Source organism: Hesperophylax consimilis, chromosome 30 (genome assembly GCF_061612785.1).
Source record: "Hesperophylax consimilis isolate HC1 chromosome 30, BYU_Hcon_1.0, whole genome shotgun sequence".
NCBI lineage: Eukaryota > Metazoa > Arthropoda > Insecta > Trichoptera > Limnephilidae > Hesperophylax > Hesperophylax consimilis.
In genome coordinates, this window is record NC_142865.1 from 15,431,959 (window position 1) to 15,553,854 (window position 121,896).

Consider the following 121,896-nt stretch of genomic DNA (forward strand, 5'->3'; position numbering starts at 1 on the left):
AGATATATTACATTAGTTAAATCATTTTGATTGGACTGATTTGATGACTGACAAAATTTAATCGTACGTTGAAACGCGCCTAGAATTGGCGGTTACCTATCGAGTTATTATATTTTGATGAGACATCTAGCAGTCCACAATGAAGTGCTGGTACCTACCCTGATGCACGGAAGTGAGGCATGGAACTGGCAGAGAAAGAATGAAAGTAGACTGAATGCTGTAGAAATGGAATTCCTGAGGCATATGTGTGGTAAAATCATGTGAGAAATGGGGAGATCCGCAAAGAGTGCAAGGCTGGTGTAAGCTTAATGAGTACGATCAATAAAGGGACGCTTAGATGGTTTGGGCATGTAGAGAGAATGAGCGAAGAAAGGAGTGTAAGGAGAATATACGATGCAATATACCCTTAAATTAAATATACCATTCCTAAGAGAAAGTCCAGTTATATTCAATTTTCCAATTATGTCCTAAATCCTGTATCTAAATTTCGCTAATAAACAATTATATAATGTTAATTAAGTGTTAATCTCAAGTGACCTACCAGGTAAGTATTGTACTGTATATTTTCTCCATAAATAGTTAAGTAATAACAAAGATCACTGTAGAAATGTATTATAAGTTTGTACAGCGCCCTTGAGGGGATTTTGCACAAAAACGGCGCTATACAAGTCATCCAATTACTATTATTAAATGTGAATGGTAGCAGAAGTTGGGGACGCACAAGGAAGACATGGCACGACCAAGTGAATCAGATACTTGAGTTGGGCCATGTCAAGAGTCAGAATAATAGAAGAGTATGTATGAGACGATGAATGTGAATGAGGCAAGGAGTGTGTGCCAAGACCGAGTTGTTTGGCGGTTCGTCCTCTCTGCCTACCCCAGCGGTGAAATGGCGTGGTGGTTAGTTATGAGACATGAAGCGAAATAATATGTTCAGCTTTTTTACCTCCAACTCTCCCAACGCTCTAACTAAAACTAACAAATCCGTTCTATACGCACCGCTTATCGCGTTCTAACAGTGGAACAAGTTTCGACGAGATTCTAGTAAGTAGTAGCACATCTAATTATAGCTCTACGCGGTTACCCAACATACGGTTAAATTTTTATTGCCTTGTCATTCAAGTAAGGAAGCATAATACATAAATTAATTAAGGCGATGCACTACGTCGTGTAATATTTTAAATTGAGCCGATATCATTAACAACCCTTACGTAGATGGCGATAAGGTTTAAATTCCCGCTTAGCACCATCGCCTGTTTTGATTTATGCAAGAAAAAAAAATGGCCAAAAAGTGCCTTTTATTTTATTTTGTGGATGTTCAGGCATAAATATTTATTTTTTTCGATCATTTTATAAATAACTTAATTTGCCACATTATACAATAAAATCATAACCGAAAATGGGTTCGTAAGTAGGAGATTTTGAACTTTAAAGCAGTTTTTATAGGCCTATACATAATTTTTTTCTGGGCTTATAAAAAATACTCGATTATTTCAAAGGCCAAGATGTATTCTACTCGCAGTATTTAATTAAAGCATCTGAAACGTTTCTAGGCGACCAAATTTTCAAACCAAAAACACATGATTTTGCATTACTACGTATGGCATCGCCTTAATATGCATTTGTCTCACTGATGATGAGAATCAAACTTATACAGGGTTTTCCAATAAGAGGTGTTATTTTGATATTCAATCGTAAAAGATCAATGGTTTAGTTGCTTGTATGGCACGTAACGCCGTCTTGTTGAAATTAAACGTTGTACAGATCAATACCATCCAATTCCGGCCATAAAAAATCATTAATCATCTCTCGATAGCGCAATCCATTCACCGTAACTGTTGCTCCAGCCTCATTTTCGAAAAAGTAAGGTCCAATGACTCCACCAGACCATAAACCGCACCAAACAGTCATACGTTGAGGATAGAGAGGCTTTTCAACAATAAATCTTGGGTTTTCCGAGCCCCAGATACGACAATTTTGCTTGTTGACGAAGCCCCCGAGGTGGAAATGGGCCTCATCACTCAAGATGATTTGCATTTGATTTACTCACTTAAGTGAATTTTAATAATTTCAATGCGTTATTGAAGCGTGTATGGTTCCATTTTTATTAATGGCGTAGTTTTAACTTGTCGAATGTAAAAAAATGACAGCTTCAAAAGTAACATCTACTGAAATAGCGGGCTATTCAAAATAACACCTCTTGTTAGAAAACCGTGTAGAAGTGAGTAAGGCCTGATATTGATCAAGAAAATTCATATCATTGGCTGCCTAGTGAGCGTTTACATCAAAGTTGACAAAAAATTTAGTTGAAAACTAAAAGTTGTCAACTAAAAGTTGCTCTTCTCAAATTTAGAACAACAAATGGAAAACTTATTGCCAAAGAATTGGCGCGAAAGGCAGTAGTGTCAAGAATTAGGCATTATCTCCGAGAAGATCGCGTCGCACAGTGGGCAGAAAATCGCCTTTCATAGAAATAGAGACTTGAATTTTCAAGGGTATTTTTTTGGCTAGAAATAGATTCTGCTGATCATTACTATGCTATAAAATTTCGTATTAAGCAATTGCGTGAACAAATGAAGGAGTTATCATTTTTTTAAGAAAAATTTGTATGGCACTGACATTAAAAATGAGGCTATCTCTGGAATCATAAGGTTGGCCATTCTATCCTTACACACAGATATACTACTATTTATTTGTATTTTTTTGACATACTTCGTATTGTGGCGCAACATGCGATTTTTTTTTAAATCCTCAAAGTTGAAAAAAACACTTTTGAATGTTGATGATTCATTTTAATTCTTAAAGCATTTAAGCGTTAAGCGAGTATTTCATTTCAATGATCGGACATAAAATCAAGAAACGTGATACAAACTACACGAAAGCAGTACCTGTCCAAGAAAAGCTAGCATTTACATTACGTTTTTTGGCTACTGGTGATTCGTGCTCTCGGTTTTTGGTTAAAAATCTCAAAATCAACCATTTCACTGTTTGTTATTGAAGTTTGTAAGTTTGCGCGGAGGGGGAACAGTTCTCCACTAGTTTCCTACAAGTTGCTAGCGCAAAGCGCGCACCAACAAATCTTCCACTTTTAGTTGTCAACTTTCTTTGATCTTTACCGACATTCCGCAGGAAACAAAAATTTAGTGGATGTTTTGTCTCTCCACAAGTGGAAGACAGAAAAAGTTGCTATATTTTGTAGAAAAAGCAACAAATTGCCGCAACTTGTGGAAAACTTAGTGGAAGACTTTGGTGTAAACGCGGCTTAACATGATACTTTTTTTATACCGATCTCCCATATCGGGACCCATATGAAAACCCATATGATCACTATTTTCATACTTACGTTTTTATACAAAGAGTTGCCATTAGAGAAGAAATAATATTTTGGGACGGTACTAAATCGAATAACCATAGATCACAATCATGAAAGCATCTGTCGTCACTGTCATTTGCGAGCTGTATCACGTGCTTAGTCGTTATCCATCTGATGTTTAACCGTTCTTCGTTTGAATCTTTATCATTATGATTTTTAAAGGTACGGTACGGTTAGAATTTCTTTAGTAAAATATTATTTGGTAATGTGAGCCTCACTGAGTGCTTTACCCGTGCTGAGGTAAGTTCGTATAATATGTGAGGTGAAACCACCAAAACACGGCAGCGTAGAGATCAAAGCAATAGCTGTCACAACCCTGTCTCTATTCATTAATTGATAAAAGTGTATTACAAAATGAAGTTAACATACACATATGTTCTATTCTAATAAGTATGTAAAGTAATACACATTCACATTCTCTAATAATATTTAATATATGAAACTAAATAAACACGCAACATTTTCACGTAAAATAAGAGATTACAGATAACGTCCGCCATCATTAAACTGTAAAAAAATCGAATTAACCATGTAGTACCGACTACCAAAATAGGACACGTCCTTTTTTTCATCCCGAATCGCTAGGAATAGACAAATTTGATGAAAAAATGACTATGTAAAGCAGACATAAGTCCTAGGAGTTGAACGATGATAAATAAATATCAATTTATTTTCTTTCAAATCGTTATTGATTGCACTTCCAGTGAATTTTTATTCAGTGATGACCCCCTACTGTTTAAAAGCGCCCCTGGACGTGTTTATAATTTGTTTTCCTCAACAAATGAACGCCACAACAGCACATGCCATATAAATTTGTATATTTACAAACAAGCCACTGATTGGACACCTGCTGACTGTCGGCGGTTACCGCGACTAAACTATCTTAGTCAATTTAACTTCGTTATAATACCATGTTTACAAGGAGAAAATTACTAAAACTTGGAACGTACAAATTGAAGATTATTATATCATATTATCAATAATAATCTTCATCTATTTTATAAAAAAATTATGTTTCAAAGTGGTTGGTTATGTTTAGTTAAGACATTTTTGTAAATATTAACATGGTAAGCCCTGAATTTTCTCTCAATGTCGTCTTTGGGAATGCTGTGTGGAGGGTATATTATTTAAAGAGAGGAAGAACTGACCCTGAGTTCAAGATACCATATTGTAAGAGGGAAGAAACACACAATCTCTGCAAATTGATGCGCATTCCAGAACAAGTCGTAAAATTTAATTCTTTCCCACTAAACAGATTTTTCCAAAAATTGGCAAAAATAATCTTCACCATCTAGAAAAGGAACTGATGTCACCAAATTACATAATACCTTTCGACTCCTAGGACAATGGAATTATAAAAATTCTGTTCAAGAAAGAATTTTCGGTATTTGAAAATGTTTGATCAATTCAGCAAAAGAAAGGGATAATTAATGAGTTCATAATATTATAGTATCGTAAATAGAAGTGGTCCTAATTTGGAGCCCTGAGGTACACCAGAGCTCTCAAAAATTGGTTGGATAAATATGATATTATAAATACATGATTTACTAATAGCTTCCTAAAAATACGCAGACGCATTTGGACACACCCATAACAAAGGGATATTGGTTTGACTCTTCAGTGGTTCTGGGAAAAGGCATGGAATGAATTTTCTCCTATTCACGATTCTTAGAAATACAAGGGAAAATATAAATATCTATTAATTCTATCAAGTGAATAAGTAAGAAACCACTTCAATGTTCCGGTCTGATAAAAATAGCACTTTCTTATATTGGCTTTAGTGTTATACTTGATATTGAAACCAGTAGTAGACTTTAATATTATTACTAGCTGAAGTCCCCGGCGTTGTCTGGGCTTTAAACAGTTTTTCGAAATCAGATAAAGACAGAAATTTGCGTCTTAATTTGCGTGTTTGGATTTTCTTCTTAACTTAATTGTTTTACCAGATAATATATTTACATATTTAAAAAAATATTTTTAGTTTCCCCAGAATAGCTAGCTATATTCCGGAGTGCACAAGAAAATTTTACTTGAAGAATTTGTGTTATTTCACAATTTATTCATTTAAAATAATATATAGGTAAAAGGTTCGGTGTAAGGCCACTTTTCAGAATCGAAATGTTTCTTGAAATGGCTTTAGCCGTGTTTGGTGATCAGAACTGAATAGCTAGGTACTCCACCACCTTCCTCTTCACCATCTGTTTCGCCTCTCCACTACCTTCAACCTTACAACATACCCCGATTGGGGATGCTATAGTCTCACTGGTTCCAGACGGTTGGGAGCAGTTGGGACTCTTGTACGATATTCACATCAAAAAAGAGAATCGATTTTATAAACCAGGGTGTTTAAGAGGTAGCTGCAAGCCAAAAAATGTGTATATTCTTGGTATACCTTATATTGTAGGTATTAGGCATTAAAATTGCTTGACAAACGGAGTCTAGAAACGTTCGATTTCAAGCAAAAAACTGGTTTTTATTTATTTTGTAAATGATTTTATAAGAAAGCAAAAAAATTAATCAAGTGAAACTGTCACAGATAATCTTAGCTTTAATACTGTATTTTTAAAAATGTTGTAGTTTTCATTTATATTTTTTATTGAATAAATGATATTTTTTATTTGTATTTTACTCAATCGAAAAGATATGAAAATCTTCAATTTATCTAAAGCAAATTCGTTATAAAGATTAAACCAAATTAATTTATATCTTCTCTAAATAATATAAAATAAAGTCGCTATCCGCGTCTGTCTGTTTGTGCGCTTAGTTCTTCTAAATTACGCAACGGATTTTGATAGGGTTTTCAGTATCACTTAGAGAATTTCTTCCGGAAGGTTTATGTATATAATACATGCATATTATATGTGTAGAAAGTAGAGAAAAGTCGATGTTTTGTAATCAAGTAAAAATATTTTTTTCATGCGCTTACATTGCTAAAGCTGGCTAAACCTTATAAGATACATCGAAACAATGTACTACGGAATTGTATATCTTGAAAAGGTCTACAGAAAAATCCTTGATCGTATATGTCTATATTCCAAGGTTAACTCCCAGCAACGCTAGTAATATATATTTATGTTCTTTTGACCGTGTAAAATAGAGGAAACGCAAATTTTATGTTGGGCGGTACAACAATACAAGGGTTTGATTTGATTCCTTATTGTGATTCGTCCGTCTTCAAGTCTTCAAATAATGTAAATTCTATAATTACTATAATTACTGAAAATGCAGAGTGCTGAAAAATCTCGCCGCTGAATATTTTAGTTCCGTCTGAATAAAGCTTTGGTGATATCGTTTTTTAGATTCTACCCACAAACTAAACTTTGTATAAAAACATCCACTCATATTTCTGAGAATCTCAGATTCTGGGGGATGGATAATATAAAGGGTGATTTGAATTTCTGAGAAGTTTGCTATAGGGGGAACGACCTGAGTTTTATCTACAGACAAAATTCTTTCAATAGGCTGAATTCAAAATTTGTACCTTTACGATTAAATTGTCGGAGGAGTCATTTTGATTTGATCGTAATTATGGAGCAGAATCATTTCGATTTTCTATTTCTAATTTATAACATATTTCTCTGTACCACCTTTTTAATCTTATGTTCTTAAGCTCCTAAAAATGTATGTTATTTAAGAAGATTATATTTATACATTTGTACAGCCGAAACGGCAATTATATGAAAAACCCTCGATAGGGAAAATCGCAATTTAAGCTCCGAAAATTATTAAAAACTCGTATTGTTCTGTTATTTAATATGTTATAGGCATGAAAAAATTCACAGTGTATCTTTAAATGCAACTAAGGTATGTGTCGAGATAGTTTTGCTCTATTTCAAACGAGAAGTGTTTTATTAAATTATTTCACAATTTTCGCATAATTACTATCGCTTTTTAATATATTCATATTTTCATATCTCTCTTTCAAACCATCTTTGAACGCTTACTACGGAGTCTTAACTATGAGTTCTGGCGTCATGAAAATCCAGTTTTCTTTGTGAATTTTTTTGCTTACGTTTGGAGTCGCAGTTCAAACTGGTTCTAAATGGTTTTGAACATTTCTAAATTACTAGGAAGTTCTTATATAGTATTGAGTTTTCTCATCTGGGAATATTTTTTAAAAATTGGCGCTGTACAAATTATCCACCAATAGGTTGATATTTACTGATGAAAGCGAATAAAATGTTAGTTATTTACCGTTTATCAGGAAGATTCGTGTTGTAATCATAGAGCTATAATAATTAGAGGTGTTACTGCGTAGTAATATATCTTCCAAACTTGTTCCACTATTAGAACGCGATAATCGATGCTCGTAGACCGGAATCGGTAGTTTTAGATAGAGCGTTGGAAGAGTTGGAGGTCAATTGGAGATCGAAAAACGGAACCTATCTTTTCGCTTCATGTCTCATCTAAATAAATCAATCAATGGTTGTAATGTAAGAATATTAAGATTTTCATGTACACGTGTTTCGACATCATGATAATGCGTTAAAAATAATTTGCTAACGTTTATTAGTAGATCACTTCCTTTTAATTCATTCTTAATGCATGCAATCCCGTTTTTAACCGGAATTACTAATAATAATAATAATCTTTAATAAATTTTATATTTGGGATGCGGGTATGGGTACCGCTTTCCCGGAAACCATTAATTGGATAACCAACACCCCTGCCATAGGTTACCCATTGTTCCCACGTGGTTTGTTACGTTTGGTGACTTAGCAGGGGTGTCTGGATTCATGGGGTGAGGTTTGTCCACCTATTGCGCGACGGATTGGTTGAGAAAGACCTTTTGACATTTCATAGAATGAATTTGTTTTTTCACTTGCATTTATTCCATCAATGATAATAAAATGTAAAAATTATATCTACGTCATAAAACCTTTGAATCATACTTTGAATAGAAGAACACTTAAAAAGATAAGCAAGAAATGCGAAGTGGGCGTGTTTCTTGATCCAAAAGTCTGACCATTTTTTACATAAATATCATAGTCATTGTTTCTGTGTGTAGCGAACACAGCATCTTCTATTGGCGGCTCGTTCACCAATAGCGGACTTGATGGCTGACACCAGTCTCCAGCACCGCAACGGGAAGAGATTCTATTCCTGTTTGTCGAGGTTCCCACATCCCGCGAGATGGTTCCGTGTTCGCTAACCACCTTCTCGTTTAAATATTGTGATGTATGGTAATAAGTTGGGTTTTCAAGCGATAGATGGCACCAGTCATAAAGCTTACTCCAGAGCCCGACAGATGTCGCTAGAGTGTAGCAATTGCCTGTGGGATATTATTGACAGACAACAAGCTTCTAGAAACAGAGAATTACCAACCCTCGGGCAATGAACAGTGTAGCTAAATCCAGACTTATTTATTGTAACGTAAATAAACGCAATTAAAGTAAAGAACCTTTTACTTTATCAAAGAGTTTCCAACACAGAAATCTGCTAGTAAAGCAGAGATATAACAAATATCAACAATAAATTATGAGTATTAACTGATTGAAAAGAAATCTGTAAGTAACTTTGATAACGTTCTCCCATCCTTAAGAGGAAGCCACAAGCCAAAAATGTGTATATTCTTGGTATACCTTATATTGTAGGTAATAGACACTAAAATTGCTTGACAAACGTAGTCTAGAAACGTTCGACTTCAAGCACAAAACTGGTTTTTATTTATTTTGTAAATAATTTTATAAGAAAGCAAAAAAGTTAATCAAGTTAAACTGTTACAGATAATCTTAGCTATAATACTGTATTTTTAAAAGTTGTTTCCTTTACGCGTTCATACATTTCGATTGAAAAAAATTTTTTTTTAGTAGCTTAAATTTATATTTTTTATTGAGTAATTTATTTTTTTATTTGTATTCTACTCAAGCGTAACGATAGGAAAATCTTCAGTTTATCTAAAGCATATTTTTAGGTATTCATTATGTACACCAATTCGTTATAAAGATTAATCAAAATAGTGATTTGGCATTAAGCTTCTCCTTAACACCTCCATCTTCATGGAAGGTATTATTGTTTCTAGTATTCATTATTTGTTCAGTGGTTTGAAAACATTATATCATTATCCTTCCTTGAACAACGCAACTTTTCACAATACTAGTAACTTCTCTTCAAAAGAAAATTTTGCAAAAGGTTTATTTTTTTAAATATTAATGGTTTTTCGTTCTACAAAAAGTACGCTGTTGAAGGATTTCATGTTGACGAGGGAATTAACAATTTTTTATTGTCTAAATTTCTTTCTAGAGTAAAGTGCCCTTGAGATGATTTTCACAAAACAGCGCTTTAAAAATTATTCATTTTTTTTATTATGTAATGCAATAACGCAATATTGTTTTGCGTTCATTGTTCTATCAAAGTTCTGTTATTGTTGCTGAGAACTCCAGCATCACGCAGCTTCCTTGCAGTGGTAGAGCAGAGAGGATGGACCGCCAAACAATCAGCCATAAATATGATTGGGTTTGTCATTCACAATTCAAAGGAGTTAACCAATCTTGGAGACATATAGTCCAGTCAAGATGTACATCCGTGCTTGCAAAAGGTCCAGTCATTCTGAATTTTTTATATGTTGTTAGGACCTAAACCAGTATTAAAAAAAAAATTTTGCAACTTCGAAAGTGCTGTGCGAGCGGCAGTGGACCTAAAAAACCAGGAAATTTTCGGATTTTTTTCAGTTTTTGCTCAATATCTCAGTAAAGGAAGGGTTTGACCGGTGTAGTTTGTATACATATTTTTAAAGTAGACTAAATTTTCTATAATTTGAGACCAAAGCAAGCTATATAAAGCCATTGGTTTTCAAGATACAGTTCTTCAAAAATAGGCAATTTTTTCCAAAAAGTGAAAGTTTTTCGAAATGGTCACTTATTTTGTAAAATAATTTCTAAAATACGCATCCCACGTCAAATATTGTATGAAATAAAGTTGTTGTAAATTTAATAAGATTTTATTTAAGACTAGATTGATATCTGTAGACTAAACGGTTCTCTCAAAAATGGCAGATAACCAAAAACAGTCATAAGTGGGTTTTGGGTGAAATGCAAATAAACTGTTCTCGCGTCTTTTTATGGTTTTATTGTGCTGTGAAGTAAATCCATTAATCATCATGGGTTTATCCTAGGGTTATAATATAATTACGACTATTTCAAATTTCAAGTACCCATTAGTACCTATACCCATGGGTACCCATATGAATGGGCACGCATATTCACGAGCTGTTCGAGCCCACATTTTGGCAAACCTCACACTGGCCAGCATTGTTTTTTATGAGGTTGACATAACTCCTGAGGAGCCAGACGAGACTGAAAAATTGCTGCGAGACACTGAAAGGTACCTACCAAATACTAAAGGCAAAATTTAAAAGTGCCTTGGAGAAAATTAAAGCGAATGGTCCAACATCACAGTTGTGGGTCCAATACTTTCGTATGACCACTTTGATAAAACTATTCATCCAGGCAGAGCGTGCTGGTGATTGGAACCTTCATTTGTACACTGTCCACAAGATGCTCCCTTTTTTCCACGCAGCTGGACATTTTTTGTATGCTAAGAGCGCGCACCTCTATCTTCAGGATATTATGGATAAAAGTGAATACGACATGTTCACAAAAGGATCCTTCACCATTTGCCGGTCTGACAAGTTTTGGTCCGGGTTGTGGTCAGACCTAACAATTGAGCAGAAGCTGATGCGATCCATGAAAACCTACGGTGGGTTGACCCAAGGAAGAGGAATGTCCGAAAGTGTTCTGGCAAGGTGGACAACAGGAATGGTGTTTATGTTGAACATTTGTGAAGAACTGGAAAGTTTTTGCAGCTTATCATGTCATACTGGAGATCAGCATGTAGACATGAGACCTTCTCGAATCATCCGAGATAATAGTGATGTGGAAAAACTAAAAAACTGGTTTGCTCTCCACCCTCCATTTCCCAAAACTGACAGTTGAATTTCTACCAGTAGTGGTTTACTGGCAGGTCCTGAAATTAATTGCCACACAGCCCGGAGAGTTGGAACGGAAGGAGTAATGAAAATTGTGATCACCTCAACCGTTAAACTGCCGGACAAAAACAGAAGAGTGGCTGTGGATCCGCTCACAATTTTTCAGCGAGTGTGTATTGCAAAGAAATCTGAACAGGATTTACAGGATGACTTCAAGTATGAGTTGGCCCCGTTCCCGATGTCTCTGTTCAATGAAAAAGGGATGCGCAAGGGCACAAAATCTACTCTGTACTCTGCCTTCACTCCTCTTTCCAGTCACACGCCGATAGATGCCAGCACTCACGTCATTTTGGATGTTGGCTACCTCTTGCACAAGGTCGTGTGGCAGCAGAAGAGCACGGTTCGAGCACTTTTGGCGCGTTATACCACCTACGTCCGAAACCACTTTGGGAAGAACGTCTCCATCGTTTTTGACGGCTACCCAGAAGATGCTACCAAAAAAAAACACCTAAACAGCGGAACGACTCCGGCGCTACGCAGCTCATTCCAGCTACGAATTGACTTTCGATGAATCCACAGTAATTCAAATTGCTCAAGAGCATGTTTTGGGCAATGAAAACAATAAGAGACGCCTTATAACTCTTCTCTGTGACGCCTTTCAGAAGGAGGGAGTAGAATTGGCTGTTGCCGAAGAAGATGCTGATCGAGAGATCGTCATGATGGCGTTATCAAAAAGAGCAGATGCCGATCGGGTCGTCATAGTGGGAGAAGATGTCGACCTGCTCGTTCTTCTCAATGGTTTAGGCGCTGAAGAGACAAACGTCTATCTTCAGAAGAGCACGAAGGGTGAAGCTGGTTGCTGTCACTACTCTACGACCTCCTACAACAACCAAGACTCCCGACAATTACCAGGAACGGTACTATTTACCCACGCGTTTGCCGGGTGCGATACCACCTCAGCACCGTTTGGCCAAGGAAAGACCAAAATCAGCACACTTCTGAGCAAGAGTGAACCACGTGCTGAGCAAGTGGAGGTCTTCCTTCGGCCAGACTCTACCCCACAAGCCGTGAGTGAAGCAGGCATCAAGTGCTTCGTGGCTCTGTATGGGGGTGACATCGCGAAGGATACTTTGGATTTCCTGAGATATAAGACGTTTGTCACTTCAACAAACATAAACCTCGCCTGTTTGCCACCGACGGAAGATGCTGCAGGCCACCATGCAGCAAGGTGCTACCTCCAAGTGCAGAAGTGGCGGGGAGTCAACTTGAATCCAAAGAAGACAGCTTCCACCCCCACTGAATGGGGGTGGAAGCTGTCTTCTCAAGGACTCACCCTCATCCCCACCACGATGGATCCCGCACCTCCTGCCCTTTTGCGAAAAATTTCGTGTAAATGCAATAAAGGATGCTCTGGGAGCTGCTCGTGTAGAAAGGCTGGGCTCCACTGCTCAGTCCTCTATCAGTCATGCGGTGGCAAATTTTGCATTAACGTCCCGGATGTGGAGCTGAAATGCTCGGACGATGAAGATGACCCGACTACAGACTGGGCGCCTCTCCCAGCTAAGATAAAAAGAAAGACATGATTTGGCAACCAAGACACAATACCTACATGATTTATATTAGTTTTATTTTTTGTGTACATGTAATTTGTCCTTATAGTAGGTACCATGATGTTTGTACAAGCATTTTGGTATGTAAGTATATAAAATAATGTTTGAAGTGACGTAATTCCCGATAGATGTAATATCTTTTCTTTTTTTCATCAAAAATCTGTTAACTGTTTGATAAATAAAACCATAAAAAGACGTGAGAACAGTTTATTTGCATTTCACCCAAAATCTACTTATGACTGTTTTTGGTTATCTGCCATTTTTGAGAGAACCGTTAAGTCTACAGATATTAATCTAGTTTCAAATGAAAGCTAATTAAATTTACAACAACTTTATTTCATACAATATTTGACGTGGGATGCGTATTTTAGAAATTATTTTACAAAATAAGTGACCATTTCGAAAAAATTTCACTTTTTGGAAAAAATTGCCTATTTTTGAAGAACTGTATCTTGAAAACTAGTGGCTGTGTATGACTTGCTTTTTCCTCAAATTATAGCAAATTTAGTCTACTTCAAAAGTATGCATAACAATTATACCGGTCAGACCCTTCCTTTACTGAGATATTGAGCAAAAACTGAAAAAAATCCGAAAATTTCCTGGTTTTTTAGGTCCACCGCCGCTCGCACAGCACTTTCGAAGTTGCAAAATTTTTTTTTTAATACTGGTTTAGGTCCTAACAACATATAAAAAAATCAGAATGACTGGACCTTTTGCAAGCACAACCCCCTTTTCATGTTTAACTTGACTGGACTAATAATGCTGCCTAACATTAGCTTGTGTGTAGCATTCTCGAGAATGGATCTTGTATATGTACCTACTAATTGGTCGAGTAAATATAAAAGAAAATTTTATTACAAACTGTTGTGTTCGTACAAACAGGTCTCCAACTCTTCTTGGAAGAAGTTTATAAATAATAGGTTCTTTCAGATTAATCAGGAATTTATTAATACTCCGCGTATTATAATGGTGACTCGATAGTCGAACTAACTACATAGAAGCTGGCTAATTGGAATCTGAAACAGTAAGTTTCTCTGAGACCCTTTCCACTGGCCTTGGCGACTACTGGCCACTGGCTCCATCTTGCGGACTATCACGCAAGCTCTATGCACTGCCATCTGTGCGTGCATCCATGAAGTTCTTACTTCCCAACACAAACCCTCCGACAGCATTTATCTCAGGAATGCTGGGTGTCTACAGTTCTAGGAGGGGTGTCGCATTACTGCTGATATGGCTTATGAGCTTGTGAACGGTTTATTATTTACCATTCTGGCTGAAATAGGATTCTATGTTGCAGATAAATAAATGCGAGGACGCCAAAACAGGCTTTTAATTCTTCTTAGGTGCAGAACTAACCAATAGTGATGCCCCTGTGAAGACTCAATAGATTTATTAACTGCCTAACAGGTAATATGGATATTCTCCACATTTCCTACAACGAAATCAATTCTTTAGCTGTGTGTAATTCCCACGTGTATTTTTATGTATGACTCGTTGTCGACGGCAATACATTCTATCAACTTGGTGTTCAACACCGTAGGAGTAGGCAGACACTCATTTCTGAACCATTAAAACGGACGCCATCTTGAAACGGAACGGAAAACGCACAAACAAATTTACAGACAGACGATATGTAAGTCGAGTTAAACAGGACTTCACTACGCTCAGTCAATGCCTTTGATTTAAATTTTTTGCTAAAATACATGCGACTGAAAAAATACTACCTAACTGAAAACCGAAGAAAATTGTTTTGTTAAGGCGAAGCTTAATGCTAAATCACTATTTTGATTAATCTTTATAACGAATTGGTTTACATTGTTAATACTAAATATATGCTTTAGATAAATTGAAGATTTTACTATCTTTTCGCTTTAGTAGAATACAAATAAATTACTCATAAAAAAAAAAAAATGAAAACTACTAAATTATTTTTTTTAATAGAAATGTATGTACGCGTAAAGAAAACAACCTTTAAAAAATACAGTATTATAGCTAAGATTATCTGTGACAGTTTCACTTGATTAAATTTTTTGCTTTCTTGTAAAATTATAAACATAATAAATAAAAACCAGTTTTATCCAGACGCGGATGGCAAGTTTATTTCATACTATTTAGATATTAAAAATAATACCAGAAATAATAATGGCATTTCCAATTACGTGTTTTCCAATAATGTAGTCTGTTTGCCAATCATATCTAAATTTCTCTAATAAACAATAAACAGTGTTAATCTTTAGTGACCTACCAGGTAAATATTGTGCTGTATATTATCTGTCTGTACAAAATATAATAACACACATAATAATGAATGTATATTCTAATGCAGCATCACGTTCATGGTTCAAATGCATTGTACACGTAGTTTTGTATTCGTGATCTACAAACCGGTGGATGCAATCTGTTAGCCACAGTTTGTCTAGAATTCAGAGGTTCCCAAACTTTTTCGCCCCGTAGACCACTTGGCAAATATATTTTTTTCCGTAGACCCCCTGCCTGCCGAATATTGAATTTTCCTAAAACTATTAACGTCCCATTTGATAATCATTTCTCTTTTTCGTAAGAAGATTCCCTTCCCTTGCCTGCCCTACAACCGGGTGGCGGTATAATTGCTTTGTCTTTAAATTGTGCAGACTTGTGAGGTATTACACCAAATGGAGCAGGATAAGCAACGGGAATTTCTTTCTGTAGCTAGCCCTATAGAACTGCTCCTTAAGTTCTTTGTTAGCGCTTATTCCGATCAGTTCTTCTTGTCATATGATATCCGATTCTTCAACATTCCACTTCCATAGTCAAAATGTCCTCAAACTTAGTTTTGAAGTCTGTGTGAAGTACATTTAAATGTTGAACGTCATTATTACCCTGGATGTTTTTCAAAAACAAGTTGGGTAACTAGGAAAATGCGCGGCTTCTAATGTACAATGTTTTGCTTCAATATATTAATACTGACGAGAAAAGGAACGTATAATTTTATTTATATACTTCAATAAACAACTTTACGAAATATAAAAATATAAATATCAATTAAGTAATTTCTCAGTCGATTATTAGTATTACGTAAACTGTGTTATTTGTGTTAGGTGTATTGTGTCATTAACGGAACTCCTAAATATTGAGTTGAGGTAAATGGGGCTCCGCTCGTATGTACCCTCATTTGAATCTCGTGGACCCCCAAATTTTTTTCTCGCTAACATAGACCCCCAGCAAGCCGATTTCGACCCCTGGGGGTCTATAAAGACCACTTTGGGAACCTCTGGTCTAGACTCTATTTAGTAATAATATAGATCATTGTAGAAATATATTATGTATTTGTACATCGTCCTTGATGTGACTTTACACAAAAACGGCGCTACACAAATGATCCAAATATCATTAATATTATTGTAATTAATGTTTGGCTACTTATATCACACATCGAGCGCTTTAAAAATAAAAACTATAGATTTGCACGCACCTAAAGTTTTTGTGGAACTCTCGTTAACCCTTGAGACGTTGTTGATTTGCACGGATCGAACCTTCTACAAGCTTCAATTTTTTCAAAGACAATAACAAGCACTATTTCGTTCTCTTTCTGACATAAAAGAAATAATTAATTTTTAGATGAGAGGAAGAGAGATATATGCATTTTAATAATGTGCGGTCGTTCTGGGACAAATATGGTCTTAGGAGAGTATAATGCGCGCACGGCATTTGGGACTGTTTGGGTCTTAGAAGGTCCCAAGGGAATAGTTGCTGTCTGCAGCGTGAGAAAAAGTAATTGCTTGGAATGAAGAAATACAACCTTGAATGTTGATCTCAATTGACTCCTAGTACACAAGAGCCAATGAAATATGATTGTCTTAAAGAAATACCGATCTGCAAGATGAAGAATATTCATCCCTGTAAATTTTTAACTATGATGTGTGTTATATCTCTGATTATTTGCAGATTTCTGTGTTGGGAACTCTTTGAAAAAGTAAAAGGTTCTTTACTATAATTTCGTTTACGTACAATAAATAAGTCTGGATTTAGCTACACTGTTCATTACCCGAGGGTTGGTAATTCTCTGTTTCTAGAAGCTTGAAGTCTGACAAGGATACCCCACAGGCAATTGCTATACTCTAGCGACATCTGTCGGACTCTGGAGTAAGCTTTCTGACTAGTGCCATCTATCGCTTGAATACCCAACTTTTTAACATACATCACAATGTGTTCTTAAGGAGTGTAAAAAATGTTTGTCGAAGGACTTTGAATGTTAGTGTAATTACCACTGCACATAAGACAATAATATGTTGTGTGGATAAGGAAGGACTCACCATAAGGAAAAGGGCACTCGTTTTCTTGTTTAAAAGAATTAAATACATGCTGTAACACAAGCTCCTTGTACGAAATTTATTTTTATGTACAGTAAAGATGTTTCAAAATTTTGACAAAGGAATTTATTTTTGGTTTTGATTGCTGAGATTTGTTTTATTTTTAGACTAAGTATTCATATTTCAAGAATTTTAGATCGTTTTGCTTTACGCTTTGGATAATAAATTCTAAGAAAAGCTGTTTGGCCTTCTTCATACAAAACTTAAATTTCGTTTGAAGCCAAAATGTAACAAAACTAAATTGAAAAATATGTTTTTATTTTCAAAAGATTTACCAAATTTCTAGAACGGGTGGGTTCTATTTTGTTTATTTGTGTTTCAAGTTATAAAATGTTGGCCACTAGGCCTGTGACAGACCACGCTATATTCTCATGGCTTATTTCAGGATATCGGGCGCTATACATTGTTACTATGTCAATTAAATAATTATAAAATTAAAAATTGATGCCATCTAAAAAAGCATTTTTTGGGTCTAAATTTCAAATTTTATATTCGACAAATTTGTGTTCCCGCATAAATTGGTATTTTGCAAGTTACATTTATGCCCATCAAATGTATTAATCTCGCAAAATGCTGATCGGGTATAACTGACATTTATTTCGTATGTTAGCTACTGTAATGTCATCCGATTTCAGAGAAATGCTTATACGTCCGCCTGTGTGTACGTGATTGCCGTCAAAATTTGATCGAATGCATTGTCATCAACAACACGTCTATGTCGATTGAATGTCGGGAAGAGGGTTAATTTCCCTCTCTCAAGATGTGCATTCATTCATTCTGCAGGTGATCCAAAACCGAGCTTTCAGAAATTTTATTGGCCTTCCATGGTACACACATGTCAAAAACATCTATTCAAATTCCTTCCAATCGCAGTCCTTCCCAAACATGAAATCACGACCAACATCCTACAAATTACCCAACAACTAACCCACACTAACATCAAGCTACTTTACAATCAAGACATCCACAACCACAATACTCGGAAAAACAATAAAATCCGCATTCCTCTAACACACACTACGAAATATGGAATAAAATCTCTTAACTATATTGCCTACACACTCTATAACTCTCCTCCAGATATGTATAAAAACGGACAGAATATACAAAAAAATCAAAGTAATGCTTTAGAACAATATTTTTTTTAAACATAAACACTAAAATACGCATAGACATATGAATATTAGTAGACCTGCCCTAAGTGATTAAAAGCGTATTATCCCCACTCCCCATACCGGTTCCATTGGAGCCGGCTGGGCTCGCGTATGGCCTCAAGTGAAATTTGAAAACGTGACGTCATCATTCTTGTGCGAACTATGGTCGAGGCATCATCGGTTCATTTTACGAAATAACACGGCAAAATGTTGACTTGTACTATGAAAACTTGTAAAAATAGATGTGAAAAAGAGAATAAACCCAACTGTCGTATTACATTCCATATATAAGCATTATTTTACTTAATTTTAAGCATATTCACATCGTATAATATAGATCAGTTTTAGAAACATATACTATCACATCGAGAAACGTCTGGACGCGAAACACAAAGCTGGTTGGTTGCTGGGAAGTAAATTATGAACATTTATAAAAGTGTCTTAACTAAATACTTAAACGAAATATTCGACTCTGAAAATAGAACCGAATTTTTTTGCCGAATTTGGACTTCGCAAATTTGTTCATAACGTGGCGAGTAATTTGCGCTCCCATGTAAAAATGTCTATTCATTCAAAAGCAGATTTAACTTTTAAGAAGTAAATGGTGATATTATAATGCGAGATGCCTATTTACTGTCAGATTGATTTATTGACGAATCGCTAATAGCCTTACGCCCTTCGTTCTTCAACAGTTGATTTTACCCCTCGCCACTATCTTCTCGTCTATTAATTCCTATGTCTGTGAAAATACGTAATTCTTGTCGTGTTGTACTTTGTTTTGTTTCTTTCTCTCTCCTTTTCTATCCCCAGTATTTGTAATCGAGCATAATCTATTATTACCAATGTATTAGTGGTGGTTTCGGTTGTCTCCTTATTGTACCTTTTTAAAATGTCTGCTCAGAAGATTCTCATTTCTGAGCACAAACTGCCTCCTGTTTTATATTATGTTTTAGTTTTAATATTCTTGTTTTGTCCTGTCCTTCTGTTATTGTTATTCTAAGTTTTATCATCACTTTGTATAAACAGTATATTTACTGTTATAATTTTAGATCGGTATTGGGTAAGGCACACTGTAGGAATAATTTCAAGAACCACTAATACTGAATTACCATTTTTAAGTTTGTTATAAATGCCATGTTATTATTATTATTAAGTACCTTCTTCTAAATTCCTACCTTGACTCTGTGCTCATGGGTCCCTGTCTGTTTCTTTTTTGTTCTTCCTTGTTTGTTCTACTTAACCTCGCTTTTTCTATTTTTGTACTGTTTCATATGTGAAACTTATAATGTTGATATCAAAATACCAATGTAAAATTGGACCTATTAACTCCCACCTGTGTATTGTAAGCTCTTCTCGTCCTACAATGAATTTTCTAACTCATCGACATTGCTCTAGCAAGAAATAAAAATAATAAATTTGATCTCTGGTGAGTTGACGTGTTGTTCTTGTATTATATTATGCACTTGCATAGTGTGGATTGACTAGATGATCGTTTGTGGAAAAGTGTGTGGAAGGGTTTAGTTTTTCTTGTGGGGAAGATTTAACCGGACATAAAGTCGGAAAAAAATAAAAAATAAAGTATTTAAAAATAAAAGACACGATTTTTTCATCGCTCTTGCATCCTGAATCCATCACACTTATTCAATCGTCTTATCTTCAGACTGGCGCGGACGAGCCTACAAATACACATCCTTATCAATGCCTTTCTTATCTGGAGACAAAACCTTGGCAACAATATTACTATAAAGAATTACCACTCTTCAGGTTCGTTCAACGCCTCCATTATATTATACTTAGATAAAATATTAAAAGCTTCCGGGAACTCAAACACGTGTTGACTTAAAATTCTATGTCGTTGAATTAAATTCATTCATAAAAGCTATGGATTATTTTGTGGTACGTGCCGACATTCCGGCACCAATTTTCAAGGCTTTAAAAAAAGATTCCTCCAATTTTTTAAGCTTTTATTCAAACACCGTGTTCCACGCACGTGCCGGGAATCTTATTGAATGGTAATCTAAGATAAAAACACCCAAAAAAGTTTTTTAAGAGGAAGCTACAAGCCAAAATGTGTATATTCTTGGTATACCTTATATTGTAGGCAATAGGCATTAAAATCGCTTGACAAACGGAGTCTAGAAACGTCCGATTTCAAGCAAAAAACTGTTTTTTATTTATTTTCTAAATAATTTTATACGAAAGCAAAAAAGTTAATAAAGTGAAACTGTCACAGATAATCTTACCTATAATAACGTATTTTTTAAAAGTTGTTTCCTTTACGCGTTGAAAAAATATTTATTTTAGTAGTTTACATTTATATTTTTTATTTAGTAATTTATATTTTAATTTGTATTCTACTCAAGCAAAGCGATCGGAAAACCTTCAATTTATCTAAAGCATATTTTTTGGTATTCATAATGTTCACTAATTCGTAATAAAGATTAATCAAAATAATTTTAATCTCTTCTCTAAATAATATAAAATAAAGTGGCTATCCGCGTCTCTCTGTTTGTGCTCTTAGTTCTTCTAAACTACAGAACGGATTTCGATAACGTTTTCACTATCATTTAGAGAATTTATTCCGAAAGGTATATGTATATAATACATTAATTTATTTATTAACGCCCTATCGGCTTTTAAATAGTAAGTTGACAGTATATGTATCTAAGTGTAACATGTACATGGATAAAATAGCTAAATATAATTTACTCATAAGGTAATTAGAAAATAATATGGTGAAGTAAATCAAAGTATGAAAGCAGGACCTTTTTTAAAGCTAATAAATAATACACGTTAATAACTAGCAAATAGGTCTAAAATTAGTTGCCTTTTGAAACTCACAAAGTTATTAACACCAAATATATCAATAAGTTTACAGTATTTGTTTGCGCAGTGATGAATTCTTGGAATTGGTGAATACATAGAGTAGTTAGTATTGAGGTTATTGTTACATTTAAAAGTGTCTTTGCTTCGAGTTTGTCTGGCAGGTACATTCATATAAATTAATTCCAATAATTCAGGGCTGTCAATGAGAGATTTGATAATTTTGATTAAAAATAATATATCAGTTAGAACTCTTCTATCCGATAGTTTGAGAAGTCGGGTTTCGGTACGTAAGTTATTATAATTTATAAATTCGATGGAAATATTCATTTTAAAATTGATGTACCGAAGAAATTTATTTTGTACCTTTTCTAAGGCTTGAGAATGGACTTTGTAGAACGGTGACCATACTGTTGAATTATATTCTAATTTACTTCGTACTAATGAGCAATATAGATATTTTAAAGTTAACACATTTTTAAACTTTGCCCCCATTCGCAAAATAAAACCGATCATTCTCATTGCATCGCTAGTAGTTTCATCGATGTGTAAGTTAAACTGTAGACTTTCGTGGAATAAGACACCGAGATCTATTATAGAATCTGTGAAACTCGAAGAAGATTAGCGCCATTAATGAAATAAGAAAAATGAAGAGGATTTTTACCATTGTAAAAACTAATAATAATCTGGCATATTATATTTATAGAAAGTAGAGAAAAGTCAATGTTTTGTAATCAAGTCGTAAAAAAATATTTTCGGTGCTTACATTGCTAACGCTGGCTAAACCTTATAAAATAATGTTCTACGGAATTGTATATCGTTAACCAAATGTAAAATATGAAATATGACACGTAAACATTGTATGTTTATTTAAAAAAATATATTTAAGTAGAACGTGGCCCTTAATGGGAATGGCACAAGGGATATGCAGTTAGAACCTTATGCAATTAATTATTATGTTCTATTTAGTTGCATATGGTTTCATCTGAGCATGTAAAATGTAATTCTAAATAATACGTCCTTTTTAAATATTTTCCTTTAAAATACGTTAAACTAAAATGCTTTACACAAGATTCAACCACGAAATCAAAAAGCGGTAAATAGATAATTAGAAATTGTAGATCCCTGAGGTGTATGTGTGGTAAAACCATGTATGATCGTGTGAAAAATTTGGGGATCCTCAAAGAGTGCAAAGCTGATGTAAGCGTAATGAGTAAGAACAAGAAAGGGACGCTTAGATGATTTGAATCAGATACTCGAGTCGGGCCATGTGAAGAGTCAGAATAATAGAAGAGTATGTATGAATGTGAATGAGGCAAAGAAGTGTGTGTCAAGACCGAGTTGTTTGGTGGTACGTCCTCTCTGCCTACCCCTGCGGGAAACGGCGTGATGGTTAGTTAGTTAGACTATGATTGAATGGGGTTCCCCAAGGCGACGCCCCTGTCCCTACAGTAAATATTCTAATCTTGACACTGTTTACGTAAGTACTCGTATATGAAATGATCGTGGTTATTATCGTTTCAATCTGTAGTAAAAGCCTTTAGTACATACGTACACATTTAGAAAATGTATGTAAGATTCAATGGCTTACAAAAGATTGACTTTGTGCTCAGTGAATTAGCGATGTATGTCCAGCAACGAAAATAGAATTTTGAAATAAATTTTAATTCAAATCATAAAGTTTATCTTCCGGAAGACATAATCTGTCGTTAAGCTCACCGTTAAAAAAAATAGATCCTAATTTAATTGTAAATTATTTATTTATTTTTTAATTTTCGGGAAATCGACAGTTTACATTTAATCAGTTTGTACATAAGTATTATATAGTAAAATAAAACCAATTATGGATTTCCTTCTTGTGACTTTACCTCTACTGAGACAGCATAATATTGAATAAGTAAATAAATTTGTGACAAAGGAATATGAATTAAAAAAATTTATACAAAACAAAAGATTATATAAAACTAAAAATTTACAAAACAATACATTTATAGCCATGGAGAGAGGTTGTAGATATAAATCAAATCATAATAGAGATATAAACAATAGAGACATAAACATTATTCACAAACCATCAGAGAAATATTATTTTATGGACTTCTTGTATTTGGTAAGTTCGCAACTGAAAATATCAACCTTGATATATCAACCTATTGTCTACAAACGTTGGTTTGTTTTTATTTATTTTTTATTAATAAATTTTCTTGTGTACAAAAATTCAAAAACAAGCCTTCTCTTCAAGCGTTTTTTGCGTCATAATGACGTTGTAGTCAGTTAGAACTGTTGCTGAATGTGCGGTTTTAGATCATTTTTAAAATCAATGGTTATGAAAAAAAAAATTAAAATTACACGTTTATAAATACATCTGTTTATAATTACATTTTTTTGGCAGTGAACACAAATCTTGTGAAAAAGTGAAAATTAACCACACCACATTACCCAACGTCGACATCATAATCAGAAAAATAAAACTGTTTTAACCGGTTAGTAGCTGAGTGTACTGATGCGTTAGATCCCTCTCTCCCCAGGCTTTGCAATTTCAAAGCACTAGCAATATTTTCCGCTTACATAAAAATGTTATTTTTTCCGTGTCCTATGTCCTCAGTGTGTATCATTTTGGCACCTAGACGGGCCTCCAACGACGTTGGGACCCTGTGAAAAAAATGATGTGTTATTTTCCTATCGAGGCCTGTGTGGAGTTTATGTTAAAAAAATAATAATCGGTCACTAGCCGGGGCCCCACACCCCATGGTTGGGGGCCCTAAGTCAGGCTCTCCCAGCCCTGTCTTGCCAGTTGTAACTGTCTTTTTACCTTTAATTATTATTTAACTTTTTTGAAGGCAACTGACTCCCCCCTTGCTGACGCCCACGATAGAAGAATTGCCCTCCAAATAAATTTTAAATCGATTACTCAATTTTTACAAACTTCGTACAAAATCTAAAGCAATATCTCAAGATGGGCAATTTAAGATTGGATTCAGTCTAATAATAACTAACAGATACCATCTATGATTTGTTGGGAGAAGTAGATTGTAGTCGCGACAAGGGGTAACTATGTATATAATATTGCTGAGTTAATTAAGGACAATACCTCGTGGTAATGAACTTCGGTATAATTAGAGACACCCATTCATAGCATTAAGAGGAAGCTACAAGCCAAAAATGTGTATATTCTTGGTATACCTTATATGAACGGAGTCCAGAAACGATCGATTATAAACACAAAAATGCTTTTTATTTATTTTTTAAATAATTTTATAAGAAAGCAAAAAATTTAATCAAGTTAAACTGTCACAGATAATCTTAGCTATAATACTGTATTTTTTTAAAGTTTTTTCCTTTACGCGTTCATACATTTCTATTTTAAAAATGTTTTTTTTTTGTAGTTTACATTTATATTTTTTGTTGAGTAATTTATTTGTTTATTTGTATTCTACTCAAGCGAAACGATAGGAAAACCTTCAATTTATCTAAAGCATATTTTTTGGTATTCATAATGTAGACCAATTCATTCTAAATATTAATCAAAATAGTGATTTAGCATTAAGCTTCGCCTTAAATGTGAAAGGGAAGCATACTATGGCGTAACATTGGGAATTGTGAACATTTATTTCAATATTGCTAAGACATATTGCAGTACCAAGATGACTGTGAATTATTATTATAATTAGACATTAATTATACGACAAAACATTTAGCCACAGAAATTTTAATTAATCGCCGATGTGACGACATTCCTGTAGATCTAGGGAAAAATATATTTAACATCGAAAAGACCAACAATTTTTTCATATATCTGAGGAATTTTTTTCTCCCTCTTTTAATCTCCGACTAAAATCCTAATGAGGCAGGCTACGAACCACCACTGCTAAAAGACTTAGATAATGCATTTTAATAAGGGATGAGTTACGTACTTTTAATTTTGCAAGATCCCCTAAAAGGCAAAAAATATTTTACGTGTGTTTTTTCTACTCACTTATTTCGTTTTATGAGTAGACAGAAAGGAAACAGCGCCTGAAGTTAATATCCTAACTCTTAACGAGAGCTTCATCAGTATTCTATGTCAGTAGCCGAGTGGACAAAACGGTCGGGTTCCCAAACAGACGTCTTTTTAAATATGCCTTTTTAAATGACACTTTTGTTTTCTTGGTTGAATATATGAATGAAGTGGAATCTTGGAAGTGGAAATTAATCCACTTCTCAACATCCGATTGAGCTGAAACTCGTCAGCTATACTCTTTGTCCATGAAATTGCATTATATGAACTTTTGGTAGTAATCACACATATACATGTTGAAATAAATGCATTTCTCTGAAAGGAAGATTCAATCTAGTTAGGTGCATCCCCACCTTCCTCCTCTCCATCTCCTATTTCTGCCTACTCTTTTCAACTTCACAAGATACCCCAATTAGGATGCCATAGTTTCACAGTTACTGGCTCCGGACGCAATTAGGATTTTACGACAAAAACATTAAAAAGTCCCCACTTAGATAAATGACTAATATCGAATATTGCTAATTTATTAAGAAGCTCTACAAATTATTCGTAATCCGGTTAAAAACGGGATTGCAGGACCTTAACGAATGAAAAAACAAATTAACAATCTTCTACCATGATATGTTATGGAGAACAGTTAAGAGATATAATTCCTTTATTATTTTCTTTACTTTTCTTCCTTATCTTTTCTCTGTACATTTACTATATTTTATTAAAACACGTTGCTTTTCGCAATAGACAAAAGAATAATCTTTATTGTTCTTAAAATTTATTTGAAATGTTACACATTGTTTCAATATAGATGGCGCCACTAAACACATTTGATAATTTTGTTACCATTATTCTAATACTCCCACTTAACAAAATAAATGTGAATTTTTAAACAGAATACATAGATATTGTTTTATTTAACTTTAATTCCCAGCATGTGCATGAACTTATAATGCTTAGTTGACAAAAGACCCTTGGTTAACAAGTCAGCGGGCATTTCCTGAGTTGAAATGTATTCAATATTAATTAATTTATTTTTAACTGCATCTCTAACATAATGATACCGAACATCAATATGTTTTGATCTAGCATGTGCCTGATGACTTGTTGCTAATTTTAATGCACTTTGATTATCACAATTCAATTTAATTACACATTTTTTACCAGTAAGTTCATACATAAGATTTCTGAAATAAACAGCTTCTCTAGATGCCTCTGAGAGAGCAACATATTCTGCCTCAGTACTGGATAAGGAGACAGTCTTTTGTGTTTTACTTTGCCTGGAAATCACAGAACCACCCATTACAAAACAGAACCCAGTATAAGACTTACGATCCAGACTATCACTAGCCCAGTCTGCATCAACAAAACCTGTCAGCTCTACATTTTCCTTACAATATGTTAAACAATAGTGTTTTGTCTTTTGTAAATAATTTAATATTCGTTTAGCATAACTAAAATGAGTTTCATTATAACTGTTATTGAACTGGCTGAGATAACTAAGGGAATACGACAAGTCTGGTCTAGTCAAAACTGCCAAATACATAAGGCTTCCAATTAGCTTTTGATATGGAATGTTTACTACACAATTTTCAGCCTTTTCTATGTTCAACTTACTCTCAATGGGGGTATCTAAAGTTTTACAATTGGACATATCAAACCTTAATAATAATTGCTCTATATATTCCTGCTGATCTATAGTTATAGTCTTACATTCTTTGTTTACACTAATTCGCATGCCTAAGTAACGTCTAACAGGACATAAATCTTTTAATTTAAATTGAACTTAATACATTTTTTAATTTTTCTGTTTCTGCAATACTATTAGAAAAAATTAAGAAATCGTCAACATATATAGCTACAATAATCTTGACATTCTCAAAAAAAAATGTAAACAAGCATGGTTCAAATTTACTTATTTTAAAACCAAAGTTCAGCAAACAATCTTTCACTTTTTCATACCAGACTAAAGCAGACTGTTTCAGTCCGTATATAGCTCTTTTTAATTTCAAGACCTTTCTAATTTGCTCATTTACAAAACCTTCTGGAATTGACATGTAAATATTTTCTTTTAAATTTCCATTTAAAAAAGCTGTTGTCATATCTAGATGTGTTATGTCCATATCCCACTGTACACTCAGAGCAAATAACATTCTCAGCGTAGAATGTTTTATGACAGGAGAAAAAGTGTTCTCATAATCAATACCACGTCTTTTTTTTTTTTTTTTTTTTTTTATTTAGGAGAAAAAACAGATACAGATATCAATTGACAAGAATATACAAAACATCAACTAGAGAATTTACCTGCATCCAAACTATTTCTCACGAATTAACTTAAACAGCAGTTAAAAACATTTACAAATATTTTGACTTATAAATAGGGGAAAAATATATACATAAGAATATTATTTTACAAATAGAGATATGAAAGAAATGCGCAATATCCTTATAAGAATTTACAAATTATTTTTGAAAAAATTTAGAGAGTAAAACAAAAAAAAAAAATATATATATATATATAAATAGATAAACAATGTTAAACAGAAATTAAAAAATATATACATATTTAAACAAGTATGTCTAAGTTTTTTACTGTGAACTTTGTAGGAAAACAGTCTTCATTTTTCTACTAAAAGTAGTGCGTGTATCAAAGAATAAGTCAGAGTCCTTGAGGTTTTGGTTCTGATTAAGTGATTCGCACATTCTTCTGATTGGATCCCTGACACCAGCATTTGTACGCGTCCTGCTAATGTGGAATAAGTCGTTAAGCCTTGTTACTCTGGGTGGTACTTTGAAGTTTATTAATTTCAGTAAGTCGGGACAGTCAATAACGTTGTTACAGATTTTATACAGAGTCATGAGATCAAGGTATGTTCGCCGGTTAGATAGAGTGGAGACTTTATAACTCGAGAGCATATTTATGTACCCGCGTTTGGGTGCGCTCATTCTGTAATTGAGGCAACGCAGAAATTTCTTTTGAATACTTTCAATATTTTCTTTATAGATATCGTAAAGTGGATTCCATATGGAGGTGCAGTATTCAAGTTGAGAACGGACCAGAGTGTGGTAAAGAAGAAGATATGTTTCAGGTTTTCGAAATTCACGGCTGTTTCTGATGACAAATCCTAGCATGCTGTAAGCTTTATTCACAATATTATCAATGTGCGCATCGAAGTGGAGTTTGGAATCAAAAAGAACGCCTAGATCTCTTATACAGTAAACGCGCTCGAGTAAATAATTACCAATACAATAATTGTGTTTGATAGCGTTGTGGTTTTTAGTAAAACTTATTTGTACGTCGTTGCGTAAAACCTTTAGCCACGAGTCGGGCACGATACCGCACTCTATCATTCACATCTAGTTTTTTATTTAACACCCACTTGTTTCGCACAATTAATCCATTACTTGGTATATCAACAATTTCCCACGCATCGTTATCCTCGAACGACTGAAGCTCCTCTCGCATGGCCTGTCTCCACTGATCAGCTTCTGGTCCATTCAGCGCTTCTGAGAAGTCTATTTGTTCGACATCTGGATTGGAATTGGAAATACAGATATTACCAAACCCAAAACGTTCCGGAGGTTTTCGTGTTCTCTTCTCCTGTTCTGGTAATTCTGGAATTGGTTGCAACTCACTGATTGCGATATCTGTCCCTATGTTTGTGATGCTTGTATCGTCATCATTTTCACTAGCCGGATCAGTATATACAGATGTATTTGAATTTTGGAGAGATTCATCCATTGAAGACTTCCCCACTGAATCTCTGCCATCTTCGTTTGTTGCCGGAGACTCATGCCCTTCAAATTCAACATCATCCTGTATCCATTCTGCTATGTTTTCTGCATTGATTTCCGATGATACTGTTTCTTCTTCTATCACTATTATATCTCTCTTTATAGTTATAATATTTTGTATGGGATCATATACACGATATCCCTTTACTGTTTCTGAAAATCCTACAAGAATCTGCATTTTAGCCTTCTTGTCCCATTTTAATCTTCTTTCCTTCGGTATGTGGACCATTACGGGGCTGCCAAATAGGCGTATATGGCTTAAATCTGGTTCCTTTTTATACCACACTTCATAGGGTGTTTTATTTCCTAAACTTGAAGTTACAGATCTATTTTTTAGGTATACTGCTGTATTAGCTGCTTCAGCCCAGAACTTTTTTTCTAATTTCGCATTAAAAAGTAAGCATCGCGCTTTCTCTATAATAGTTCTATTAGCCCGTTCACAAACACCATTTTGTTCAGGTGTGTATGCAGTTGTCTTCTGGTGTATAATTCCTCAGTAAGTAATTCTCCATCTCACCACTACAAAATACACCACCATTATCTGTGCGTAATATTTTTATTTTTGTTTTCTGACTATTTTCAGTCATTGCTTTAAAATTCTTAAATATCTTGAAGACTTCATTTTTATGTTTGTGGAAGTATATGAAGGTCATACAACTGTGATCATCAATGAACAAGACAAAATACCTAGCACCACCTATGGACTTCGTTTCCATAGGACCACATACATCTGCATGAATTGTATGTAGTATTTCTGTACTTATTTTTCCAACATGATGAAATGGTAACCTCATTTGTTTACCTTCGCAACAGGTCACACATTTTGCCATTGTCATATCACTGGTACCCGGGTAGGACAATCCATCTACAATGCCGTTCTTCATTTTATTTAAATCATTACTGTTAATATGCGCTAACCGCCTGTGCCAAAGATCTGCATTTGCTACAGCAGGTGCTGCCAGTATACAATCTGCTACTTTGATATTTAGCTTGTACACTCCATTTATTGACGTTCCTGTGGCCACCAACACATTCTTAGTGTTACGTATGTAGCATTTGTTTTCACCAAAAACAACATTGTTTCCGTTCTTGATTAGTTCGCTCACTGACAACAGGTTTGTTGTTAAGCTCGGTATGCAAAGCACATCTTTAACCATGATATCGTAGTTGCAGTTAATTATTATTTGTACATCTCCGGAACACAAAACTGGCACTTTCATATTATTCGCGACGGTTATCTCTGATAAATATGGCGTAAAATTTGCGTGTTTTATCCACTCTTTGTTAGCCGTCATATGTGCACTTGCGCCACTGTCAATGTACCATTCGTTTTTATTGTATTCTTCGTTCAAAAAAACTACACTAAAAGCATTTGATTGTTTGTTTTTATGTAACACTGGACACTGGTTTCGATAATGACCCGTCTGTTTACATTTGTAACAAGTGATGGTCCTGTCACTTTTCACTTTTGTCATGTATCTTTTATCAGGAGATTTTTCAATGTGGATGAGTGTTTCAGGCTAATAATTATTGCTTATAAAAATAATTGTTACCCTTTGTGCTATGCATAAAAAATGTTGTCTTAAACATTAGTTTACAAAAAAAAAAATAATTAGTTTATTAATGTCCATTAAAATTCCAAAAGCAAAATAAAAACACTCAATAGGCAAGCAAAAACCATTACTATGTAAGAAAATTATCAACATTTTTCGACTATGATTAAAAGCAGCATTATTTAGGATTCTATAACAGATATTAGTTGTAAAATATGGAAATTAGTAGTTGTGGCATTAAAAAAAAACTGAACAAAGGATTTTTCAAAAGAGAATTTGTCCCTAAATTTCTAACAAGTTTCTCGGGAACCCTTTAAGTTCTAAGTTTGATTTTTTTGTTATTTTGAAGATAATATCTATTATTCGTTAATAAACGATACGAAAATTATTAAAACACGTTTTGTTCTGTTATTTAATATGTTATACGCATGAAAAAATTCACAGTGTATATTTAAATGCAACTAAAGCATTTTTCAAGATATTTTTGCTGTATTTTAAACGAGTCGTGTTTTATTAAATATTTTCACCATTTTCGCTTAATTATTATCGTTTTTTTTTAATATTAGCTCCCTCTAATATTCGTATTTACATATCTCCCTTTAAAACCATCTTTGAACGCTTACTACGGGGCCTTGTGTAGCTAGATCAAAAACAAAATTATCATTCTAATTACCTATTCATTATTTCAGAGTATTTACTGTTATTTTAGTAAGCAATGAAATAAAAAAACACCAATTTAATTGTTTGATAATTGATATTCTTTATTTAATTTCTATTAAATTTTGGTCCACTTCCCAATAAATAACGTGGGCATAAACTTTATTGTTTAGTAATTTAAAACAACAATTGAAAATAATTTTCGATAAAACTTGTGTTGTCTTACAGCTCAAAAAATAAACAAAAATAGTTTAAAAAAAAAATTCACTTCATGGCAACGTTATGCCGTGTATATGAAAAAATTATTAATATTTTTTTTGTTATTTGACGGCCTTCATCGTAGAGGGGTAAGGGCCTCTACTACGAATCTGGGGTCGCGAATTCTAATCCCAACGTTCGCATGTAAATTTTATTCTTCTAAATAATTGTGTTATTTCATAATTAATTTATATTAAAAAAATGTACAGGGTTATATTTTATTTTATTTATTTATTTATTAATCTTAAGTTAGCTCACATCTTCGTGTGTGCTAATAGTTTTATAAACATATAAACATGTACATTGTTTGGCAAACATAATCTTTCTTTAAATATTTCAATAAAGTCACAAAAAAGAAACATTAATAATTGAGATAGACATATTTTCTTAATTCATTTTTGAACTTATTAATATTTTCTATCACAGCAATTTCCTTCGGGATTTTGTTATAGAGTTGAACGGCCTGGTACATCAGAGATTTTTGGGTGCTTGTTTTTTTTCTTGTTGGCAATCTAATTTGCTTAGAATTTCTCGTTCCGTGTCCGTGTATCTCGTTATTGTAATTTATTTTTCTTTTCAGTTCCTTAGACATCATCCCTATGTTAATTTTATGTATAAAAATAAGTACATTCAAATACACAGTTTGCTTCACCGTCAAAATATTCAGCTCCTTTAACATGTCTCTTATCCGTGTGTATATGTTGCGCTTAAGTATTATTCGCATTGCTTTATTTTGCAGTATTTGCATTTTTTTCATTTTCTCTTTATTGCAGAGAAAAAGAATACTTGAACAGTAATTAAAGTGTGGTGATATAATTGTATTGTATATTATCTGGCATGTTTCTTTATTTACTTTGTTTCTGATTCTACCAAGAAATGATATTTTTTTGCAATTTTTTTAATTGTATAGTCTGCATTTTTTGAGAAGTATGCTATATTTATACAACTTTTTAAGGTAGTTTTTAGGTAAAAAAATGTTGAATTGTTCGTAATATTCTTCTATGGGGACATTTTTTTGTATGAGATAATAAATATTAGAATTCTTTTACTTCCACCATCATGTAACCTCCCAAAGAAATACTAAGTTTGGTGATCGCGCTTTCGGAGCATCTAGGCCGAAGTCTTGGAATAAACTCCCTCCGGTACTCAAATCCAACAGAATTCAGGTCTAAACTAAAAATTTATCTTTTTAAGCTGTCATACCCTTAAATTAAATACACCATTTCGGAGAGAAAGTCCAGTTAAATCCAATTATGTCCTAAATCCTGTATCTAAATTTTGCTAATAAACAATTAGATAATGTTAATTAAGTGTTAATCTCAAGTGACCTACCAGGTAAGTATTGTACTGTATATTATAACCATATATACTTAGTAATCAAAAGAAATGATTAAAAAATTTAACGAGTTCAGCGTTATAAAACTGTACTCAAAAAATGCACTAAGTACTCAATTTTAAAGAAAAATATGAACACCTTGCCGAACAACACACCTACACTACAAGAACGAAATCCTCAAATCTACTAAACATTACAAAATTAAATACATCTTTCGGCCAGAAGAACCACTATTTCCATGCTATAATATTATATAATGCCCTTCCTATTGAAATTAAAAACACCATGGATATAGAAAAGTTTAAAAAGAACGTCAAATTATGGCTAACTAAACATGAAGATGAGGAAATCATTAAATTTATGAAGTAACCCCAACGCAACCTACAGACAACACACATAAATACTTTTTATTATTTTTTGGTAAACTAATGTTTTAAGACAAGATTTTTTATGCATAGCACAAAGGGTAACAATTATTTTACAAGCAATAATTATTCGCCTGAAACACTTATCCACATTGAAAAATCTCCTAATAAAAGATACATGACGCCAAAGGGACTCGAACCCGTGTCCCTTCGATTTCCGGTCGACAGCTCTGACCACTGAGCTATCTAACTGTCCCGTTGGCGTCATGTATCTTTTATCAGGAGATTTTTCAATGTGGATGAGTGTTTCAGGCGAATAATTATTGCTTGTAAAATAATTGTTAAATACTTTTTGCTTAATTTGTTTTATATTTTGTGGGAACCAACAAATTAGAAGATGAGGAAATCATGATCAACACAAATACAACAAACTACAGTCCGCCTCAGAACAGGAATACCTAGTGAGGAGGACTGAGAACAAACTACATCACATTATAACCTTTTTTACTTAATATTGTATCATTTTTACATTACTTTATATTGCCGTAAAATAATAAAAAAAAAATGACATAGATCACTGTAGAAATGTATTATATATTTGTACAGCGCCTTTGAGGTGATTTTGCACAAAAACGGCGCTATAAAAATTATCCAAATATTATTACTATTATTATTAGCGCATTTTACCCCCGGAAACACTGTATAGTATAAATGCGGCACGTTCCAGGGCGGCATATATTCTCAGTATTGCCCTGATGAAAGACAACCATTCAGAATTGAAACGTTGCTTGAAATGGCTTCAGCCGTGTTTGGTGACCATATTTAAATAGTCAGATAATTCCCCACCTTCCTCTTCCCAATCTCCTTCTTCTCAATTTCATTTGCACGTCGTCGCCACGAAGTCCATCATTCACAAAAAACGTAAACAAGATGCTTATTCGAGGCAAAACAACAAATTAACCCCACTAAAAAGTAGTTAACTTCAATAAAGATCATTTCCACTTGTTGCCAGGCAAACCTTATTCCCTCACAGCCTTAAACACCCCCACACAACTCCCGTGGAGCCTTAAGCCGGGCTTACATTGACCAGCATTTAAAAAAAAAAACTTCTCTAAAATTTCCACAATTTTCCAGGCAAATATTTTTTTTTAAACTTGTTGTGTGACAAAATTACCATTGCTGCAGTAAAGACAAAAAGGATGACACGTTTTTTTAAAGAAAGACAAACATTCCCGGATTACGAATAACCTGACAATATTTGAAAATCTCCTACTACCACCACAGTAAGCTGAAAATGTTGCTTGTGTTGTGATGGAGGACTTAGCCTGCCGAGGAATTGAACACACTACGCCTGGGTGGGACCCAAACGCGATGTCAACTCGGCCACCGACCGGTCAATATTTACCGGTAATAATATTTGGCTAATTTATATAGTGCCTTATTCGTGACAAATCACATCAAAGGCGCTGTACAAATATATTTATAAAATAATAAAATATAAAACTAGTGATTTAAATCTAAGACTTATATCGAGTGACTTACGACTAGGATCTATAACTACTGTCTTAATGACATATATATTTACATATGTATAAACTTACAACTAACATACTTAATTCTCTTTCTAAATTTACTAGCGCCAGAGAAGAAGGAAGTTCTATAATATTAAACTGTTTCATAGTTAGTTTTAGAACACGGGTGCAAAAAAAAGATATTTAGAAATAGATAAAAAAAAATTTACGCATTGATTTTTCGTTAATATCACATCATCAATTAGGTAAAAAAAATAACGATATTCAACCTCGGTTAGCATAATATGATAAAAAAGTATTATAAAACGTGCAATTTCATTAGGCATTCAAGTTTATCATTTAATTTGTGACGGGTATGGGTACCGCCGCCCCGGGAACCATTTATTGGAAAACCAACACCAGTATCATAGGTCACTAAAAGTAGTTCTTATAGACTTAGCTGGGGTGTCGTAGGTTGATCGGGTGGTTCATGTCTTGATGGCAAATGCGTCACCAGCATCTCTTTTGACATCCCCAACTGGACTCTCTCCACCAATCGTTTTTCACCACAGTTTGAGGAATTTATATGTGCGTCACTCCTGGACAGCCTGATCCCTAGATTCTTACACACCCAACATAGCTTTACCTTTCCAGAAGTTTCTCTCCTTGCTTTCATTAACAAAAATCCTTCACATAGCGTCCCCAAAGATGCCACCAGATTACCACTTCGATTATTGTCTATGTTTTTTTTGACAGCCACATATGAGCGCAACATAGGACGATAGGAATTATTCTTGCAAGATCCGGCACTCACCTACAGGGCCCAGTTGGGCTCGGACTCTGTGGGAATGTCAAAGTGCCAAGTTGATAACCCTTGTGAATTTTAAAAGTTGAGCGGAGCAAATGCTCGAATATTTTAATCCAGGCATCCGATCCTGAAACGCGGATTATTGCGTTCATGTACAAATCGCGGGTAAATACGATTAATGCGCGACTTAAATTTGAACCCGGGAGAGTGAAACGCGTGTCACTGGACACCGGGATGCGAGATTCCGTTCGAGAGGAATCCACGAAAAAGGGCGGCAATCCTCACTCGCTTCGCACGTAATAACTGACGGGAGCAGGCAGTAATTGTCAATTTGTCGGATGGGTATCATATTTGAGGACGGAATCGCCGGATTACGCACTGTACCACGCACGCCTTGCAGTCAACGCGAATACTAGGATGGATGCTAACCGGAGGCCATTGCAGAGGAACTGATAGTCCCTGGGCTGGGTTGGTCGCCCGCGTTGAAGCAGTCGCGGACCCTTGAAGGAAGGCGTCTCCATCCATCCACAGCATAGCTAGTTAGATAGGGTTTCGGTATACGGTCTGTGATGGGGGGTAAGTTTTAATAAATGTCTTTTCTGTAAAAAACCACTTATAATGGAAATAGAGGTTATTGGTGCTATTTAAGAAATTGGCTTTCATTGATACTCTTCATCAGATCTGCTTGCGAATAAGCACCCTATGCCCATCCCTGAGGGAGGGTTTCATATGTCTACCACAGCGCTCGGCATACTTTGTCACTCAAAGTTTGGCGTCCTAAAGTTTCCTACGGAAACAAATCTGACCACTGTGTTGGATGTAAATCATTATGTAAGTATCCACGTATCATTATTTTTATTGAAGGAAGTGAAAATGAAAGTAAACAAGTCTTTATATTTATTACAATATATCATTATTTTTTAACATTAAAAAAATTACTCTGGGCCTACGACATGTATGGGGATGCTGTTTGGATAGTATATTTAAGTAAATAAAGAAAAAAATAATGAAGGGTGGACATGAATTAATTTCTCGCATGCGGTGGAAGGCGATAATCTAGAGTTCTAGAGTGTCCGGCCTCTCTCAATCCGGCCCGCCACGCAGCTGGTGGGCAGATGCATCCGCGCCAAGACCTGGACAAACCTCACACCATGAAACCGGCCACCCGTGCTAAGTCGCTAAACGTAGCTTGGGTGACATATGGCAAAAGTGTTGGCGGCCTCCAAAATCATCTTGACTACAATACCTAATTGCTAATCATCATTACCAAACTACCATTATGTATTTCTGACCCGTATAAGTTGATAAACAATATTGTTTAAATTTTTGGGCAGTAATTGAATTATTATAAAATAATCCTACAGATCCTGATCAATATAACATTGGATTGCTTCCCCCCAGCGGGAGGAGTGGGAGGAGTCGGGAGGGGACCTTGCTTTCAACAGGGGATGATTTCATATATAAGGGAGCCAATTTTCCACCGCAAGCATCAGTCTGTTTAGAAGAAAAGCAGTGACTAGTGTTAAAGAATATAATCGTCCAAGTTACCGGTGCTCAATTCCAGACAATTTTATAGAACTCAAAGTAAGTACAAAAAACTTTTACTTCTTCCATAATTACAAAATTACTTTATCATTTTAAATAAAGTAACTCTTCTCTCTTCAAAATTCTTAAACTTTCTTAAATTTATTTTGTTGTTTGTCTAAACTTCTTAGTTCTTCTAAACTACGCAACTGATTTTGATAGGGTTTTCACTATCATTTAGAGAACTTCTTCCGAAAGGTTTACATATATGATACATGCATATTATATTTATAGAAAGTAGAGAAAAGTTGATGTTTTATAGTCGGGACGTAAAAATATAATTTCGGGCACTGCATTGTTAACGCTTGCTAAACCTTATGAGATACATCAAAATAATGTTCTATACAAATAAAAAATGTGAATGTTCGTTTATTCAAAATATTAAATCTCCGACAGTTCTTCACTCATTGCTTTTGCATTTTTGACACAACGTTGCATGTAAGTCTATGAACTTGCATCATCGAGTACTCATTATACTAATTATAAAAACATCATTCAACGATAGCTCCATTACAAGCGATTATTATCGACGGTATCTAGTGATTAATAATAATAATAACGGAACATTTATATAGCGCAGTTTAGTATCATTTCACTTCAAGTGAAGTGAAATGATAATAGCAAATTTAAAAACGGGAATTTAGTATTTTAGTATTTAGTGGTTCTTAAAATTATTCCTATAGTGTGCCTTACCCAATACAGATCTGCTATTATAACACTAAATATACTGTTTATAAAAAGTGATGACAAAACTTAGAATAACAATAACAGCAGGACAGGACAAAACGAGAATATTAAAACTAAAAACATAATGTAAAACAGGAGGTAGTTTGTGCTCAGAAATGAGAATCTTCTGAGCATACATTTTAAAAAGGTACAATAAGGAGGCAACCGAAACCAAACAATTACCGGAAGTTTTAGAATATGGCTTATTATAAAATATTGAAAAGAAGTTAAGATTTATGAATGAATTTATTTATTAAATATTATTTTAAATATTAATGTGTCTAGTCAATGTATCTTGTAGTGAGTTAAAATTTGTTGTAAAACGTGTTTTATGAGAGGGTAAACAGATTATTTGTAACCGCGAGCGTGTGCTGATACAAGCAAGAAAGGCTTATTTTTCCATTAAAGTGATATATTTTTTAAATTATCTAAGAAAGCAAACACTTTGTGGCTTGACATTATACAAAGTGAAAAGGTTTTTTGTTTTAAACCACTTTATTTTATTATATATGTCGACCGGTTTCGGTTGTTCCCAACCTTCTTCAGGACAATAAATATATAGACCAAATATAGTACAGAGGTATCTTATGAGGTTTTTGACATATATAATAAAATAAAGTGGTTTAAAACAAAAAATATTTTTCATTTTGTATGATATTTTTAAAGTTAATATTTAGAAAAGTGATATAAAAGTCGGGGACGCCCGAGGAATACATGGCACGATCAAGTGAATCGGATACTTGAGTCGGGCCATGTCAATAGTCAGAATAATAGAAGAGTATGTATGAGACGATGTATGAATGTGAATAAGGCAAGGAGTGTGTGCCAAGACCGAGTTGTTTGGCGCTATGGTTAGTTAGTTAGTTAGAGATACGGTTAAGAAGCACAATTTATTTTTAAAACACTTTCTATCAACTCTTTCTAACCGAAAATGGAATATAGTGTTTTTGTCATAATTATATTTGGTTGATTTGTATAGCTCAGTTTTTGTGAAAAATCACTTCATAGTCAGTAGAGATTTTTGCCTTGCAAAAGGTGTCTAGAAGATATTTTGATTTTTTATTGTAAAGGTAGTCTAATGCCATCTATGAGTGAGCTCACACACTAATAGCAAGAATATCACACCATTCTGATAACAAAACACGGTTATCAAAGCCTTATCAAGCCACTTTTTACCTATCGAGATGGGGAGGACCTGGCCGTTCATATCTGGTCACTAAACACAGCTTAAGTAATTTCAAACATTGATTGTCGATACTTCACCAGGATATCAATTCTCCAATCCAGACCGCTCGCAATCGCTGTCGACAGAACAAACATTGGACGACATTCTTATTCTTGAATCTCGTCCAATGTACGTACTAACATATGCCAAACGTCGAAAGTTATTACACTCGAACAAAGAGTAGTTCGACTCACTGGAATGACTTCGTCGAGAATAGAGGCCGTGGGCGATAGCAAGAATAATATCTCACTTGATGTTGGCAAATTACAAGAAATGATTCGCCCGGACAAAGTTTCGAACCCGCTAACTCTCGGTCGGTATTTAAGCTCTCTGAACTATGAAAAAACGTGGAAAAAGCCAGGTAATGAAGTAACACTATTATACAATGTTTATGGCTTCATAGAAAGCGTTCAAAAATAAGAAGAAGATTGTTTGAAAGGGAGATAATAAAAAAATGAAAACGATAATAACTATGCGAAAATGTGAAAATATTCAACAAAACACGAATCGTTTGAAATAGAGCAAAAATCTCTAGCATTGTATTTAAAGATACACTGTTTTTAATACAATAAAATTAACAATTATTTATAAAAATAAAAATGTAAATGTTCGTTTGTTCAAAATCTTGAATCTCCAAGGTTCTTCACCGATTGCTTTGAAATTTCGACACAACGTTACATTCGAATACGCATGTTTTTTTATATACCTTTATTACATACATATCACCTGTAACAGTTAAAAACATGGTTTTTGTCACCTGTAATAGGTAAAAAATGCTTTTTTTTAAACAGCGCCTGTTGGACGTAAAATTGTTTATTGTTTCTTTATCTGCACAGACAGACTGAGACATAGCAACGCGTGGCAAATGGTACAGCTAGTATTAAATAAAATAACAAAATATTTTTTAATTTATTTTTGGAGAATATTTGCGATGTTTTTTCTGTCGATGAAATTTCATATAAATACCGTTTCGGCTATACAAATGTTTAGATTTTACATTAAAAATAACATTTATTTTTTTAGAAACTTAAAGTGTTCAAGGTTATATTATAAATCGGTATGAATTATGAATGCGAGGGCTTAAAAAAAAGCCCATTACTTTTACAAGGAATTTATAATCAGCTTGTTTTTATTTATTTTTTTTATTCTAAAATATAAAAGACTCAATAATATTCTCAGTAATTTTTAATTTTACAAGAATCATGATAAGGGTACAAAAATATTTATGCCGAAACTTTAATGAACTTTTTTCTAGCAAACTGTGAAATTTAAATTAAGTGCTTTGGGAAAAATATTCTCCATTCAATTCTTGGTAAAAAGTCTATAAAAACAAGATTTTTAGATACCTACCTAATATGTCATGTGATTTCCCGCTCTGCAGAAAAACCATTTTTATGTTCTGACTGCAACAAACTCAAGTTACGGCGAAGCTTATCACTATTTTTGATTAATCTTTACTACCAATCGATTTAGATTATGGTGTATAAAAATATGATTAGGATTAATTTAAGCTTTTTTATATTGCTTTTCTTATGTAGAATTTTTGAAAATATGATTGTTCTTTTTATTTTGAAAAGAATGAATGTATTTTTTCATTAGAAATGTATGACCTCATTTATATTTTTATTTATGTTAATGCAATATTATGGTTAAAATTTTATGGGACAGTTTTTATTAATTAATTTTTTTTCTTCCTTATAAAATTAGTCACGAAATAAATAATAACCACTTTAATTGGCTAATTTTGCTAAGCGATTTTTATGACTATTACCTACATTCGTGGCGATATAAGGCACACTAAGAATTGTGGCTTGTTGCTTGCGGCTTGTGGCTTCCTATTAACAAGAGGGTAGTTAGTACATTGCGTTTTATTTATATATATTAGAAAATCGATAAAAAATAATGCAAAAATATTCGCAATATTTACGTAAAAATTTCAATATTCGCAATTTTCATATAAAATGAAAAATTTCGCGTTAAAATTCATCAACATTTTCACATTTTTTGGTTGTTTCACAAAATTTGTCAATTCATCTCCTCAGTTAATATTCAAGTTCTTTGATAGTCCTATCAAAGTTCTGTTATTTTCAAGTACTATGAAATAACCGGCCCATGATACCACATCGTAATACTAGAAGTCAGGATTTATTTCAGTGCAGAAATAAATTCTGGGACTAACTACCATATGAGTTCCTCTTTGCCCAGAATCCTAATAGAGAAAAAAACAATTATACCAAGTCAGTGGACATCTTCAATTTATCTTTAAACAAATATAAAATGTTGTTAATGAAGCAATTCAGTTATGTACAATAAATAATGTGTATTTCTTAATATTCATATGTAAAAGCCTCGAAAAAGGGCGTTAATTAATAAATAACTTGATTAGAACTTTCACACAAATTTGATGAACTGTTCAAGCTCAATTTGTGAGGCGGGTATGGGTACCGCCGCCCCGGGAACCATTTATTGGTAACCAACTCTTCCGTAAGTCACCCCAAGTAGTTCGCTACGTTTGGTGACTTGGTGCCCGGGTTCATCGGGTGAGATGCCTTCAAGTCTTGGACACACAGACCTCTAGATTCCTGCCCACTTCTCATATATATTCCTTTCCAGAACTTCCTCTCCTTCCTTTCCTTAAAAAGACCTCCGACACAGGACCCCCAAAAATGACAAAGGGCCTCTTTTTTGAGGTTAACGTAAAAAAAATCTGTGTAATAAGCCGTCTTGAGTATCGCAAATACGAATTTTGTAGATCTCTAATTGTATAAATTTGCATAGCATTCCGATGACACGCGGCAAGGGAGTGAACACATCTAGGATGTGAACATTGATCCATTGGGCAATTCCACACATCGTTTTGAGTTCGATACTTTATCATCACTTGTATCATTATCATGACCCTTTCGACCTATAATAAGAGCAATCGCACCGTCATGCATCATCATTGAAACCACAGCTCAATAATTACGAGTAATCATTTATAAACTGTTACAGTATTGATCTGATTGTACGAGATTGATATTTAAAAAAATATAATTATAGAAGCAAGTTTATGATTTGATATTTTCGCGGCCGTATTATTGTGATTAATTTTTGGGTTATTATACCATGTGGCACTTCCTCCTTATTTAGCCAACACTTATTCACTGTTGGGATTACCCTCCTACATAGTATTTTCACAGTCCTGTTCCCAGGACTGTGAAACTCCTGTTCTAAAGTGGACTGTAGGTTTATGTGTTTGTGTTAATTCATAATTTTCATGATTTCCTTATCTCTATGTCTGTAAACGTCACCTTCATATTTGTTGATTTTCGTTTCTTTATGCCTGTAAGCCTCATCTTCATATTTATTGATTTCCTCATCTTCATCTCTGCAATCCTGATCTTGATGTTTATTGTTTCCTCATATTTATGTCTTGTTGTGATGTAGGGTTTTCAAGCGATAGATGGCGCCAGTCATAAAGCTTACTACAGAGTCCGACAGATGTCGCTAGAGTGTAGCAATTGCCTGTGGGGTATCCTTGTCAGACTTCAAGCTTCTAGAAACAGAGAATTACCAACCCTCGAGTAATGAACAGTGTAGCTAAATCCAGACTTATTTATTGTAACGTAAATAAACGCAATTATAGTAAAGAACCCTTTACTTTATCAAAGAGTTCCCAACACAGAAATATGCAAGTAAGCAGAGATATAACACTTGTAGACCTCATATTCATGTCCGTTGATTTCCTTATGTTCATGTCCATAAGCCTCACCTTCATATTTTGTTAATTTCCTCGTCTCCATGTACGTAAGTTTCATTTTCATGTTTCTTGATTTGCTCATCTTTATCTCTGTAAGCCTCATCTTCATACTTGTTGAGATCCTCAAATTCATATTTGTAAGCCATATTTTCATGTTTGTTGATTTCATCATCTTCTTATTGTAGACCTCATATAGGTGCTTGGTTTTTTTACGTTACATCCCTAATTTTCCTTGCTAGTCCGTTACATTTTGTTAATTTTGACTTCTGCAACTGAGCGCGTTTAGTTTATCTGTTTCAACAAGTTCGAAACTTAAATGACACGTAATCAATCCCATACCTAGAAATCAATTAATCAATAGAAAAGGTGTCTAATGAGCCAAATGTTCTTAAATTTTCCCTAACTTCGGGTTTAATTTGAGTCAACTTTTTGAAACATCGATATTCCTTCTTAAACATAACAATTTCATTGGTTTGTTTGTAGCCTGAGAGTCGAAAGGTCTTACGTAAAATGGTGACATCGGTGTAGATCACAAAACTCTTTTAAACGATAATGCTTAAATTGTCAGAAAAAAAGGATTTTCACGGACTTGTTATATATCTATAAAAAATTATAAATGAAACATTTAATAGCCCAGCTTTGCTTGCGTTGATAAGTTTTCGGATTCCATTAAAGAAGAAACAATTCTGGACCATCAAATGCATCATTGAGAATTTTATATAGAAATACCAAGCCAGTGAAAATTCTTCTGTCCGACAATTTGAGCATATTCATGTCATTTGCAAGAGTGTAATTGTAGTGTAACAAAAATGCAGGGATACCCATTTTAAAACATAGAAAGCGAAGTAATTTATTTTCTATTCTTTCAAGAACTTGTACGTTAATATTGTAATGTGGGTTCCAGGCAGGATAATTGTTCTCAAGTTGACTTCTTACTTATTACACTTAGGACGGGTTGTAACGGAGATTTGAACAATTCATCAAATTTCAATGTTCATTTTCGGGTTCTGTGAAAGTCCTATTCGAGTTCTGTTATTATATCATTATAGGCAAGTTGCTTGACAGAACTGAAATAATAACAAAGCTTGAAAAAATCTTTCACAGAACTTGAAAAATAACTTTGAAATTTGAAGATTGCTGAAATTCTCCGAAACAACCCGTCGTAAATGCTGCAGAAATTTCTGGTAATCTTACTTATAAATCCCAATATTTGTAAGCCATTATAGTGATTTCTTTTGGGGTATTATGCCGTGTAGCGCTACCTCCTTCTTGAGCCAATATTTCGGACAGCATTGTGTAATCTATTACGCATCTGCCCTGATGATGGACACTGCAATCGGTTCGAAACGTTGGCTAAAGAAGGAGGTAGCGCAACACGGCATAATACCCCAAAAACAAATCACTATAATACTTTTGGCCGTTAAAATCTCAAATCATACCATTCTTAAGCCCGTGATAGAGATTTCCGTTATGTGGTTGTCAAAATGAAAGATTTGATCAAAAAGTGATGCCCAAGTCTTTAAATTGTGTTAATGTGTCAAGAGAAATGTTGTAAAAAGATCCCTGGATTTTTTATTCGATAAAATTGGACTATTTTACATTTTGAGATATTTAAGTCTGTTTTCATCGCACCAAATTAACAATTTGTTGATAAATTTTATTTATTTATTTATTGGATGCTTTCATATGTATAAATTTGCTATAGGTAAGTTGTTCAGGAGTACAACAAAAATTGTATATTACATAACATAATAAGCTGAGTATGAACGATATAAGCAGTCACAATATAAGTTGTCATATAGAGTTCTGTTGTACATAGGAGTTCAATTATTCTGTATTTATTAATTTATTTTATTGATATATGATTTACAGAGTACATGTGTTTTTTTGTGATATTTCACCCTCCATGCTAGGGATGACCCTGTGTTATGGCGGGTGAATTTTACAGTTTGCGGACATAGAATCTATACATTACTATAATATAAAAAAGAAAAATGATGTATAGCTAGTTTGGGTTGCAAGAAGAGGATGGAGAAGTGAGAGAATTATAAGAAGATGAAAAATTTGAGAAATTATTAGTAAATAGATCACACTAATTAATTATGTAGTTACTATACCGCTAAGTTAGGGAATAAGAATTTATTATGTTTTTTCTGAAAGGTAATTAAATTGATAGAGTGTAGAATGAATGTGTATTGTAGTTGTAATGTATTCCGTGTGTAAGGATCCATTTCGTTATATAATAACAATAGTACAAACTAAGTGCTTAGGGTACTATGAAGTATTTACAGAGTAATGTGTAGTAGCTTTATTGATATTTATAAAAATATACATCACCAGTTTGTTGTAAAGCATGTTGTTTGTTTTTAGCAAACCTTTTACACGCCAGATTGGGTGTTTTACAGAACAAAGCTAAATTAATACATCGATAAAAGGTGCATATGAAGAAGTATGAAAGATAAAATGATGTATCTAAAATTGTATAATGGAGTTTGATAAGTGCATTATAGTAATATAATAAATTTTGAGGTCATCAGCAAAAAGTAAGATATATTTTCTTATGTTTTCTGATTTTCTTGTATTTGTTAGCAGTTTCCGGATTGTTTGTAGGTACTAGTAGCAGGCATTGAATTGAATATCACAAAAATACTGTAATTTATTTGATAAAATATTCAAAAAAATTACAATAATTTACAAATATAGAAATTTCAAAGCTAATTGCGAGAGAAAGATATATTTTTTAACGAAACTGCCCAACTCAACTGAGAAATTATTTCTCGTTTTTGAATTGGGGAGTGGGGTAATTATTTATTCAATTATTTAATATCCACTGTATAAATACACAATAATTACATGTCACAGAATACAAGCATAACAAACACTAGTAATAATCAAAACTCAAATATCAATTTACTGTGGCATTTGATCATAAAACGACGACAGAAAGTACGAAATTAATACAAGCTCTAGTAGGAGATACAAGTACATACACAATATAATAGTATTATTATGGATTATAAGGTGTAAAATTTTATTATATTATTATGTATATAATAATTAACAAAGACATAAATTTAGATAGCATCATACGATGTTGACAAGTCTGTACAAAACAGAATAGAATTTTTATTATTAATTAATTTACTGGACAATTTATCACCTCAGGGGCGTTTTACAGTTGATGCAGGTATTACATAAATATAAGTGAAATTAAGTTAAATAAAATGAAGTACAGGAACAGGTGACACGAAAATAAAGATAGAGACTCTGAAGCAAGAATCCTAGGTGGTGAAGAAACTGGACCAGCTGCTGCAGCGAGAGAGTCCACCGCGTCCACCAACAGTGCCAGCACGAGGTATGTGTCTGCTGCTAATAAAGTGCTGACACAATATCCTCTCATTGATACCAGACGAAGATAGAAGATGGAGACTCAGCAGCAAGAATCCTAGGTGGTGAAGAAACTGGACCAGCTGCTGCAGGGAGAGAGTCCACCGCGTCCACCAACAGTGCCAGCACGAGGTTCTTCATCCATCCAGGTATGTGTCTGCTGCTAATAAAGCGCTGACGCAATATCCTCTCATTGATACCAGACGAAGATAGAAGATGGAGACTCGGCAGCAAGAATCCTAGGTGGTGAACAAACTGGACTAGCTGCTATAGCGAGAGAGTCCACCGCGTCCACCAACAGTGCCAGCACGAGGTTCGTCATCCATTCAGGTATGTGTCTGCTGCTAACAAAGCGCTGACACAATATCCTCACACAGATACCAGTCCTTGGCAGCACCGCTGTGACATTCGACGAAGATAGAAGATGGAGACTCTTCAGCAAGAATCCTAGGTGGTGAAGAGACTGGACCAGGTGCTGCAGCGAATAATTTAAAAAAATTAACTTCGGTGGATGACATATCAGTTATTATAGATATTAAACTTAGAAAAGGAAAACAAATAATACGTGCCGTCATCAAAATTTTAATATATTTACCTGCTTGCTATTTGACAGCTATATTGGTTTTATGACAGGAATACCAATTCAAGTAATTTTCCTTATTTAGAAGAAAACACTTATTATTGAAATTAGTCGGTGGAAAACCTTGCCGAAAATTTACATTTCTCAAAATAATGTGGTTGATTTTTTATTTTGAATATCCGTGAGGCAATTTCATTTTAAAGCTCAACAAATAATAATAAAACTTGTCTAATTCTTACAAGACCAATTTTGTGAAATAAGCTTCTGTATTGGCGTATACTCTCAGTATCGCCTTGTAAGACCATGAGCTTTTAAAGTATTAACGTTAAAAAAAAATAAAACCGCCAAAAAATGTTTTTTTTTCTAATATAATATATCTGTTTTTATTGAGAGATTTTTTAAAAAATGTATACAGGGTGTATCGGGACGTACCCGACAAACTTTAACCAGCTATTCCTTAGCATATTTGGAGTAAAAAATGTTATTGACACTTTGCTGTCCGGTAACAATTTTTTCAATTAAATACAAAAAATTATAAAATAATCCACACTCCGTCACTGTCATTGGCATTGTTTCTCGTTTTCAACAGCTGTTATTAGCAAGTGTGTCAAAAAGCGTCTTCGCTCTTTCATACACACTAAATAATAATAGTTAAAAATGAGACGAATAGTGCCATGTAATTTCGTTGTGATTGTAAAAGTGCGCCAATGTAGGTACGTACGTATATTATTCAACGAAACTCGAATAACATATTGCCAGATGGGTTTTCAAACTGTGACAAAGGATAAAACAGTGGTGAAAATATGAATGATAAATTTTTTATCAAAAAAAATGTTACCGGACAGCAAAGTGCCCATAACATGTTTTACTCCAAATGTGCTAAGGAAAAGCTGGTTTAAGTTTGTCGGGTACGTGCCGATACACCCTGTATAAATATATAATTTTTATAGTTTGACTGGATTTATTTATTTATTGGACAATTTGTATAGCTTTTGTGAAATATCGCCTCAGGGGCGCTTTACAGTTGATGCAGGTATTACAAAAAATATAAATATTACAAAAATAAAGTTAAGTTAAGTATAATGAATTTGAAATTGGAAGGTTGAAATTTTCTCCTATTGCTCTTGACTGGTGTGAACATTTAAAATGGTTTGACTGAGGATTGAATCTTCCTCCCCAGGAAATGGAGTCAACAACACTAACACCTAAGCCAAATCCCAATTTGATAGTACCGACATTTATTTCGTATTTTAACTGCTGCAATTTTTAATTTATTAATTTTAATATCATCAAATTACATTTTAAATGCGTGTGTGCGCGCGTATTTGTGCATCAGTGCCACTAAAAGTTGATAGAATGTATTGTCATCGAGGACGAGTCTATCTGCTGAGTTTCAGCTCTATCGAATGTCAGGAAGTGGGTTAATTTCAACTTTCACTGAACCAAGTAAACAAAATTGAATTTCAGATAGATTTTTCTAAAAATTAACAATTCTTGCTTATGTACACAAAAAAACACTGGAATGGACTTTTTGACTAACGACCAGCTAATTTTACTAAAACACCTCATTTTACTCCTCTAATAATATATTTCCTGTCATCTGTCGTTCCTTCGTTTACATCTCGGTTCGTTTCTATTTTTGGTTCAACATTCGAACTCCAAAACCAACTATGTTTAGTTCACAGTTAACCATGATTGCATCATTTTTTGTTATCTTTCATACGTGTTGCATCATCCAATCTTTTTCATACAAAACTTAATAAAAGATTTCAGGCCAAATTACCCAACCAAACTGAATATCCGATGTGACTAATTAATTTTTCATTAGTATTTTAAATTATAAAATATGGGTATATTAAATAATTCAATTTTTAATGGTTTTAGATAGAACTTAGGCAATCATTTGTGATATTTAAATATTGAAGATAATATTAGTGATTTCTAAACGAAAATCTGAAACAGAAAAATCAGAAAAGGAAACGGTCACATCTGGGACTCGAGAGAGTACTGTCCCGGAAAGACAAGGGTCCTGGGTTCGAGTCCCAGATGTGACCGTTTCCTTTTCTGATTTTTCTGTTTCAGATTTTCGTTTAGAAATCACTAATATTATCTTCAATATTTAAATATTACAATTTGAGGTTTTACTCAATAAAGTTATTCCGAAAAATAAATAATCATTTGTGAGTTAATAAGGATGTATTAAAACTCAAATATCTTGCTTTAACATCTAATAAATGGCCATTTTTATTTTGAATATCGCACAAGAGTCCCATCTGCTCTCCCAGTGAGACTATGGTATCCACAATTGGGGCATGTTATGAGTCTGAATGAAGTGTAAAGGGGAAGGAGATGAGAAAGAGTAAGGCGAGAAAGCCTCCGCTGTCGACGGGTTCAAATCCCAGAGTGCGCAAGTAAATTTTATTTGATTAATTGTTTTATTTCATGATTTTAGTTAAAAATGATTTTTTGGAGGATTTAGACCAGCCACGGTCGTACATAGTATACTTGCTGCACGTTCCAGGGTGGAAGATATCACCCTGTAGTAGAAACATCCATTTATAGCTTTAATTTTTAAGAAATGTAGCATACTTACCTTTTTAAGCTGTCGTACCCTTAGATTAAATATACCATTCCCAAGAGAAAGTCCAGTTATATTCAATTAAGTCCTAAATCCTGTATCTAAATTTCGCCAATAAACAATTAGATAATGTTAATTAAGTGTTAATCTCAAGTGACCTACCAGGTAAGTATTGTACTGTATATTTTCTCCATAAATAGTTAAGTTATAACATAGATCACTGTAGAAATGTATTATAAGTTTGTACAGCGCCCTTGAGGTGATTTTGCACAAGAACGGCGCTATACAAGTCATCCAATTATTATTATTATTATTAATTATTGAAAAAATAGCTTTTATAGCTTTAATTTTGCGTTTTCATAAAGTTTATAGCTAAATAGGATAACGTCAAGGAATGATAGTCAAGCAAGAGGGGAAAAACAATTAAATTAGCAAAATCACTTGAAACATGTTTATTCTATTATTGATTGAATCTCAACATGGCACATGTTTCTACAGTAAAGTGTGTCATGTTCGTTCTACGATCTGTCGATGCAAGATTATAGCGACTAAAAATCATTTTTACTATCGCTAAAAACACCATTTATCTGCTATGAATGGGTGTCTCTACCCTGGGATAAGACCAACATTCAGAATTAAAATGTTGCTTGAAATGGCTTTAGTCGTGTTTCGTGACCAGATCTGAACACCCAGATACTCGCCCACCTCCCTCTTCCCCATCTCCTTTCCCTCTCCACTACCTTCATCCTTACAACATACCCCAATCGGTGAGGTCTAGTCGAGCAGTTAGAACTGGGAAAAAAATCACATTTAAAAATAAAAATAAATTAATTTTAAATGTCAGACTCTATTTTCCAGCAATATGTAAATATATTTTTTAATATTTTTCCTTATTCAAACGTAAATATTTTTTAAATATCATTTTTGATCAAACATGACATTTAAACAACTGCGATTTTTGGCATCGTTGGCAAAACCTTTCGTAAATAAAAATCCTTTGTTGAAACAACTTCTTACAATATTTAATTTCGTATTTTGCCCCTTAAGCTGTAACCTTTTAAATTAAACACAAAGAAAAAATTAAATTTCCATCACAAATTTCCTAAGAATATTAACCTTTGTTGAACAGAAATTATTTTTAAAGAAATTTTAATGTGTAAACAATTTTATTTTCCATTCTCGAGCAACGAAAATTATTCAATTGTGAGCTCTGGCGCCTGAACTTTGCTAAATTTTGAATAATACACAATATTTTCGTGTTTAATTCTCTTTTGGAGAGAATTATTTACACGCGAAATTAGTTCAGCATCAATTTTTATCGTTTTATAACAAATGACTCTTTATGTTTTAAGTTCCAAAAATTATATGTTATTTTTGAAGATAATATTTAAACATTTTTTGTTGAAACGTTAATTATATGAAATTCGCAAAGTTAGCTCCGAAAATTGTTAAAAAACACGTTTTGTTCTGTTATTTAATATGTTATAGGCGTGAAAAAATTCACAAACTAACTAACTAACTAACTAACTAACTAACCATCACGCCGTTTCCCCGCAGGGGTAGGCAGAGAGGATGGACCGCCAAACAACTCGGTCTTTGCACAAAATTCACAGTGTATCTTTAAATGCAACAAAAGCATTTGTCGAGAGATTTTTGCTCTATTTCAAACGAGTCGGGTTTTATTAAATATTTTTGTTTAATTTTTATCGTTTTCAAATATTCATTTTTCATATCGATCCCCATGATACGGGGATTGCGAACGTCTGAAAATTATATTTAGTTATGTAAAAATAGGGTTTAATCCCATCTTACAGTATCTGTATCTGATACTGTGGAGAACTTATAATATATTTTAATAAAAAAAAATCAATGACGGATCAATTCACTAAATGTACATATGAAAAAAAATCATTTTTTTAAATTACGAACCGACCCCTGCGGTATGTAAGATATTTAAGTTTGTTTATTTTATTTTCACTATGTCGTTTTTCCTTATCTTTAATTTGCTTATTTTTTAATGTTATTTTAACATTTTTTATAAGTGTAATTTTTTTTTTAACTTAAAAAAATTACAATTTTTATGATATCTCTACTACCATACTAGGCTCATGCACGTATTGTGGTAGTCGTACATGATTTATGTAAGAATAACAATAATAAAACACAAGGGAAAAATAAATCGCTATGGAAAACCAAAATTAAATAAATCACATTATCACATTCAAATTGATGATTTATGTAGAAAATGTTTGGCTTTTCCGGAAACTATGGAACATATTATTTCGGGATGTTCTATATTAGCACCGTCCGAGTATACATTTAGGCACTATCAAGTTATAAAAATAATTCACCAAAGTTTGGTAACTAAACATAACTTGATTACTGCCGTAATATAATACCATATTATGAATACGAACCAAATTCATTTTTAGAAAATGAATTTTATAAAATATATTATGATAAACTATACTAACAGACCGAATGATTAGTCATAATAGACCCGATATAGTTTTACATGACAAAATTAAAAAAATAACTTATATCATTGATGTCGCTATTCCAAATTCCTGTAATATTCAAAAATCTGTTAATGAAAAAATAAGAAAATACACAGATTTAGGAAATGAGATAAAAAGAATTTGGCATTCTCAATCAAAAAATTTTTTTTTTTTTTTTTTCTTTTTTTTTTTTTTTTTTTTTTTCACTTGTAGCAAACACTTTGTGGGTATCCATAATTATAATAATTAAAATAAAATAACTTTGTTTAAATACCACTTTATTGTATATATTTATAACCAACCGGTTTCAGTTCAGCCCGAACCTTCATCAGGGTAAATAAAAACATATTAAATTAATTACAGAGGTGTATGGGTACTTATAGTTAAGCTGGAAGAGGGAGAGAGAACATCAACTTTGGTGGGGGTGGAAGACTTAGGTAGGAGAGAGGGGGTAAACATAGGTGCAGGAAATGGAAATATATTTAAAATGGGGCTGTTTGTTAAATCTAATTGTTTATTTAGTAAATTGATTTTATTGACTTTAAGGGATTTTTTTATCTCGAGTGCTTCTAAATTGTTGAGGCGTAGACCTATCCCGTTTCTATGTAATACTTCTACACCTGAAGGCTTATCAAATGAGTCTGAGAAATAGGTCTACGCCTCAACAATTTAGAAGCACTCGAGATAAAAAAATCCCTTAAAGTCAATAAAATCAATTTACTAAATAAACAATTAGATTTAACAAACAGCCCCATTTTAAATATATTTCCATTTCCTGCACCTATGTTTACCCCCTCTCTCCTACCTAAGTCTTCCACCCCCACCAAAGTTGATGTTCTCTCTCCCTCTTCCAGCTTAACTATAAGTACCCATACACCTCTGTAATTAATTTAATATGTTTTTATTTACCCTGATGAAGGTTCGGGCTGAACTGAAACCGGTTGGTTATAAATATATACAATAAAGTGGTATTTAAACAAAAAATTTATATTTAAAAATGCAAAAATCAGTCATTTGAAATACATGTAGGATTACGAAAGATCTTTTAAATATTTATGTTGAGGGATCAGTAGGATTTATAGGTCCTGTTAGAAGTTCTACCGAGCCGAACCCTCTGATATGAAAATATCTGGAGTCGGTGAATTATTTTCCCATTTGATCTCTGGTGAGTTGACGTGTTGTTCTTGTATTGTTTTGCATTTAATTTACTTATATAATTCACTTGCATAATGTTGATTGACTAGATGATCATTTGTGGAAAAGTGTGTGGAAGGGTTTAGTTTTTCCTATGGGAAAGATTTAACCCGGACATAAAATCGGATAATTAAAAAAATATACAAACCATATTAGAAATAAAAAATAAAGATAAAACTAAATAAATGACACACTTGAAAACTATAATATGTTTTTTTTAATATCCATATAACTGTCTGTTTCCTTAATAAACCTAAATAAAATATATATAGTATATGGAACTGAGCTAAAAAAAAGCATCGTGTAAAACGCCCATTATAAACTTTGCACGATGGATAATCTTACCAATGAGAAACTTGTTAAAATCCAAGGCTGATGCAATTAACTGGCCGGTTAAATCTTCTCTTAAGGCCGAGTGTAGTTTTTTATTAATTTAAAATAATGATAATATTATTAAACAAATCGATAATGATAGTGTTTTCAACAAGTAAAATTTTTTTTATACATTTTTTAAATTAACATAGGCTTAGTAATTATCAAAATCAAATCGAAAATATGACCTTTTTCAGACCGTAATACGTGCGTTTTAAAAAATACTATTAAAGGCTTAATATCGTCAAAAAATACCTGAAGGGGTTTTCTTTAAACGTACGAAAAAAAAAACTAAAAAATAAATAAAATAGGTTCGTAGTTTAATTTTTTCATAAACACTAATTGTTCTTGTTTTTAAAATGCAGATTATAAAACTTTGGATACGTTTATTTAACAAAACTAAACGATAAATTATTGGTATTATATTTTTCCATTTTTTAAAGTTAATTTAATATTTTTTATACTATAATTTAAGAAAGAAAACTTAGATTTTTAAATTACTTTTAAAGTAGGCCGTCTAGTGGCGCCTATTTGAAAATTTTAACACGGTAGAACATCGAACTAAAAGCTTCTTTTAAATATCCCAACAGATGGCGCTATCATGGTCGGAGTCTTGGTTATTGTTTATTTTTCAAACCGATTATATTATTAAGTTATTATTTATTAAATTATATGATAATTGTTAAAATATATATTTTAACAATTATCATTTAATTAAATAAATAATTGTTAAAATATATATTTTAACAATTATCTATTAAATTATATGATAATTGTTAAAATATATATTTTAACAATTATATAAATATATATTATAATTAAAATATATTAAAATATTATTATTATTAAATTATATGATATTATACCATATTTTTAAAAATTAAATATTAATAATATGATAATATTTTGTAATCCTACATGTATTTAAAATGACTGACTTTTACATTTATATATATAAATTTTTTGATAGATCTAATACGCCTAAATTTTTTATAAGAGAGCTAGGTATAATGCCAGTAGCCGAAATTACAAATGGGAATATTTTTATAGTCTGAGAATGTCAAATTCTTTTGAACTCATTTCCTAAATCTGTGTATTTTATTATTTTTTCAAAAACAGATTTTTCGATATTACAGGAATTTGTTTTTTTTATATCAAAGTACTAAATAAGTACAAAAAGAAAAAGAGAAAAAAATCTAACCTATTAGGTGTGTGAGTTTGTGTTACTACTAACTAACTAACCATCACGCCGTTTCCCCGCAGGGGTAGGCAGAGAGGACGGACCGCCAAACAACTCGGTCTTGGCACACACTCCTTGCCTCATTCACATTCATACATCGTCTCATACATACTCTTCTATTATTCTGACTCTTGACATGGCCCGACTTGAGTATCGAGTTTGTGTTAGCATGAGTTATGCTATTCTGTACATTATACTGTAAAACTCTCGACTCGAAGTTTGCGGGATCGAATCCCGAAGTGGGCAAGTAAATTTTATTTGGTTAATTTGTGTTATTCACAATTAATGAATTAATATACGTATGGTATATTCGCGGTACGTTCCATAGTGAAAGATACTCTCAGTATCGCCTGGTGTAAGACCACCATTCAGAATTGAAACGTTGCTTGAAATGGCTTTAGCCGTGTTTGGTGACCAAATCTGAATAGCCAGGTAGATTCACTTATTCAATAAATAATACCCGTTCTACGGTCTAAATTTAAATAATGATTTTTGGTCTTTCATCAGGGCGATACTGACAGTATCTAATGCTCTGAAAAATGCCGCAAATATAATACTTATGTGCATGTTCGTTTCAAGAGACAGAAGGTCAGCGGTCCTATATCGATTTATTATTGTTTTTGTAAATTATTCTCAAAAAACATGAATGAAAAGACCAAACACAAATAACCTGACTGCCATATGTTGTGGTTAGAGTATTTTGAAGCGAGCAAGCGTAATTACTAGTGCCACGTAATTATGGTGCACGTGTGAGTCAACGCTCATAAAGGCAACTCAAACAAACCTCATCTGGGTATATGGGTATTGGTTTTCAAGTTACAACATAAATATGTTTTGTAAAAAAAATAATGCTCAGTGACGGATTACATTGAGGTGAGACAACAGGGGTTGTTGCTTTTCATCTTCATAATATTACGTTGTGACTAGACTTGTGCTTTGCTTATTTGGTACACATTAGTTTTTTTAAATATTCCCCAACATACCCCAATCGGGGATGCCATAGTCTCACTGGCTCCAGACCGGAGCAGTTGGGACTCTTGTGAGCTATTCACTATAAAAATACTATGTAAAACCAAATGCCAAAATGTTTTTAATAGAGATATACATAATTAAGAAATTGGCACATACATCATCATACTTGTCATAATATGGAAAATCAGGACTAAAGATATATGAAGAAATAATAATAATATAAAATGAAATGTCAGGCTTTCTGTAAAAATATTAAAATACATACAATTAAATTAAATGTTACCTTGTATATATTCGTTTAAATTCTAACGTAGTATAAACTAATTAAATAAATAATACAAAAAAAATAGTGCCATCTGGTAACTGAAATTCATAACTTTTATAACGAAGATTTACATTACCGCCATCTTACTGTTTTCAGGCAAACGTTTTTAAAATAAATTCTAGTTAGAAAAAATATTGTTTTGGAAATGAACAACAGAGTTCGTGTGTGTCGAAAATAGTTGATTTTGTCATGTCTACAATCGGTCTTAAAGTGTTTAACCGGAGACAGAGACTGGCGTACGTGAAATCTGTCCAAGTCACTTTCTTGGAAATAACCGCCATCAGACATATATGAGCTATTTGTGTAGATATTATCTCAGCGGGGGATTTTAGCTAAGTGGGCACGTGTCTACTGACGCCATTACGATGTGATTAATTGTCTAGGTCTACCACTGTTTTAAATAATGTGTACCAAACATAGATGCCAACCTTTCAAGGGGTAATAGGCCTGTTCACGACTTATCAGAATATGTATTTAGTTATTACACGCCCTTGTGAGCTTTTACATAACTAACTAACTAAATAACCATCACGCCGTTTCCTCGCAGGGATAGGCAGAGAGAACGCACCGCCAAACAACTCCGTAGTTGCACACACTTCTTGGCTCATTCCCCTTCATACATACACTTCTATTATTCTGACTCTTTGAAATGGCCCGACTCGATTATCTGATTCACTTGATCATGCCATGTCTTCCTCGGGCGTCCCCGACTTCTGCTACCATTCGCATTTGTATCATATATCCTCCTTACACTCCTTTTTTCAATGCCCAAACCATCTAAGCGTCGTTTTCTTGATCTTACTCATTACGCTTACATAAGCCTTCCACTTTTTGTTGATCTCCACATTTCTCACACGATCATATATGGTTTTACCACACAAACACCTCAAGGATCTCATTTCAACAGAATTCAATCTACTTTCATCCTTTCTCTGCCAGTTCCATGCCTCACTTCCATACATCAGGGTAGGTACCAGCACTCCATTGTGGACTGCTAACTTCGCTTCTTTAGACAATATTTTGTTGACGCCAACTGCGTTCTGTCCTCCATTAATGGAGTTACCCGCATTTACCCTTCTTTCAATATCTCTGTCAGCCTTCCCATCTCTAGCAAACGTACTTCCTAAATACACAAACTCATCCACCTACTCCAAGTATTCCTCATTCACAACTATAGACACGTTTTCATAATAATAATAATATTTGGACGATTTGTATAGCGCCGTTTTTGTGCAAAATCACCTCAAGGGCGCTGTACAAATATATAATACATTTCTACAATGATCTATTTTATTACTTATTACTAACTATATATGGAGATAATATACAGTACAATACTTATCTGGTAGGTCACTTGAGATTAATACTTAATTAACATTATCTAATTGTTTATTAGCGAAATTTAGATACAGGATTTAGGACATTATTGTATATAACTGGACTTTCTCTCAGGAATGGTATATTTAATTTAAGGGTATGACAGCTTAAAAAGGTAAGTTTTTAGTTTAGACCTGAATTCTGTTGGACTTGTTAAGGATCTTAGTTCCGGAGAAAGTTTATTCCAAGCCTTCAGCCCAGATACTTGGAAAATTGGATATAATTGGACTTTCTCTCAGGAATTACCATTATGTCCATGTTATTTCCGTTATTCCAGGTATGTACATATGTATTTACTTGTGTAAACTACTTAATCGAATAAATCAGTTGTTATCAATAGTTTACTTTGGACATAAGCATATCAGTTTGTATTTGATCGTCGTGTCGAGTCGTAATTCGATCGTACGATATTGAAACGTTTTTTATAGTACAACCTATCTATGTATTACCCAGTATTTATTGTATCGGATTTGAAAAAAAAAAGAAACATAATTTTTTGTTAATTTTTATCAAAATTTTGTCATCTATCACTTTTGATCATTTTTTTTTAACATTAAACTCACACATGAGACCTTGAAGAAAGTCATTTTCCTCAGGGCCTATGTCATCTTATGGAAAGCTGTGTGGGGTCTTTTAAAAGAAAAAAAGGAGAAGAATTTCTGGAAAAGGAAAAAGGTATTAGGGGTGTTTAGGAATCTAGGGATTAGTGTGTCCAGGAGTATCTCTCCATAAAATATCCATGTATTATAGAATATATTAACCTTCCGGAAGAAATTCTCTAAATTATAGTAAACTCTATCAAAATCAGTTGCGTAATTTTGAATAACTAAGCGCACAAACAGACAGACGCGAATAGTGACATTATTTTATACTATTTATAGATACAAATGTATTGTCACGATTACGAATTTACTAAAAGTTTATCAGGAAAAGGCCTGTAATCCCATTTTTAGTTCATTATGATTTGGGCTGTTCCGGGATGTTCCAGAACGTTTCAGACTATTCCCGAACATTCCTGAATATTCTGGCATGTTCTGGAATGCTGTGGAATGCTCTCGAATACTCTTGAATGTTCTGGACTGTTCTAGAAATGTCTAGAGAGCAAAACTTTCAGCCCTTACAACGTTCCAGACTATTCCCGAACTAAGCGCCCCTGAGGTGATATCTCACAAAAGCGGCGCTATACAAATTGTCCAATATTATTATTATTATTATTCCAGAATGTTTTGGGATGTTTTAGAATGTTGTGGAATGCTCTCGAATACTCTGGACTGTTCTAGAAATTTCTAGAGGGCACAACTTCCATATCTTTAAAAGCACTCTCTTCAGGTTAAAACGGGAACCTTCTTCATGAATGGGGGATAGAGGGCTACCACGCTGTATAATTTCTGAGTTGTAGTGGCACGCACATTGTACACTTACTTTTATACACATACTTACATATTGATTAAACTTTATATCTACATCATGTACGAAATTTTAATTAAAAATAACAAAATTAATAAATAAATAAAAACATATGGCTAAAAACAGTTCGTCGATCAATAATACAAAACTATAAATGTAAAATATATTTGACCAATGAACGTGACGCTAAATTAAAATGTACACAAATTATTATTTGTTTGCATTATGTACAGGCAGATAATATAATTTAGAACTATGCTACTAATTTAACATTAATTAACATTTCAAAACGTGGTAAATGCGGAATCATCCTAGGTTATTTGAAAAGGTTTATTTATCGTTCATTCACTATGTTGAACACGTGTTTGAAATTCACACATTTCATTGCGTATCTAGGTTTACTTGTCTACACTTGTTCATCTATCGATGGTGTAAAATATACTAGATTGGTAAATAAACTACCCGTTAAGACCTGAACAGACTTGAAGTTTAAATCCACTTTCTATTTAAGGCGAAGTTTAATTCTAAATCACTATTTTGATTAATCTTTATAACGAATTGGTGTACATTATGAATTCCAAAAAATATGTTTTAGATAAATTGAAGGTTTTCTTATCGTTTTGCTTGCGTAGAATACAAATAAAATTATAAATTACTCAATAAAAAATATAAATGTAAGCTACTAAACAAATTTTTTTTTCAATAGAAATGTATGAACGCGTAAGGAAAATAACTTTTTAAAAATACAGTTTTATAGCTAAGCTTATCTGTGACAGTTTCATTTGATTAACTTTTATGCTTCCTTATAAAATTAGTAACAAAATAAATAAAAAACAGTTTTGTGCTTGAAATCGAACGTTTTTAGACTCCGTTTGTCAAGCGATTTTAATGCCTATTACCTACAATATAAGGTATGCCAAGAATATACACATTTTTCGCTTGTAGCTTCCTAACTAAATTATATTTATGAATCTATGCACAAAGTGGTCCGTCTGATTTACCCATGTTAACAAATAGATTGCAGTCTTTGGAAAACAATTTTTTGTTTTTGTTTTGTATTTGTTATTCCGTTATTGTAATGGAAGTTGCTCTGTAGAACGGTAACCGGAAAACTCAACACGGCGGCAAATCGACACACTTTTAAAAAATTATTAAAACAAGTTTTTTAACTAACTAACTAAGCATCACTCCGTTTACCGCAGGGGTAGGCAGAGAGGACGGACCGCCACACAACTCAGTCTTGACACACACTCCTTGCCTCATTCACATCCATACATCGTCTCATACATACTCTTCTATTATTCTGACCCTTGACATGGATCGCCTCAAGTATCTGATTCACTTGATCGTGCGATGTCTTCCTCGGGAGTACCCGACTTCTGTGACGATTCACATTTGCATCATATATTCACTCTTCTTAATCTTACTCAAATCGTTAATCGTCCCTTTCTTAATCTTACTCATTAAGCTTACATCAGCCTTGTATTCTTTGCGAATCTCCACATTTCTCACACGATCATACATAGTTTTACCACATATACGTTAAAAAACACGAGTTAGTTTTTTCATCGTTCTTAGAGGATTTATATCTCTTTTCGAGTGATTTGTCACTGTGAAAAAAGGTCACCTTGTAGAATCAGGAATTGTGTAAAACAGGAGATAGGACCTTGGGGTCAGACACATGATGAGAGGATCAGAGATGTGCAAAATGGGTACCCAAAACCATTTGAAATGCAAAATGGAAATGGCTCAAAACTTTTCCATTTGAAAATGCAAAATGCAAAATGGTTTTTAGAAAAGCATTTCAAATGCAAAATACCTATTTTTAAAATGCATTGAAAATGCAAAATGGTTTCTCAGGTCAAACAATCAAAATAATTATAGAATTTTTAAACAATTTTGTCATTTCTTAATGGACATCAATGTAGAACAAACATATTACATGATGGTAAATCCAAAAACACCACGACTACAGATTATGAAACCACAAAAAATTTACGCGAGACTAATGTTGCCAACGTAAAAACATAGAAACTGCTATCTAACATTTAATATTACAGCGTCATGGCCCCATGTTCAGTATTAGAATCGGTATTTTTTGTAATGGTATCACTCAATTGCCAGGGCTCCTACCAGGGAGCAACTTGACAAATGTAAATTATCTCTCATAGCGAGGTTGAGGACCGACTGATATTTGGGGCTTATGAAAAAAGATGAGTGGAGATAGTAGGAAGAATGTTGCAAAAAAGCATTTAAAATGGAAAATGCATTGAGAAAAGCATTTAAAATGCAAAATGGAAAATACCCATTTTGCATTTTGCATTTCCATTTGAAATGGATTTATTTGAAATAAAGCACATCTCTGGAGAGGATGAAGTCACTCCTATTCACATATGGTGCCAATATCCACCCTGGTGGGAACATCTCTCATCTACCTGAGACACATTGTCTAACCAGGACAACCCTGACAACCCTGTTGAACTTTAAAAAGATTATTTTCGTTCGCTTACATTGTTAACGCTGGCTAAACCTTATGAGATACATCAAAATAATGTACTACGGAATTGTATATCTTTAAAAGTCCTACAGAAAAGTCCGCGATGGTATATGTCTATCTCCTAAGGATAACCCTCAGAAACGCCGGGAACACATCAGTTAGTAGTTGATACGTAAATCTATCTCCATGTTGACTGCAATTAAAAATATATAGGTAGGTACGTCTGAATATTAAACAGATGGATAAATATGAAATAAGGTATGTAAACATCACTAGGCTTTCTCTTGCACGTATGCCAAGATATAGTCGTTAAATTGAATATATTATGTACTCATAAAGATATTTAAGGTGGGGCCCGTGGTGTTATTGAGAATTTATATTGCCTTATTAGCACAGACATAGGAATTAATAGACGAGAAGATAATGGCGAGGGGTAAAATCAACTGTTGAAGAACGAAGGGGGTAAAGCTGACTGTGATTCGTCAATAAATCAATCTGACAGTAAATATGCATCACGCATTATAATATCACCATTTAGTTCTTAAAAGTAAAATCTGCTTTGGAATGAATAGACATTTTTACATGGGAGCGCAAATTACTTGCCACGTTATGAACAAATTTGCGAAGTCCAAATTCGGCAAAAAATTTCTTCTATTTTCAGAGTCGAATATTTCGTTGAAGTATTTAGTTAAGACACTTTTATAAATGTTCATAATTTACTTCCCAGCAACCAACCAGCTTTGTGTTTCGCGTCCAGACGTTTCTCGATGTGATAGTAACAACTGATTCATATTATACAATGTGAATATGCTTAAAATAAAGTAAAATAATGCTTATATATGGAATGTAATACGACAATTGAGTTTATTCTCTTTTTCACATCTATTTTTACAAGTTTTCATAGCACAAGTCAACATTTTGCCGTGTTATTTCGTAAAATGAACCGATGATGCCTCGACCATAGTTCGCACAAGAATGATGACGTCACGTTTTCAAATTTCACTTGAGGCCATACGCGAGCACAGCCGGCTCCAATGGAACCGGTATGGGGAGTGGGGATAATACGCTTTTAATCACTTAGGGCAGGTCTACTAATATGCATATGTTTATGCTTATTAGTGTATTTCTACCGCTTTATCACGCCACGATAATTCCTTTGGCCGTGAAAATATCAAAGCATAACATTACAATTTAAACAATTCATCAAATTTCAAAGTTGATTTTCAAGTTCTCTAATTATTTCAGTTTTGTGAATGATACAAAAACAGAACTTGAAACGACGTAAGTGAAGCAGATACTTAAATCCAGCCAACTAAACTATACGACGCGCGGCCGTGGTGTATTGGACAGACCTGCGGTTAAATTTTCCCTATTAAATATCTAAAATATTGTGGGAATCATAACGACGTAAGTGATGAAGTCGTGTAAAAACATTCGTCAATATTCGATGCGCGGCCCGGCGTAATCGATAGACCTACGGTCGAATTTGCTCTAGAAGGCCTTGAAAATTGATCTTTCAAGGCCTTTTGTAATTATTTCTGATGAACGTATTACTAAAATCACAGATTTTTCTAAAGAAATCCCTCGGGAAGTTAGTAATTCATCATCGAGAAAAATTTACTTAATATCTTACCTTAATTTCTACCGATTTATAACAAGTTTCTCGTAACACTAAGTTTAAAAAAATGTATATGTTATTTTTTAAGATAATATCCATACATTTTTTATAAGCTCCGAAACTTATTAAAAACACGTTTTGTTCTGTTATTTAATATGTTAGGGTCGTGAAAAAATTCACAGTGTATCTTTAAATGCAACAAAAGCATTTGGCGAGAGTTTTTTGCTCTATTTCAAACACGTCGTGTTTTATTAATTATATCATTTTCGCTTAATTATTATCGTTTTTTTAATATTAGCGCGCTCCCTCTAATATTCGTATTTACACATCTCCCTTTCAAACAATCTTTGAGCGCTTATTACGGGGCCTTAAGCCACTTCAGAATGTACAATCTGAGAAGTTAGACAAGTGATTTTATAAAGGTGAGAAGGAACGGAACAATGTCCAATCCTTATTCGAATAAGTAAAGAAAATTTATTTTTTGAGAACAATTGGGAATTATTGAAAGCAAAATTTTTACGGGTTATTCCTTTGTATTGGGGCATAGCAGGCTCCCTTGGATTGACTAGCAAAATAAACTATTATTATTTGAATAATTTGTGTTATTCCACAATTAACTCATTAAAAATTATAGTATATTTGTGACAAGTCCTAGCATGGTAGACACCTTCAGCATCATCTCCTGGTGAAGGACCTCCATTAAGAATCAAAATTTTACTCAAAATGACATTAACCTTGTTTGGTTACTACATTTAATATTAGATTTTTTTTTTTAATAATAGCCAGGTACTTTCCACCACCCTCTTATCCATCTCCTTTCTCTCCCCACGGACTTAAACCTCACAACATACGCTAAAATAAAAAGATCAGGATAAATATTTTTTTATTTCCTGGAGATTTATTATCTAAAAATATTTACTTAGGGCCTTACTAATAAACTTTTAAATACACAACTGATAAACAGACGTTCACCACACGGAGAAAAATTACTATTGCTGTTTTATTGAGAATCTCTACACATTATTGGTAATTCCGGTTAAAAACAGGATTGCACACGGAGAAATCTTACTGATATAAAATATTGCTACTTTAATAATAATAAATAATAATATTTTAATGATTTGTATGGCGCAGTTTTTATGCAAAATCACCTCAACGGCGCTGTACAAATATATAATACATTTCTACAATGATCTATGCTATTAGTTATTACTAACAGTACAATACTTACCTGGTAGGTCACTTGAGATTAACACTTAATTAAAATTAACTACTTGTTTATTAGCGAAATTTAAATACAGGATTTAGGACATAATTGGATATAATTGGACTGATATATTTAATTTGTTTAGACCAGAATTTTGTTGGACATGTTATAGATCTTATTTCGGAGGGAGTTTATTCCAAGCCTTCGGCCCAGATACTCCAAAAGCACGATCACCAAACTTGGTATTTGGCTTGCGCTTAGGTTCTATCAGTCTGCCTACAGCTGATGATGTTGCTGATCTAAGAGTTGACTCGCTCAGACCAGTGTTTTCCAGGACGCATAGTTTAGAGATGTGACAAATCTGGACTGCAGGCCCTTATACTAAAAGTTTAATAAGACACGGTCTGCAATCCCGATTTTAATAAAATTTTAATAAATTAGCAATAATAATTTCTCTCCACGCGGGCCTTACGAATCAATCAACAGGTTTCCTGAAAAACTTAGTAAATTACCATTATAATATCATGGTGTCGGAACACGTGTTAATGACGTTCCAAATATTTTTGCATTTCAACGAAAAAAAAAATTATTATCATAATTTGAATGGCAGTATAAGTCCTTGATAATATTTCATGGTGATAGTTACATTCAATTCTCATTTCTGAGCACAAACTGCCTCCTGTTTTATATGATGTTTTAGTTTTAATATTTTTGTTTTGTCCTGTCCTGCTGTTATTGTTATTCTAAGTTTTGTCATCACTTTGTATAAACAGTGTATTTAGTGTTATAATATTAGATCTGTATTGGGTAAGTCACACTGTAGGAATAATTTTAAGAACCACTAATACTGAATTACCATTTTTTAAGTTTGTTATACGAGTAGTTAAGCGCACTTGAAGTGAAATGACACTAAACTGCGCTATATAAATGCCATGTTATTATTATTATTATTCAAATTATGAATACTGCGTGTTACTTTTGTGTTTGTAGTCCAGAATAATAGAAGAGTATGTATGAGACGATGTATGAATGTGAATGAGGCAAGAAGTGTGTGCCAAGACCGAGTTGTTTAGCGGTCCGTCATCTCTGCCTACCCTGCTGGGAAACGGCGTGACGGTTAGTTAGTTAATTAGCGTGTTACTTCACGGGATATTATTGTAAAAATTTTTCCAATTTTACCGAGGACAGAGAAAAACATATGAGAAGTTGAACGAATGCGTGTGTTTTAAGGCGATGCACTACGTCGTGAAATATTTTAAATTGAGCCGCTATCAATAACAACCCTTACTTAGATGGCGATAAGGTTTAAATTCCCGCTTAACACTATCCGCCTGTTTTGATTTATGCAAGAAAAAAACATGGCCAAAAAGTGCCTTTTATTTTATTTTGTCGATGTTCAGGCACAAATATTTAATTTTTTTTCGATCGTTTTATAGATATCTTAGTTTGCCACATTATACAATAAAATCATAACCAAAAATGGGTTAGTAAGTAGGAGATTTTGAACTTTAAAGCAGTTTTCATAGGCATTATACATTATTTTTTTCTGGGCTTATTAAAAAATTTATCTAAAAAATACTCAGTTTTTTCAAAGGCCAAAGATGTATTCTACTCGCAGTATTTAATTAAAGCATCTGAAACATTTCTAGGCGACCAAACTTTCAAATCAAAAACACATGATTTTGCATTACTACGTATGGCATCGCCTAAACTGACTTATTGTGTTTTCGAAAATTACGAATGTGCCCATGTTTAGTTTTTTGTGGAGGGCTACCCTAGTGAAAGCTATTTCGTGGTTTACTACGATGGTCCTATGAAGAACTCCACTATCGATAGAGGCATCACCGACTCGCTAGTATTCTGTATAGCCGGCACATTCCAAGTGATTCTCAGAAATCCGTGATAATGTGACAGTGGCGAGACATGTTTCATCATGGTGCCGTTTACAAGGGTTTTTTTTACACTTCAGGGCTTCTGTAAAACCCAGTAAATCAGGGCTGTCACAAAATATGTACGAAATATACATATTTATCATGTTTTTGTTAGGTATATTATTAAGACTGCCGCTATTCAATTTATACATGGAAGATTATTTTTCAATAACTCTTAAATCAGCAACATCATCAGCTGTAGGCAGACTGATAGAACTTAAGCGCAAGCCAAATAATACTAAGTTTGGTGATCGCGCTTTCGGAGTATCTGGGCCGAAGGCTTGGAATAAACTCCCTCCGGAAATAAGATCCTTAACAAGTTCAACAGAATTCAAGTCTAAACTAAAAACTTACCTTTTTAAGCTGTCATACCCTTAAATTAAATATACCATTCCTGAGAGAAAGTCCAGTTATTTCCTAAATACTGTGTCTAAATTTCGCTAATAAACAATTAGTTAATATTAATTAAGTGTTAATCTCAAGTGACCTACCAGGTAAGTATTGTGCTGTATATTATCTCCATATATAGTTAGTTATAACATAGATCACTGTAGAAATGTATTATATATTTGTACAGCGCCCTTGAGGTAATTTTGCACAAAAACGGCGCTATACGAATCATCCAAATATTATTATTATTTTTATCATATACATGCAAAAGCAAGAATTAAAAGAAGTGGGATTGGGCGTGAATTTGAGTATTCTGATAGTATCTTGCTTGTTGTTTGTTGATAATGAGATGCTGATTGCCAACAGTATGAAAGATCTACAGTCTCTCGTGTTTAGAATGAGAAGTGTGTTTGAAGAATGAGTAAATGATGTTTGAAAGAGAAAGTACAAAAACAATGTGCAATTTAATTGTAAATGAGGAATACTTGGAGCAGGTGGATGAGTTTGTTTATTTGAGAAGTATGTTTACGAGAGATGGGAAGTCTGACAGAGATATTTAAAGAAGGGTAAATGCAGGTAACTCCATTAATGGAGGACTGAACGCAGTTGGCGCTGACAAAAAAATCTCCAAAGAAGCGAAGCTAGCAGTCCACAATGAAGTGCTGGTACCTACCCTGATGTATGGAAGTGAGGCATGGAACTGGTGGACAAAGGATGAAAGTAGATTGAATGCTGGTGAAATGAGATCTCTGAGGCGAATGTGTGGTAAAACCATGTATGATCATGTGAGAAATGTGGAGATTCCCAAATAATGCAAGTCTGATGTAAGTTTAAAGAGTGATGAGTAAGATTAATAAAGGGACGCAAAGATGGTTTGGGCATGTAGTGCGAGTGAACGATGAAAGTAATGTAAATATTACTAAAATTTGAATGGCAGAAGAAGTCGGGGATGCCCGTGGAAGATCTAACACGATCAAATGATCCAGACACTTGAGTCAAGAGTAGCCGAAGAGTATGTATGAGACGATGTATGAATTTGAATGAGGCGTGACTGAGATAGACTGTGACTACTCTTGTTTTTACGATCAGGTGTGCGAAATTGTATCAATTTTTAGATAAAACTATAGATTTGCATACAAATCAAACCTACGCCACCCTTTTTAAATAAAAATAAAACTCTAACTCTATTATAAAATAAGTCGCTATCAGCAAAAAAAAAATTGGCATAATTGGCTGAAGTAAATTTGCAAAGCTCATTTTGTTTTGAATTTCTAGGTCGGTACAGTATTAAGTAAAAACTTTAATTCCATCATGAGCTTCGAAGCTTTCATATATACATTCAACTTTAATATATATAAACAGTTTTTAAACTTCGTAATTATCCGAAGCCAGTGGGATTATGACATTCTCAATAATCCCCAACAATTATAAATAATCGTGAGGAATCTTCCTTCTTGGCCACAATCAAAATCAATACCAATCGGTGTCTACTAAGAAACTACAAAACTTTCCATATTCCTTTACAAATAACTAACTTAACCTTATCCCAACCTATTGTGCAATTTTTGTATTTATCCACTGCAGTGGCAAGATTTCGGACATATTTAGCGAAGGTCTTTAGAAATTTAAAATTTTTTCTAGAATCTCTGGAGAAGTTGGTCCTGAGGATAAAATATCCTTCAGGGCCTATCTTTGTGGATGCTGCGTGGAGGGTCTTTTTATGGAAAGGAAGGATAGGAAGTTCTGGGAAGGAATAAGGTATTAAAAGTAGGTAGAATGTCTATATCTAAACCTCACCCCATGAACCCGAGCACCCCTGCTTACCAAACATAGCGAACCGGGAGTGACCTATAGCAAGGGTGTTGGTTATCCAATAAATGGTTGTCAGGGCGACGGTACCCATACCCACCTCCGAAATCGAAACTCTTGTTTTGTAATAAAACTAAAATCTTAATCTTAACCTCTCGACCACGAAAGACGCTAGATATTAGAACAGTCACCAGTTTAACGGAAGATTCCTACGTTAATTCCGTTGACAGCGATAACCTTGTCTAATTTTGTAATATCCACAAACTGGCATCTGAAAAGAATTCCATAACTATACAGGGTGTATCGGCACGTACCCGACAAACTTTAACCAGCTATTCCTTAGCAAATTTGGAGTAAAAAATGTTATGGGCACTTTGCTGTCCGGTAACATTTTTTTAAATATAAATTTTACTATTCATATTTTCACCACATGTCACCAATGTTTTATCCTTTGTCAAAGTTTGAAAACCCATCTGGCAATATTTTTTTCGAGTTTCGTTGAATAATGTACGCACGTACCTACGTTGGCGCGCTTTTACAATCACAACGAAATGGCACGGCACCATTCGTCTCATTTTTAACTATTATTATTTAGTGTGTACGAAAGAGCGAGGACACTTTTTGACACACTTGCTAATAACAGCTGTTGAACACGAGATTCGATGCAAATGACAGTGACGGAGTGTGGATTTTTTATTTATTTTTTGTTTTTAATGGAAAAAAAAATGTTACCGGACAGCAAAGCGCCCATAACATTTTTTACTCCAAAAGTGCTGAGAAATACCTGGTTAAAGTTTATCGGGTACTTGCTGATACACCCTGTATAATGATAATTTATTCAACCGGCTCATAACGAAGCTCTAAAAAATTCCATGAAATAAAATGCGTCACTATTAAAAAAGTTCACAGTCCAACAAGAAATTTGAAAAAAAATGTACTACATATTATTTTTTATCTTTTTCCTGAAATTAGGCTACGAAAAAAAAAACCACTTATGATTTATGTAACATCGCCTCGCTTTAACGAGACAGTTATCGCTGATGATATCACGCCTCGTAGTTAATGAAATATATTTTACGCGGTTTCTCAGAAGTGATGTATGTATCAACCCTGTTTTTCGATACGGCCGGTTACAGATGTCTACAAAGTCAAACATTCCAAAGAATCTTAAAGTTTTGAATATTCTTAATATTATTAATTAAGGAAGTACACTGTTTGGTTTTGAAATTTAGAATATGGTAAGTTCCTACCTGGATGTCAAGAACACAGTGCAAATTCGAGTGCATTTGTTTTAAAAAAAACAGAAGAAGGATTGAATTATTGGAAGCAAGTTGTTTTTACGTGTGCACAATCTTTGAAAATAAGAATTCAATTGGAGGTGCTTAATATAGTGCCCATTATTTTTGTTGTGGCGATAAATACCTCGACGTAACGCGGTGGAACTCACTATATTGTGACTGTGCTGTGTGCTTGAACTCACTATATTATTTTATTGTGTTCGCAGAGTGGTAAGTGATTGGACTTCATTTTTGCTCTCCTTCTATACTTGTTCATTCCTACACATCCTATCACCCAATTCCAACAAACAATATTCATTTCGTCTCGTCTTAAACCATTCGTGTTCATCTAAAGCTGTAATTCGCAAAAAGTGAAAACCACGTGATTAGTTGGTTTGAACTCTGAATGGCTATCGCGCAGAAGGTGCTGTTACAGTTACAACCATATTGTAGACTGAATGCTGTAGATATGAGTTCTCTGAGGAGTATGTGTGCTTTAACCTTTGATGAATTAATAAAATAATAATAAAATTTGTGATTTTTTGTAACAAATGGATATAATGATATCCTCACTGGGATCTCCCGTTCTGAAGATTTCATTTACATATGATTAAAATTTAGTAGTATGGATAGTGTAAAGTAATTATAAATATATTGAATAGTGTTTTTTCTGAAATAATTATAAATATATTACAAGGTGTTTTTTTTTGGTTTAGTTGAGTGGTTTCGATGTCAGTCTGTATATTTGGTATCAGTATATTACCTATTTCTGATCTTCCTATGTTTTGTATCCAGCTTTTTATTTTAGATTTAAATGTTAAACTATTGCTGTGAGATTTGAATGAGAGTGGGATTTTGTTGTAGAGTTTAGTACCGTGGTATAGGAAGCTTTTTTGTCCAATTTTTTTGTTTGTAGTTGCTTGTTGAATATGTTATTGACCCTGAGATCTAGTAAAGCCAGGTTACTATGAGAACGCGCGTGGTTTAACTGAACTATATCCAGAGGACATACTTTAGCTGCCCGTCCATGTAGCTATTTCATTCGTACACACGTGTTCTGTGTATGGCTATTCCTTTCATAACAAGCGCTACATTTTTTGTTCGATTAGTATAAATATAAAGTGACTTGTATTTTTATAATGTTATTGGGTAAAAAACATGTATGATAATGTGAGAAAGGTGCAAATTCTCAAATAATACAAATACAAGGCTGACGTAAGCGCAATGAGTAAAATTAAGAAAATATTGGGCGTATAGAACAAATGCACAAAGATAGGAGTGTAATATGACGTGAATTTGGATGATGGAACAAGTCCGGGATGCTTAAGAAAGGCATCGTACGATAAAGAAAACCAAATACTTGGCCACGTAAAGAGAGGTTAATAACAAAATGTTATGTAGGAGACGATGTATGAATGTGAATGACACAGGGAATGTGTGCCAAGACCTAGTTGTTTATCTATTTACCTTAGAGAAAAGGTAACAAATGAGCATTATAATTCAATATATTTCTAAAGAAAATACACTATAAATAGTATTATACCGATTAAGAACAAAAAATATTACTGATTGCCAATTTAATTAACAGTATATTGTATTTCCGAATAATTGCTTTAGTTTGTGGATGTTTACTGATTGTCAATGAAGATAACAGTGATAACTTACCGATGAATTAGATAAACATAATGTTGAATAAAGAACATTGCTTTTAATGTGATCACAAATTTTAATCGTGTCGTTCAGGACGATATTCCATTATATTATATATATTAAATTGCACGTATTTCCAATTACAAGTTAAATGGAATTTTGGTAATAGAGTGCAAATATAGGCTTAATAAGTCCATGTAAAGTTAACTCAATGATATAAAATTTACCTATCATATCTCGTGTAAAGATAAACATTGCACTGGAACAAGATAGAAAAGGTCCTAAGGATGCACCTTGTGGGATTCCGCTTTTACAGTTTGAATTAATAATGATACAACCCAATCGAATCAATATTCTGATGCAAGTTAAATATTGATTTTTTACTTCACATGGATTGTGGCACACTTAAATTCAAATATGTAAAACTTTTTACTTGTTTCAAAATCGCAACTTACAAATGACAACTGTTGGAGAACCGCGCAAAATACTCTCAACATTGGCAGCACATTAAACACCCATCAATCAGCAGCTAATTGCCACCACGTGTTCAACACTTTGCAAACCTCTGGTATCGGGCACACATTACTATCGTTTCTAATTTCTTATCTTTGCGTCATTTCGCCCCACCCCTCTCCACACCAATCTCCATTGACTCTTCAAGACTTGGAATCAGGAATCAGTTATCCACCAAACACCACGAAGAAAAGACATATATTTTAATCGTGGACAATCAGAAAGTTTTATTTGAATCTACATTTCAATTTGAGCAGTTACGCGGCATTCTTATTGTATTTGTTTTGACTTCTTTTAAAAATATTGCTTTGTTTTCGAAAGCAAGCCAGATTTTTTTAACAATTGTTTCATGAATTTCTTTAAACCGTTTTGCTGTTGTCTATAATTGTTTTTTAGTTTTTTTCGTTTTTGAAAATGTTTCATAGCGAAAATGGCGCAGTTCTAATTTGTTAACGTCGAGCTTTGTACGTTAGCTTTTTGCTCGCTTTAGAGAGAGAAGAAATCGAGAAGAAACATTGCAAGATGTCGGTGTTTGATCAAAATACAGTCTTCTACTATTGTACGATAAAATAACGGAGGAACTATTTGGCATCACTTTTTTCATCATCAAAATTAAAGAACATCATCGTAAAAAAATAGAAATTTATAACTGTTGGTACAAATCATCGATTGAAATCAAGATCATCGAAATATCATCAAATTAAAGTCAGTTTTTCATCAGTCTTCAATACAGGTGAGTCCAAATTATTTCTATTTTAAACTTGGAATAACTTATTTTACATTTCTAGTGTGTTCTTTATTGTAATTATTGTTCTTTATAACCATTCTTCGTTGTCGTACAAGAGCAGACCCACGAAATATCACGGGATATTCAATTAGTATATCTAGTTAGTTAGACCCTTCAAATATCACAAAATCTGACTTATACTTGTCAAGATATCAATTTTAATTCAAATAAAAAATAAAAAATAATGTTATATTATAATTACCTACCTACTTAATCGTTTGTCTCAATTCTTCAAAATATCGGTTACAATTTTGAAAAAGACACAAAAATAAATCGGAGCTCGATATGATTTGAGATTTTCACGGCCAAAAGTATTATAGTGTACAGATGTGCCCTGATGATGGAAACTGTAATGCTGTCCGAAACGTTGGCTAAAAAAGGCGGTAACGCAACACGGCATAGTACACCAAAAATGAATCACTATAAATCAGAGATCATTGCATCAGAGTTAGGTACATACAATCACTGACCCAAATTCGTAACTAACTAACTAACCATCACGCTTTTCCCCCGCAGGGGTAGGCAGAGAGAACAACTCTGTTTTGGCACACAATCCCAGCCTCATTCACATTCATACATCGTCTCATACAGACTGATAGTTTGACTCTTGATATCGACCGACTCAAGTATTTGATTCACTTGATCGTGCCATGTCTTTCTCGGGCATCCCTGACTGCTTCTACCATTCACATTTTCGTCATATATGCTCCTCACTCTCCTTTCTTCGTTCATTTGCTGTAGATGCCTAAACCATAAGAGCTTCCCTTTCGTAATCTTACATATTACGCGTACGTCAACATTTTTTTGCGGATCTCCAAATTTCTCACACGAGCATACATGGTTTTACCACACATGCACCTCAGAGATCTCATTTCTACAGCATTCAGTCTATTTTCATCCTACCTCTGCCAGTTCCGTGCCTCACTGCCATACATCAGGGTAGGTACCAGCACTCCATTGTGGACTGCTAATTTCGCTTCTTTGGACATGTTTTTGCTAGCACCAACCGCGTTCAGTCCTCCATTAATGGAGTTACCTGAATTTACCCTTCTTTCAATATCTCTATCAGCCTTCCCATCTCTCGTAAACATACTTCCCATTAGTTTTTTTGATAACATTTCTTATTGTTTGTAATTAGCTAATTTAGTAATGTAATAAATATAGACGTAAGATCCTTTGGCTTAGGTCCTGGACCGAAATATATAAGTGCTCTGATGTGAAAGGATTTAAACTTCACTTCACTTCGAGTATACAGATACGCCCAAAGCACATTTCTATATATTTATATTTTCAGTGTTACAGGTCAACCCACCTCAACCGAAACACGTTTAATTAAGACAATTTGTTTTTAGATTTAAATTATAAACAAATCAATAATTCCATATAAATTATCAGCATTTATAGGAAGTCATGTCACATTTTATTAATAAACGCGTATTTATAAATAAATATTTAATCATGTTATATCTGTTTTTCGAGTCGGAGACAACTTCTATGTTTATTTATTAATTTATTAAATCATCAGATGGCCTAACCTGGATTAATCTGAATTTTACTCGGAGAATTAACTGATATTGCTAATTTATTAAGAATTATTCGTAATTCCGTTACAAACGGGACTGCAGGCCCTTAACCAATGATTTGACAGGTTTACTGTTAAACTTTTAGGGCGAGTTGTTTCAGAGAATTTGAACAATTCATTAAATTTCTCAGTTAATTTTCAAGGACTGCGAAAGTTCTATTATTATTTCAGTTCTGTGAAGCAATTGGCCCATGTTGATATAATAACAGACTTTCACAGAACTTGACGAATTGTTCAAATTTTCTGAAAAATCCCGTCGTTAGTAAAAAACGAATTTATGTTTGTACGTGTTCATAAAAATCATCATATTTTTTATAATATTAGGAATATACTAAAATTTAAACAGGCAACCTGCAATCCCAGTTTTAAAAGGATTTTATTAAATCAGCAATTCATATTTATCTCCGAGGAAATTTCAAAATACAATAAAATCGAAGCAAGTGCAGTGAGCTGCCAAAAAATTCACAGTCGATTTCTCGGCACACTAGGGGTTAATCTCTCAGGCCTCTGGCATATTGACCGTTAATATTTCTTATAAAGGAAGTCGAATAAAATCCAAATAAATAGAATATTTCTAGAATTATAAAATAAAAAAAAATAATAAAAATAAAAATACATAAAAATAAATACTGTTTTTCAAAGGTTATAAAATATGCTTTTAAATTTCATTATTTGAAATATTTAAATTTAGAAATCAAAAATAAAAAAGTTTTTAAAATGGCTCACCTTACGTTTATTTGTCTCAACACTGTACTAAACTTACAGATAACGAAAAAAAAACACATTTTTTTATTAGACAAACGTATTACGAACATTACAGACATCTCACTTTTTCATCGTTTCATATAAAAAATAATTAATAAAAAAATTACAAAGTACCATAAATTTTTCACAAATTACAGTCGGAACATTTGGTTTCATATAAGTGTACATTTTGATTATTATTTGGTTAAATACTAGATTTGAATATAAAGCGTGGTGTTTTCTCTCTCTAACACAGTTTAGATCGCATTGCTAACAATGAGAGTAAGGGAGACACAACGATTTCTATGAGGCCACACGAGCGGTTCCATCGATCAAATGGACTCCACGTGTAAATAGCTGTTTGCTCGAAAAAAACATATTAGACTGAGGGGTATAGAATTAATATTATGATAAATTTGTAAACATGAAATTTCGTTGTTGGATTCTTCCTCATTGTTTATAATTAGATAAATTTCTATTTGCGTAGTTCTAACCGCAAATTATGCAATATTTATAGTCCTTGAATCATTGCTGTTTTGAAATAAATTCACTAATAAAAATATTTAATAACAATAAATAGTATAAAGTCTAATTAATCATTGTGTTTTATACGTCATTGCAAAAGTTTATTAGTGGAATTCATTTAGAGCCATACAAGTTCTTACCTTCTACCTCGTGAATCTTCTGTCGCCAAACTTTGAATGTAAGAAATATTATTGCAATTGCTTTTAAGAGGACGTAGGTATACCTTATATTGAAGGTAATAGGCATTAAAATCGCTTGACAGACGGAGTCTAGAAACGTTCGATTTCAAGCACAAAACTGGTTTTTATTTATTTTGTAAATAATTTTATAAGAAAGCAAAAAAGTTGATCAAGTGAAACTGTCACAGATAATCTTAGCTATAATACTGTATTTTTTTTAAAGTTGTTTCTTTGTTATTTCTATTGAAAAAATATATTTCTTAGTAGTTTACATTTATATTTTTTATTGAGTAATTATTTTTTTTATTTGTATTCTACTCAAGCGAAACGATAGGAAAAGCTTCAATTAATCTAAAGCATATTTTTTGGTATTCATAATGTACACCAATTCTTTATAAAGATTAATCAAAATAGTGATTTGGCATTAAGCTTCGCCCTAATTATTCCTAATAGAATCACATGAACTAAAACTATCTTTCTAGTAAAAAATATAATCAGAGAAAACTTACTAATATAAAATAATGTTAATTTATTAAAAAAATCTTGTAAAATTATCCGTTTTCCTGTTAAAAATGGGACTGCGGGATTGACGCATAAATTGAAAGGGTTGTTAACAATGTATCAGTCAATAGCAAAGGTTTTATGAAGACTGCGGATCACGTGTTCAAACAAATACTAATACTGATACTGACATACTTATATTTTAGCATTCCGGCGTGATATCTATTAGGAAAAGAACACGTACTCTCGATATATTCTGAATGACTAATATTTTATCATTAAGTTAGCATGCTATCAGTTTTTTTTATTCACAGCTTAGGTAACCAAAATGCAGAAATAGCAGGTATTTTTAATAGCACCGAAAGAACTCACAATAAAACATTTCACTTTTTTTTAATATGGCCTAATTGTAAATTTCTAAATAGTATAAAACAAAGTCATTATCCACGTCTGTCTGTGCGCTTAGTTCTTCTAAACTACGCAACGGATTGTGATAAGATATTCACTATCATTTAGAGAATTTCTTCGAGAGGTTTATCAATATAAAACATGGTTCCGTGATAAATCAACACAATGAAAATTCAACACACTTTTAAAAAGTGATATAAAATCATTAGAAACTATGAAAAAATATTAAAATTTAAACCTAACCTAACCTAACATAACTTCTTAACTCAGTTATTAAAGTTTTTGATTCATCACTTTCCATAACTTTTTAAAGATGTGATGAATTATCATTTTGATGAGTTATCCGGTCACCATAAAACATTATATACTATCCTTGTAGAAAGTAGAAAAAAGACGATGTTTTGTAATAAAGTCGTAAAAAAAAGATTTTCTGCGCTTACATTGCTAACGCTGGCTAAACCTTATGAGACACATCAAAATAATGTACTACGGAATTGTATATCTTAAAAAGGCCTACAAAAAAGTCTATGGTGGTATATGTCTATCTCCTAAGGATAACCCATCAACGCTGGGTACACAACAGCTAGTTAAAAATAAATACTGAACAATTATTTCTTATCTCTCCCATTGTATGTTATAAAGCAATGTTGATTTGATAGCTTTGTTTTTCATTGAAGGCATGTTGGAACTTGGAATGCATGGGAGGAACAAATAAGCGAATAAATTCTTTGTTGCGCAATCTAATGCTGCGTATAAACAGGATAAATTTTTTATTGTTTATACGCCCCAATTTATTTATTTACTTCACGCCTATTAAGGCTTTTACGTACAAATATATAAAAAATATTTACGAAATTATACATGAAAATAGTGCAGGAAACGACTATTTAAAACAATTGCAAAAAAATAAATATAAAGTCAAAATATCACTGAACTTAATCTACACAGCATGTAGGCACAAAACATAAAAAATACAAAATATTTTTTCTGTTTCAGTTGACAAAATTATTACATATGTTAGTCAAATCAAATTAAATACCTTTATTAAAATATTCCACTACTTGATGAAAAAAACTTCAATAGGGTATGCTTATATATTGAAAATGATGTACTAAATATATCAACAACATCGTAGTATTTGTTTCCTAGCTGTTGAATCCGTCGCATAGGAGTGTGATATTGGGACGTTGATATAGAATTGCTACAATAATATGGTAGGTACTGTCTTGTAACTGACCTGCTTGGAGTATGAAAAGATTTTACATATAATAAATCAGGGGTATCAAACATTGAATTAACAATTTTATACAAACAGGTTAAATCGGAAATAATTCTGCGATCAGATAATTTTATTAAATTTAATGAACAAAGTACGTTATCGTAATTTAGGTTTTCTCTAGGATGCCCATTTTAAAATTTATATATCTTAAAATTTTATTTTGGATTCTTTCAATCGCATGTGAATGAACCTCATAATTTGGGGACCAAACCGTGGAATTGTATTCCACATGACTCCTTACTCCTTACTAGTGACATATATATAATGTTTTTACAGTATTTACATTATTGAAATCACTAGATACCCTTAAAATAAATCCCAAAATTTTCAAAGCTTTATTGGTTATTATTTCAATATGCTCGATAAAGTTAAGTTTCGTGTCAAACCAAATACCTAAGTCATTAATTTCAAGCTTTTATGTTTTGATTCTTAATTTCCTGGTGAAAGACCGCCATTCAAGATCAAAACATTGCTTGAAAACCTTTCTCTTCCTCATCTCCTTCCTATCCCAACTCCCTTCAACCTAACAACATTGCCAGAAATAGGGACTCCTGTGGCTCGATATTCACATGAAAAACGCTAATAATTTAACGATTGGTTTTAACTCCTCGAGTTAATTTGTTCAGTTTCGGGAACAAACAGTTATTACCCGTAGAGTTAAATTGTTCGCTTTTCGGAACAACTCATATGGTCTCATATCAATCGTTCTATCTCCCAAACCGTCATAGTTCGAAATGTGAACTAAACGGTGATAGAAAGAGAAAACACCAAGCTTTGTATTCTGATATGGAAATTAATTAAAATAAACACCTCTATCTCTAACCGAAGGTTCCGACTAATTTAAAACTTTACTTTTTTTTTGCTTTACTTTCACTTTTGTGATTTTTTTATTCACTTTTTTAAATCGAACAAAAAAAGTGAGGTGTCAGTAATTTTAATAATACATTTGTTTAATACAATGTGTTTTTGTCGTTTTCAATTATTTTAATCCCGCTTTTAGACGAAAACGTTTACTTCTTATAAATAATCAAATTTGAAAGCGTCACATTTCAAAAAAAAAATTTTTGCACACGTCCAGAAATACAAAGAATTTCAATTTTATAAAGAAGCTGATACAAACAAAATCTCTGTCTTTATGTAAGTATCTTTATGGCGAAGCTTAATGCTAAATCAATAACTAACTAACTAACCATCACGCCGTTTCCCCGCAGGGGTAGGCAGAGAGGACGGACCGCAAACAACTCGGTCTTGGCACACACTCCTTGCCTCATTCACATTCATACATCGTCTCATACATACTCTTCTATTGTTCTGACTCTTGACATGGGCCGACTCAAGTATCTGATTCACTTGGTCGTGCCATGTCTTCCTCGGGCGTCCCCAACTTCTGCTACCATTCACATTTGCATCGTATATTCTCCTTACACTCCTTTCTTCGCTCTTCTACATGCCCAAACCATCTAAGCGTCCCTTTCTTGATCTTACTCATTACGCTTACATCAACCTTGCGCTCTTTGCGGATCTCCACATTCCTCACACGATCATACATGGTTTTACCACACGTACGCTTCAGGGATCTCATTTCAACAGCATTCAATCTACTTTCATCCTTTCTTTGCCAGTTCCATGCCTCACTTCCATACATCAGGGTAGGCACCAGCACTCCATTGTGGACTGCTAACTTCGCTTCTTTGGACAATTTTTTGTTATCGCCGACTGCGTTCAGTCCTCCATTAATGGAGTTACCTGCATTTACTCTTCTTTCAATATCTCTGTCAGCCTTCCCATCTCTCGTAAACATGCTTCCTAAATACACAAACTCATCCACCCGCTCCAAGTATTCCTAATTCACAACTATATTGCACACTGTTTTTGTACTCTCTCTTTCAAACACCATTACTTTAGACTTACAGAGACACTTTAGACATTCATCATTAACTCATTCTTTACGCATACTTCGTTCATCCTAGACACGAGAGACTGCAGATCATCCATACTATAAACAATCAGCACCGCATCATCAGCATACAACAGGCAGCATACTTTCAAATTCAAATTAAAACTCAATTACTCAAATTCGCGCCCAATCCCACCTCTTTCAATTCTTGCATACAATTATCCATGTATAGATTGAATAACCTTTGGTGACATGGTGACATTTCGATTAATCTTTATAACGAATCGGTTTACATTATGAATACCAAAAAATATGCTTTAGATAAATTGAAGTTTTTCCTATCGTTCTATCTTTACCCAATAAAAATATTTATATAAACTTATTGATACTCGTAATTTCTAATTATAAATCAGATGCTCACTAAATTTTTATGCCATCATATCAGTAACCCATTTCAGTAAAAAGACACTCGAAATATTTCCATTCATGACTTCATTACTGTTTCGGCAAACGCGTGTAACCACCGTAGCCTTGGGAGTCACAATAAAAATTCTTGGTTTATTTTTAAAGCAACAATGTTTTGAATTTTGATACTTCAACTCAAGGGCACATTGCAACGCCGAAATGCATCTTAACCCGTGAAGCCATTAGCAATTTACCGTTATATTTCTTAAGAGGAAGCTACAAGCTAAAAATGTGTATATTCATTGTATGCTTTATATCGACACGAATATAGGTAATAGCCATTACAATCGCTTGACAAACGTAGTCTAGAAATGCTCGATTTTATGCACAAAGGTGGTTTTTATTTATTTTTTAAACAATTTTATAAGAAAGCAAAAAAGTTAATCAAGTGAAACTGTCACAGATAATCTTAGCTATAATATTATATTTTTTTAAAGTTGTTTAATTTATGCGTTCATACATTTCTAATGAAAAAAATATTTATTTGAACAGTTTACTTTTTTTATTTTTTATGGAGTAATTTATTTATTTATTTGTATTCTACTCAAGCGAAACGATAGGAAAACCTTCAATTTATAAAGATTGATCAAAATAGCTTGGCCTTAAACGAAAGTTTGGAACAGAAAAAAGTATAAAAAGATTTGCCGGGACTTTGTTCTACCACTGAGCTAATTCGACTATATCCCCCCTTCAGTCATATTTAAAGGAGTTATGAGGTGAATTCTCATTTTTCACAAAAACGACGCTATAAAAATTATCCAATTATTATTTTGATGAACATAGTTGATAATGACTTAGATACATTAATTTATTTAAACTTATTCAATAATTACAAAATAATCTCAGAATCAGGCAATTTAGTAAAAAAATCTGTAACTGTAAGTAACCTCACTATTTTGTTCCAAATACATAATGTAACTAGGGCATTCCATCCTTGTGAGATACACCAAATGCATTTTAGTAAGGCAATTGATAATTGGTTTACAAAATAAACGTTTAATATCAAAGACTACGAAATGAGTTCCTCGCCTCCATTTTTTATGTCCATAAATATTCTAATATATTCGCATTTCGTCATTATACAGGGTTTTCCAATAAGAGGTGTTATTTTGATATTCAATCGTAAGAGATCAATGGTTTTGTTACTTGTGTGGCACGTAGCGTCGTCTTGTTGAAAGTACACGTTGTACAAATCAATTCCATCCAATTCCGGCCATAAAAAATCATTAATCATCTCTCGATAGCGCAATCCATTCACCGTAACTGTTGCTCCAGCCTCATTTTCGAAAAAGTAAGGTCCAATAACTCCGCTGGACCATAACACCAAACAGTCACACGTTGAGAATAAAAAGGCTTTTCAACAATAACTCTTGGGTTTTCCGAGCCCCAGATGCGACAATTTAGCTTGTTGACGAAGCCACCGAGGTGGAAATGGGCCTCATCACTCAAGATGATTTGCATTTGATTCACTCTAGTGAATTTTAATAATTTCAATGCGTTGTTGAAGCGTGTATCGTTCCATTTTTATTAATGGCGTAGTTTCTACTTGTCAAATGTCAAAAAATGACAGCTTCAAAAGTAACATCTACCGAAATAGCGGGCTATTCAAAATAACACCTCTTATTGGAAAACCCTGTATAATAACAGGAGAAATGCAGCTGCATGAACACGTTTTCCGATACACTATGAAAGTACTGATGGTTAATTAGGAAATGGCCTGCTATTACCGATTTAATAGGATTTTAATAAAATAGCAATATTCATGTTTCTTCGTGTGAGTTCTTGCGTTATGAAGTAAAGTTTTGTCTTTAGTTTCATATATATCAAAGTGGTGTTTAAAATAAAATAAAAATGTATTTGTTATGTTTATTAGTTTCTATTCTGGATTTTCACAGTTAAACGAAATCGTATGATTGCTTTGTGTAATATTGGTTGACGATTTTCGTCCTTTCGCAAATAATACAATTTTTAGTTGGAATTCTAAAAATCTGATGTCTTCAAGTCCTGTGGGATTTCTATTGTGTTCGCGTGATAAAATTCTAAGAAAAACAAGTTCAAACACCCATCTGTAAAGGACGGTTTTTTTTAAAGAATCCAATTCCAGAATTCTTTGAAAGTTTAAAAAAAAAAAGAGTTTAAAAGAAATTGTCTGCGACGTTAAAAAGGATTAGATCTTCCTACTAGAATCCTTTTTTCATTTTATTTATATATTTTTTAATGTAAATCTCTAAATAGTATAAAATAAAGTCGCTATTTGTGTCTGTCTGTTTGTGCGCTTAGTTCTTCCAAACTACGCGACGTATTTTGATAAAGTTTTCACTATCATTTAGAGAATTTCTTTCGCAAGGTTTATGTATATAATACATGCATATTATATTTATACAAAGTAGAGAAAGTTTATCTTTATCGTTTAAGAAGAAGAAGGAGAATCACAGCAGCCAACAAAACATACTTCTCTTTGCTGCCAGTGTTTAAGTCACGTAGTGTCCACAGAAAAACCAAAACAACCATATATAAGACCATTGTAAGAACTGTATTGGCATATGGATGTGAGGCGCTGACACTGACGGTAAAGATGGCTGAAATGCTGGATACTTTTGAAAGAAAGGTGCTGAGAAGAATATGTGGACCCGTGAAAGAGGGCGAACAGTGGCGTATCCGGCACAATATAGAATTGTACGATATATATAAGGCCCCTAGCATCTCTGCACACATGAGACTCCTCAGGCTGAGATGGGCTGGGCATGTACAGAGAATGCCGGATACACGCGTCCCAAAAAGAATTCTGACTGGTCACCCAGGTGGAAAGAGAAAAGTGGGAAGACCCAGACTGAGGTGGGAAGATGAGGTAAGAGGGGATGCAGCACAGCTTCTCCAGGTGACAAACTGGAAGTCAGCCGCTGAGGACAGGAGGAGTTGGAGGCGACTGTTGCAGGAGGCCAAAGCTCGATATGGGCTGTAGCGCCATCGAAGAAGAAGAAGAAGAGAAAGTTTATAATAACTATAACCATACATAAATAGTTTAAAAAACGTTCAATATTGAACGCCCTTGTGAAATAGGAAAGTACAGTAATAAAAAAATATATTTCTACATTATTATTATTTTTTAAATATCCTAATGAGTAAAACCTCAAATTGTAATATTAAATTATTGAAGACAATATTAACGATTCAGAAACGAAAATTTAAAATGAAAAATCAGAAAATATACGGTAACATCTAGGACTCACCGACGGTGCTAATGAGACCATATCTCTTTCTGTCATATTTAACTGTATCATACTTCGAATAAGAACTATCAACATCATCTTCATTTTCTAAATGCACATTTTTATTGGCTGCTATCTTTAAAAATTAAAAATGACACTGTCTAGATTACATTTAGTTCGTGTTGAGTATTGCGACCATACATAAAGACAGAAAATGAAGATAATGTTGCTAGTTCTTATTCGAAGTATAACGTAGTTAAATATGACCGAAGGAGATAGGGTCTCATTAGCTCAGTTGGTAAAGCAGTGCCCCGGCAAGGCCAGGGTCCTGTGTTCGAGTCCTAGACATGCCCGAATATTTTTCTTATTTTTTAATGATAAATTAATGTTTATAAGACAAGGTTTTATGCATAGAATAAAGGATAACAAATAATTATAAGCAATAATTTGTCGCCTGAAATATCAATACAAATTGAAAATATCTCCGGAGTAAAAATAATAATATTTGAAAAGTCAAAAGCATTTTACCAATAAATGAAGATATTATATATCTCGACGCCATCTAGTGAGAAATTTAGCACTAACAAAGCCTTTCCTACATAAATGAAGTTTGTTGTTTACAGGTGGAAAAAATATAATAAGCAGTAATTGTTGATTGAGGTACTAACTAGTACATATTGAATTATTTGACGGGTTGGAAATAAGCCGACATAGCTCAGTGGTTACAGAGTTCCTGACCGGACATCAGAAGGTACGGGTTCAATTCCCGTTGGTGGCATTTATTTTTACTCGGGAGATATTTTTAATTTGTATTGATATTTGTATCTTTTTCTGTTTTAAATTTTCGTGAATCGCTTATATTGTCTTCAATAATTAAAATATTATTTAAATTGTTATAGTTTGTTTTGATGGTTAAAATAATTTTAATTTTTAATAAAGATCAACATATTTGTCGGGATCCTCACCGGTTATATCTGGAAAATTTATATTTCAATTTCTTACTACACATATTTGATTTGACCCTGTTTGATCTTGTAAAAACATACATATTGGAACGCTAGTATTTTGTTGTCTTTTTAATGTGATAACTGCGCACTTCCAACTGCCACGAACCACTGGGACTTTGTCATCCATAATTCACAAGTGAGATGGAATACATATCCAGTTTGTATATTTGCCTCAACTTTTTTCCCTTCCCTAACTCATGCATCCTGACAACATTCCCCAAATTTAGGTTGCCATAGTTCCACCGGCTCTGTGCTTTTTCAAAAAAAAGATAGGCACCGTAACATGGGGCGACTTTAGAATCAGGGGGTGACATTGCAATAATAATTTTCACTACTACTCAGAAATTACTTCTTTGTAAAGATTTTTTCGGGCTACGTAGATACTAAACACATTGACGCTTTGAAAATAAGTGTTAAATTATTTGGTTTCTAGTTATATATATATATATATATATATTGACGGTTGATTTGTGAACCTGTTTTTTTTTTAAATTTATATATTTCTCAAAGATTATGATATTTTGTTGTCATTTATTTTGGAAAGTAAATCAGTGTCTATCGATATTATATATTTGAACCTAACCTAACCTAACCTAACCCAACCAACTGGAGCTATTGATACTATGGCACCACCAATCGGGGTATGTTATGAAGCTGAAGGTCTTGGGGAAAGGAATGAGATAGGAAACGTCTCGAAATGTCTAGTTCGGTTTTTAGATATTTTTTTAAGTTATTTATTTTCAATCTTGAAAAATGTTCAAAGATATCCCATTTTACGGTACCTTTATATTGTTTATTAATTTATTTATTTTTCGGGAAATCGACAGTTTACAATTAATCGGTTTGTACATAAGTATTGTATAGCTAAAATAAAACTAATTATGTATTTCCTCCTTGTGACTTTGCCTCTACTGAGCATAATATGGAATAAATAAATAAATCTGTGAGCAAGGAATATGAATTAAAAAATTTATACGTAACAAAAGATAATATAAAACGAAAAATTTACAAAACAATACATTTATAGCCATGGATAGAGGTTGTAGATATAAATCAAATCATAATAGAGATATAAACAATAGAGACATAAAAATTATTCACAAACCATCAGAGAAATATTCTTTTATGCTCCTTTTGTATTTTTTATTTCGCAACTGAAAATATCAACCTTGGATAATATTGTATAAATGAAAAACTTATTTATACGTAAATCAATTATTTCTTATAGATACGTCAATGGTTGTACGTCGAGCTTCTAACTCCGACCTTTGGAAGTATGATATGCACGATTTGTTCAATGTATTATAAATTTTATATCGTTATCAGCGTGAGTTATGAATGTAAATAAATCCAGTAAATCATCCGATAACGTGGCAGGGGTCAAGCATGATGCCTGTATCTGTCAGTCATTCATCATTATACTGTCGTCAATTAAGATAAAAAAAATTATATCAATGAGATGATTAAATATGGTTGACTTTAAAATTAATAATGATTTTTGACCGAACATTTACAAAAATAGATATTGGTTCTTTAAGAGGAAGCTACAAGTCAAAAATGTGTATATTCTTGGTAAACCTTACATCGTAGGTAATAGAAACGTTCGATATCAAGCAAAAAACTGTTTTTTATTTATTTTGTAAATAATTTTATAAGAAACCAAAAAGTTAATCAATTTAAACTGTCACAGATAATCTTGGCTATAATACTGTATTTTTATAAAAGTTGTTTCCTTTACGCGTTCATACGATATTCTATTGAAAAAAAAATTTTTTAGTAGTTCGCATTTATATTTTTTTAGTAATTTATTTTTTTATTTATATTCTACTCAAGCGAAGCGATAGGAAAACCTTCAATTTATGTAAAGCATATTTTTTGGTATTCATAATGTTCACCAATTCGTTATAAAGATTAATCATAGTAGTGATTTGGCATTAAGCTTCGCCTTTAACAGAAAAGAACTTTCTGTGTTTGTAGATGTAACAATATCTATGATTCTGTTAAAAAAGTGAATGCAAGCCAATTTCCTAATAAAATATTAGTCATTCAGAATATATCGAGAAAATTTGTTATTTTCCTAATAAAAATCATGACAGAATGTGGCAGCATCAATATCATTTTTTGTATGAATAGTACGTATTTCACCGTCCTCATAAAGCATTCGCTTTTAACTGACACTTTGTTAGGAACTCTTTCAATTCATTCGTTAAAGGCTTGCAGTCCCATTTTTAACAGAAAATCGAATAATATGATTTTTAATAAATCAACATTATTTTAAATTAGTAAGTTTTCTACGTGTGACTTTCTCCTACCGAATGCTTCTAGCTAATTAGAGGAAACTCCATTATAATACCTGTAGAATACACTCAGAAAGCCCACATTGCGTCTATGCATTAGAGATGCCAATCGGTCTGTTAACAACGGTTTGTCAATCAGATGGACCGCCCTCCTTTTCACAGAATCAATTAGGTTTGTCAAGTATTGTGGGGGTCCAGCCCAGAGGTGGCTCCCAAATACAATTTTTAGGCGTACTTGAAAGTTTTTGGGGAGGGTGATTTTATCAATTTTCACCAGACAGTATTTGATCTCCCTCTTTGCCGAAACATTGCAAAAACAAAATAATCCATCATGAAAGATAGAAAAATAGTACATAGGGAATACATAGTAGAATAAATAAATTAAATAAGTGGAAATAGAGCTGGACAGATTGTTGAATTACATTTTTTGATCTACTTTCCGTTATAAATTCTACTAAAATCTGTTTATATTTGGTAATTGATACGTTAAACCTGTCAACAACTTCCTCATAAGCATTACCCAAATTCTGTATACGGCGAACGGGAGTTGAGCGCTGGGTGGTGGTGCGAATCAGCGTGTAAGTACCGATTCGTATGGGTTGGTTTCCTATGTACAGTATTCCCTAGGCTACCATCGTGTTTTCGCATCACCTCCACATCTAGAAAAGGCAGTATAAATGTATAAACTCAGCTGTTCCGGATGTGACAAGGTCCATGTAGGCCAGACAGAGCGGACTATCTCCAAAAGGATTTCTGAACACTTCAGAGCTTGTAAACTCGGCCACCCTGACAAATCGGCAATTGCCGAGCATTTGATTGACACCGGGCATTACTTTGGATTTGTTCCTGAAATCCTGGGGAGACCCAAAACTTTCTGCGAATTGGATACCTACATGGTACCTATCACCCTATTCATTACAATATAATGCTGTAAACATGTAGGGTGACCATGATATTTAATTGCAATAAAAATGTAACAAAATATATATATATATATTTTTTCATAAATAGAGACGATGGAGCTAAGCTCAATAGTTCTTGGTATCCGGTAATTGACGGATACACCAGAGCTAAACGAAGAAAACCACTTTAAATAAAAAAAATGATACGTCAATGTTAGCTCAGAGGGTTGGAGCTGGCAACACGGTATCACAACCTCATACATAAGCTCACATTTTAACACAACCTCAAATAACACATCTGTCCTGATGATGGACACTGTAATTCTGTCCGAAACTTTGGCTAAAGAAGGAGTTAGCGCAACACGGCATAACACCCCAAAAACAAATAACAAAAATACTTTTGGCCGTGAAAATCTTAAATCATAAGTATAAAGTTGTCCTCGATTTGACGCTTAACTGTTGATAATTTTCAAATTGGTTGCATGTTCTTACAACAAAACCTAACATTTTCAAAGCTTTGTTAGTGAAATATATAATTTTGACATCAAAATACCAATATAAAATTGTACTTTTTAACTTCCACATACATATTTTAAGTTCTTACCGTCCTACAATGCGTTTTGTAACTCATCAGGATTGCTCTATCAAACAAAAATTCAATATGATTCATTAAATTTAGCTTTTGATCACAGTATACATCCAAATTATTCACATCGTTTACAGTTGTTATCACTATTAATCAGTGTAATCTTTTTATATTTCCGACTTTATGTCCGGGTTAAATCTTCCCCATAGGAAAAACCAAAGCCTTCCACACACTTTTCCACAAATGATCATCTAGTCGATCAACACTATGCAAGTGCATTATATAAGCACAATAAATACAAAACAATACAAGAACAACACGTCAACTTACCAGAGATCAAATGGGAAAATAATTCACCGACTCCAGATATTTTCATATCAGAGGGTTCGGCTCGGTAGAACTCCTAACAGGGCCTATAAATCCTACTGATCCCTCAACATAAATATTTGAAAAATCTTTTGTTATCCTACATGTATTCAAAATGACCGACTTTCGCACTATTATATATAAATTTTTTGAAAGATCTAATACGCCTAAATTTTTAATGAGAGAGCTAGGTATAATGCCAGTAGCCGAAATAACGAATGGTAATATTTTTATAGTCTGAGAATGCCAAATTCTTTTTATTTCATTTCCTAAATCTGTGTATTTTCTTATTTTTTCGCTAACAGATTTTTTAATATTACAGGAATTTGGTATAGCGACATCAATGATATAAGTTATTTTTTTAATTTTGTCATGTAAAACTATATCGGGTCTATTATGACTAATCGCTCGGTCTGTTAGTATAGTTTTATCATAATATTTTTATTTTTTTTTAAAGAAAGACAAACATTCCCGGGTTACGAATAACCCAACAATGTTTGAAAATCTCCTACTACCACCACAGAAAGCCGAAAATGTTGCTTGTGTTGTGATGGAGGACTTAGCCAGCCGAGGAATCGAACACGCGACGCTCGGGTGAGACCCAAGCGCTATGCCCACTCAACCACTGACCGGTCAATAATATATTTTATAAAATTCGTTTTCTAAAAATGAATTTGGTTCGTATTCATAATATGGTACTATATTACGGCAGTCAATCAAGTTATGTTTAATTACCAAATTTTGGTGAATTATTTTTAAAAATTGATTGTGCCTAAATGTAGATATACTCGGACGGTGCTAATATAGAACATCCCGATATAATATGGTCTATAGTTTCCGGAAAAGCCAACATTTTCTACACAAATCATCAATTTGATTTGTATCTTTGATTATATGCTTTCTATAATTTTTAGTATTAATGACTCTATCCTGAATGGCAAGCATAAATCCTTCTATTTCTGCGCTCAACTCTCCAATACTCTACCATTTGTTTGACGAAAATTTGTCAACATACGTTTGGTTGAGATAATTGAAATGTTTTGCGTGTAAAATTTTATTTGACCAGGAATCTAATAATTTCTGGTTTGGATTTATAAAAATGTTGGTATTCTCATCGTATAAATTTAAACGTGTAATATTTCTATCTGCCTTGCAAATTGTTTGTGCATTTCTGAGCTATGAGCTTTCCTATGGAAAAAAGTTCCTAGCATTTCTACCTGATTATGTTTCGAAGAAGTTATTTTGATTATACCTCTACCTCCTAAATTTCTTGGTAAATTAACTCGTTCTATAGCTGAATTTGGATGATGGCAACTAAACTTTGTTAGCGTAGTTCTAATTAATCTTTCTAAGTTATCTAAATCTGCATTAGACCATTTAATTATTCCAAATGAGTGCGTTAATAGAGGTATTGCCCAAGTATTTATTGCTTTTTCTAATTTTTTAGCAGAGATTTGAATGATGGAGTTTCTATTCTATGTAATCTCATAATTATACATTTCCTTACATTTATTTGTAAATTAATTGCTGTTTTATCGTAAGTTATTGCGCCATTAATTATGAAGCTGTCACATATCAAGGAAGTGCGTAAAGTGCGTTCAATTATTCCTTCATAAAATAATTATAAAAGATAATAATTATAATTTCCTTTTCTATTAAAAATTTCTAAGTTAAACTTTTCTAAGATGCAGTTGTGGGCGGTTTATTTTTAAAGCAGAGGGTTGTGTAGTGGTCGGAAATTGAAGTGTGGATAACAAAAGAGTCAGTGAAGTTAATATTTTTTACGTTGATGTGATCCAAACAGGATTTGTTCGTGCCCTATTCACGAGTAGGTATATTGATTGTAACTATGAATCCGTTTTCTGTGAGCATGCATAGGTAGTCGTTGAATTGGGAGTGATATGGAGATAAGGTGTTAATATTAAGGTCACCTATAATGATTTGACGTTCACATTTATCGGAACTGCTGATAACAGTTTGAAGTGAATTCAAAAAAGAATCTATTTTCATGAAAAAAGGTGATCTTTATATAGTAAAAATACATGAGTTATTATTAAGAACAATTCTAATGCAGTTACCTTGTGATTTAGTAAGTTCGCAAATGAAAATATCCACCTTGGATAATACGCTATTGTAATTATTGCGTAGTCTGTTCAGGCAAGAATTCTACTTAGAGTTGGTTTTGCATTAATCCACCCTGAACAGAACAGGTTTATGTAGTCCCATGTATTGTCTATACTTAGACCGTCCACTTCTTTCTCATTTAATCTCATATCTGTACAATGAATATGCAAACAGTTTTTCTATTTTGACTGTTGTTGGATTTAATACCGTTTTACTAGGTACTGCTTTCGGGAGGTCAATTCAATCATGTCGATTGCTAAACTTCCCATCATCTTTAATATTGTCCTTAATCAATGGGTATCATTGTTTTAAATCATTTATTTACGGTACTATAAAACCTTTATTACAAAAAAAAAATAAAACTAAAATAATTTAAATTAACTAAAATTTACAATCAGCTTTAGGAAACAAATAATTATTTTTTTATAAAATATATCAAATGCTTTTTTAAGTCCTTTGGGTGATATTAAAAATGTCTGCTATTTTTTATATGAATTGCCTAAACGTGGTATAAGGGTACACACCATAAATAAGTATAAACGAATTGGTATTGACATTATTGTTGCAATGAAAGATACAGTGTTTAGTTCTAATGACTATGACATCAATATCATTAATACAGTACTGTCAATAAGGGAATTAATGATTTCAAAAGGAAAAATGACATCAGATACCAATCTTCTGTCAGACATTTTTAATAATTTTAGATTTTTTCATAAAGGAGTGTGAGTCAGAAATTATAACAAAATTGATCAGCAAATAATGTCAAAAACTAACCCAACCGAACTAACTAATTATCCATCACTTTGCAGGGGTAGGCAGAGAGGATGGACTATTACACACTACTTTGTGTTAGCACACACTCTTTGCCTCATTCACTTTCATACATCATATCATTTATACTCTTCTGTTATTCTGACTCTCGACATGGCCCGACTCTTGTATTTGGTTCACGTGATCGTGTCATGTCTTCCTCAGACGTCTCCGACTTCTTCATGCTCATGTCTAAACCATCTAAGCGTCCCTTTCTTATTCTTACTTCATCCATAAGGCTTACATTAGCTTTGCATTTTTTTCGGATCTCCACGTTTCTCACAAGATTCGCCTCTAGTAAATCATTTCAACAGCATTCTACAATAGCCTATGTTTCATAAAAATTTCCATTATAAACTATTGGAAATATGTATGAAATTACAATGGCCTACATTTCAAAGATATTTTCTATATTTGCAACAGGAAATATTTGCGACATTCCAATGGCCAATTTTTTATAGATATTTCCAATATAGGCTATTTAAAATATCTATGAAATTACAATGGCCTATATTTCATAAATATTTCCACTATAGGCCATTGGAAATATCAATGAAATTACAATAGTCTATTTTTCATAGATATTTCCAATGTAGGCCATTGAAAATATCTATGAAATTCCAATGGCCTATATTTCATAGATATTTACTTTATAGGCCATTGGAAATATCTATGAAATTCCAATGGCTTGTATTTCATAGATATTTCCAATATAAGCCATTAGAAATATCTATGAAATTCAAATAGCCTATATTTCTTAGATATTTCCAATATACGCCATTGGGAATAAATATGAAATTTGAAAGACCATATTTCCGATTTAAAACACTGATTATTAAAACAGCGCACATCCTTACTAGATATTCGATTATTGATTTAAAAAAATGTTATTCCGTTTGCTTTGTTATTTTGGCCTCAAATCCAAATTTAAGTTTTGTATGAAAAAGGGTACGCACCCGTTAAGTTTTGTATGAAAAGGGTACGCACCCGTTAAGTTTTGTATGAAAAAGGGTACGCACCCGTTCACGTCTGTTGTGTACACGGTAAATAAGATGAAATCCTTTGTGGCTACACAATCAAAATTATCCTGCAAACATACGAAAAAGATTTTTCAATCTATCTTCATAAAAAGCCCTTACAAATGTATCTAGATTACAACTGAATCGGTGCTTATAAAATCGGATCACTAAAAAAAAGTCTTTGATTTCTTCTTCCTTGAAAAATTGTTAGAATCAATTTGAATTGTTAGTCCAATGTCTAAATTCGACAGTTTTCCAAGAACATGGTTTGAAAATAGTCGTAGAAATCCACATTAAACTTTATTTAGAGCACAAATGACGTCAATGAGTTTGGAAACTGATATGGCAGTAAACGTGATATATAAATATTGATAAGTCTGTGCTGAGGTTGCGAAAAAAATGTCATGATTTATCAATGATCAATGCCATTACTCGTATGTGACATGTCACTCAGAAATTCTCTTGCAATGAATTAATTGACTTGTCCAATCATTATTATCCACGTCAAAAACTAAGTTTGCATTTCGATTCTATACGAATTCGCTGATATAATGGTACGTATACATTTACGGACCTGTGTCAGGCTGGGATATATAAATATATATATATAAATTACAAACAATACAAAACGAAATGAACCTTTGTCTGTTCAACTGGGATGGATTCCTGTTTCAGGACAGCCAAATTGTGTATTTAGTACATAATATTCTTATAATGGAATGGCGATGCTGTCAAAACAAATTTTGAGAACATTTTTGATTCCATTCGAAGTGAAAAGATGGTTTCTTTATCCTTGAAAGAATCGCAAAGATGTAATTTATTACCAGGGTCAATTTGGATAACATTAGTAATTGCATTCAGAACAGATGAATGGTTTCTTTCGGGACATCACAAGTCTGATATTTAGAACATTTACAATTGTATAGTTAGAATTTCCACATTTATAAATCAGTATAAGACGTATGAAACCTATAGTACTATATTTTTAGAATTACTTAGGTGATAGAAATTACACATTACCAGAGATGTGCTTTATTTCAAATAAATCCATTTCAAATGGAAATGCAAAATGCAAAATGGGTATTTTCCATTTTGAATTTTAAATGCTTTTCTAAAAACCATTTTGCATTTTGCATTTTAAATGCTTTTCTCAATGCATTTTCCATTTTAAATGCTTTTTTGCAACATTCTTCCTACTATCTCGACTCATCTTATTTTCATAAGCCCCAAATATCAGTCGGTCCTCAACCTCGCTATGAGAGATAATTTACATTTGTCAAGTTGCTCCCTGGTAGGAGCCCTGGCAATTAAGGCGATGCCATACGTAGTAATGCAAAATCACGTGTTTTTGGTTTGAAAATTTGGTTGCCTAGAAATGTTTCAGATGCTTTAATTAAATACTGCGAGTAGAATACATCTTGACCTTTGAAATAATCAAGTAATTTTTATATAAATCTTTTTATAAGCCCAGAAAAAAATAATGTATAGGCCTATGAAAACTGCTTTAAAGTTCAAAATCCCCTACTTACGAACCCATTTTCGGTTATGATTTTATTGTATAATGTGGCAAATTAAGTTATTTATAAAATGATCGGAAAAAAATTAACTATTTATGCCTGAACATCCACAAAATAAAATAAAAGGCACTTTTTGGCCATGTTTTTTTCTTGTATAAATCAAAACAGGCGGATGGTGTTAAGCGGGAATTTAAATCTTATCGCCATCTACGTAAGGGTTGTTATTGATAGCGGCTCAATTTAAAATATTACACGACGTAGTTCATCGCCTTAAGTGATACCATTACAAAAAATACTGATTCAAATACTGAACATGGGGCCATGACGCTGTAATATTAAATGGTTTCTATGTTTTCAACATAGTTAACATGTCAACATTAGTCCCGCGCAAATTTTTTGTGGTTTCATAATCTGTAGTCGTGGTGTTTTTGGATTTACCATCATGTAATATCTATCTATCTATCATGTTCTACATTGATGTCCATTATTAAATCACAAAATTTTTTTAAAAATTCTATAATTATTTTAATTGTTTGACCTGAGAAACCATTTTGCATTTTCAATGCATTTTGAAAATAGGTATTTTGCATTTTGCATTTGAAATGCTTTTCTAAAAACCATTTTGCATTTTGCATTTTCAAATGGAAAAGTTTTGACCCATTTCCATTTTGCATTTCAAATGGTTTTGGGTACCCATTTTGCACATCTCTGCACATTACTAGACCAGAATATATGCCGTATGGCATATGAATTTCCAATTTTAAAATTTCGAAACTTTATTTATTAAATGGCTAGTCATTATTATACAGTAATAATACCGAAATAAAACCGCGCAAAACATTCGTAAATTTAAATTTAAATAATAACAACAATTAAGATCAAGTATTAGGAATAAAAATAACCATTTTTAAATTTGAAATAAGGACTTTAGATCCTTTTCTCTCTTGAGTATAAAATAGCCTTTTGGAAGATAAAAAATAAAATTTAACATAATAATATCAACGCCATTATAATTTTTTTCTATCCAAGTACTTAAATAAGTACTAAAATTCAATTCAATATATCTCTCTCAAAAAGACTCCACGACTGTTTTTTGTCTGTGAAGAACATCTCCAAAACTGCCTTTTTAATTAATTAAATATGATAATTTTTCGTATACACGCGTGACTTAATTTTTGTCAGATTGCGACTTCCGACCCCTCCCTACAGGCCAGAGGTCTAGCAGGGATGATCGATAAAGCCCTTTGTCAATACGGTATTGACGAAATCCGTCATCTATGGTCAGTTAGCGATATTTGCGAGCATCGTCAGAATATTATTTCGATGGTCGGTTAGCAAAAGCCGCTGTTTTTAGTGCGGCCTTCAAAGTGTCGGATAAACTGTCAATATGCATAGCTTTTTGGATAATATCGTTCATTAATAAATCGGGTGAACTAACAAAGCTTTTAGAGATGAAAGAAATTGTATGCACTATCCATAGACGTAATTAATTCACCGAAGACGCGATCAATTGGTTCCGTTCCAACTTAGAGAAACTAAAGTTGTTAATTGTGATTGTAGATATGATGAACTAATTATCTCCATTTTAAGAGGAAGCTGCAATCCAATTGTGTATATTCTTGGTATACCTAATATTGTAGGTAATAGGCATTCAAATCGCTTGACAAACGGAGTCTAGAAACGCTCGATTTCAAGCACAAAACTGGTTTTTATTTATTATGTAAATAATTTTATAAGAAAGCAAAAAAGTTAATCAAGTGAAACTGTCACAGATAATCTGAGCTATAAAATAGTATTTTTTAAATGTTGTTTTTTTACTTCTTCATGCATTTCTATTGAAAAAATGTTTTTTTACTTGTTTACATTTATATTTTTAATTGAGTAATTTATTTTTTTATTTGTATTCTACTCAAGCGAAGCGATAGGAAAACCTTCAATTTATCTAAAGCATATTTTTGGTATTCATAATATGCACCAATTCGTTATAAAGATTAATCAAAATAGTGATTTAGCATTAAGCTTCGTCTTACGGGTAAGGAATGAAGCAACTACAAACTGCGTTTCGCGCTATTTGCGGTTGCTTCATTCCTTTGCCATAAATTATGAAGCATATTATATCAATTTTTAAGTATATGATATTATAGAAGCGAAGCATATTATAGTAATGTTAAAAGGAGATATGTAAAAACGAGTGATAGGCCCGGTTCTTCGGTTGATTTAAAGCCAGGCTTGGTTGGAGTGTCGAGCTTAGGGCGATTTACTACAAACACGTGTTATTGCGAATATTATTACGAATTTACTAACACTTTATCAGGAAGCGGCTTGCAGTCCCGATTATAAAAGGATTATCAATAATTTGAAGAGATTTTTAATAATTTTTTTCTCCTTGACAGCATTTCGGCAAATGCTCCTCTGAGACCCTTTTGCAGTTTCGTCTTTATCCTATGGGCACGCGGGGCACGAGCCCAGGGCCCAGGACCCTACTCATGCCCATCTACAGGACCGCCAAGAGGGCGGTTCAAGGAGGTATAAATCATCCCGGTACGGTCATCGACCCGGCCCCAGCTGCTAGGTTTTTACTAATATTTAAAGCATCATTGAGATGATACTGTCAAGATAACGGCGCTGTACAACTACAAATCATCCAATTGTTATAAATAATTATTAAAATACATGCAATACATTAAAAGGTTACGTGAAAGATAACACGTCAATGATTTTGCTGTCATGCACTTTAAATACAGATAATACAATGTCTGCACTTATACAAACTGTTAAAACATACAATGTAATACATTATTTTCTATAATAATAATGTCGGTTTAAAATTTGGCAACATATTGTGTGTGGCAACCCATTTGGTTTTCTTTTGTTTTTTTTTTCTCTATGCTCTGTACACTGCTGTCATCTTTCATGTAATACGTACATCGTCAATAAAACCAGTTATTAAAAGTGTATTTTTTAACATTAACTTAACACGAGAGGCTCCGATAATAAATAAGTTCCTTAGTACATAATTTGTAGTATCGCTGAGTACACAGAACTAAACAATATATATCAAATCTTCCATAGGGTCCTGGGAGATGTCACAGATTGGGTGCCAAAATGATACAAATTAAAAACGCAAGACTTGGAAAAAATATATCAAATTTCTAATCGGAAAATGTTACTTGTGTAATGATGAAGGACTTAGTTAGTATTGAATTAAACTCGCGACGCCTGGATGGGAATCCGACGCATTTGTCCACTTAGCTACTTGTTAAGCTAAAGGCTTCCGTTTTGAACGATACTATTCCATTTTTATTTTTCCGAATAACTTTATTGAGTCAAACCTCAAATTGTAATATTTAATTATTGAAGACAATATTAGCGATTTCTAAACGAAAATCTGAAACAGAAAAATCAGAAAAGATTACGGTCACATCTAGGACTCGAACCTAGGACCCTTGCCTTGTACCCCTTGCCTTGCCTTGTACCACGGCAAAGCAAGGATCCTGGGTTCGAGTTCTAGATGTGACCGTAATCTTTTCTGATTTTTCTGTTTCAGATTTTCGTTTAGAAATCGCTAATATTGTCTTCAATAATTAAATACTATTCCATTTTAGAATATACTGAAAGATTTCAGCCCAAATATTGTTGGGATTCTGACTTTCCAAAAAAAAAATCGAAGCCCTCCGAAGTAGATTTTTTTGTGTGCTTTGCGTTTTTCCGTGTCCTTATAAATGTATTAATTCATATTCCACTCCCTTTACCAGCACCATTTATGTACCCCAATTGGGGATAATATATCATGTACAAAAATTCGCCTGCGGTGCTTTTTCGTGTCTTTGTGAGAGTTATAACAAATTTTCCTACCCCAATTTTGATTAATCAAATTTTGATTAACCCCGATTGGGTATACAAAGCCGTTCACCAACATTTATACGAAAATCCTTTAGTATTTTCGTATTTTCTGTCTTTTAAATAGATTATAAGAACAGAATATACCTAGTGGGCTATTGAAAATTAAACACAATATTTTTAAACATGTATCAGTAATATGAAATAAAACAGCTAGAACAATACTACAATAAGACAAATCAAACAAACGTCATTACCAACGCTACTATAATTTGTAGGATTCAACAAAGTGCTGGTATAGATTGAATTTAGCAATAGTAACACCAAACTCATTGCCTAGATCATCCATCCTATTGGTTAGTGAGTGTGTCTGATAGTTGGTTGCGTATGTATTTCAGAAGAATGTTACATTCTCTTGTGCTTCTAGTCGGTGAACAATTTAATAGTGGCGACGATGGCAAGGCTGTTCATTAAATTGTTAATGACTATGTGCAACACAACCTTGTCTGTCATAATTATTCTCCTGTCATACCGCGTTATTAGATGCAATTGATTCTTAAAATTATTTACAAAACTGGAACTGATTTATTAAGAATGAAAAATTCAGACACCCTTTGGTTTTTCACAGGTCACCTACTTTTGATAATAATTATACATTCTGTGTCTATTTCCTGAACAAACGTATCGCTGTATTTACCCAATGACGTCAATATTCGTTATACTTCTTAGAACATGAAATACTCAACGTTTCCAATGACACGTACACTTTATTCTGCTGACTTTGCTGGTGCAATGGGAGATGAAATTAACACGTGTCTATGTGAAATAACTATAATAATAATAATATTTGGATGATTTATTTAGCACCGTTTTTGTGCAAAATCACCTCAAGGGCGCTGTACAAATATAAAATACACTTCTACAATGATCTACTAACTATATATCGAGATAATATACAGTACTATACATACCTGGTATGTCACTTGAGATTGACACTTAATTAACATTAACTAATTGTTTATTAGAGAAATTTAGATACAGAATTTATGACATAATTGGATATAACTGGACTTTCTCTAAGGAATGGTATATTTAATTTAAAGGTATGACAGCTTAAAAATGTAAGTTTTTAGTTTAGACCTGAATTCTATTGGACTTGTTATGGATCTTAGTTCCGGAGGGAGTTTATTCCAAGCCTTCGGCCCAGATACTCCGAAAGCGCGATCACCAAACTTAGTATTTGGCTTGCGCCTAGGTTCCATCAGTCTGCCTAAAGCTGATGATGTTGCTGATCTAAGGGTCAGCAATATGAAATACCAAATAAATTGAAAAAATAAAGCTGCGTTAAGTTTTTTTATTGTGTGAATACCGCCCAAGAGTCCCAACTGCTCCCAACAGCCTGGGACCAGTGAGACTATGGCATCCACAATCAAGGTATGTTAAGAGGCTGAAGGTAGTGGGGATATATACATACATACCTGAATTGCTTCATTAACATCATTTTATATTTGTTTAAAGATAAATTGAAGATGTCCACTGACTTGGTATAATTGTTTCCCTCCATTAGTATTCTGGGAAAAGAGGAATACATATGGTAGGTAGTCCCAGAATTTCTGCACTGAAATAAATCCTGACTTCTAGCATTACGTTGTGGAATCCGTAAGCTTATCAATTCTAGCAATACCGGACTATCAACTAAATCATTTAGAATTTTATATAGAAATACCAAGTCAGTGAAAATTCTTCTGTCTGACAATTTGAGCACATTCATATAATTTAACAGAGTGTTGTAGTTCAACATAATTGCTCAAATACCCATTTTAAATTTTATAAAACATAAGAATTTGTTTTGTATCGTTTCAACAGCTTGTACATGTATATTTTAATGTGGGTTCCAGACAGGAGAATTGTACTCAAGTTGACTTCTTACATAGGCAAAATATAACAATTTAATACACTTTATATTGTTAAAATTTCTGGTTAGCCTAGTTATAAATCCCAACATTTTTAAGCCCTTATTAGAGATTTCAGTTATGTGGTTAACAAATGAATGATTTGATTGAAAAGTGTTTTCAGGTCTTATTGCAGGACTTAACAAATGAATTAACAGGATTCCTGATAAACTTTTAATAAATTACGACTATTTTATCACGGTATAGGAACACGCGATAATGAAAATTAATGCAAATGTACGTGCACTTGAAGAAAATGTTCAGACATCATTGTAATTTATTAAAAGTTTATCAGACCTGCAATCCAGTTTTTAACTAGATTACCAAAAATTTAAGAGATTCTAGATGAATTAGCAATAATCATTTTTCTACGTGCACTAAAAACAGAATCAATTTTTACCTTTTTTACAACAGGCAGAACTACTGCGTCTCAGACTGTATTTCACAAAGAATAACACTTAACTGATGCACGTTAAAAAATTAAAATCTCAAATAAGAATTTAATTTTATTTATTCAATAGTTTTTCCTCAAACACAATATTTATAAGCCTCGTGGAATAGAACTTGACAAAAAAAGGTCAATAAAGATTATCGTCTGAAATGAATATCTTTAGAGTTGAATTGAAATGCATTTTTCCTTATTTTTATTCGATAAAGGGTGATTTATAATTAGTAAATATTATTTAAATTTCAAGGACAGCTTTACGTGGCAGAATTCTAAGAAATAGATTTTTAATTGTCTGTTTGTCGACAATCGACAGAATATTTTTAGTTTAGATTATGGCTGACACAAGTCAAGCATTGAATAATTTATATGTTTTAATTACGCGATATGCATTGCCTGAAATTCTTAATAAATTATTATTTTAATATAATTATGCTTTTTTTCAATTAAATTTATATCAGAAACTAGGTGACAAGCAAAGTCGCTATTTTGAAAGAGTTATGTTACCAACCCTGATTTACTGCGGTGATGCAAGCATACAATTTCATTTACATAAAGTGTTTATTATTCTAAGACTAGCTGACGTGTACCCGGCTTTGCTTGGAGTTATCCTTAAGAGATAGACATATACCGTCCAGAATTTTTCTGTAGGCCTTTTTAAGATATACAATTCCGTAGTACATTATTTTGATGTATCTTTTAAGGTTTAGCCAGTGTTAGCAATGTAGCGCTCGAAAAAAATGTTTACGACTCGATTATAAAACATCAACTTTTCTCTACTTTCTATAAAAACAATATGCATGTATTATATACAGGGTGTATCGGCACTAACCCGACAAACTTTAACCAGCTATTCCTTAGCACATTTGGAGTAAAAAATGTTATGTGCACTTTGCTGTCCGGTAACGTTTTTTTTTAATAAAAAATTAATTAAACATATTTTCACCACATGTCACCACTGTTTTATCCTTTGTCAAAATTTGAAAGCAACATCGCAACTTAACTCGCGTGTCGCTGCGAACGAAGCCCGTATTACATAATCCAGTACCAGAAAATAAATATTTTATTTAACAATAATGATTATTCACATTTTTCGTATGCGAATCACTGATTGTCTTCTTGTATTGTACACATCAGTTTTATTTTTGTATCTAAATTGTTTCACCTCTGGAATGCTCTGGTTTCACCTCTTACGCGTTTCACGTATTAAATAGTCTAATTTTGAAACTAAGAAACTAATTAGTAGATTTCCTGAATTTATAATCGAAGTCCAATAATTCTGAGAACTTTTAAAAACAATTTTCCTCACTTAGGTACTTATCAATAATAATAATTGGATTATTTGAACAGCGCCGTTGTTTTTTAAATCACCGTAAGTGCTCTGTCAAAATGTTACTTGCTAGGCTATCCTACAACGTATATTTTTTAATAAATTTAGTTATTTACAACTTCGCGGAATGTGATTTATGAATATTATTGCTTATGTTAAAAGCCTTCCAGAATTACCGGAATATAACGAGCAGCTTGACACACTTAAGTTTATTTCCACTAATTTGAAGGTACAAAGAATGTATAGTTTTAAAAACAATCCCGATGAATCAAAAAACGGTTCATATAAAACTGCTGCGCAACACACTCACACAAAGGAAAGCACTCACACAAACGTCATGACTGCATTGGACTGACCACCTGCAAATGAATGCTGCCAGATTGCTAATTTATTTACATAATAATTATTAAATTTTATTTAAAATATCGCAAATTTTTTAAAAAATCGACAATAAATTACAACTATAATTTAAAAAAATATTCTTAACCCCACGCTTTTTCGTAATTGATTAATTAATTCAGAATTTAAACGTTGCTTGAAATAACTAGCCGTATTTGGTGACCAAATCTGAATATCCAGGTTTAGAATTTAAGCAATGCTTGAAATAACTAGCCGTATTTGGTGACTAGATCTGAATATCCAGGTTTAGAATTTAAACAATGCTTGAAATAACTAGCCGTATTTGGTGACCAGATCTGAATATCCAGGTTTAGAATTTAAACAATGCTTTAAATAACTAGCCGTATTTGGTGACCAGATCTGAATATCCAGGTTCAGAATTTAAACAATGCTTGAAATAACTAGCCGTATTTGGTGACCAGATCTGAATATCCAGGTTCAGAATTTAAACGTTGCTTGAAATGACTAGCCGTATTTGGTGACCAGATCTGAATATCCAGGTACTTCCTCACCTTCCACTCCTTCCCTTAGCCATAAAACTTTCCCCAATTCAACATAAAAATTGTGTAGATATATCGGATGTTATGAAATGCATGATAATTAGACCCCAAAATACTTAATTATTCAGGGAAATAAACCCCTGAGTCATCAGTTGGAAATACCAACGACATTAAGTGAAATTTTAAACAATGCAATAATAGGAATTAGCAAATAATAATTTACGACAATTTACTCGGAAATCAATAAAGCCAGGATAATAAAAATAGAAAGTTATCACTTACGTCGTCTGTAAGTGGCTTCACCACAGTTTGATAATGCCGTCAGAAGGTGAAACAGCTGTCACACGTAATAATAATTACAACTAGCAGAACTTGTTTATAAACACACTGTTTTTATAAATTTAATAATAAGACTGTTAAAAATTTTAAAAAATCTCTAAATTGAAATGGAGTTCTACAAACTAAACTTAAAATCAAATAAATTTATTGCGAAGGTTCAAAGTACTGTACTGTAATATTATATTAAATAATTTTTACGTGTTTAATTATTGTTTGAATTCAGATTAAAGCGATTAAAAAACCCACCTGGCAATTCTTATTCGAGTTTCGTTGTATACTTACGTATTGGCGCGCTTTTACAATAACAATGGTATGGCATCATTCGTCTCATTTTTAACTATTATTATTTAGTGTGTAGGAAAGAGCGAAGATGGTTTTCGACACACTTGCTTATAAAAGCCCACACGGGACTTGAGACAGAATACGTGTGAAAGAGATGACAGTAGCGCGGCGTTGCCAAGTACTTTACCCCTATACTGGGGCAGTAACGGAGTGTGGAAATTTTATTTATTTTTTGTTTTTAAAAGAAAAAAAAATGTTACCGGACAGCAAAGTGCCCATAACATTTTTTACTCCAAATGTGCTAAGGAATAGCTGGTTAAAGTTTGTCGGGTACGTGCCGATACACCCTGTATGTAAATCTTTCGAAAGAAATTCTCTAAATGATTTTGATGTGAGTGAAAATCACATCAAAATCCGTCGCCTAGTTTATAAGAACTAAGCGCACAAACAGACAGACGAGGATAGCGACTTTATTTTATACTACAGGGTTTTCCAATAAGAGGTGTTATTTTGATATTCAATCGTAAAAGATCAATGGTTTCGTTGCTTGTGTGGCACGTAGCGCCGTCTTGTTGAAAGTAAACGTTGTCCAGATCAATACCATCCAATTCCGGCCATGACAAATCATTAATCATCTCTCGATAGCGCAATCAATTCACCGTAACTGTTGCTCCAGCCTCATTTTCTAAAAATTAAGGTCCAATGACTCCGCCGGACCATACATCAAACAGTCACACGTTGAGGATAGAGAGGCTTTTTAACAATAAGTCTTGGGTTTTCCGAGCCCCAGATGCGACAATTTTGCTTGTTGACGAAGCCACCGAGGTGGAAATGGGCCTCATCACTCAAGATGATTTGCATTTGATTCACTCAAATGAATTTTAATATTTTCAATGCGTTGTTGAAGCTTGTATCGTTCCATTTTTATTAATGGCGTAGTTTCTACTTGTCAAATGTCAAAAAAAGACAGCTTTAAAAGTAACATCTACCGAAATAGCGGGCTATTCAAAATAACACCTCTTATTAAAAAACCCTGTATTTAGAGATGAAATTTCAATGCGGATAGCAACAGTTACAGTAATATATCGGGGAGTATGAAATAAATTGACATCAATAAATTATTGTGATTTTCAACAGTTGCCATACCAGGTGTTCAATAGGAGAGATTTATTTATTATCAGTCAGAATATTCCCATGAAAGGATGATAATAATATAATGGTAAATAAATCACCATGACAGCAAACTCCAGTAACTAATTTATTTATCAGGTCACTCCACTTAATCGTAGGCTGAGAGGATAGAACGACTCAACTTTGAGCTGACAAACACACTTTACCACATCGAAATTTACATACGTAGAAAACTTTCTGATAAAAAATATTGCTAATTTATTTAAAATCTCTCCAATTTATTCTAATTCCTGTTAAGTTGAAGCTTAATGCTAAATATCTATTTTCGATTAAATTTATTAAGAATTGGTTTACTTTATGCATACTAAAAATATGCTTTAGATAAATTAATCGTTTTTTCATCGTTTCCCTTGAGTACAATTAAAATAAAATTATTAATTACTCAATAAAAAATATAAATGTAAACTACTAAACAAAATTTTTTTTCATTAGAAATGTATGAACGCATAAAATAATTAACTAAAAAATATATAATATTATGGCAAAAGTTATCTGTGATATTCCCTTGATTATTTTTTTTTCCTTCATATAAAATTGTTTACAAAATAAATTTAAAAAAACACTTTGGGGCTTGAAATCAAGCGTGTTTAGACTCCGTTTGTCAAGCGATTTTAATGTCTATTACCTATTTTCGTGGCGATTTAAGGCATACCAAGAAAATAAACTCTTTTGGCTTGTAGCTTCCTCTTAAAAACGGGATTGCAGGCCATTAACGAAGGAATTGATAGGTATCCTAAAAAACTTAATGTGAAATACCAAATTTTAGTCACGATGTCCGAACGGTGATCGGATAAATCATCACATCTTTAAAAAGTTATATAAAGTCATGGAAAGTGATGAAACAAAAACTTTATTAACTGGGTTAAATAGTTTAGGTTAGGTTAGGTTAAAAAAAATTTTCATCGTTTCTAATGACTTTATATCACTTTTTAAAAGTGTGTAGAATTGTCACTGCGTTGAGTTATCATGGAACCAAAAATTAAGTAATTTAATATTAAAAATACGATTTATAGTTTTTTAAGGCATTGATTAATTGTCTATGAGATTTATAAGTTTGACCGAGGGGTTTCCGGAATTTTTGGAAATCAACGAATTAATTTATTTGTAATTACTATAGCTCATACCATAATACAATTTAATTTCATTATTTCCATAACTATCGAAACTGTGATTAAAATAACTTATTCTACGAAAACGTAGCGCGACGAAAATGAATGGCCGGGTTAATCTCAACCTTCATATTTCCCATCTCCTGTCCCTTCCTTACTTCCTTCAACCTCACAAACAATCCCTCATTGAGAATGCCACAGTTCCACTGACTACGGGCAGTTGGGACAGTTGTGTATTTTAACACATCCCTATGTAAATATAGTTGTCGGTAATTATATTGATAATTGTAGCAGACGAACGCGGGCCGAACATTTATACACGTTTAACTGATATCACATAAGAACGGGTCGTTTTTAAGACCTGTTCTAAGTTTGTGAAACAATCTGCACAACATCTATATTTTCTACCTCCTACAACATGGGTCTATCCAAAATACCATAAACTCCTTCCTCTCCTTAAAAAGACTCTCCACACAGCATCCTCAAAGATGACATTAAATATGAAATGAATGTTAAAAAAGACAGAGGTAAAAAAGTATAATTTAACAGTATGCCTAGCAACGAATTCGTGAGATAAATGGTCCTTTTCTCAGAATAAAGTTTATTTCATAACCCGGGTTTTACTAGAATTTACTAGAATTTTTTCAAGCGAAATTATACAAGCGAAACGTAAGTACTGCACCCATCATGATAAATATTAATATATTTTGTGTATATCTATCTATCTATATAAATAAAAATATAAATGTTCGTTTGTTCAAAATCTTAAATCTCGGATAGTTCTTCACAGATTGCTTTGAAATTTTGAGACAACTTTGCATTCGAATACGCGTGAGTTTTTATATACCTATATTATATAGATGTCACCTAAGAGAGTTGATAACATGCTTTTTTGTGTAAAACAGCGCTATCTGTTGGACTTCTAAGCAACAAGCGCTATAGTTTCTCTATCTTCAAAGTGCGTGGCAGGGTACAACTAGTCTTCTAATAAATGTAATAATGGTTGGTAAAATAGAAAATAGTAACATGACATGTAATTTTTTTTTGTTAATAACGCCATCTGTTGGACATAAAAGCAACACACATTGTTGTTTATCTATTTGTACTGACAGACTCAGCAGCAAGCAATGCGACAATAAGAAACCTTAAATAATGCCACACAAATACTCGAACATTCTGGAGCATACATAAAATCATAGGTAATTTATTTATTAACGCTCTTTTTAGGTCCTCCTCTATCCTCTTCCTCCCCTCTCTTCAGACTATGACGTATATCATTGATTAAAAGCGATGAAAAACCTAACCTAACCTATAAATCTCACCCATGTAATCTACCAAACTGAACTATACAAAAAAACACTATCTTAGTTATTTTAAAATTATTTAAAAAAATAAAATTATACTACATGATATATGATTATAATTGAATTCATATGTTACTTTGTTGTAATATTAATTTCCTATAATTAGATTCTAATATGTCAATGAAATCCTCAGCACGGGAGATCTCAGTGAGGATATCATTATCTCTAAATGTTACTAAGAAAAGAAGACAATAAATTTTAAAACTTCCGATTTTATGTCCGGGTTAAATCTTCCCCATAGGAAAAACTAAACCCTTCCACACACTTTTTCACAAATGATCATCTAGTCAATCAACATTTTGCAAGTGCATTATATAAGCATAATAAATACAAGAACAACACGTCAACTCACCAGAGATCAAATGGGAAAATAATTCACCGACTCCAGATATTTTCATATCTTCTAACAGGGCCTATAAATCCTACTGATCCCTCAACATAAATATTTAAAAAATCTTTCGTTATCCTACATGTATTTAAAATGACCGACTTTTGCATCTTTATATATAAATTTTTTGATAGATCTAATACGCCTTAATTTTGAATGAGAGAGCTAGGTATAATGCCAGTAGCCGAAATAACGAATGGTAATATTTTTATAGTCTGAGAATGCCAAATTCTTTTTATTTCATTTCCTAAATCTGTGTATTTTCTAATTTTTTCATTAACAGATTTTTGAATATTACAAGAATTTGGAATAGCGACATCAATGATATAAGTTATTTTTGTTAATTTTGTCATGTAAAACTAAATCGGGTCTATTATGACTAATCGTTCGGTCTGTTTGTATATATTTTTATCATAACAATTATTATCTTTATCATTTAACTTAGTTTTTTTTCATCAGTCTTAAAGATTACTTTTAACCACCATTTTCAAGATTTGTTGAATTTTCATTTTTTGAGATGTCCGGCTACCGTTCCTTTTACGAAAGTTTCTAAAAATTTCGTATTTTAATGTCATGTCGTGCATTCAACGGTTATTTACCTTGGCAAGAAAAAAAATATTTTGTTTACACGCACATGGAATATTTAAACAGTTTCCGAAAAATCCTTCCTTCATCAAGACAAAATGCAATGAGCCAAGCATTACAACATTTATGCACAAGCTGTTGAAAGAATACAAAATATATTTTTACGCTATCTAATTCAGAATAATAAATATTTAATTCTGTCACATGACTTTCGTAGCACCCCGATATCAATATATTTATGAGATACGTATTAGAAGTCTGCAAGAAATCAAATTGAGTTTAGAATTTCAAATCCAAGGGACATCGCAAATTCAAGAATTCTCTATTTAAGCGAGCGCCCGCTCGCAGAAACCAGTTTGTATTACTTCCGGTTGCGCCAGACTAACATCCGGCACTTTTTGGCGCGAAATAAACTTCTGAAGTTTAAAACTAGAACACTTTTAAAATCTATTTCGTGGATTATTTCCGTAATTTTTTTGTACGGTATAAAAACTTAAAATTGTTTTAAGTTTTTATTGAACTAAATACTGTTCTTAATTTTTTTTAAAAAGATTACAATATTTTGAAAATTTTGAATTTGAATTTTTGTTTTGATTTTCGTCATCGAATAAATTCAAATTACGCAAATCTAATACGTTACATACAAGTAAGTGAATTCTTGAATTAACTAACTAACAAACAATCACGCCATTTCTCGCAAGGATAGGCAGAGAATGGACCGCTATACAATACTGTCTTGATACATACGTACTCTTCTGTTATTCCTAATATTTTATTCACTTGATCGTGCCATGATTTTCTCCACTATTAACTAACACGCCAATTCCCCGTAAGAGTAGCCAGAACGGTTGTTCAGAAATCCTTTTTTTAAAACATATTTACGCACTTTTAAACGATTTAACAATGTTACTAACCAACCATCACGTCGTTTCCCCGCAGGGATAGGCAGAGAGGACGGACCGCCAAACAACTCGGTCTTGGCACACTCTCCTTGCCTCATTTACATTCATGCATCGTCTCATACATACTCTTCTATTATTCTGACTCTCGACATCGACCGACTCGAGTATCTGATTGAATATTATTGTGTATTCTCATTATACTCCTATCTTCGCTCATTCCCTCTACATGCCCAAACCATCTAAGCGTCCCTTTCTTGATCTTACTCATTACGCTTACATCAGCCTAGCACTCTTTCCGGATCTCCACATTTCTCACATTCTTACTTAATTTTGAATTATTATTATTTATGTCTTTCTTCAACTTTAACAGCCTCCGTGATCTAGCAATCCGGAGGTCGCGGATTTAAATCTCGGCGTGCGCAAGTAAATTTTAAATCAATGAATTTGTGTTGTTTCAAATTTATTAATTTAATAATAATATTCATTTAAATGTATAATCTAAGAGATTTGAGTGATCATATTGAAAAATTCAATTCAATTCACTTGTTAAGTCCTGTTGTAACTCTACCATTTTACATTTCGTCTGTCTGTAAATTTTTTTTGTACGTTCCGTTTCATCATTAAAGATTCTATTTTCAAATTTGAAATCGTCGTGTTTATTTGGACGCTTTTTCAATGTTATAATGGTACCTACCCTGCCTGAAGAAAGTTAAAAAAATAATAATTTGTCATTGAGATAGTGACGTGTCTTTGAACAAACTGCATAATTCTATTTATTTTATTTTTAATGTTACGTAAAAAAATCCTGTTTTAACTCGACCGTTTGTCATTTTGTCTGTCTGTAAATTTGTTTGAACGACGTATTTCTGGTTCAAGATCATGGCCGTGTTGGTTACCGCAGAGTTCGTATGAGCGTGGATTCTTCAACGAGTTGTAAAATCGACGTAATCTACATTATGGTACCTACCTGCCCGAAGAAAGTTTGAAAAAACAATTATAGTCATTGTGTTAGTGACGTTTCTTTCGATAAATTTTATGATTCCTTTTTTGAATTTTTTTTTTAATATTTCGGCTATTCAGATGTGGTAACCAAACACCGCCAAAGCCATTTCAAGCAACGTTTTAATTCTCTTACCCCAATGGTCTTACACCAAGGCGATACTGAGAGTATATTCAACAATGGAACATGCCGCAAATATACTTTATACTATTTTAAATTAATAATTTGTGAAATAACACAAATTAATCAAATAAAATTTACTTGCGCACGCCGGTTTTGAATCTGCGACCTCCAGCCTGCTAGTCGAGAGCATTACCATTCGATCACGTAGGCCGCTAAAAAACATGATTGTAGAGTAGTGAATTTTCAAATTTTATTTGTGAAATATCCTTGAGTATATCAGCTAACCCATAGATGGCGTTAGTTGTCGAAAATAATAGAATAGTAAATAAAGTGTCCTGGTTACAAAACAATTTGTTCATTCGTAACGGAATGTTTAAGGCCATGTCATAAGTAGTAATTCAAAATCATGTGTTTTTGGTTTGAAAATTTGGTCGTCTAGAAATGTTTCAGATGCTTTAATTAAATACTGCGAGTAGAATACATCTTGGCCTTTGAAATAATCGAGTATTTTTTAGATAAGTCTATTTATAAGCCCAGAAAATAATAATGTATAATGCGTATGAAAACTGCTATAAAGTTCAAAATCTCCTACTTACGAATCCATTTTCGGTTATGATTTTATTGTATAATGTGGCAAATTGAGTTATTTATAAAATGATTGAAAAAAATTAAATATTCATGCCTGAACATCCACAAAATAAAATAAAAGGCACTTTTTGGCCATGTTTTTTTTTGCATAAATCAAAACAGGCGGATGGTGTTAAGCGGGAATTTAAACCTTATCGCCATCTATGTAAGGGTTGTTATTGATAGCGGCTCAATTAAAAATATTACACGACGTAGTGCATCGCGTTAAATCGTTCTTTCAAAGAAATAATAAATAATTTATATCTGTTTGTTGCAGTTTCATCGTATTTCAATTACGTGAAAGCTTCCCACAACCTCCAAAATGCAGTTGTCAATGTACGTGTTTGCCTGCGGCGCACTTTTTGTGATGTCGCTGCTAAGTGTGGCGGAAGGAGCGTCCATCCCGAGTTATGAGGACAGCAGTGAGGACAACAATCAAGTCGACAACTCTCTGAACGCCGATGGTAAGCTGTCTACCTGTTAATGTGTAATCTTAATCAATTTAATTACTACAAGAAACAACTATTTACGTGGGGGGAGATGGTAAAAAAATCAATATAGTTCCATCTTTTCTCTATCAAAGTTATGTTTGAGGGTTCAAAATTTCCCTTATAATTTACCCTTTGGAAAAGGGTTTTATTTCAATCTATATACCGTTGATATGAATATGTCACAATAGTCCCAACAAATCCCAACCGTTTGGAACCAGTGAAACTATGTTATCTCATGCTGCGAAGCTAAATGTAGTGGGGCGAGGAAGGAGGTGGAAAGAGGAAGGTGGGGGATTAGTTTTTTCAGATGTGTTCACCAATTACGTCTAAAGATATATATTTTTTTTTTGTTATTAACGACAATTATAATTACAAAGTTAAGTATATTATTCGCAGTCCTCCTCACTAGGTAATTCCTGTTCCGAGGCGGACTGTAGGTTTTTGTATAGGTGTAGATCGTGATTTCCTTGTAAATTTCAAACAATGTTTCAATTCTGAATGGTGTTCTTAAACTAGGGCGATACTGAGAGTATGGTCCACTCTGTAACGTGCCGCAAATATACTATATATTATTTTCAAATTACCAAATTGTGAAATAACATAAATAATTATTAATAATATTCACTTGCGCACACCGGGATTTGAACCCGCGACCTCCGGATTGCTATTCGAGAGCTTTAAAATTCCAGTTCAGAGATATGTGGAAAGTTTTCCTAGGCATGCCCGACTTTTTTACCATACCCAATTTTTACCGATTTATAACAAGTTTCTCGTAGAGCCCACGCCTACCCAATTTCTACCGATTTAAAACAAGTTTCTCGTTGAGCCCCCGCATACCCAATTTCTACCGATTTATAACAAGTTTCTCGTTGAGCCTCCGCATACCCAATTTCTACCGATTTATAACAAGTTTCTCGTAGAGCCCACGCCTACCCAATTTCTACCGATTTAAAACAAGTTTCTCGTTGAGCCCCCGCATACCCAATTTCTACCGATTTATAACAAGTTTCTCGTAGAGCCCACGCCTACCCAATTTCTACCGATTTAAAACAAGTTTCTCGTTGAGCCCCCGCATACCCAATTTCTACCGATTTATAACAAGTTTCTCGTAGAGCCCACGCCTACCCAATTTCTACCGATTTAAAACAAGTTTCTCGTTGAGCCCCCGCATACCCAATTTCTACCGATTTATAACAAGTTTCTCGTTGAGCCTCCGCATACCCAATTTCTACCGATTTATAACAAGTTTCTCGTTAACTCTTTAAGTTTTTAAGTCCAAAAACAATGTTATTTTAGAAGATAATATCCATAAATTTGTTGTGTTAAACGTTAATTATTTTAAATTTCCTCGATACAAATAAAATACGCAAAGTAAGCTCCGAAAATTATTAAAAACACGTTTTGTTCTGTTATTTAATATGTTACAGGCATGAATAAAATCACAGTGTATCTTTTAATGTAACTAAAGCATTTGTAAAGAGATTTTTGCTCTGTTTCAAAAGAGTCGTGTTTTATTAAATATTTTCACCATTTTCACTTATGGCGATGCCATACGTAGTAATGCAAAATCATGTGTTTTTGATTTGAAAATTTGGTCGCCTAGAAATGTTTCAGATACTTTAATTAAATACTGCGAGTAGAATACATCTTGGCCTTTGAAATAATCGAGTATTTTTAGATAAGTCTTTTAATAAACCCAGAAAAAAATAATGTATAAGGCCTATAAAAACTGCTTTCAAGTTCAAAATCTCCTACTTACGAACCCATTTTCGGTTATGATTTTATTGTATAATGTGGCAAATTAAGTTATCTATAAAATGATCGAAAAAAAAATTAATATTTGTGCCTGAACATCCGCAAAATAAAATAAAAGACACTTTTTGGCCACGTTTTTTTCTTGCATAAATCAAAACAGGCTGATTGTGTTAAGCGGGAATTTAAACCTTATCGCCATCTACGTAAGGGTTGTTATTGATAGCGGCTTAATTTATAATACTACACGACGTAGTGCATCGCCTTAATTATTATCGTTTTTTTTAATATTAGCGCGTTCCCTTTAACATTCGTATTTACACATCTCCCTTTTGACATATCATAACATCTTTGAACGCTTACTACGGGGGCCTTAAATGTACATATTAAAATATTAAAGATTATTTAACGAAAATTTGAACAGAAAAATCAGAAAAAGATACGGTCACATGTAGGATTTGAACCCCGATCTTTGGCCTTGCCGGAGCGCTGATACAGTCTAATATGACCGAAGGAAATGGGGTCCCAATAGCGTAGTTGGCAGAGCAGTGCCTAGGCAAGGCGAAAGACTTGGGTTCAAGTACCAGATGTGACTGTATATTTTTCTGTTCAAATTTTCGTTTAAAAATTGCTAACATTATCTTCAATAATTAAACATAAAAATTTCAGGTTACACTCATTAAGTTATTCCAAAAATATATATGTACATATTCAAATTACCCGACCTCCTCTTAATTTCACGTTTCCTTAGCAACCACTAAAGATGTTCAGTTCTCTGTAAATTTATGAATTTCATTCATGACTACTTGGAATATCTTACCCAATTCCTCCGTACATCGCTTTTCGACCTAAATCTCATCTTATTAGCACACATGACACGAGTTAATGGTAAAGCTCATACAACATCTCGTTTGGCATCTATTTAACTGCGTGTGCGCTGCGATGCGATTTATCGTCGTTTGGCACGCAAACGATATATCGTTGAGTGGCGAGAAAACGTGGATTATTTAATTTTTTCTAATGAAAACAATCGATGATTTTCTTTTAACATTTGAGTTGTTTATTAACCCTACTTGGGGCATTCCAAACGCAACCAGATTTTCATCATTTTTTCTCTCTATGAAGACCAAAGAACATGTTACTAAAATTCATCTCCCAAATTTAAGTTTTACGCTTCGCTACGTTTGGTGGTTAAACAAATACTGTGGTTGAGGGAGTTATTTTTACCTCTCCAGCCGGACTCTCTCGACCCATCGCCTTGCAACGCAAACGTACTAGACACACTGAGCACGGATTCCTACCACCCCTCATTTGTTTAGTTCTTCCCAGATCTTTCTCTCCTTCCTTTCCTTAAAAAAAAAACCAACCACACAGCCCTCAAAGATGAAATTATTTTCCTTGGGGCCTCCAACGGGGAGCTAATGTAAAAACAAGTTTTTTCAAAGTTGAAAAACGCATTTCTGGCAAGCACAAACATAATAACGACAACATCAAAGTTAATTTTCAAGTTCTTTAAAAGATTTTTTCATGTTCTGTATTTATTTCAGTTCTGTCAGGCAATTAGCCTATAATTATATAACAACAGAATTTTAATAAGACTTTCACAGAACCAGAAAATGAACGTTGAAATTTGATGAATTATTCAAATTTTATGAAACAACCAAAAAATCTTTAACTTTGGATTATAGCTTTCTGAAAACCAATGAGAAATCAGTTATTCTTATTGATTAAAATTACAGCAGGTTAAATACAAATTTTACTGTTCGACGATTCTATTCCAAGTGCGTAAAAGATGCGCATATTTTCCTGTTTGCATTATTCATATTGATTGATTCCGAACCCTAATCGCTTATTCCACTGCATATCTAAATAAATCTCTGGTAATTCAGTTTTCCTGGAACCTCAAGAATGGATCACCACCTGTGGAATTTGTATGCTAAATTATTCCACAAATAATATACGTGAGAGATTTCAGACTGTTGCCAGGCATATAGTTTTGTCACAGTGCTCTACCGATGGTGAGAGACAAGAACCATTCAGAAACTTGAAATGGATTGAATTGGTTGAAATTGTTTTAGCTGACAGCCAAATAGAGCCAACGCACGTTTATAAATTCTTCGAGTATGGGATGCTTCATATTTTTTATTTATTTACTACCTAACGAATTGCTCTTATGAATTGTTTTTGGGTAAAGTTTTGAGGTAGTTGAATAATTAAAATTATATTCTTTTTAACGAAACTGCCCAACTCAATTGAGAAGTTATTTCTCGTGTTTGAAAAATATATATAACTCGCTTTTAAGGGGATTTTACTTGGGAATAGTAAAAATTATTCTATTACAAACCATCTAGTTATCATGCAGATTCTGAGAGTATACTATAGTTAGTTCTTCTTTCTCAAATGCTTTCAGAGGTTCCAGCCAATACAAGTAAATACTGCCAATATTTTACTGGAGTCGTATGTATTTTTATTATCAAATGGACATCATCTCTGACTTTATGAAATAATGGCATACAGAGATCAGGTCCAAAAGGCCCCTTTCTCTTTTATCATGATTTAAATTAATATGTTGAAGAAAAATAGATGTGATTTGGTTTTTGTGAAAAATTATTTGCAATGAAACATGGCTGCAATATAGGGAGAATTATTCTTTACGCAGGATTTGTTTTGGTTTTTTTTAAAAGTGTTTGCATATTTTTGTCGTACCGGGCGAGGCAATTAATAGACGCGTTTTCATAATAATAATCATATTTGGATGACTTGAATAGCGCCGTTTTTGTTCAAAATCACCTCAAGGGCGCTGTACAGATATATAATGCATTTCTACAATGGGCTATGTTATTAATAACTATATATGGAGATAACAGACAGTACCTTACTTACCTTGTAGGTTAATTAAGATTATCACTTATTTAACGTTAACTAATTGTTTACTAGCGAAATTTAGATATAGGATTAAGGAAATAATTGGACCCTTTTCCAGGAATGGTATATTAGAGTTTATTCCAAGCCTTCGGCCCAGATCTCCGAAAGCGCGATCACCAAACTTAGTATTTGGCTTGCGCTTAGGTTCTATCAGTCTGCCTACAGCTGATGATGTTGCTGATATAAGAGTTGACTGCCTCAGACCAGTGTTTTCCGGGACGCATAGTTCAGGGATGTAGGGTGGGGCCATTTCATTGATGGATTTAAACACCATCCAGCACAATTACTGGATTCTTTCAGGGCACTTGAGCCATTGAATGATTCCACGAGACTTAGGATGTGTTTTTTAACTTTAATCTAGCTTGGACAATGTTCTGGGTAGGAAAAAGGCTGAGTGAAAGTGCACTAATGTGTATAGTATCAGTCACACCGATTTAGCAACTTCCTAATCCCACAAACAATAATTAATTGTTTTTTTCCACAGCTGAACGCTTCGAGCCCGTCCGTCCCAGCTGGATCAAAATAACCAAAGAGCTTCCCCCAGTGGTGCGACGAGCGTCAGGCGCGAGGATCGAACTGGAGTGCGAAGCTGATGGAGGACCAGCACCAGTCATTACCTGGCTGCGTGACAACGTGCCGATCACTGAGGTAAAATTCTCATCTCAATACTTCCTTCTGAACTCGTAACTCTTAAATCTGCGATGTAGAATCGATGATAGCATAGAACCAGAATGTTCTCTAATGGCTGTAGTTCCTTGCCATTTGCCTCCAGTCTTCTGTCATTCTCCATTATTGCATCTAATAAGGCGATAATTATGTCAGATCTAGTTGTATTACACAGAGTCGTTAAAAACTTAATTTACAGTCCTACCATCGTCGCCACTATTAAATTCCAAGCACCTACTAGGAACACAAGACAAAATGTAACATTTTTCTGCAATACACACACAACCAACTTTCAGACACACTGACTAACCAATAAGATGCATGATTTGGGCTACAAGTTTTAGGGTACTATTGACATTTGTTGAATCCTACAAATTATAATAGCGTTGTTAATGTACTTAAAATGATTTTTTTTTAAATGTAGTATTGCACTAGTTTCTATATTATTTTATGTTCCTGTGACATGTTTTACTAATATTTTTTCCATATTTAATTTATCAGTTTAAGGTTGAATTATGCTTTAAAAACTTTGTGAGTCTAAAAAAACTATGAAGAGTCTTTTTAAGGAAAGGAAGGAGTGAAAGAGGGGGTCAGAAATGAATTTTCAATGTTTAAAGAATTAATTTATTCTACGCCTTCACTAATATTGCAGGTTACATTGTCTCACGAGTTAAGGGGAATTTAAATAAAAATATAATTATCAGCCAAGTTTTAATGCTCTAGATTGGCACAATATTTTAACATTCCGTTTATATTTACAGGGCGACGATTATGAGAACAACGCACTGATCGAGGGAACTGAACCCGGTCTTGCACGGGCCACTTCCAGGCTCATCATCAATAATTTCCTGCCTGTGGACAAAATCACCTACACCTGCCTGGCGCGCTCTGGAACCAAATCTGCCTTCACAACAACTACTGTTCACACCACTCACAGTAAGTTACATTTTACCATTAGATTTCTCAAACGGAAGACTATTGTAATGTTTTGCATCCGATAGATGGTGCTTGTTCGGTTTTACAAACATAGCCGAATACTTACGAGTACTTCCGAGCACTAGCTTGTTAACCATTCCGCCGATCTCACCTCCTTTAGGTCTAGATTTAGCTCTAAATTGAGGCCGTCAGCTCCAAAAAAGTGGTTTAGCTTCTTAGCTTGTTTCAGATATTTCTTTTTTATTTAAAACTTAAAAACAACAGTAAAATCAGAATCTTAACGACGTAAGTGCACAAAAATATGCAACACGCGGCCCTATGTATAAAATTTCAAAATAAAGTGGAAATCTTAACGACATAGGTGATGAAGTCGTGCAAAAACAACATTTGGCGCGCGTCTCGGCGTAATGGACGGACCTACGGTTGAATATGCCCTAGCAGTCTTAGGAAATTGATCTTTCCGTGGGGTTTATTTTAATTATTTCAAACGAACGTATTACCAAAATCTCAAATGTTTCTAAAGAGATCCCTCGGGAAGTTACTAATTCATAATAATTAATAACTAATTCATAATTTTAAAGTCGAAAAACCTTTTATAAAATTTTCCAACCTTTTTTCATACAAGATTTTAGTGGTAAGGTCCTGTTTTTATTAATCTTAAATATAGATAACTTACATCAGTAGGGAGCCCTCTAGAAATATATGAGATTTTAGTAATACGTTCATCAGAACTAATTATATATATGTGAGCATCGTGCAAACCCCCGTTATAAGAGTCTTATTTCGCCTGAAAGAGTAGCATACCGGTAGGCTACTTGTTGTTGCTTCATAGTCAAGTAGCTTGTAAGTATCTCTGTATACGAAGGGCCTTGGTGCTTTTATCTTTCTGTTGTATTTTCAGACCACAATTCGTTTAAGCAGTGTTTCATTTTATTAAAGCGTTTTATTAAATTTTCAGATGTTATGCCCAAGACTACCAACCTCAGCGAGTATCTGCTCCTAAACCAAGAGGTTCTGGCATCTCCTTCCAAACCAAGAATCGTCTCCTTCTATCAGACTGTCGTGGAGACATCTGGAAATACCCTGGTGCTGCCTTGCAAGATCGTAGGCAACCCAAGGCCAAAGTTTTACTGGCTGGATAGTGAAAATGATGTGATCACAAACCAGGACCCAAGAATCAAGGTTGGTATTTAAAATATTATGTTTATTTATGAGAGTATATCATAAGGACTTAGATAAAATATTACACTGTTTACACACTGGAAGTCTTGAGGAATATAATTTCCATCTGGGCCTGATGGGGATGAATATACAATGAATATTTCAAACATTCCTGATTTCTTAAATAGGGAATATATGCCAATATAAGTTGCATTATACAATGATATGTCTCTCTTATATCGGTTTGCAATATTTATCTGTTATACAGTTACGTTTTTTTATTTTTTTTATTTAAGATATAAGATGGGTCCTTTGTCAGTGCCCTGTGGTACACCGTATTCTTGGAAAATACATTCTTATTGTCTGGCTTTCGTAATGCTCGTTTTGAAGATTTGATGGGTCTTAATTGATAATGCACATATAAAGTATCACTGAAGTTTCTCTCTAATAAAAAACGTCCTCTTCTCCTTCCAGATCATGAACTCCGGAGAGCTGATCATACAGGGTCTGCGTTGGTCCGACATGGGCCAGTACACCTGCGTGGCGCGCAACGCCCTGGGCAAGGACTCTATTGGAACATTCGTGTACCCCACTATTGTAAGTAGCGACCTTTATTACTGAAACCCTACCAAACTATTCTGACAACCCAACCTAACCTAACGTATCCCAAAACAATCTTCTACAGTTATGGCATAATTATTATTTTTTATGTCTCACTAAACACACAAGGTCAGTTTTGGAAAAAATTAAATTCCCAGTTTGTACCTCCATTTTAATCACGAACTATTGAGCTATCTCAACATTAAATTTGCCCAGCTTTTCAGAATGTAAGTATAATTTCATTAAGTTGGTATGTATGATTTTGCTATGCTTGATTTTTGTGAACGCTTGACATTTTGAATTTTCGTCCGGTGTTAGTGATTGTAGATATATTTTCTCTTACTCCCGTGTAATTAATAATAATAATTGAATAATATGTAGTAATCAATTAATAATTTGTATAGCGAATTTTTGTATTATTTCACTTCAAGTGCGTTGTTTGTATCATAGTAAAATCACTGTACATAGATTTTACATTTTCTATTTCATCCTCCATTATTATTATTATTAAATTTATTATAAGACTAGCTGTACCCCACCACGCATTGGTGTGGCTCAGAATGTCTGTGCAGATAGAGATACAATAGCGCTTATTGCTTTTATGTCAAAAAAATGGCGCTGTTTTTCACAAAAAGCATGTTTTTGACTGTCACAGGAAACATCTATTTAAGCGATAAGCATTATTGTAAGCGACTTTTAGCTTATGCCATCGGGATGCAGTGTAATCCACCTACACTACCTACAGTTCTGACGTGGACAGCGAAGTGTAGAATGCGTTGAATAGTATATTTTTCGCGTTTGTACTGCAAAAATTAAAAAGCCTTGATAGCATACCTGCTCTAACGGATATCACTCTTCTTTGCCTTTCCATATCCTCGATGTCTTTGAAGTCGTCTGTGATTATAAGTCACAATTATTTGACGCTTCGGCTAACATCCAATTTCCTTCCTTTTTTATTATTTTGGTACAATATTTTGCAATTCATAGTACAATCCAGTAATGTTGGCCTCACTGCTGGCTTACCCGTGCTGAGGCCTCCATTTTAAAATACAAAAAATATACATAATACATTTAAAGAAAATAAATATAATGTTGGTGAAAAAAAACATAAGAATAAGATAAATTTAAACTAAAAATATAGAATTCAAATTAAAGTAAAATAAAATTTAAATAAAATGAAATAAAGTTGAAATCGGTATATTTATATTGTATGTTGTGTGTTTGTGAGTGATGTGTATTTTATATTGGTTTTGTGTGTTACATGAAGATTTTATTATTTTATATTATAAAATTTTGGTAATTAATTGCTCTTTAATCCATTTTGTAATTTTGCGTCTGAATTTTTTTTTTCCTCAATTTTATTTTCAATTGTTAGACTGTTGAATGCTTTTATAGCATGGTATTGATAGTGTCTTTGTCCAAAGCTTGTATTTACCGTCGGAGTTTTTATTTTTTCTTTGTACGCTTGTCTAACTGGTCTGTTAGTTTTTTTTTGTGTATGTTGAAATTTGTTTTTTTGGCCAAAAATGTAGTTTAGTAGTGTTTAAAATTATAATTGGCGTATATGCATTAGTGCAGTCTGTTCTACAATATGCCATTATTAGTTGGGGAGCAGCTTACGAAACTAGCCTGACCCCCATAGAAATTGTTCAAAAAGTCATAATAAAAATAATACTAAAAAAACTCCAGACTTCCCCACTGAACGCATATTCGAAGAATTCAAAGTTCCTACATTTAGACACTTATTTATGAAAAAATAAATTATTCAAATTATAAATGAAAAAGATAAATATTCATTCATAGCTGAAAATCGAACCAGACTTAAATAAATATTTGCATGCCCTAAAACTACACACTTGCCCAGCACCATTATACCCACCAAGGAAAACATTTCTTTAATAAATTACCAGAAGAAAATAGAAGCATTAATGATAAAAAACAAATATTCAACTATTTAAAAAAATATTTTAGGGAAATTATTAACAAAAAAACTGATTCCCCTAGTTTTCACTTGTAAATCTCACAAAATATCCTACAATACTCTATTTATCCTCCATAATTTTTTTTTCTTCTTTCCAAATACAACAATTTGTATGGTTTTTAATTTCGTAGTTATTTTTTACTTTGTAACCAATTTATATTATTTTTTCGCAAATGTATACTCCTCTTCCATCCACAAGCAAATGCTTTTAATGGGAGTGTAGTATAAATTAAAATAACTGTTGAATATTTGATCTGTATCAGTCAATCTATGTTTTAGTATTACCTTTAAGATCACCTTCTAGCCATACTGAAGGTGTTTTCATCATTTCGTTTTTACATTTGAAAAGACAGAACTCCAATATTAATTTTATTACATTTCTTTTATTTCAGAATAACTAAGGGCAGCCAAGGATGGACTGAATTTCGTCAATTTGGATAAATAAATGACTTATTTTATTAATAAATTAAATAATAAATACAATCGTATTTATTCCAAAGTATTGTTTATAAAAGTTATTCATTCTCATTATTATTTATTTTTTAATACCATTTTAAAACATCTTACTTATGACCTATTATAATATGTTTTATAAAACTTAAATGCAAAACGTTTGATTAGACTTAGTTAGAAATAAACAATTCAACATATATTACATACATAGCTAATAGCTACAACTGTTTAAGATATTTCATATAATTTACGTATTCAAAATTAGATGTTACTTTCAGATGTGTGGATAAATGTTTTTAAGAGGCGATGCACCATGAAGTAATAGAAAATAATGTGTTTTTGGTTTTAAAATTTTATCACTTCAGAATATTTGACGGCCGGCATAGTCCAGTGGTAACGCATTGGACTGCCATTCCGAAGGTCGCGGGTTCGAACCCGGCGTGCGCAAATAAATTTTATTTGATTAATTTGTGTTATTTCACAATTAATTAATTAAAATAATATATAGTATATTTGCGGCACGTTCCAGAGTGGAAGATACTACCAGTATCGCCCTGGTGTAAGACCACCATTCAGAATTGAAACGTTGCTCCAAATGGCTTTAGCCGTGTTTAGTGACTAGATCTGAATAGCCAGGTACTTCCCCACCTTCCTCTTTCCCTTCCCGACTTACCTTCCGCCTCACAACATCCCCCAATTGGGGATGCCATAGTCTCACTGGCTCCAGACGGGAGCAGTTGGG

At 33.2% G+C, this 121,896-nt stretch overlaps 1 protein-coding gene across 2 annotated transcripts; it reads left to right on the forward strand.

The window, feature by feature from the left end:
- The first annotated feature begins 36,975 nt into the window (after window positions 1-36,975).
- On the forward strand, window positions 36,976-121,520 carry LOC149409678 (neural/ectodermal development factor IMP-L2-like). Of its 2 annotated transcripts, none has more exons than XM_089649541.1 (7): window positions 36,976-37,091; window positions 110,467-110,653; window positions 115,842-116,005; window positions 116,785-116,959; window positions 117,918-118,141; window positions 118,595-118,717; window positions 121,094-121,520. In XM_089649541.1, exons 2-7 carry the CDS (start codon window positions 110,512-110,514, stop codon window positions 121,100-121,102), a joined length of 837 nt encoding a protein of 278 aa, XP_089505667.1. In that variant the 5' UTR covers window positions 36,976-37,091; window positions 110,467-110,511; the 3' UTR covers window positions 121,103-121,520. The 2 variants fall into 2 exon arrangements, with proteins under 2 accessions (XP_089505667.1, XP_089505666.1); XM_089649540.1 differs by lacking the exon at window positions 36,976-37,091 and adding an exon at window positions 71,786-72,339 and having other exon boundaries at window positions 121,094-121,518.
- Window positions 121,521-121,896: the final 376 nt, after the last annotated feature.

Excerpts from the sequence above, each read along its gene's own strand:
- LOC149409678 (XM_089649541.1), top strand. The coding sequence starts at position 110,512 with ATGCAGTTGTCAATGTACGTGTTTGCCTGCGGCGCACTTTTTGTGATG. Across the intron at positions 110,654-115,841 it reads CAACTCTCTGAACGCCGATG|CTGAACGCTTCGAGCCCGTC; the intron begins GTAAGCTGTCTA and ends TTTTTTCCACAG. Across the intron at positions 116,006-116,784 it reads ACAACGTGCCGATCACTGAG|GGCGACGATTATGAGAACAA; the intron begins GTAAAATTCTCA and ends TTATATTTACAG.